Below are 144,179 nucleotides of genomic sequence, written 5' to 3'. Positions count from 1 at the left end.
AAACAGTACATTTTGCCACACACAGTCCTGGGTTAAAATCCAGTGGTGTGTAGAAGTGAATGCACAGTATTGTGAAGGGAGCAATTAATGACTGAGTCATACACTGTTTCTCCACACAATGCATTTCACATGACATGTCTGATTTTCACTGATGGAAGTCATAGGCCTGCAGGTGGGAACACACTTCAGATATCCCTATAGCAAAATTACATGTGCATAAAGTGTCACATCATGGATTAATATGCATTCACAGAGAATGTCAATGCAAGTACTGAAATGAGAGCTACTAATATCAGAGTGCATCACACAATCCTTCCAAAGTCACTGTGCAGATTATCACAGCTGCACAGCTAACATACCCATTGGAAGTCCCTGCTTGTAACGAGTCCTGCCCTCATGCATGCTGCAAATTACTACCAGACTGTATTACATGGCCGAGCAGTTTCTCAAATGGTGGACATATTCCTATATTTATACCCCATCTTACTCAAGGACACACCAAACATGTTGCCTAGTACTCTGTTAGTGATACTGTTGCCTAACATACTTACCTTAAACACATGCCTTAATTGGAATGGAAAGGGTAGCCTCACTATAGCTCTGCCTCTACAACAAGACTGACACAGCTCCCACAGTTACTCCTACAGCTTCTTGTCCTACAAGGTGTTCATATCCTTTGCCTATGTCTATTACCTGCAGCAGCAGCTGCAGCCTGTAGAACACACATCTGTATGTAAAGGCTTCTGCTACAGACCTGCCCTCTTTGACAATGTAGTCTCCTCATCCCAGAATGTCTAGTACAGCATATCAGAAAGGGGCCCTAACCTACATGAAGGCCTTATATATTGTACAGTGGTTCCATGTCATTCTCTGATGGTAGTGCAAATCAGCTGTGTTGGCTGCAATTAGCATTTCAGACCCACAGATTGGTTTAGAGGCAATCACCTGCTGGCAAGCAACTGGCTATGGGGAACCATTCAGTATGAAACTTTCCTCACACAGAGCACACCTTTGTGAAGACTTCACTATCACCACATATCAACAGAGGAGTATTGCACTTCGTCAGGTATGTAACTGATGTTGTGTACAACAGAATGCAGATGGGTGAATACTAGACTTACAGGGAATAGGGGTTACACCATTAACCCTGCCTTAAACCTGTGATAATGGCATGTCATTGATCTCCTGCTTACACCTACACAGGATGTACAATACATCAAGGGTACGTTGTCTTTTGTTATTGTGGTACACTGATCTCGTTGGACTTTCCCTTTACATTGGTTGTAATAGCACACTGCTATTTGTGTGGCACTGTTCTTATGACATATTATCGGGGGGTTGCCCATAAGGGACACACCACAGCAGACTTGAGTGTTGTGTGTATGATTATACAGCAATATCTGTCATGGCATACATGGGAGTACTTGACTATTGCTACTATCTCAGGTGTATCCACACTTAGTATGTTTGTACACTGTGGAGTATGATATGTGTGAGCAAACAGCACATTGCCAGCCATTTTGTCCTTGCTGATTCATGGGCATTATGCAGTTCAGTAACTTTCTAAAATCCATTGCTCATGCCAGCATATTGGTATTAACAGAACTGGTCCACAATTCAAACAAATACCACGTACCTAGAACATTGTACAGCCTGCTGTTGGCACCACAGAAGAGTAATGTTACTCAACTTTTTCGTGTTATCAGTATATTCCATGTGCACCCTGTGTGGCATTTCTACAACTCTGCAGATAGTGTTGCCTTACAATGCGTTATTGGTATACACAGGAACTCTCCTGTTCAAATTCATTCTGTACTATATAACAAAAAAATATATACCCTGTGGTGTTGTGTATCTTGTCAATAATGTATCTTCTCTAACCCAGATGCTGCCTACTATAAATACCATGTGGACACATAGCTTGCAACACTATATACATCAAAGAATTCTGTGTAACTTGAGGAGGTTTAGTAATAGCCTGTGTTCCCTACATACTGCCATGTCCCAAACTGCAGCTTATTTCCCTATGATGATTTATGCACATTGACATATTCAATGTATTGACCTTCTACTCTGCATGTCATTTATTTCAGATTGCAACACATTGTGTGCTAATGAATGTGATATTTTATAGTTGAATAGGTATCTGTTAGTACTGTAGAGGACATTATCTCTGTACAGGGTTTTGTCTTCAATCAAATAGTGCAGCTTACTTGTATACTCAATATCAGATTTAAAGTGTACTAGACCTGGTGTGTACAAGATATAGGGCAGAATTCACAGAAAGTATACAATGAGGTAGTGAAATGCATATAGGAAATATCATATACAAAGCTGAACTGAAATTCAGTGACAAGAACAGTAGATATCAACATTGTTGGTATGCAGGAGCACGAGTGTAAGCCAATGATGTAGACAAATCAGCAGTATGATCTGTAGATGCAAACATAAGAACTGTAACATAATTCAAAGAAAGTATATTATACACGGGTGTCAGGTTTCATTAAGACACACCAGTGACAGACACTAATGTGTTATCACTAGTGTGATGAGACATTAAACAGAGTCCCCATCTGCCTTAGCTTGCGGTAGTCCAGGTGGATGCAAAAGATCCCACAGTACCTATGAAAAAGAGTAGTGATCCTTCATTTATGTACAAAAATAATGCTTATTTACAAAATATTTATAGATGTACAAATATGTAAATATACAAATCTGTTTATACATTTTAATAATTTCCTTTACAATCATACTACATTTTCATCCCTATTAGACCCCCACTCCTTTTTCAATAACCATCTGATTTTACTTAATATTGTTGTTAAAACCCATTTACCACTAAACATAATTTCATTTATTTCATTCCATATAACCAATATAAGAAAAAATAACTTTTATCTATTCATTTATCATATTCTTTAATTCTGTTCTTATAAGATCCATATTTATTCATATCAATGTTTATTTTATCCACTTCTTTTATATCTCAAAAAAATATTCTTTATATAATTTTCCCCATAACTTTTTTAAATTTCAAAAACACATGTTCCATAGTTTCTTCTTCTTTTTCTTAACAATGTAACACTATTCTATCACTTTTCTTTTTATATGACATGTTTCATTTTACTGGCAATTTATGTCTTACCAGTCTCCATAAAACAATCTTGAGGGAAATTCAATAAAGCCTGCACTATTCTTTTTTTTCATGTAGGCATCATGCTGTGATGCTCACATGGGTTTGAACATTTTTTGATTCAGTAAGTGCTGCTTAGGGGCATGCATACACGCGCAAGCATGGAAACTTCCGTGACATACAAATGGTCTCACAAGCAGGTGAATCTCATGCAAATGAGGCAGGTAGAGTGATCACTCCGTCTCAGTGTCCATAGTGTACCCAGAAACATTTTTGTGTACAGAAGTCTAGACAGACAAAAGGGGGTGTAAAACTGTAGAAATGTGGACACAAATCCCCTGAAAATGTAAGACCACGTACAAATATGAGCAAAACTATTTTTTGTATGTCAGAAAAATGAAAGGGAATAAGTTAAATTAATATTTTTTTAATAAGTGAATAAGTTAAATTAATATTTTTTTAATAATCTCTGCATGTTTGCACTACATGCCACAGTGTGCAAACATGCTTAATAGAAAAAAAAAATAGGAAAAAAAAAAGAAAATTAATTTTATAGTAGCCAACAGAAATGTATTCTAGGAGCTTGCGTAAGGTCCTTACAATGGTGCATTGCTGCTGTTGCTAATGATAGGGCTATGAACTTTGTAGTTTCTAGGCTGTCAGCACAGATAAGTATACAAATGAGGTGAGGTTATTGAATAACAGAAATGAGTAATCATGCCCACATATCCCCTTTGTGTATGGTTTTACACCATGTTGATGTTTACACAGGATGTGGCTGACATCAGGAGTGTGTGTCCTCTCACTTCTAAGCTCTTTTAAGCTTAGGTGCTTGTGTTTGCATGGCCCACTGCCTGGCTGAATGTGTTCTGAAAACCAGATGTAGTCAAGTTAGTCATTTTGACCTTTGTATAAGCTATGCTGAATGGAGCTGTGCTGTGCGTGGCACTGCACACTGAAACAGGGCTATTAAATTATGTTAATTACATCATAGGCAGGTTAGCCAATCACACATTCTGCACCTACAGTAGAGCTGTATAAAGTATGCATACACCCTACATTCTGATTTTCCCCCAGTAGTCTGGACCATTGGAGTACAGACTTGGAAATTTTGACTGAGATAATGCTAGGGGCTGCTGCAGGTCTGCTACATCTGTATGTGCTAGATGCTGAAGTTAATGCTACTGACAATAGGCCTAGGCAAAGAAGGAGAAGAGTGTTCAGGACCAGGGTAATCTACCAGGAACCACATGAGCTGGAGATTGTCAAGTGCTGCAGGATGGACAGGGACCAAGAACTCACTGAGCTCTGCTGCCCTCAACTCTGACCCAGAGTCAACAGAGGAGAAACCATCCCAGTGGAAACAAAGGTATGTGCAGCCCTTAGGAAACTAGCTACAGGTACTTTCCAAAGACCAAATAGGGACACGATGGGGGTCTCACAGGCATCTGCATCCAGGATACTCCACCAATTCCCCTCACCACTGAGCTGAGGCCAGCAATATGTAACACTTCTACCATGTAGCACACTACCCTGAAGTACTGGGTGCCATAGATTGCACTCATATACACATCAAGGCACCAGCCAGTGAAGAGGGTAGAATCTACGTCAACCACAAGGGGTACTACTCCATCAACTGCCAGGTCATGTGCAATGCCCAGAAGATTGTCCTGAATGTGTGTGCTAGCAGCCCTGGCAGTTATCACAAATTCCATATCTGGCATGCATCACAGTTGTACCAGATGTTTGCTAGTGGGGACATCCCACACAGCCATTTACTGGGGGATGCTGGCTATGCCCTGGAACTGTGGATGATGACACCCATCAGAAATGTTCACACACACACACACACACACACACACACACATGGAAGAACACCATAATGAGGCACATGTACAAACTAGGAACATCATAGAGTGTGTGTTTGGGCTTATGAAGTCATGGTTCTGGTGCCTTAGTATATCTGGTGGAGCCCTGCAGTACTCTCCAGTCACATGTGCACATATGTTCACAGTATGTGCTATACTACACAATGTGATCCTGCAAAAACATCTGCAGCAGTATCAGTAAAGGGAAGGGATACACAGCCCCCCACCAGTGCCTAGGTCACCACAGCTACAGTCACATGAGGACTCGGAGGAGGAACCCCCTGCTGATGTCCCTGTGGGCAGACATAGGTGTGCTCAGTACACCCTGGCTTTGGCTAAGAGACAATGCATAGAAAATTCACTGAAAATCTAGGGACCTAGGGACAGACACCTTACTCCTACTCACGTACATATATTAAACTTGATGCCAGGCAACCCACACGATCTGTACCTAACCATGTATTGGCTGTGTACTGCTTGCATCAGACAGAGTCAGCTCCGAACTACAGCTCCGCCAACTGCTGAATTTGCAAGGTAAGTCTCTAACCTACAGAGTACTTGTAAGGATTAGTATGATATGGTATGGTATGTATGGATCTTCTACATTTATGTAAGTAAATATAGTGGGCTATTTGGACAGAAGTAACATCCACATGGGACTACAGATACCCAGTCCACTATCATGTGTCCTTTAATAGTCTCCAGGCCTCATGCATGGAATATTCACTACATCTGTCAATGGAGATGTTAAACAGAGGGGTCACATGATATTTAGACTACTGTGTATCAGAGCAGAACGTGCGGTGTTGTTCCCCCACCACCAACACGACAGTGTTCCCATATAACTGCTTTAACAGTAACTCATCAATGGTATATCAGCAGTCCAGGCAATCTTAGGGCAGTAACATACAAATTGATAATACACTGTACGTCTTACTTAATGCAGGAATACAATGTACATATTTATGCTGTTAATTATGTGATGAATGAATACTCTCTGTCTGACAGCTTGTGTGGCTCAATGGACTAGAGAAACAGCATGGGTGATGGTGTTGATGGTTTTAATTTGGAAGTATCCACATCTTTTGGATGCAAAGTAATATTATGTTTTTTTTTTTTACAGACTATCCATCTGTGTGTGGTGTAACATTATTAACCTCTGTCACATATTAATTATACCAGACAGCTGAAGAATGTCTTGGACAATTTGAGTGAAGTGCAGTACTGCAATAACAGGGACAGATGCCATTGTCTGTAACACACAAAATCCCAGACTGGCGTACAGGTAGCTGTGGGCTGGAGTCAGTTTATAAGTACTGATAATCCCACTGAGCATGCTCATATACTTAGTTAAACAGAGAGCAATTCTGTTGCCCCTTGCCCAAAATGACTTGTTATGTATAGATAGGTCTATGCATACATATATGCATATATATATGCATATATATATATATATATATATATATATATATATATATATATATATATCTGTCACTATCTCTCTCTCCCATAGATAGTATATCTGTCTCTATGTATGTACAAATATATACACACACAGCTACATTTCTATATTCATCACTGTTATATATACATAAATATGTTTGTGGATGTCTGTATTGGCCTACATACCCTGATAATGGTAAGTAAAGGTGCACTGTCACACATCTATATTGTTGGTCAAAGTATCCATATTAAGGGCTCAACAGTACATAATGCACTTACCTACAGACCCCTGTGCCTGCTGGATGTCACCACACATACAGCAACAAGTGAGCAGATGGTGTAATTTATAATGTCTACTCACACATGGACAGGGCACATTGTTCTTGCCCACAGGCTTGCCCATCCAAATACAAACAACACACATATGACCAAATTGGTAACTGTAGCCACATAGCTAGAATAAATAACACTTATCTGACTGCTAGGCTACTAGATGCAGATAACAGTATGAAGCAATTTCACTCTGCATGCCACAGATACTGTTCAACACAAGCCTAGTTTGTGTAATCCACAAGTAGTTTGCCTGCAGTCCTGTCTAAAACCAGCATCAGCCGTGGCACGTGTGATAAGTACTGTGGTCCATAGTATGTAAAATTAATTAGGTAGGGATTCTAATCTCACTGCAGGCCACTTGGTGTGTGGGTGTGTGGGTGCGTACATGTATCCCCCTGGAAAACAATTGAGAATCCCTCATTGCCTATGAAACTGCCGTAGTTCTACACTTTTTGGCCCTGTAAGCTGCTGTTATTTTCCAAACTGCCCTCTTCTACAAAGCCTGCTGATGTCATCGACCTTAAGACTACCAGACTACCAGCTACCATTGTAATAACAGACTTAAACCGTGGCATGTGTGATAAGTACTGTGATTTAGTGTGTAAGAATAATTAGGTAGGGATTCTAATCTCACTGCAGGCCACTTGGTGTGTGTGTGTGTGTGTGTGTGTGTGTGTGTGTGTGTGTGTGTGTGTGTGTGTGTGTGTGTACGTATCTTCCTGCAAAACAACTGTAAATCCCTCATTGACTATCAAACTGCAATAATGTTGCACTTTTTGGCCCTGTAAGTTGCTGCCATTTATCAAACTGCCCTCTTATACAAGGCCTGCTGATGTCATCGACCTTAAAACTACCAGCTGCCATTGTAATGTCAGATTTAAGCCATGGCATGTACAATAAGTACTGTGGTCTATAGTGTGTAAGGCTGCATAAGTAGGGGTTCTAATCTCACTCCCAACCACTCAGTGTGTATCTCTATATGACATAAATATGATCACCTCCGTAACTTACAAAGAGGTAGGGTTTTGCAGTATTTTGGTTGTAGCAGATGATGTTGGCCTCCAAATGCCTGACCACAACTAGGCCTGCTATTGTCATCAAGCATGACGTCCTAAAGAGATAGCAATAGCAGATTTGAGGTGTAGCACATGCATCACATGCTGTGATCGGTAGTGTGTACCATTAGAGAGATAAGTGTTCCAATCTACATGCAGTCTTCTTGTTGTGTGTGTGTGTGTGTGTGTGTGTGTGTGTGTGTGTGTGTGTGTGTGTGTGTGTGTGTGTGTTTTGTGCTGTGTCCTGTAAACAGTAACTGAAAGTGGTGCTATTCTTAATGTAGCCAGGTTTATGTGTGTGGCTGTTTTAGCATTTTACATCAGTTTGTGGACTCATAGGATCTTGGAACTTTAGTAGCATAATGGCCGTACAGCCCTCACAATCCTAGCTAAGTTTATACCCTTATTTACATGATCAGCACATATTGTCCCTGTCCATGAGGGACACAGGCAAAGCCCTGTGGTGAAATGATGGTCACTCAGCCAATCATACAGATGGCATCTAACGAAGTCCACTGAGGTTCTATTTGCTATTAGGCAGGAGTCTGTTTCAAAGGTGTGTTAAAGTCTGCTAGGCAGATCTCTCCCACCAGTATATATATATATATATATATATATATATATATATATATACATATATATATATATATATACATATATATATATATATATATATATGTATATATAGGAGACAGTTTTCCCAGTTTTGAGTATGTGTGCCATCAATGAGACACTTAGTGGCCCCTATAATGATATTACCATGGATGCCTAAGTGTCAGCAGCTTTGGCCAATACTCAAAATCCCAATGGTGAAAGATGAAGACCATCTCTGGCAAAGTATTGATGTCTGTTGATCAAGTCATCCCAGGCAGACATGTAGTGGATCCTTTACAATGACACCACACACTGGGACAATTATAGAAGTCCCTCATTTTCTGTGTGTATTGAGCCATCATCATAGGTGAGGGTCACATGCAGCTGAAAGCTATGGGCATACCTGTGAGAGAAACAGAGTGTGTAAGCTCAGTCATGTGTCTACATACAGTCTAGTGACATATGTCCCTAGTCATACACACCTGCAGGAAATATGATGTCATCATTATGTCACCTGATATTCCTTGAGTTGCGGCAATGTGTGGTATGGCATATCATGTCAATCCACAGACAGCTAACTGTGACATTTCCCATATATAGCCTGGTGTTACAGACATCAATGTATCTCAAGATGTACTCACCTATGAATAATAGGTTTGCTTTTGTGTTGTGTCTCAGGTATGTGACTGGTGAGTCAGTATTGCATGCACTATTATGTGTACTGTGCTCTCCAGAAGTAGGATTTTCTGAGGTGTCTGTTGTTTGGGAATGTGTCTGGTAATGAGCTGCATACATGCAGGTTGTGTGATGTGGGTGTAGGTGATGCATGAGGTGAGTTGTGCATGTTGGCAAAATGCTCATTTCCATATGTACTGGCTGCTGTGTGAAACACCACAGACTCAAAGTTTGTAGTACAGACACATCTGTCACATGTGTTTGTGTGGCATAGGAGTAGAGGGGTGGGTACACTTTCCACATGTTATCAGCTGTCATTGATAGTGCCATTAGCAATACAGTCATGCTTGTGTATATATCATAGCATACCATCGTTAGGCAGTGTCATGACAGATGGCAAAATGTAACATTTCACCTTTATGTAGGTCCCCTAAAGTAACACAGCACCTGAGAGTGTGCCATACAATGCTTTGCCAGGAGGAGGGCATGTGAAGCCTACAGAGCCTTTCATAATGTGGGACAACCATGTGGATGAACAAACAGGTGGTGTTCTGCTACTCATCATGAGCTTTGTAGTAATATTTTGTGTGTGATGACAGAAAAAGTATTTAGCCATGGTATCCCATGACAGAGTGGTTGTGGTGAGACCAGCAGTCGTAGTAGCCAGGCACCAGTAATTCAGGGGATTCCCCTGCTTTTAATTCAGGGGACTCCCCTGCTTTCCACATTCTTCACAAGGCAATTCTGTCCTTGCAGTACACACCACTTCAGTAGTGTCCAACTGCAGAATACCTGTGTAAAACCTCCCACCTTACCTTCACAGGGTATACATATTATGCTTCTCTCCATTGTTTGTCTGTGTTCTGTACAGACATCTTTGACGACTCTTTTCCTGGAACATGATGAAACTAACTGCAATACTTAGTTGCACAGAGGACAACTAGCATGCAGTGCCAAGCAGTGCCCCCAGATCTCTCAGTCGTCTGATATGTAAAGCCATGAAAGGAGTTAGCATGGTAATGATCAGTAACAATGTTGTACACCTACTGACACTGGACCAAACAAAGTTTGTTTTGCTCAAGGGTAGATCTTGCCTACCTACCCTATCTGGTGAACCTCATTGAGTTTTACAGTATGCAGTGGATGATGGGAATATGACTCACTCCACCTACCATGGCTTGACAAGGTGTTTAACAATATTAGGCCAGCAGGCCTTGCTGGAAACTGTATAGGTTATTTACAGAGTGGTATGTCAGCTGGTGGATAGCCAAGTGTTTGATAGTCATAATCTGGGAAGATAGCATTGGGTAGACCTACATTACAATGATGCCAGTCACCAGTGGACTTCCCTCCGACATCATTAATGGAGTACCCCTTGTAGCCATTCCCTTCTCTGGAATCACAGCCACTGTCAGTAACCTCTGACTGACTACATTAGCAGGTGATTGGATATTAGGAGCTGTCACTGAATCCCACACAGATGGCCTGAGACACACATTCAGTTGTTATCAGAGCCACTGACAAACAATAAATGGCAAGGACTGCACAATACTATCCTTTTGGAAGTCATACACCCATGGAAATATAGTAATGTCCGCATACCACACACAGTTGAGCCATTACCCATGGACTTATGGACACAGAGAGTAATGTAGTCTTTGACTTTCACTGGTCAGTAAGATGTGGGGATCAATTCAATTTTGTACAACCTATACAGGAAGGTATGGCATGTAAATCCCAGGCTGTCATTGTTATACCATATTTGGCTCTCCTCACACCTATCATTGAGTGCAATGATACCTTTGCTATGCCACTACACAGGCATATCTTGCAATGGTAGCAGCCACACAGGTTCCATGGTAAACCAATACACATTGCGGATAACATGTCCGATGCAGTCTGTGTCAAGAGTGTACATGTGTAGTCTGTCTCCTACATGCTTTGGAGGGGATGTGTATGGCTGACATATAGGGAGGTGTCAGATCCCACTGTGTACCTCCTGCTTATACAAGACAGGGCTAACACATTACTTGTTTTACACACCTACATCATCACTGTGGTATAAATAGTACATGATGGAGAGACAGGTATGTAGCATGGACACTAAACCCTATATATAAGAAGCTCCCCATGCATGTGAAACACACAAACACACATCTGCTGTAACGCACATCATGTTCAAGTTACACAATGGGATGCAGAACAAGAAGATCATAACTGGTGTAGCACAAATGTCTGTAATGGACACAGGAAATTTGTAGATGGGTCACCTCCATCACCACAGCTTGTAGATGTGTTAGGTCCAGAAATCCTGGTGGCACTTATCAAGGGTATCAGACCATGTCATAGGTGATGGATGCATGAGTAAACTGCATGGCACCATTGTCCTTGTTAGCCTATTGTACACATATAACCCCATGGAGCCATCCAACTATACCGCTGTACATTGCTGAAGACATATGTCTTCTATGCTGACATTCCATCCTGTGCTGTGACATCTATGGGTTTATTGCCACTGTGTATCCATAGGTGTCCCCTACAGACTCCTGAAGCTGAACCATAAACAGGTTCGTGACTCACCTTTCATTGTGCAAGTATAGAGCCTTTAAAACATCATACATCATAAGGTACATACAGTTATGTGGCTTACTCATTACAAAGGTCAGCATACAGCATCTGTCAGTGACCAGTAGAAGTGGCATGGAAAAGCAACACTGCATTACACAATTCCATATTAATTTATATAGTCAGATACATAGTTTAATTTCCCTGCATTGATGATGAGAATGACAGGGATGTGACACAGGTATCATCACTTGCACAAGGTGCTGTGCGGGTTGCAGGAGGCCTAGGCTCACAGAATAGGTTGAAGGCATGAGTGTGAATCAGGAAGGGAAGCAGGCAAGATGGACCATGGAAATGTGCCATGTGTGTCTGTAGGTGACCTGATTTTGGCAGTGGTGTGTGCATGAACACAGTCAGGCTCAGTGCTAGCCCTACATGTGTGTATGTTGAACAGCTGTAAACCATGCATGATAGAGCTGACAGGTCACCGTCTCTGCCCCCGAACACGGGAACTGGCTGTGTCAAGAGTTACACTGGCAACTCCATGGCCAAGGTCAGAAGTGGTGCTAGTACCTGACGGTAACTTCTGTCTGCTGGGATCATGTCCACCACAGGAACACCCAGGACCACAAGCCCATGGGCTTCCATGTCTTGGTGTGGACAGCACACTCCCTCTGGTGCACTGGATGTACTGCCACCAGAGGAGCATGATTGAGCATGACCATGTGGACTCTCAGCAGATGTGGTTGCTGACCTACGTCCACAGGTCCGACGCTCGACTCCAACCAGACATTCAATCACAGACAATGTGCATTCCAAGACAGATATTCTGTGGTCTGTCTCAGACCACCTTGTTTCCACTGCATCACTGAACCAATCCAGGGTATCACCAATGTGGTAGAGGCAGTCACGGATGTCAAACTTTGCTGCATCCATAACCCTGAGCATTCATCTGGATTTCCTTTTGGAATGTGCCTATGCCTCCATGATGGCCTGAAACATACTCTGAGTGACCTGTGATGAGACACCTACAACAGGTGGTGGAAGGACAGCAAGCCCCCTATGATCACCCCTATCAATCTGCCTGTGTGGAACCTCTCCAGCTCTCTGGCCATGGCCAGTGTCTACAGTCTCTATAGACATAATTGCCACACTTTCCTGATCAATGTCCCCACTCTCTGACTGTCCAATATCTGTGGCCTCCGGGGACTGGATATGTGTAGGTATACTGACTGTATGCAGTCATAATGAGGGCAAAAGAGGGATATAAATCTCTGTGACAGATTCAGCCCCTGAAACCCCACCTGTGCCTCACTTTGCCCACCATCATCATCAGAGCTGGAAGAGACAATGACATCAGGTTGTGTAGGAGACAAAGACCAACGCCCCTGGTCATCTGTGTTAAGAAAAAGAAAAGCAGTACATTAATACCTGCACTATTATGCTCTGCAGTACTATGTTGCAATGTATGTAAAGATGTATACACTGTTGTCACTATTACAGACCTGTTTAATCCCCAACCTCATATAGTAAGACATGAGGACATTACTTTTCCCAAAAACATCTGTAGTTACTTGTAAATAAAAGCTCTTTACACTGTAATCTCATCAGCAACAATGAGGTACACTGTTGATATTTGTGAAGACTCTGCACAATTAACACATGGAAATCTGTAAAGTGCTGACAGTACTGTCACATCTATCAGTGTTGTCACACATACAAGGCCTAGGTGTGAATCTAAAGTGTGTACAGTCAAAAAAATATCTGTGGAGTTGGCAATCATGCCTACAGTACAGCAATCCAGCCAGCAGGCCTGGTATAACATTTTATAGAATACATTGCAGTAAATCTACATCTGTAACAAAACAATGTTGTGCTCACCAGGAGCAGGACCACACCCTTGTGTGATTCCTGAGAGATCTGTGAAAATTTAAGGGAGAGGTAATGAAAACACCACCGTATGCTGCACTATAAGAGGGTAATACACCCATATATCTCACATTTACAGTAGTTACTTTGCTAACTGATATGTTGTTCGAAATCTGAGCATGAGATTCAAACTGCAGTTAACCCCCCCCCCCAAGAACAAATATCTGACACCCATGTAAAAGTATCTACACCTTGACACAGTGCTACAGTATTCCAGTGCTGATCAGACGAAGCCTATCTGGATGCTTCTCTGCTTTGAAAACTTTGGCACCCATATCCATGATATACTGTGTGATGGATGCTTGGGAGCTATTGTGTGTTCCTAGGTTCATCAGGAATTCCTCAGTGGCTGAGGGTAGTCATTCCTCTGTAGGCCCTCCACTGGTGACACCACAATCCCTGGCCACATCTGCTATTTTTCTGTGTGCAGCATTAATCATATCTGTCACACAGTATCGAACCTGCTAATATGTCTTACTCTGGTGACCTATGGCATTCACATCATGGACAAGGTCAGCCTACAATACTGCCCACTGTTCCCTGTTTTGCCTCCCCCGAACAGTAGGAGTTCATTGTGTTGTTAGAGGCCTTCCAGGATTATATCATTCTCAGCATCCATAAAAGGGGATATCATCTGGCATACATGTTTCCTGAAAGGCAACAAAATAGGAATACATGTCAGGATCACATCAATGGAAGTACACTATGTAGAGATACAGCAAGAACAGAATGGCAAGCATTATCCACAGCTTGATCACACATGTCATATTGCACAGTGTGCAACCATACTAAAATGTGGATACAACTCAGATACTAGCAATAGTCACCTATTCCCATTTGTGCCATGACAGATACTGCTGTATGATCACACACCCAACATAGGAGTCCATTGTAATGTGTCCTCTAGGGGCAACCCCCCCCCCCCAATAATATGTCAATTCAACAGTGCCAAACAAACAGCAGTATGGTATTACAACCACTACACAGGGACATTCCCATGAGACCAGTGTGCACACTGACAAAAAACATACCACCCTTGATAGTACTGAACATCCTTTGTAGGTGTAACAAATCTGGAGATCAATGACATGTCATCATTACAGTTCTAAGAAAAGTTTAATGCTGTAATCTCCATTCCCCTTAAGTATATTCACACATATGCATCATTTTGTAAACAAAAAGGTTATATACCTGACAGAGTATATTTGCAAATATATAAAGTGTTTGGCAACATGTTTACTGTCTGAAGAAAGTCTCATGCAGACTGGTTCCCCTAGCCAGCTGTTTGCCTTTTTAACATAGTTCTCATTACCAGGTGATTGCTTCTTAACCATTCTGTTGTTCTGAAATGCTAATTGCAGCCAACACAGCTGATTTGCAGTATTATCAGCCAATGACATGTAACCACCGAACAAGATATATGGCCTTCATGTAGATTAGAAGCCCTTTTATTATGGGCATTCCTGAGGTGAAGATACTATGTCATTGTAGAGGGAATGTCTGTAGCAGCTACTTTTGCATACAGATGTGTGTGCTACAGGCTGCAGCTAATGCTGCAGGCAATAGGCATAGGCAGAGAGTGTGAACACTTTGGAGGACAACAAGCTATAAGATTAACTGTGGGAGCTGAATCAGCCTTATTGAAGAGACAGGACCAGAGTGATGGTACCGATTCCACTCCAATTAAGGCATGTGTTTAAGGTAAGTATGTTAGGCAACAGTATCACTAACATAGTACTAAGCAACATGTTTTTTGTGTCCTTGAGCAACATAGGGGTAAATATACCATTATGTCAACCATTTGGGCAACTGTCAGGCCATGTGTTACATTATGGTAGTCATTTGGAGTGTGTGTGCTGGCAGTCCTTGTACTAGCTGGACCTGCATATCTGTATGTTAGTTGTGCAGCTGTGCTAATGTGTAATATCATTGATGTAATGACTGTGTGGTGCACTCTGATATTAGTTGGCTTAATTTTCATAACATAAGTTAAAATCCTGTATGAATGCATATTAATACATGACCTGACACTTTATGCACTTATAGTGTTGCTATAGGGATATGTCAAGTGTGTTCCTATCTGCAGGCCTCTGACTTTCATCAGTGAAAAGCAGACATTTCATTTGAAATGCATTGTGTGGATAAAGAGTGCATGACACAATCATTCATTGATGGCTTGACAATAATGTAATTTAAATGCTACACACCACTGGAATCGAACCCAGGACTATGTATGGTAAATCTTTTTTTTTTTAAATTCACTTTATTGTTTTATCACATAATAACAACAAGAAAAACAGCAGCCAACATACAGTAACATGATACACAAGAAACTATGTACATTTATACATTGCCCAACAATATATGAAGCGAAATAAAAAATTAAATAATCAGCAAAGGGTATTACAAAGAGCATGTATTCATTTCAATATATGTTCAAAAAGCATTCTCCAAAATTCTTTGAGAAATGGTTTCTGATTAATGTTGTGAAATAAGTATCTATGCGCTTTGAGGTGCTTAATAGCTAGAGTCTTAAACCCTTCCCACGATAATATGTGCCTATTTTTCCAATTCAGAGAGATATAATATTTAACTAACATAGAGAAATCAGAATTCTATATCTCCCCTCCGGTAAACCTGGAGGTGGTATATGAAGAATAGTAAATTCCCAAGATAGAGTTGATTTTTCATATCCAATTTTCTCCAGGAAACTCTCAGGCACAGCATAGTTTACAGAAACCATGTAATAGATCATCAATTTGCTTAGGGCAAAATTGACAGTGAGTGGGGGTAGTTGGGATATATTTTATTGAGTATGTCAGGAGTGAGGTAAGCATTGTTCATTATCATGAGCTGTGTGTATTTAAGTTTCTTTAGGGGTATAGGTATGGCACTGATTCTTATGGCCTTTGAAATCTGGTTATGAGTAATAGAGGGATTAAGTTTTAGCCAAGAATTGGAAAAGATGAGCTTGTTATGCGTTTTGGATGCCATGATAGCTTTGTAAGTATTTGAGATAATTTTTTTTTAAGAAGAAGTAGGTTCCACAATGCTTTACACACTGAGATATCCTTATCAGATACCAAGGGATGATCCAGGTAATTATGTACTAATTCTCTGATTTGTCTTAATATAATTGTATATTTTTTAGGTAAGTTCAAATTAGTTCTTAACTCCAAGAGGGACTGTTGTTTGAAAGGAAAGAGATCCGAAATAGTTGTATTCTTGAGAAGGGGGTATTATTCCAGGTTTAACATATGACCATTCAACCTTAGATTGAGATGCAGTGGTTGTATGGTATTAAAGGAATGGATCAGATTCAAGGAGCTAAAGGGGTTTTATAGTGGCCTTATATTAAATTTAATACATTTAGGTAATTTAAGATTACCTAAATTTTTCTTTGTTCAAAAAGGGGAGCGCAGAGGGGTTTATGTTTAAAGATTTGACATAATTATTGTACAGCATGACCCAAGCAGGGGCCCACAGAAAGTGATCTTTATTGTAGGAGGCTATATTTAATATTCTACTTCCATTGATTATCTCATAATATGTTTTAAAGTCAGGTAATCCCAGACCTCCTTGTTCTTTAGGGAAAGTGAGTTTCAAATAACTAATCCTGACAGATTTGAGAACCCAAATAAATTTTGAAAGGAGTGAGATAATATTTTTAAAGAATTTGTTATGTAGTATACTTGTTGTTGCATTAAATATGTACAGAAATCTAGGAAGTATATTCATTTTAATGATTGTCGTTCTGGCCAGGAAAGGAAGCTTAAGTTTGGCCCATCTGCTTAGGTCACTCTGCACACTCGACCAACATTTAGCCATATTACCCTGGTACTGAGCAGAATTCCCTTGGAAAAAGGATATACCTAGATAGTGAAGTTGTTGTTTAATGTATATACCTGTATTAGAGAATATATTAGGGGATGGGGAATACATATTTATCGGAAAAATTAATGATTTATCCCTATTGAGTTTGTAATTTGCCAGTTTAGAAAAGGTGTTAATGGAGGATAGGATTTTTACCGGGTCGGATCTGGGGAGCGTAAAGTAAATGTTTAAATCATCTGCGTATGCAGAAAAATAAAGTTTAGTGTTAAAAATAATAGGGGTATGATGGAATGTTTTCTGTTTGATTAAAAATAATAATGGTTCAATGTAAAGCTTGAATAATAATGGGGAAAGGGGGCAGCCTTGTCTAGCACCATTGAGAATTTTAATTCTATTAGATACCTGATTATTTATTTGTAATATAGTATATGCACTAGAATATAAAGTTTTGATCCTGTTAATAAATAATTTTGGTATGTTGAAGAAAGGGAGACTATCAAATAAGAATTCTGTACTTATACGATCAAAGGCCTTGGATGCATTAATAGCTAGAGCATAAAGGGGGCTTTTATTTAGAGAAGAGAGAGAAATCATAGCTTCTAAAGAAAGGGTGTGATCAATTGTTTGTCTGCCCATAATGAAACCAGATTGTTCAGGAGAAACAATAGTAGAGATAACTACCTTAAGTCTATTAGCTAGAATTGTGACCAAAATCTTCATATCAATATTAACGATAGAAATGGGTCTATATTCCCAGGGGTTTTTGGGGTCAGAGTTATGTTTTGGGATAAAGATAGTTCTAGAAGCGTTAAGGTGTATGCCCTTAAAACCAAAGGTGGCAATATTATTATACAAAAGAAGCAAAGCTTTAGAAATTTTGGAAGTAAATGATTTATAGAATTCAGCCATGAATCCATCTGGCCCGGGGGATTTATTAGGTTTGAGATTATTAATTGCCACTATAATTTCTTGCTGTGAGATTTCTCGATCCAGAAGTTTATTCTGAGTCTCAGTCAGTTTAGAAAAGGATAAATTGTTACAAAAGCCCTGCAACTCCTCTTTATTAAAAGAACTTTCAGGAAGACTGTACAGCTGAGTGTTTAAGTACTCAAATAATCTAATAATATCTGTCGTATTCTGCTAAGCCTTCCCCTGATAGGAAATTTCTGATATAAAGGGATACGATCTATTCAGGTTTACCACTCTGGCCAGAAATTTTGAGGGGAACTGAGCCAGTTCCGAGTAATTTGCCAAGGATTTAATCTCATGGAAAGTAAGGTTCTCTGCTTGCAAAGATAGAAGTTCCTTTTGTAACTGAATCCTTTCGTTCTCCAAATCAGGAGAGCATTTTTGTTGAATTTCAGTCTCTATCCTCTGGAGTTTATTGGTTATATCTAATTGATTTTTGTTGAATAGTTTCTTATAATATGAGGCTTTATTTATAAGAAAACCTCTGATCATAGCCTTGGTTGCGGCCCAAGAACAGTCTAAAGAGGTCTGAAGGGAGCTACTGGATTGAAGAAATTGGTCGAGATAGGACTCAACTTGTGAGAGAATTTCTTCCTTCTTAAGAAGGTTAAGGTTTAAACGCCACCAAATAGCTAAGTTCTTGGAGGATCTTGTACCCTGCCAGTGAACAGAGAGAGAGAAATCCTAGAATGATCGGAAAGGCTTCTAGGGTTAGTGACAAAAGAAGTATCCAAATTATTGAATATCGAGGAAATCAGAAAGAAGTCCAACCTGGACCAACTTTTGCCACAATTAGAGAAAAAGGTAAATTTGTTATTTTTATGGATGGCATTAAGGAAGATATATGGATCAAACAGGTTAAAGTCATCCTTCAGTTCAGATAAGGACAAGGTTGCAGAGTAATTGAATTTAGCCTTAATATTTGTCCTATCATTTTTTTGGATCCTGTACGGAATTCCAGTCACCCCCAACAATGTAGTAGTGATTAGGAAATAATGAAAGTAGGTTATAGATCTGCATAATAAAGTTTTGTTGGCCAGAACATGGGGAGTATATATTAATAATTAAAATAGGTTTATCAAGAAAAGAGCAAGTTGTAACAAAGTAACACCACCTACCATCACTATCTGAGTCAGAATTTACTATGTCATAGATAAATTTATTTTTAATTATAATAGAAACACCTACGCTATTACATTTAGCCCCGGAAGCTATGTCTTCCTAATCCAAGATCTCCCCCTGTCATGGTCCCATTGGTGATTTAGGAGGTGCGTTTCCTGAACAAAGATAATATTAGATGTGGATTTAAGCCTCAGATGCATAAAGAGATTTTTTTTATTGGATGCTTGTAACCCTTTGATGTTCCACGACTCTATATCCAACATTTGAATGAAAACATAAGTAAATTAAGAGAGATGTAAAAAATGGAGAATAAACAACTACCTAACATTATTAATAATTGAAGCAAAAAAATTTGGGCAAGTATAAAAAACCCTTTCTGTTTAATCCCATGCCTAACCATCACCCCATATGCCCGGAAGGGGCTGGGATACTAGGAAATAACACAACATATAATAGTCTTTTACAGCAGGTCTGTGGTCTCACCCAAAGGGAGAGACAATTAAATCCCAGAATGACTCACCTATAACACCTGAATCTAAAATGCATATCAATCCCAAGCAGGTAAAAATACACTCATAACTCAGTTATATAATTGTTCAAAACAGAGGGCTAAACAACAATGAATGTGACAGTTAGCCAAATACAAGGGAGTTATTTAAAAACATTAAAATGTATTTAGATTAGTGTTGCAATCTTTGTAAAAGCCCTATTCTTATATAACTGCCACCAAAATCTGATGGGGAGAAGCAACTATCCCCTTAACGTAACAGATAAAGCTTTTAAGACAGGGATAGTATTCAAGTAAATATTATAGTCCTAGATCAGTGAAAACAAAACAGCATATAACTTTTAGTTTAAATAAACTCCTGTGATAATAAAAAGCCATTCATGTGACTCGATTAACATTTCCTGAGAACAAAGGGGATACCTAAACTGCAGAGTCATATACATCTATACTTTAAACCTGCACTCTCATACCATGGCACCCTCAATACCAAATATGTAGGTTGATTAATCAAATTGTCCTCTAAGGTCCAGTAGTATTGCCACATTTTGTTTGCATTGTAAGTAGACTCAAGTTGTGTGTATCCCTGGATAAGTGTCAGCAGCCCCACCAATTAGGTGTGAAAGGTACCCTGTGCCCCATTAGCTCTACTGCCACAAAGAATGATATGATGCACAAGAATGCAGAATTATGCCCATAAATGATTAAAATATCAATTATAAACCTACTAGACAATGAGCTTAAGTCCATGAGCAAGAGTTATTATGGAGAGGATCTGCATGATTTTAACTGGACTTTAAGGTATTAAATAAAAGACATTAGCCAAGCATAGAAAAGCTTGATGATCGGGCTGCTAAGCTTTCTGCAACACATTATTTTAGCAGCTGTTTCAGTGTTTGACATTTAAGTTATAGAGGAATTGTCAAATTATTTAAGGAGCCGCTATGCTTTATACTATCTTTTAAACATTCCTCTATTAGTTACACAGTACAGAGAGCTTTTGTAGTAGAGAACTAGCGGCTCTATTTTATGTTGACAGTAATTTTTTTTTTTTAAAAAATCCCCTTGGATAAAAAATGGGACAAAAGCCTGATGCCAAAGAATAGCTGACATACAGCCCATAGAGCACTATATGCATAAACTGCGCCCTTCTTAGCATAAAATCTATCTACCAGAAACAAATTACAGTCGCCAAAAAGTCAAATTACATCAATATTGACAGCTGATTGCCTCAGGGCAAAGCAGAGCTCTCAGAAATGTGGAGCATTAAAACAAGAGCACATCACCTCCGTAATATCCGAAGTTTAAATTGATTTATTCTACCACTTTAAGTGTCCAACGGATCCATGGGAAATGCAGTGGTCAAAGTTCCTCAGGCTGCCAGACAACATGGTGGAGATTAAAAGTTTCTAACTGCAAACCAAAAATTACCACGAGGGAATCAGGACCACAGGACGGCCGATCTAGATGCTGATATGACTCCAACTCTGCACTGCAGGAAAATGAGCTAGAAGCAAGACAAACTCTTCCATTTTGATGCTAGCGAACAGGCATCACTCCAGGCTTTAGGTAAGTTAGTGCTTTAGCAAAACCGGTTCCGGACATTCTTTAAATGTTTGGAGGAAGATTGCAGTTGCTTCCTTACTTTTTGAGTGGAAAGTTTGGATCCTAGATGATACAAAATCAGAGTGTTGGGGTATCTCATCTGAAATCTTATTTGCTTCTTAATTAAGTAAGCACAGAAAGGAGCAAGCTTTTGTCTTTCCAACTTTATCGAAGTGGGGAGATCAGATGAGAGAAATATTTTAGAACCATTCCATTATATAGACTTTTTGCTTCGGGCCGCTATTAAAAGCTTACTTACATGCTGAAAGTTAAGTAGCTTCACATAAATAGATCTTGGCTTGGTTTTGTCATATGGTGGTCTTAGGGCTCTATGTGCAAGCTCAATTATTATCTGGTCAGATAGAGGTGATTTATCCAGGAATATAGCAAATATTGCAGATATGCTTTCAAACAATGTGGATTGATCTATATGTTCCGGTATGCCTCTTAGGATAATGTTATTGCACCTGGATCTAGCTTCAAGGTCCAGTAATTTCTGCTGCATGTCTAGGATATTTATAGCATTACATATTTATAGCATTACTTTTTTGTTCTTTTTGTAGTTGTTCAATTTTGATCTCATTGTCAAACACCTTTGCTTCTGTTTTGTCAATTCTTGTAAGTATTCTGTCTATAGATTCACTGAAAGTTTTAAGTTGTTGGGAGAAGCTTTGAATTGCTGTTTGGATAGGCTGCAAAGCCAGTTTTAAGTCCTCCATGCTGGAAGGGTCAGATTTCACTTTAGCAGGAGGTATTGTAGTTTCCTGTTGCTTGGCAGTCCTAGCCCTTTTAGGGATTACCTCTTTCTCTGGAGATGATATTGCAGAGAATTTAGCTTTAGTGCTTTGAGTTTCCATAGAATCAGATTCCTGTGACATATCAAGATTATCTCTCTTATTTTTAGGAAAGTGTAGGCCCAAGAGCCTCAGACCACATGGACAACTGACAGCAACAAGGTAAGAAACAAAAGATCAGAGTCAATCCTCCAAATATTAACTTCCGTTTCTAGAACCGGAGTCAGAAATTCACACCAGGTAAGTTCCTCAGTACTGAGAAGAGATTATTGATCACAGATTTTACTTCTCTCCCATAGGATAAGGGTGTTGATTTATTGAGAGTAGCAGAGCTATAGAGTAACACTGCTTATAGGACGGCAGCCATCTTGATTCTCCTGATGTGTGGTAAATCTTACTGTTTGCAAGGTATTTGACATATTTGGCTACTAAGCCACTATTACAGCATGTGTACTTGTGAAGGTATAAGTGCACACATACAGTCTGTGACCTACCTCCATTACATGTGAAGGTATAAGTGCACATGTACAGTCTGCGACATACCTCCATTACATCCATTATTATGTGCCTAGCTTTATAGGGATGTATTTCCCCAGCAGTGTCCCAGTTGAACCTGTATTTTGCCATAAATGTTTTAGCAGGTTACTTGTACTTGTTGCTGTTAAAAGTGCCCATTTACCTGTTATTAGACACCTCAGTTACATCCACTAGTCTTTGTCTGGCTTTCCAGTGGTATAGTCCTGTACCAGACTCCAAATTACACTCCCAGTTTTCCCATTACTTTTTCAGCAAGTTTGCATGATGCAGCGTGATACGCAGCTCTGGTTACACAAGCTTAATTATGGTCACTTCCAATTACTATGTTTTGCTTAAACCACCTGTTTTTATTAACAGCTGTGTGGTGTGACAGGTAAATGCAGTGGTCTGCAGGTGTGATAGTCTTGGGTTCAAAATATGGGGCAGGTGTTTATTTTATGTGTTTATTCTCCTTTAAAACACATATGTCACTATAGCCCCATTTAGTCGAGCTTAGCAATGCTGCATGACACATCATCCAAGCTCCACCAGGGTGGCCAGCATGCTCTCCATCAAGCAGAGACAGCATCCAAATCCATGAAACGTAATCCTGCACATCAAACCTGGCAGCTCATCATGGGTGACAACACCCCCTTCACCACTGCTCCAAGAAGGGGACGAATCCCTTCCTGAAGGTTGGAACTACCTGATGCTGCAGGTAATTCAGAGGCAGCAGATGGGGCACCACCAGGCTGGTTCCCAGATGTGCTCAACTCAGGTTCCATGGCCAGAGGAGCTAAGGTAGGTGGATCACATGGAACTGTCCTACCTTGTCATGCTGTATTAAATTAGATATAAAGATAAGTTAAGGTTAGTAATAGCCAAACCAATGTTAGTATTAACATAATGGAACATAGTATTGATTAATCCAAATAAATATTAAGGTATAGTATGCGGAACACAACATTAAATAACATAACAGTAAGTATGTTAACATCAAACCAGAATGAAATAGCCTATAACACCAACAAAACTGTTAGTTTAACATAATATATTTATATTAAATAATAATAAATAGCAGTAATAAATTAAAGAAGATAAGGGGTGAGGAGAGAGATAAAAACATACCATTAGTGAAGTCACAGATTATATTAATACACAGACTACTAATACATACTTTTACAGATGTGCAGTGTCAGTTGTGAGTACAGTGACTCAAATTCTTCTATAGATGATGTAGCACGTACATACCTCTCAAGCTGTTAGCATGGGACAGTACGGGCTAAGCACTAACATATGCAGGTACACAACTACATGGAAGTGTTTCACATAATGTGCATGTATATGACTATCAAGGTGCTCTGTAAATGGATTTAAATATACATTGCAATCCATGTAATCATTTAGCTACTAATCACAGACCAGACAGATTGGGCAGTTGTCAGTACATTACAAAAAATAATGACACTTGAGAGGCATGTTTGCGTACACTAAGTAGACTAGACAGCCATCATGTCTTAGTTGGCAGGCATGGGAATAAAACCCAATAGCTGTGACTTAAGGGGACATGTGCACATTATGTAACAATTGACTGCAGTGACATTAGAACAGACATGCAAGGAATACAGCCTACTGCACTTATTTCAACATATTTTTATGAAACCACAATCCTGCTTTCACTTTATTGTTATTGCTCCTTAGAATCTCTGAAGTACACACATGATATCTGCCCAGAACATGGGCTACCTTACCCATATACCTTGTTCCTGGAGTGGGAGGAATAGAGAGCACTATGTGACTGAAACTGGGCTGCAGGCAGCCCTGAACCATACTGTGGGTTGTGCAATACATTTATCAGGTAATTACATTTGCATTCTTTATTTCAGTTTTACATTTGACTGCAGCAACATTAGAAGAGACATACAGTGAATACACCACTACTGCACTTATTATAACACATTAGTTATCAAACCACAATCCTGCTATATACCTTATTGCTTATTGTTATTAGTATTGTTTATTGATTATTGCACTACAGTTATCAGAAAATATCTGCATTCACCACAATCATGGTGCATCCTAGCCAGGGGCCTGGCGTGAGACTGGACATTGCGAGCCCATTCAGCTGCAGCTGTTGGAAGAGAAGCACACCATTATGCATACCAGTTTTGCACAGATTCAGCTTGTATTTTAGTAATGTGGTGAAAAATATACTTGCATATCTGTGGGGAAATGCCCATCCCTCACCTCTTGGACACAGGTGTCCAAGGTTCCCCTCTTCCTTTGCTTCAGATCTTCATACAGTTGATAATACTGCTCACCAGTGCGAGGGATAGCAGTAGCACTGGTAAGATCCCTAGCCAACCAATCCCAGGCTTCAGCTTTAGATTCTGAGCCTTGATAATCACCCTGCAATGGCTGGTATTTGCAGTTTTGAACCAGCAGTCCAACGAACCCTCCGGACACCTGTACATCCCACGTCTGCGCCCAAAAGCATGATCCATCAGCCACACTACCAGGCATATCAACAGGTTAATAAGACTGCAACCAATGCTGCAGAATTCCCACCTATTACCCTTAATATAGCTGTTTTCCCACAATTAAACTTCATACTGCAACATTCAAAAATGTGCTGCATTCCTTAGCATCACACAAACCCACTTAGCAGAGCTGAGCATCACATAAACTCGCACAACCATGTTTTAGCAAAGCTTAGCAACAAGCAAACAGGAGTAGCCATTAACCATGTTTAAGCAGTGCTTAGTACCGAGCAGCTTTTTCAAATGTAACAAATTTGTTTTTGCATTAAACTTCCCCTTAGGTCATCTCACACATTTACACAACAATAAATGTAAAAAGGTATGACTGCTGAGGATTCAAACTCAGGACGTATAAAACTGGAGGTGGTGACTCTACCTATTTAGCCACTTGACTAGAAAGAAAACCAGTATACCTTCACATATATTATTAAGCTACCTGTTAGCATTGCTAAGCACAGCACTGTGCAGCACAAATGGCCAATCAAAAAATAATTATGCACACGTAGACAAACACACATCATTAATTACATCTGGTTTCAATTCATAGATGTCTGGCAGATTTCACCTGTGCATGTGTAAGCAGAGCTCAGCATTGCTGTGTGCCACACAAACAAGGATTCCAAGAAAGCAAAATAAATAATTAATTACATCAAGTTTCTATTTTAAGATGTCTGGCAGGTGTCAGCTTTGTATTTGTAAGCAAAGTTCGACATTGCCGTGGTCTGTGCAATGCCCCAAAAGCAGGCATTAAAAAAAAATTACAATTTACACATATTTCTAGACTACCAGGGTACATTACAGGTATGCACATTATCCTGTACATAACATCTGTCCAGGAATTCCTGGACAATGCATAACCACGGGACACTACACTGTTGCCTACACAGATTCAATGTCTGTGTTACTGTGATCTCCCTTGGCAGCTCTCCATGATTAATATGCATGGCATGCTGCGATGGGGAACTGTTGCCATGTACTTATTTTTATAGCTTTATTTTTTTCATCTGTTAGATTTTTCCATGGTTTTACATAGTAATGTTTTATCATTGCATTTTTATACCATACTTTTCTTTTTCTATATCATCAGTTTTTATTTTCCACAAAAATATTTTTTTCTTGCTAACATTTTATTTCTTCATTTCTACACTCTTTTTGTCTGATTTATCATAGTTATATTTATACAGCTTTACCATAAATCTCTCATCTGTTTCATTTATCTACTTTAACACTTTGTACAAATTTAATGAAGCAATATATACAACTGGTTTAATTAACCCTAAACCTCCTTCTTATTTATTTATATACAAAACTCCTCTTTTTACTGGGTTTAATATAAAACCCCATGTAAATAAAAAAAACTATCTGCAATAATTTCTTTTCAAATATGGTTGACAGCAAAAATACACTTGCTACGTATGATGTTTTCATATCAGTACTGATTTTATCAAATAAAGCTTTTTTTGAATGATAATTTATATGTTCTCCAGAAGAGACACGCTTGTTTTATGTCTTCTATTGTTTTTCCCCGTTGAATTCTACTTAGATATTTATTCCCAAAATGTATAGCTAGCACAGAAATTTAATTCACTGTAAAATATATACCCCTAGCTTTACTAAATTACCTAAACCTTTACTTTTCTCTTTATTTAAAGCCACCCCATCACCTCTAGACACTCATTTATACAAATTATTACTTCTTTTATCCAAATTTTAGAGGGAATTCAGTAAACCCTACATCATTTTTTTTGTGTACACATCACGCCATGAGACAAACATGAGCGCGAACATTTTTAGATTCAGTAAGCCTTGCTTAGCTATGTGCAAACTCGCGCAAATATGGAAAGTTCCGTGTAATGCAAATGTCCGCTTAAGTAGGTGAATTCTATGAAAATTAGCCTGGTGGAGTGATACAAGCTGAAAGTCATCCGTGTAGACTCTATGTCCGTGTTTATAGTGTACACAGAAATATTTCGCTTGCAGAAGTCTAAACGGAAAGAAGGGGATGTAAAAGTCCACAAATATGGACATAACTCCCCTGAAATGGTTAGATCGCATACATTTATGTGTACAAAATGGATTGTGGATGTCTGAAAATGCAAGGGAATATGTATAATTAATTTTTTTATATTAATCTCCGCTTGTTTGTGCTATGTGCCACGTTGTGCAAACATGCTTAATTAAAAAAAAATTGAAAAAAAAGCAATAAATGTATTTTACAGATGTGTACTGTAGGACCTTGCATCGGGTCTGTACAATGATGCATTCTTGCTGTTGCCCAGCTCACATGGGTATGAACCTTGGGTTTCCAGGCTGTCAGTATGAATATGTATGCAAATGAGATGAAGTTGTTGAATCACTAAAAGGAGCAACCATGTCCGCAGATCCCTTTCATGTACGCTCCTACTTGGTGTTGATATTCCCAGTGGATGTGGATGACATCAGGGGGTGTGTCATGTTACTTTTAGGAGATTTCGTGCTCACTGGATGTGTTTGTGTGGTGCGCCACTTAGCTTAGCGTGTTCACCTGAACCGACCCCCCCAAGGCACATTGGTGATGTAGGAAGCTATCAATTAAAACTGGATGTGCTCAATTAATATTTACTTTTGCATTTTAAGCTATGCTGTGCGACACTGAGTTTAGTGCCACATCGTGCAAATAAGTAGGGCCTTTAAATTATATGTTAATTATATCCTAAGCAGCTGAAATGCATCAGAATTGGCCAATCCCACATGGTGGGCCTACACCACAACTGTATAAAGTATGCATACACCCTACATTCTGGTTTTCTCCTCAATACTCTGAAGCATTGGAATAGAGAGTTGGGAATTTTTAACTGGGATAATGCTAGGGGCTGCTGCAGCTATTCTACATCTGTATGTACTGGAGGCTGAGGACGGTGCAGTGGTGCATTGGTAGCATTGTCACATCACAGCAAGAGGTTCTCCAGTTTGATTCTCAGCTGTGGTGTCTTTTGTGTGGAGTCTGCATGTTCTTCCTGGATTTGTGTGCATTTCCTCTGGGTGCTCTGGTTTCCTCCCATGTCACAAAGACATACATCTAGAGCATTTCTCCCTGGGCCTCCACTAAAAATTGGCTTCATTCCAAGTCGGACTTTCCTGGTAAACAAATAATAAATTAAAATTAAATTAAATTTAAATTAAAAATTAAAGTCAGTGCTGCTGGTGCTGATTACAATAGGCCAACACAGAGGAAGAGAAGAGTGTTCAGGCCCAGGGTAACCTACCAGGAGCTACATGAACTGGAGATTGTAGAGTGCTACAGGGTGAACAGTAACCTATTACAAGAGCACACTGAGCTCTACTGCTCTCAACTCAGAGCCAGAGCTAACAGAGGGGAACCCAACCCAGTGGAAACTAAGGTATGTGTAGCCCTTAGGATACTAGCTACAGATACTTTTCAAAGACCAGCTGGGGACATGATGGGGGTGTCACAGGCATCTGCATAAGGATACTCCACCAGTTTCTGGATGCTATGCTCCCACATGCTAGTGAGCACATATAATTTCCCCTTGACCTTGAGGTGAGGGCCAGCAATATACAACACTTCTACCATGTAGCACACTACTCTGAAGTACTGGGTGCTATAGACTGCACTCATGTACACATCAAGGCACCACCTGGTGAGTAGGGTAGACTCTATGTTAATGGCAAAGGATGCCACTCCATCAACTGCCAAGTCATGTGCAGTGCCTAGGGGATTATCATGAATGTGTGTGCTGGTAACCCTGGCAGTTATCATGATCCCCATATTTGGTACACATTACAACTGTATCAGATGTTTCTTAGGGTCATTAACTAGGGGATGCTGGCTACACCCTGGAACCATGGATGATGACACCCATCATAAATGCACACACACACATGGAAGAACACCATAATGAGGCACACACACAAACTAGGAACATCATAGAGCATGTGATTGGGCTTCTGAAGACATGGTTCTGGTGACTCAATATATCTGGTGGAACCTTGCAGTATACTCTGGCCACGTGCACACGGATATATTGAGGCACCAGAACCATGACTTCTGAAGACATGGTTTTGGTGCCTCAATATATCTGGTGGAACCTTGCAGTATACTCTGGCCATGTGTACACAGATATTCACAGTATGTGCTATGCTACACAATCTGATCCTGAGGAAACAGCTGCAGCAGGAGCAGCAAAGGGAAGGGATACACAGTCCCCCACCAGTGCCTAGGTCACCACAGTCACAGGAGGAGAAACCCCCTGCTGATGTCCCTGTAGGCAGATGTAGGTGTGCTCAGTATGCCCTGGCTTTGGCTAAGAGGCAACACATAGCACATTCACTGACAATCTAGAGACCTAGGGACTAACACCTTAATCCTGCTCACATAGAGATATTAACATTGATGCCAGCCAACTCACACATCCTTTACCAATCCATGTGTTGGGTGTGTACTGCTTGCATCATGCAGAGTCATCCCTGAAATACAGTCATGTCAACTGCTACACTTGCAAGGTAAGTCCGTAACCTACACAGTATCATAGTGGTATGTTATGTTAGTACATTATGCAGGTAACTATACTGGGCTGTTTGGACAGACATTACATCCACATGGGACTACCAACACCCATTCCACTAAAATGTCACCATTTGTATTTGGCAGGTCTCATGCATGGAATATTCATGCAGTCCTACTGCAACAGCTTACTGGTACATCATTCAAGGGACATGTTAGAAAGGGAGGTTAGCAGAAATGGGCTTTTATTCCCCACCCCTCAAAGCAGCACTGTCCCCATGTAACTGCCATAACATTAAATATATGCTATATGAGCATTTCACACAGTTAGTATGCCACACAGCATCAATACAGTAATGTACAATTTGAAATTACATTTTATGTGTTATTTAACCAAGACTAGCAAAGTGCATTTTTATGCAGGTGATGATGTGATGAATGATTCCTTGTTCATCTAGCAGCTTCTATGGCTCAAAGTACTAAGACAGGTAGCTTGTGTGATGGTGTCTTAGGCTCTAATCCTGAGATATCAAGATACTCTGCATATGAAGTAGTAATAAATTATATATTCGTATACACTGTGACTCTATGTGTGCTATACCAGTATGAATCTATTTCACATATTAATTACACATGTGCATCTGTGCTACATTTCTAAGACCTATTTAAAAAGTTCTTTGGTAATATTGGATAAGTTATTAGAATTGTAAAGGCTGGGACTTGAAACCCTATATCAGCATGCATATGTAGAAAATACATATAGTACCTCCTGTAACATGGTGTAGTATAACAATATAATAATAGTTATGAATGGGAAATTGTGCTGTGATGTGATTTTTATAGAATTGACAGGGTCATATACAACACCGATCAATAAACAGAACAACTAGGTATTGATGCACTCTTGATAAGATGGATAGCTGCATGACTTACAAATAGGACATGGCAAGTATCACAGAGCAATTGGACAAGTGATATTTTTGGTTACAGTCAGGATGTCCTACAGGGCTCTGTCTTAGGCCCAAACTTGTTTAGATTTGTCTGTAGACCTATCTTTGTCATCTGAGTTGTTCCACAGTCTGTATGGAGAAGACTTGAAATTGGGTATACTGATTAAATGTGTTACAGATGGGGCATGTCTGCATAATAACTAGGCTGCAGGAGCATAATACACAGTTAAATACATCAAAAAGTAAGCATATGACATTTGGAAGGCAGAAATACAAAGGTGAATATTAAATACAGGACACAGTGATTGAAACTGTAGCTACATGTAAGGAACTGAGTATATGGGTAGATCCAGCTTGGAGTTTTCCTAATCATATCATAATCCCGGCCTGGAATGCAGCTAGGTGTGGGCTGGAGTTAATTTATGCAACAGTAAGTCTCTTGATGTAAGCAGTGTGCCTCCCATTTGCGCATTACTGAGTAATGCACAAACAAGCCAAAATGCCACTGCGCATGCTCACATACTTAGTTAAGCAGAGAGCAAATCCGTTGCTCCTCACGCAATTATGTTTAGAAGAATATATACATATATCTATATATTTTTATAGTTATATACATATATATATATATATATATATATATATATATATATATATATATATATTATGTATAGATGTGTGTGTGTATATATGTCTGTATTGCCCTACATTCCCAGATCATGAAGATTAAAGCTGCACTACAACACTTACAACGTTAGACAAAGGACCAAAACGAAGAGCTCAACATTAGATAATGCACTTACAGAAATGTGGAAGTGCATAGATTAAACATGTGTTGCAATCATAGCACTATTGAGATATCTGATGTTCACAGCTCTGGCAGTCTTCTCCCACGTCATGTGTAAATAAAACATTTGACAGCAGATCACAATTTGCTGTGAAACACGCATAACCATGAGTCACACATGTGTAGGTGCAAACATCTGGACAGTGGTGAGTCACCATGTCTCCCTAAGAGAACATGTGGAACCCTTGAAATGTATGGCATGGTGTGCAAATATGTACATATATTGTGAAGCCATATGTGTGTATCTATGCCAGCAACAACACCCACATTCTGTGCTTTATTTCACCAAACACACATCAGCACCTAAACAGTTGGTGTAATGTATTATGCTGTGTGCATATTCATTGACAGGTTAAATTTAGTTTTGACACAGGCTTTCCCATCCAAATGCAAACAGACACATATGCCCAAAACGGGTACTGTTGTCACATAGCTAAGATACAATACAGTTTTCTGACTGTTAGGCTAATAGCTGCAGATGGCAGTAGGAAGCAATGTGACTCTGCAGGCCTCCCAACCTGTTAAACATGGGTCTTGTTTATATTCTGTAGGATAACTTCACCTGCAGTCATTTACAAAGCAGACTTGAGCTGTGGTGTGCGCAATAAGTAATGTGATTTGTAGTATGTAAGATTAGATAGGTAGAGATTCTAATCTCACTCCAAATCACTTAATGTGCTTATATGTGTGTATTCACCTCCCCATGAAACAAGTGCAAATCCCACATTCACTTCCAAATTGCAATGGTTCGCCATTTTTGGCCTTTGCACTTGTTGCAGGTCTCCTAACTCTTGTCCTCATCAGCACCTGCTGATGTCATCTACCATAAGAGTACCTAAAGCCATGTCAGTGTCAGACTTAAGCTGGGGCATGTGCAATAAGTACTGCAATCTGTAATTTGTAAGACTAGATAGGTAGGGGTTCTAATCTCACTCCAGCCCACTTGGTGTGTGTGTTTGTGTGTGTGTGTCTGTGTGTGTGCATCTTCCTAAAAAAAAAATATGAATCCCACATTGACTTAAAAACAGGCAGGGTTTTGCACTGTTTCAGCCTAGCAGGTGATGCAGGCCTCAAAACTCTTGTTTCCCACAAGGCCTGCTGATGCCATCTACCATAAGAGTACTTAAAGCCATGTCCGTGTCATACTTAGGCCATGGTGCGTGTGATAAGCACTGTGATCTCTAGTATGTAAGATTATGTACGTAGGTATTCTAATATCATTCCAGCCGACTTGGTGTATGTGTGTGCTTACCAGTGTTCTGTACACATCAATAGGTAGTGGCAATGTTCTCATTGCAACCAGGTTGGTATGTATGGGTGTTAGTTAGTGTGTTACATCAGCCTATCACTGGAATTTACTCGGCTAATGTCACTAGGGCCCTTATAATCCCAGCCAGCATTTTACACTTATCACAATCAACACCTATTGCCCCTGTCCAAAAGGTATAAAGGTGGAACCACCATGGTGTAATTAGGGGTCACTCATCCAATTATACAGATTGCATCTGAAAAGGACCATTGAGGTGCTCTGTTTGACATGAAGTGGAAGTCTGTTCCAAAGATGTGTTAAACTCTGCTAGACAACTCTCTCCCTCCAGCAGGTTTTATTAATGTTACATACCAGATTAAGTTCTTAACTGTGAGTAACATGTGTACCATTTGACTTATGGATGTGCAGCACTTCCAATAAAGCAGGGTCAGAGATTGCTTCATATGCAAGGCAGAGATCACCTCTGAGTAGTTGGTATAACACCCACTAAATTGATGGAGATTTCAGACAATCCCCATAGGTCAGATGCAGAAGACTTGAATTTTCCTTGTGAGGAACCTTTGAGGTCTCTCCATTTGCCACAGGTGTTTTGAGAGGTACATACCAAAAGGGGCATTGCACTCAAATATTGGCCTGATGAGGGAAGCATACATGGAGGCTTCTAACTTCTTTTTTCTGGAGCCAATGCCCTCACGTATGACATGGGTAAGATAGAATGCTCTTCTCACCGCTGTGTAGACATGCTGATCTAAACTAAGGTAGCTGTCAACATGTGTAACCAGGTCTCTCACCCCTGAGTATGTACTTAAGGTGTTGCTATTGCTGTGGTATGTAGCAGGAACCTCAGAATTACCAAAATGAATGATAATACATATATTTGCATTGAGTTTGGCAACGATCATCTGTCCATGTAGGATGTTGACATAATGTAGACATTTTATAACCGCTCCCAGTTTGCAGGCATAAGCAAATATTGTCAGCCACAGACATTTACTTTGTGCTTGTACTTTGGAGAAATGGATTCCAAACAGTACAGGATCCAGGACTGAACCCTGTGGGACACCACTGGTTACAGCTCTGCTATTGGAGGTGTATTCCCCCAAGCAGATTATATGATTTATATCAGTGAGCCATTTAACAACCCCTTTAATGATATAAGGGTTGTTAACTGGCTAGTTGGGTGAGTTTATCAAGGATGTCTGAGTGGGGAATATTGTTGAATGCCTTGTCTAATTGCAGGTAGGCTGTATGCACAGGTTTCCCATCAGCCAAGTCATTGGAGACTGTCTCAAATAAGTCCACCAGGTTTAACAGGCATGATCTCACTTTGACAAATCCAAACTGTGTAGGGTCAACTGATTGGAGATTGCCTACATCTATGCCATTAATGTCCATGATGATCTGCCCCATGGACATGCAGATATGGCTAATCAGGCTAATAGTATATAATTTCCTGGTCAATAGATTATTGCTTGTGTATGCATCACAGGCCATGGTTAGGCAGTGGTCTGACAGAGGCTATGTAGCACGTTCTGACCCTCATGGTGTCATTCTAAGGTAAAGCAGTACCTGACACTATGAAATGACATGGTAGATTGAGTATGCTGTTTTGCCAGGCATGTGTCACTTGCATGAACCACAATCCTGTTATTAGGCCTTATTACTTCTCTGCAGCCATGGCCACTGTCAGTGGTCTGTGGCTGACTAAATTTGCTGATGATTGCATCACTGCAACTAATCCTCAGTTCAACTTGTCCCTATTCTATATAAAAGTATATATGTACTAGAGTATAAAAGTATATATGTAATGCATGTTCTACTATTCTTTTTGATTGTACCTTACTAGGTTTTACTGTGCAATATTTACTCTGTTGCTTATTGTTACTGTGTATTATGGAGTTTTTTCTCCCTGGGCCTCCACTGAAAACGAGCTCCCTGAGCCCAGTGGACCTCCCTGGTCATCAAACTGGAAATAAATAAATAAATAAATAAATAAATAAAAATTAGGAGCTGTCATTGAATCCCACACTGACACAAATGTTATCCAGGATGGGCTGACACAGACATACTGTTGCTGTCAAAGCCATGGACTGACAGTAAATGCCAATAACTGCACAATACTATCCTTTGTGGAGTCATCTACCCATGGTAACTATCATATTGACAGCACGCCTCCAACAGTTGACCCAGTAGTCAGGGACTTACATATCGATAGTGATCTAGCCTTTGACTGTAACGTTTCTGTAATACTGGGGAAATAATTCCATGTTGCACAACCTATAAACAAAGGGATGGTAGGTAAAGCCAAGGAAGGCATTGTTCCACTGTATTCGGCATTCATCAGACCTATCATTGAGTGCAATGCCACGTTTGGCATGTAACCAACCAGGCATATCCAACAACTTTAACATACACAGAAGTTCCCAGTAAACCACTACACGGTGTAAGTAACATGTCTTATGCAGACCGCATCAAGGCCCTATCCATGTATTCTGTCTCCTACAAGCTTTGTAGGGGAGGTGTGTGGCTCTATACAGGGTGATATCAGACCCCACTGTGGACCTCCTGCATATCCACGAAACAACTAGCAACAGAATAACCTGTTCTCCAGACCTACACCTTGCTTGTGGTATAAATGGGACATGCAGGAGATACAGGTATATAACCCAAAGACTACACCCTATATGGAACAGGGTCCCCATCTATGTGAAGCACAGTTCCACCCTCACGAAATAAAGTGCAAGTTACAGAATTGGATGGGGAACAGGACAATCATATCTGGTTTAGGACCAATGTCTCTAATGGACACAGGGAAACTGGAGATGGTTGATCTCCCACACCCCAGGCTGTAGATGTTTCAGCTCTCAAAACCCTGCTTACACTTATCTAGGGTATCAGATCTTGTCAGAGTTTAGGGATGCATGGCTAGGCTTCAAGAAGTCCTTGTGTTTGTTAGCCTGTTAAACACATATGAACCCATAAATCTATGGTGTTTTACCTTTCTGATGACATTTTTCTTTTGTGCTGACATTCATTCCTGTACTCTGATGTCGATGGTTTGATTGTAGATGTGCAGGCATAGATGTATCCTTCAGAATCCTGAAATTGAATCGTAAATATTTCAATGAGACACCTTTCATTGTGTGACTACACAGCCATTACAACTGCATCCATGGTAATGTACACACATTATGATTTTAAGCTCATTATACATGGAAATGCACAATTTCTTCAAATGACCAGTACAAGTAGCATGTAAAAAGCAACAAAGGATGATACAAATTAATATTAATGTAGACAGTCACCCTGTGCATCAGACACATAGCTTTATTTCTCTGCATCCATGATAAAGATGACAGGGATATAGCACAGGTATCATCACTTGCACAGGGTGTTGTGTGGGGGTGCAGGAGGCCTAGGCTGACCCAATAGGTTGGCAAGCGTGTGTGAGTCAGGAAGGGAAGCAGGGAAGATGGACCATGGAAATGTGGTGTGTGTATCTGTAGGTGGCCTGAATTTAACAGTGCTGTGTGTGTGTGTATGTGCATGAACACAGCCAAGCTGAGTGCTACCCTACATCTATGTATGTTGGACAGCTGTGAGCTGTGCATGGAAGAGCTGACAGTTAATCATCTCCACCCCCTAACATGTGGACTGCCTCTGCCAGGAGTTGCACTGGCACCTCCAAGCCCAAGGTCAGATGCTGTGCTACTACTTGAGGGTGACTGCTGTCTGCTGGGAATGTGTCCTCCATGGGAATGCTCAGGGCCATGAGCCCATGGCCTGCCATGTCTTGGTGTGGACAGCACACCCCCCTCTGGAGCGCTGGATGTACTGTCAATACAGGAGTGTGATTGTGCACGGCCCTGTTGACTCTCAGCTGGTGTAGTTGCTGACCTACTTCCATGAAGCCAACGTTCAACTCCAACTAGATGTTCCATCACAGACAACTTGCATTCCAAGACAGATACTCTGCAATCTCTCTCAGACCAATGTCTTTCACTGCATCAGACAACTGCTCCAGGGTGTCAGAAAAACAGTGGAGGCAGTCAGTGATGTTGGACTGTGCTGTATCCATAACCCTGAGCATTTTTGGAAGTTACTTTTGGAACATGCCTGCGCCTCCATGATGGCCCTAAACATAAGCCGAGTGACATGTGATGAGACACCTGCAATAGGTGGTGGAGGGACAGCAGGCCTCCTATGAACACCCCTATCAATCTGCCTGTGTGGAATCTCATCAACTGTTTGGCTATGGCCAGTGTTGACACTCACTGAAGCCACAGTAGCCACACTTCCCTGTTCAATGTCCCTACCCCCCAATTGTCCAACATCTGTGGCCACAGGGGACTGGGTATGCATAGGCGTAGTGGCTATGTACAGTGATAATGCGGGTGGTTGAGGGATGGCAACCTTTGTGTCAGATTCAGCACCTGAAACCCCCAGCTGTACCTCACTTTGGCCACCATCATCATCAGAGTCTGAAGAGACACTGACATCAGGTTGTGAAGGGGACAATGACCAACCTCCCAGGTCACCTGTGATATAAAGGGGAAAGCATCACATTAATACCTGCACTACTGTGCTCTGCAGTGCTATGTTGCAATTTACGTTAAGCTGTATACATTGCTGTCACTATTACAGACTTGTCTAAACCCCAGCCTCATATAGTAGGATATGAGGACCTTATTGCCTAATCCAGATCTGTAGTTACTTGCAAATAAAAGCTTTAAACAAGAATCTCATGATCAAGAACTGAATGCATGATTGACATGTATGGCACTCTGTAATGTCCTGACAATACTGTTGAATCTATCACTGTGGTCACACCTACAAGGCATATATATGAGCCTCAACTGTGTACATTCAAAATATCTGTACAGTTGGCAATCATGTAGACAGTACATCAATCCAGCCAGCAGGCCTGGGATGACACTTTAATGAATACATTGCAATAAATGTACATCTCTAACAAACAGTGTTGTGCTTACCAGGAGTAGGAGCATGGCCTTGTCCAATTCCTGACAATCCTGAAAAAAATTGAGGGAGAGGTAATGTAATGTCACAATCTCAGCATGAGGCAAAAATTGCAGCTAACAGCCCCCCCCCCAAAAAAAAGCCTGACACGCACGTAAAACTATATACACCCTGACACATTGAATGCTACAGTATTCCAATTATGATCCAACTATGCATACCTGGATGCTCCTCTGGCATGGCAATGGTGGCATCCGCATCTAAGACATATTGTGTGATGGATGCCTGGGAGCTGTCCTGTGTTCTGAGGTTTACCAGGAAGGAATTTCTTAGTGGCCGACAGCGGTTGTTCTGCAGCAGACCCTCCACCAGTGACACCATGATCCCTGGCCATATCCGTTGCTCTTCTATGTGCTGCATGGATCATATCGGTGGCATGTTGTCGCACCTGCTCATATGTCCGGCTATAGTGTCTGACAGCATTCTCATTGCAGACCAGTTCAGCCCACAATGCTGCCCGGTCTTGTCTGTTTGAGCTCCCCCTGGACAGCAGGACTTGATGATGTTTTCACAAGGCCTCCAGGATAATATCATTTTCCACCTCTGTAAAAGGGGATTAGTGACCAGGATGCATATTTCCTGAAATACAGCAAAATGAGAACACATATCAGGATCACATACATGGGAGTACAGTATGTAGAGATACATCAATATAGGAAGGGTATCAGTATTCGATGCTTGATTACACATCTGATATTCAACAGTGTACCAAATGTACAAAGGGTGTGGACACAACTAGGATAGTAGCAATAGTCACCTATCCCTGTTTGTGCCATGACAGATACTGATGTATGATCAGACACCCAACACATGAGTCTGTTGTAGTGTGCTCCATAGGAGTAACTCCCCCTTATAAGCTATAAAAACAAAAGTGCCAAACAAATAGCAGTGTAGTATTACAACTGCTATCAAAGAAATTATTCAGGAGACCTATGTATCTATTTAACACAAAGCATTATACCCTTGCTGTACTCTAGTTTCTCTGTAGGTGTAACACATCTAGAGATCAATGTCATGTCATCAGTACAGTTCTAATAAAGGCTTACTGATGTAATCCCCATTCCCCTTATGTATATTCACACATATGCATTATTTTGTAAACAAAAAGGTTACATACCTGATGGAGTATAATACTCCTCTCTTTAAAGAAACTGCTCTGAAATTGCTGTGTCAATGAGAAAATCATATAAGTCTCACACACAATGGCTCCTCTAGCTAGAAGTTTGTTTTTAAAGAGGGTTCTCATTTGCAGGTGATTGCCCCTGAACAAATCTGTGGTTGAGTAATGCTAATTGAAGCATACACAGTTGATTTGCTGTGTAATCAGGCAATCCCATGCAACTATTGAAGGAGATATAAGGCCTCAATGTAGAATCCATCCCCTTTCTCATATGCTGGGGTGGAAATGCTGGGCTAGAGATACTACATCAACACAGAGAGGATGTTTGTAGTACATACTTATTACATACATGTGTGTGCTACAGGTGCAACTGATGCTGCTGCAGGGATTAAGCATAGTGAGAGAGGCTACAGAATGTGGAGGACAATGGCAATTATGAGTAACAGTGTGACCAGTGGCAGCCTTGCCATACAGCCAGACCCTGATTAAGGGAACCAATCCCACAGGATATTGAGGTATGTGTTTAAGGAAAGTATGTTAGCCAATTGTATCAGTAACTGAGTAAGAGGCAATATGCCTGGGGTGTCCTAGAACAAGGGGTACATTAACCATTATGTCAAGCAGTTGGACAACTGCCAAGTCAAGTGTTATGTCATGATAGTGGCCTGTAATGTGTGTGCTGGCAACCCTTGTGTCTACCACAACTTTCATATGTGTATGTCACTTGTGCAGCTGTGGTTGTCTGTAATATCACTAGCAAATCATTGTGGGCTGCAGTCTGTATTACTGGGCCTCCTTTGTATTACATAATTTAAAATCCTCTGTGACTGCATAGTACTGCATGACCTGACACTCTATGCACTTTCTACAGTTGTAATAGGAATATGTCAACTGTGTTCCTATCTGCAGGCCTTTGACTTCCATCACTGAACAGCAGATATTCCATCTGAAATGCTTTGGGTGGATAAATAGCTGATGACACAGTCAGTCTTTACAGAATTCACAATGATGATGTACACATACATCATGTATTTTAAATAGTAGACACAACTGGATTTAAACCCAGGACCATGTGCATCAAAAATTAATGTTTTCAAAATATTTAACAGACCAAGCTAATGAGTCACCATGACAGCAGGTCTATTTTGCAACATATAATTGCATACTTACATTCTATTACATCATTTACATCCATTATTATGTGCATGGTTTTATAGGGATGCATTTCTCCACCAGAGTCCTAGTTAAACACCTACATTTCCATTAATATTTTAGCAGGTGCATTTTTAAATATTGCAGATAGAAGTGCAAAGTTACCTACTGTTAGAAACCCCACTTAGATCCACTATTCTGTGTCAGGCTTTCTAGTGATGTATTCCTATACCAAACTCCAAGTTACAGTCCCATTTTTTCCATTACTCATTAACCAAATTTGCTCGGCATGGTACGATGCACAGCACTGCTTAAACATACTTAATGATGGGAAAATGGCAAGTACAATGTTTTGCTTAAAACACTGGTATTAATTAATAGCTGTGTGGCTTGATGGGTTGATGTACTACTCTGCAGGTGTGTGATGTTCATGGGCTCAAAATGGGATGCAAGTGTACAGTTTGAATGTGATTATTATTATTTCACACACATATATCAATATAGTGCCATTTAGCTAAACTTAGAGACACTGCACAACACACAGCATCAAACAAAATATCTTTAAAGAAATAAAAAATGGGGAGATAGGACAGTGGTGAAATGGGGTGCAAGTAGGGGGGAACATAATTAAAGGCAAGTAGGTATGTGCAGGATGGGTGTAGAAAAGAACCATAGCTAGCCATTTCTTATACAGCAACAACTGTGCACTTTAACAGATTTTTTTAGCTGAATTTGGACTGTCACCGCCAGAAAGAGTGAGAGAGAGAGAGAGATGAGGACAACAGAATTGCTTTGTCAAGCCAATTGAACCAAATTAAGTGTGTCCAGTGGACAAGTGTGCAAAATGGAGAGCTATGTATGGGACACTATTTTTTTTTTGGGACAGGTGCTTTAAAGTGAGAGTGGAATATTGGACAAGGGACAGAGGTTCATATGGGGGAGGTAAGTTGGGAAGGTGAGGAAGCTTTTGCAGAGAGACAAGACAGCAGACATGGTTGGTGTGTGACACAGGAGGGTGTTAAACACCTTGGCTGGGGAGGGTGTTGTGGAATCCCAGTGCCATAGATGTCAGGCATGTTAGCAGTGTGACTCAAGTCCTTACCCATGGGACTGTCAGCACTGTATCTTCACTGCTCCTGTGGAGGGAGTGGCTGATGCCAGTGCGCAGGGCAAGGCTGCCCCACCAGGACAGACAGCATGATTTCCATCCAGTGTAGGCATGCACCAAGAGTTTGGCACAGCAGCCCATGCACCATGCCTGGCAGTTCCTCATGGGTGACATAATCAGCCCCTCCACTTCCACTCCCAGAGGGGGGACCAACCCTACTCTCTGGGGCAGAACTATTTGACGGTCCAAGTAGTGCAGGGGCAGCAGACGGGGCTCCACCAGGCTGCAGCTCAGATGTGCTGGGCCCCGGTGCCACAGCAGGGGGAGCCAAGGTAGGTGGATTGCCTGGAACCAGCCTACCCTGTCGTGCTGTATTAAATTAAATATAAACATAAGGTAAAAATAAAAATAACCAAACAAATGTTAGTATTAACATAGAAGGTAATAATGATTAATCAAAAGAAATATAAAGGAATATAATGAAGAACTCAACAATAAATAATGTAAGTGAAAATATATTAACATCAAAGCAATATGAAATAATACATAAGGCCAACATAAGAAGTAGTTACAAATAATATATGAATATCAAATCATAATAATAAGTATAAATTAACAAATTAAAGAACAGAAGGGGTGGGGTGAAAGAGAAAAAAAAGCATTAGTAACTTTGCAGGTAGTATTACTACACAGACTACTAATACATGCATCTACATATCTAAGATTTCATTTGTGAGTACAGTGACTGCAAATGTTGTATACATAATGCTGCACATACATAGCTCTCAACCTGTTAGAATGGGACATTATAGGCCAAGCCCTACCAAATGTTGGTACAAAGGCACAACTACAGGTAACATTGTTACATAGTGAGCTCATACATCAGTATCAAGGTGTTCTGATAATGTATTTGCCAATAAGTTGCATTCCAAATAATGTCATGTATCTGCTAATCAAGGACCAGATATATGGGGCAGTAGTGATTACATTCTGCAAAAATTGTGACAGTTGAGAGGTATGTCTGTGTACATTAATTACACTATGGAATTAGAACCCACAAGCAGTGACTACAGGAATAATGTGCACTTTATTTGAATATAATGAATTCTCAAAACATCAACTCCTTTAAGACTTTTATTGCAACATTTTCTGTGAACTCATACATATACCCGCATGTTTAGCTCTGTGTGCTATCAGATAGGAAACCAAATGCAGTGATCAAATGAATAAAGAGCACTTTATTTGAAAACATTAGTTATCAAGACACCATCTCCTTTTACACTGCAATGCTTAATGTCATATGAAATCTGGCAGTTACACATATTCAGCTTTTCCAATTGTAACATTTTTTTAATTTTAAACTAAACCAAAGTTTCAGTCATCTAACACATTTTCACAGCAATAAATGTTAAAAAGTATAACTGCGCAAGACTCAGACCCAGGACCTTCTACACTAGAGGTTATAACTCAACCTATCTAGCCACTGGGATAGTGAAGAGAACTTGTATATCTTCAGATATACTACATAGGTGCCAGTAAGTGGCATGAAACTTTGCTGCACAAGTTTGTGGATTTCTTAGCACTGCAGAACGACAAATGAATACAACCTGTTTCTATTTTTAGATGTCTAGCGAAGTGTAGTGTAGCTGTAAGCAAAGCATAGCTAAGCACCATGCCGATCTGTGAAAACAAGCAGAATACAAAAAAAAAAAAAAAAAAAAAAAAATGAAAATTGTTTACATCCAGTTTCTACTTTTAGATATATACCTAATATCTGCTGTATGTGTATAAGCGCTGCTCGGCATCACTAACCACCGAGCCACACCATGCTACACAAACAAACAGAAAAAAAAATTTAAGAAAAATTCATTACATCTGGTTTTTATTTTTAGATATATAACAGATGTCTGCTGTACATGTATAAGTGCAGCTCGGCATCACTAAGCACCGAGCCGCCCCACACAAATAGCACATAAATGTAAAAAAAAATAATACATTTCAATTTCATATAGTAAACTCTGTTGCTCAGCTTTTGGTTCAAGCTAACAAGGTGAAAGGTATTGTGCTGTGCTTACCAAATGTCCAGAATTTTTCAGGACAGTCCACAAGTACAGGACAGCCTGTACACTGCTGCTTGCATGGATTCAATATCTGTGTTACTGTGTTCTCCCTTAGCTGTGCAACATAATTAATAGGTATAGTGCGCTGCCGAGGAGGAACCATGGCTATGTACATGGGTACATTCAGTGTAGGTGATACACGGAGCATAGACAGATTTTATTGAATCCTGGGGTTTGTTTTTTGCAATTATTATAATGTCATCTGCATATGTTAACAGAACATGAATTCTTAACTCTTCAGGTGTTACATACCCCTCCTTCTTCAATTTGTAATTTATTTCCCATATTGTCACATTCATAACTAATGCAAAGAGTATAAATCTCATGTCTTACACCACCCTTCATATGTATCTCTTGGCTTAACCATCCATTTGCAAGTGTTTTTACTTTATTATTACTTATATTATAGTCTTTCATTATCACCCATAAGATTTTATGTCCAGTTCTGTCAAATGCCTTAATAGGGCCTCCTATCATGATTTGCGCTTCTTCTTTTCTGTTCATAATATCATTCACAGTTTGTCTATCATTTATCATTCTTGACAACCCTTCCCCTTTATACTATATACACTATCTTCCATATTATTTTCCATTTTAGTTTCAAATCTCTTTTGTATTATTTTCATTAAACTCTTATAATAATCATTATTATTCAATACTTTCAGTCTCCATTTTTAATTGTCTTCTATCTTTCTTCTTCCATATGATCTTAAGTATTGCACTACATAATTCTTTATAATTAAAACTTTAATTTAACTGTTCATTCAAAATCTTTAAAAAATATTTTTTTTGCCAATCCCTTTATTTTTTATACATTTCATATGCTATTCCATCTGGCCCTGCACCTGAATCTATATTTACTTGTCATAATACATTATCTAGCTCATTTAAAGAACTCTCCTTTCCAACTCTTTATTCTTTTTTTCTGTTAATTTTTTTTTCACTTTCCATGTTTTATTCACTACCTTCTTTTCTTCTTTAAACATGTCTTGTACATATTGTACTACACTATTTATAATGGTTTTCTGAGTTCTTTCTGTTTCTCCTTTTACACTTTTTATTTATCTTATTATACAACCATCTTCCTTTACTAATCCTCTTAAGTAACTTGACACTTCTCTTTTTCACTGTAAAATATATTTGCTTGTATAACAATTTTGGTATTTTTTCTTGATAACTTTCATATAATTCCTTTTCTTTGTCAAAATACTTTCTATAATTACGTTCTAAGTCTTTCAAAACATCACTATATGTTCTTTTATATTTTTCTTTCTCTACTTTTCTCACATCATAAATGTCACCATAAAGATATTTTTTATATTTTTCCTTCAATATCATCCATCATTCAGACCAGTTTTTATAGAATGTTCTCTTAGTAATATGACCTTTCCATAACTGATTTACTACTCTCTTTCCTTCTTCATCCCATGCTTTCTCATGTATCCTTTTTCATCCCTTTGCATATTTTTTTTGTATATTCATTGTTTTCCTTTACCTCCAGCCATATTGCAAGATGATCGGAAAATCCTGTTTCAACTACCTCCCCTTCTCTTATAACTAAACCTTCTGATACTATTACATAATGTTTAATTTCTAAGCATACCCCTTCTGTAAGTCCATGAATTTTTGTCCCAGAGTTTTAACTTACCACATCTTATAATTTCTAATATTTTTCTTATATCATTTAATTTCTTTTTACACTTGCCCCTTAAATCACGTCTCCTGTTATTATAATATTCATATTTTCACCACATAGGCTAAATTCTGATGAAATAAACTTTCCCTTTCTTTACAATTAATATAATCATATAATGTTATGATTCTATATGCTTGTTCTTTCCATTTTAAGTCTACAATAGGTAACCTTCCCATTTTTGGTAAAGTTACATCTAATAGATTTACTGTATTTCTACAAAATATGGTCACTTCAGAACATTTCTCATTTCCCAAATTCCAGATTATCATCCCTCCCCATAGTTTCTCTGTTTATAATCTTTCTTCATTTAACAATCTTATGTCTTTTAGTATAATTACGTCTACATCACATGCATTACACCACTCCAAAATTCCTATTCTTCTTACTATATTATAAATACTATTTACATTTACAGAAAGTACACTAAAATTTTTGTTTTCCCTTTTCCTGAGATTCATGTTTTTGTAAGTTCATAGCTAATTACTAGGCTAGCATTTTTAAGAAGTTATTCTAAGCCTAGCCAATTTCCCTCCCAAAAGTGAGAATCAAACACTGCACCTTCTTTTTGTGAGTCAAACACCTTAAACATTATAACAACCTCAAATCATTAGCTGTATGCATTATTTTTCATCCACTGCCTTTCTTTTTTCCTTTGTACTTATTCATTTAAATTTCCTTTTTCTGTCTTTTACCCTTTTATCAATAGAATCCGTTGTTTATATTTTATTACCTCCTAATTTATGTCTTCTTCGTCACTTATTTCAGAACCTTCTTCTATGTCCTCTATTATTTTTTTCTCATCTCCACTTTTGTCTTCTTTTACTTTCTCTGCATACGTTCCATCTCACCACTATTCTTCAGGATTGTCTCTGCCTCCTCCTTTTGTATTTCTCCATAATGTCCCCCAGGAAACATCTCTTTAATTTTCTGGCTCACTCTGTACCACCATTTCTTTAAGTAAATCATCCCATAGCCCTCCTGACTGGATGGTTGTAATTATATATCCACCAAATACTGATTAATCTCCATTGAACAGATTTCTTTGACACAATTCTTCAGAATCTTGCACACATTCTCTAGTCTTGCTTTCTCCTTCATTTGATTTACCACTCTATCATCTCCTTCTCTTTCCATATGCCTCCCCATTTCTCTGGGCCACAGCTGTGCCTGGCACAGAAACAGGAAGTTCTCCTCTAAAATGGGTCCCACTCAGAACAATGATGAGTAGGGGAAGTTATCTGATGCCCAAGCCAAATTTCCTCTAGAAGTATAAATAGAGCCTCAGGTCTCACCTGAAACGAGGCTGCTAGCCTAGTGGAACTAACCTAGTTAACAAAGGAAAGTAAAGAAATAAAAAAAAGCAGTAAGTAAATACATTCCCAGCTTTTGCATTTAAGCATTATGACTGCTACATACTGGTATTCTGTCCTCACCTCTGAGATACAGGAATCATGGACTTAGTATATATAAGTTATAGGAGGTGTGGAGGTGTAACCACTCTCATCCATGTTGGGGGGTAGTGAAGACAAACATGCTTGCTTTTACTATTTTAGGTTGATCAAGTATGCTTTATTTCAACCACTGAGCACTTTATCACATTTTCAATCACAGAAGAGCCAATCAGTAGTCATGGAGCCATCATACATAGCAAACTGCATACTTTGACTCTCATAGCAACAGAGTTATAACCTTGACAAATATGAACAGTCAAAAATCACAGCATACATGCTCAACACAACAGTGCTGTAATGTTAACTGGCAATAGCACAAGTGGGAACAGAAGTTAATGATGCAGGCATCAGCCACATTTGCTAACCACAGGTCTAAATAGGCAGGACCAAATACACAGATAACAAATAGCCACCTGAACACTAAACCCCCCGTGCAGTTTATGCAGGGCCAGGGAAGTACATAGTATCTGGCAGGAGGGTATCACTGCTCACAAGGGTGTGTAGTGTAGTGTCTCTACTCTCAAGACTATACAACCAGCTACAGAAACAACCAGCATTCTGTAAGCTTTCATCAGCAGGATGGTTGATAGTCAAATCATTTACTGACAGCAGTGATGAAGCATAAACAGGATCCCATAAATGTGTCAAACAGTTAAGTTGAAAAGATACCAATAATGTAGGTCTTCTACAAGGTATCTTGACATAAATTGAGTAATAGGGACAGTTGCCTGCACACTCATTGCCTTCCATGCACTTTCATATGTGAACAGCAACTGCCACTGATCTGGAAATATTGAGGAGGTGTGTGAATGAAAGGGTTTGTGTTGTGTGTGAGAAATACCTCAGAATATGGCATGACACACACACACACACACACACACACACACACACACACACACACACACACACACACACACACACACGCAGTACCTGCTAGCATTACCAAGCCATACAGAGTGGTTTATCCTAGACTGATGGCTCAAAGCAGATGCAAGCAGCACAACAGAGTCATGGCTGCTGTCACCAGTATAGGGTTCCTATAGAGGGACAGAGGGTATATAATACTACCCAGAGTGGCATACACAGAACAGGTGCCTGTCCTTTTGAAGATGCTCTTTAGGTACATGTTCAGTTCCAGTAGTGCCTTCTAATGCACACTAGTGAAGGTCTGCAGATTATTTATGGCATGGTGAATCCTTAATAAGATGGACTTATCAGATGCCAGACAAGACTAACACTGCCCATTGTCAATTGTTGTCAGCCTTTGGCCAGGTACAAATTCAGAATCTGTTCCATTTGAGGTTCATATAAAATTGTCTTGAACCTCATAATCAGCACCTTGGTTGAATGTATAAGGTATAACCACATAATGGCCTCATTTGTGACCACACTGATGGTGTGCACTCTATTTGGTGTATCACAAAAGAGGGAGAGATTGCAGCACTGGTGCAGGATATTTACATTGTATTGTGCAAAATAGCACTGCATGTATCTTCAAGTTTGTAGATTTCAGGCCAAAATCTGTCCAACACATTACACTGCTCAAGGATAGTTCCCAGAATACCTAGTCAATGCTTTGCACTGCCATCATTATCCATAACTGAGAAGGCATGCTGTTCTGAATTATTTTTCACAAGTTATCAATTCATAGGTTTGATTATCACACTTACAGCCTAATTCACTTCAAAAATCTGATTACTGTAGCTCCATGAAGATATGTTTGTGTCACATATGTGTATGAAAATTATTTTTGTAAGGAAGTTAATGCCTGATTTTATCTTATTGTAAGGTTAACTTTATAGTATAATTCTGGAAGATGCTGAGTAATGGATGTAATATGATTTTTAACTGATTTTTTTGTTATAAGTTTCCTAATTTGCATTAGCTCTCCAAACAGTGTGTTTTGGGTGTAGGCTTTCACATAGAGCCAGATCAAATGTTGTCTTATAAACCTATAAGAAAAAGAATACATACATTGACAGTTTCTGAAGTCTTTGTTCTTCAGTTGTTATGAATATTACCATAAGCAATGTCCACGACTACAAAAGCCACACTGGTAGGTCCATGCAGCCTTGGAGATAATGCAGGAGCAGAAATTATGCATGGGTGACCAAGCATCTGTGGCTGCAGACAGAACATGCAATGCACAGTCCTAATAGAAGTGTCCACTTCCAACATGATACACTAAGGCTACCAGAGGCTGAACAGTGTGCAGTCTGATGGCATGGCTGTTATCGAGCTGACCCTTGTCAATACCTTAGTCCTGAGGAGTTCCCCAGAAGGATTAGATGTCCTTACAGCACAGTTGCAGATGATATGTGGATACATATAAAGGAAAAGCACAAAATAAGAAATTCATTGTTGACCCAAAAAAGTTTTATAGAGAATTGGAAAACAAGGCAAATGGAATGGAAACACCACCAAAAAGAGGAAATGGGTACATTTTGGAGAAATATGTAACCTTTTTAACCAACCATGTCAATATATGACTCATATGCTATGTAACCACTGTATCTCATACTGTCTCTGTATCGCAATTTACCAGTATTCATAAAACGTAATATTATCTGTTCTATCTTTGTATCTATATCTTTGAATCTTAATTTTAATTTTACCTGTTGTTTTTTTAATTTTACTATGTAATGTGGAGCTTTTCTCCCCGGGCCTCCACTGAAAATGGGCTTCTGAGCCCAGTGGACCTCCCCGGTCATCAAACTGAAACAAATAAATAAAATAAATAAATATCTATGAAGATCCTGTTGAACATAACAAAGATGCTGAATGGATAGAAGACGCAAAAAAAAAAAAAACAGTAACAAGTTCAAATGTACAGGATATGAAATGGGATGCACTGCCAAAGAAAATGAAATAAAATTAAGAAAAGCTCCTAAATGGAAAGCATGATAAAAGACAAATTATTATCCCGGGGATAAAAATTCAAAGGGGGTTATTCCAGGGTAACTTTGTCACTGCTGCTCTTTTGTCTTGCTCTTAACTCATTAAGCTGTCTACTTAACAGATTAGGTCATGGTTACAATTTGGCTCGCAGAAAACAATAAAGTATAAAGACTTCTCGTATTCTTTTTGTGGATGATTTAAAATTGTATAGTTCATCAGACGAAGAACTGAAAGCACAAATGCAATTGGTCAAGACTTTCTCAGATGAAATAAGAATGTCATTTTGTCTTGATAAATGTGCAAAAGCAACCTTTAAAGAAGGAAAGCTGCAGCACCAAGAAAACATCAGTCTAGAACAGGAATGTGATGTAAAGGAACTTGAGGAGTGGCAACCTTTAGAGGTGGAGTGGTGGAGGGTATTTATTGGTGGAGAACTGTGGGGGGATGGGGAGGTGAAATTTGAGGTGAATTTGTCAGTCAGCAGATTTGCTATATCTTCTGCCTGAATATAGGTTATGTCATCTACAGCTAATACATATGGACATACAGGGTTTTTGTATATGCCTCTGCATAGGTTTCTGTGTTTTTATGAATTTGGTGGTGCTTGGAAACTAGCTATACGATCCCTTAGTAGGGGGGTAATTTACCTTAGAGAAGTTCTTAAAGATTTTGGGGTTAGTTGGGGGGACTAATTTTACCTTTATTTCAAGGGAGACTGCTTTGTGATCTGATCTTACTAGTGAAGACATCACACTAGGGGGTAGCATCACTCTCCCATATTTGTGAATACCAGATCTAGGATACTTGCTCCCCCAGTGGGAGAGCAGACTAGTTGCTCCAGGGCATTTGAATTTACAAAGTCAAGAATTCTTTGGTCCAGCATGTTAATGGTTGTGTATGCCTCACAATTAATGGAGGGGTAATTAAAATCATCCGTGAGTATGATTTTGGTCTGGGTGGTGAGTGTTTCTAGTAACTTCAGGTGTGATGTATGGGTTTTCTTGGTCATGGTGGAGGACCTGTAGCTAGTAAGAATATGGTATGGAGTTTTCCCATGTTTAGTTAGACAATGTGTAACTACATCTGTCTGTTCAAGAATCAAGCATGTCATATTGTTTGACCAGCCTTGAGGTGTGCTTATCCTTTATGTAGATAGATACACCAATGCCTTTTGCTCTTTCATGTTCAGTGGGTGGTCAGAATGTATGAAAGGCATTATAGCCATGCATTGTTAGAGTGCTTTCCGTGGCTTTGAACCATGTTTCAGTAACTGCAATGATATCAGCATTCTGCAGGGTGAGGAGGGCTTCTAGAAATTGTAGTTTATTGTTGAGACTGCTAGCATTGTAGAGTGACACCTTTAGCTTGTTCTGAGTAGCTTTTGTTATTTTATAAGGTTTGCCTGTTTGGCAATGCCTAATAAAGGCACTATAGAGTTGGGTAATGTTTTGGCCAATAACTGAAAGCGTACAGGTGACAGATGAAGACCATCCCTGTCAAAGCAGCGTGTCCTGTCAACTATGTCCTCCCAGGCTGACAAGTGTTGGACCCCTTTGTATGACATCAGTAGCTAAGCAAAACATGAAATTTTATCATTTTCTGCTAGTATTGTGGCATCATCCTTGGAGATGGTAGAATGCTGCTCAGTGGCATATATTCTGAGAGCTCAATCACATCTCTCCTTATAGGTTCATAGGTTGGTACTAGGCTATCAGCCCTAGGGCCTATACAAGCCTAGCCATAAAAATTCCCTGGCTATTTCTTCTTACAATATTTACTTCCCTGGACCCCTGTTTAGCAGGGTGACTGATGTGATCCCTGGGATAAATTTCCTATCTCCCAAAAAATCATCAAGGCTCCTTTTGAAAAGGGCCAAAGAGGTGCTCTGCTTGACATGTATGGGCAGTCTATTCCAGACTCTGGGAAGTCTCTGGGTCAGGAACCTATCCCTCCAGCATGCTTTGTTCATTGTGACGACAAGGTTTAGATCCCTGGAGCGTGTGTCTCTGAGGGATTGGGATTTCTTTAAGTGTAGCATGTCCAACAGCTCAGGGTTTGACATGGCCTTGTATGTTAAGCAGAGATCGCCTCTGAGTAGACGATATGTGACAGAGTATAGGTGGAGTTTTTTTAGATGGTCAGCATAGGGCATCTGCTTTAGGCCTGTGATTCTTTTAGTGAGGTATTTCTGCTGCCTTTCTAGTTGTTGAGATGTCTTTAGAGGTGCATACCAAACAGGGAGTTGTATTCTATAATGGGTCTAATGAGGGATGAGTACAGTGGGACAATGACCTCCTTTCTTCTGGATGAAAAGCTCTTAGTGATGAGGTGTGCCACATAGAATGATTTCCTGACTGTTGTGAAGATGTGGTTATCGAAGGTGAGACCACTGTCCACCTATGTCCCTAAGTCTCTTATCACACTTTCAGTGTTTAGTATACTTCCACCTATGTGGTAATTCATGGGTACATGTTTTTTCCCAAAGGGGATGACTATACATTTCTTGGCATTGAGCTTGAGCCCATGGCTCTGGCACCAAGTATCTGTTTCTGTAAGGCCCTTTTGTAGAATATTCACATCATTTGGGGATTCAATAATGGCTCCCAGTTTGCAGTCATCTGTGAACTTTGTTAGCCAAAGTCCCTTAGTGTTGGCCTGTACTTCAGAGTAGATGCCAAACAATAGTAGTCCCAGGACTGAACTCTGAGGTACTCAACTTGTCACTTGTCTGGAGCTGGATTTGGAGTCAGCTACTTTTACAGTGTGGGTTCTGTCAGTAAGCCAATTGGCAACCCATCGAGTGATGTAGGGATTAATACCCAGCTTAGTAAGCTTATCTATGATTCCAGAGTGGGGGATGGTGGCGAAGGCCTTGGCAAGGTCCAGATAGGCTGTGTGGACCACCTTACCCTTGTCCACGGCTCTGGAGACTGATTTGAAGAAGTCAATCAAGTTCAGAAGACAAGATTGGCCCTTCACAAAACCAAACTGCATGGGGTCCAGTGTTTGGAGGTTACCAATGTCTTTGTTTATAAGTTCCATGATAATAAGTTCCATGGCCTTGCAGATCAGGCTCATCAGACTGATGGGACAGTAGTTCCTGGGATCCAAGGTGGATCCCCCCTTGTGGAGTGGGATAACTGTAGCTGTGCACCACTCAGTGGGCATGAAGCCTGAGGTGAGGCTATGATTAAACATGACACTTAGGTGAGGTGCCAGTTCATTTTGTAGTTCATGTAGTACACAGCCTGGGATGTCGTCTGGTCCCATGGATGCTGTATTCTTAGCTTTGGAGAGTGCGTTTTTTACCTGTGTGGCCATTATTACCAGAATTTGGCAATCTTTCGGTATTAAGATGGGCCCTTTAGGGGGTGAGAGGGGGGTGAAGTTTGCTCTAAATCGATTGGACAGGATATTGGCAATATCCTTGGGATCAGTATATTTAATGCCATTCTGTTGTAGCTCAGAGCAGATCTGAGCATTGCCATTTAGATTCTTGACATAGCATAGAATGCCTTGTGGTTGTCTTTGGAATCTTTGGCAATTTTATTTTTGTAACTAGCTTTGGAGAATTTTATGAGGGATCTCAACTTCTTACTGAGGCTGGTAAGGGAGTTTTTTCCATCCTGGGATTTTCCTCTTTTCTGCAACAGTTTCTTCCTTTTGTTGTAAAGTTTGTTTATGGCAAGGGACCACCAGATTAGCTTCCTTTTTTTGGAGGAGAGCGTCTTGGTTCTATTGGGGATGGCATGATTCATGCACAAGTGGATGTGCTCGTACAGTGCCTTAGTGTAGGATTCAGCAGTCAAACTTTCAGTTCCTGTCTTCATGGGTGTCATGAAGTTTGTCACTTCTGACTTTAGTAGCATGAATTTGGCTTTGGAGAAAATTTTTATGGAGGTTTCCTTACTGGGGGGTGGGGGTGGGATGTGGATGTCAAGGGTGATTAGCTTATGGTCAAACCTGACCAACGAGGGGGTGACCATAGGTGTGGAGCATCGATTTCCCATGTTGATAATGACCAGGTCTAGGATACTGGAGCCCCTGGTGGGACTAAGGATTAGTTGATCCAGGGCATGAATTCCAAGAACCGTTGGGCAAAGGTGTTGGTACACGAGTAGTTTTCCCAGTTAATGGCAGGGTAGTTGAAATCACCCAGTATTAGGGTGTTTGGTTGTATCTTAATATTTTCTAGTATGTTTAGAAAGGTGTAGTGAGAATCTTGGGGCATGGTGGGGGATCTGTAGCATGCTACAATTTGGATTGCAGTCTTGCCTAGTGTTAGTTGCACCTGGAGAATTTCAGACGCATTGTGTTGGGCAACTAGCCTGGTGTTGTGAATATCTTTGGTGAATATGGACACTCCTCCATCTTTAGTGTTTCTGTCCTGGTTTGGTGGCCGAAAAGTGTGGTAAGAGTTGTAGCCTGGTATTGGAGTGGTGCTCTCTGGAGCCTTGAACCAGGTCTCAGTTACTGCACAGATATCAATGTTCTCCATTTTTAGGAGCGCCTCGAGAGAGTGCATTTTGAGGTTTAGACTTCTAGCATTGAGTAGCATTGCCTTCAGATTTTGCTTGTACCTGTTACGGTGGTGGTTTTGTCCTTTGAACTTTACCTAAAAAAGGCACAATGGGGTGGCAAGAGCCTTAGCCAGTGACCTGAATCCCAGGGGCAACAGGTGCAGACCATCTCTGGCAAAGCATCATGGTCTGTCGATCATGTTGTCCCAGGCAGACAGATACTGGATCCCCTTTGAATGACACCAGAAGCCTAGCCAATTGTTGAATTCATTAATTTTATCCTTATACTGTGGTATCATTCAGGGCTAGGGTCATACCTGTGTGGGCTACATGATCTGAGAGCTCTTCCATGTCTCTTTTCATGTAGTCCAATGAGGTACATCTGAAGTCATTCACTCCAACATGGACAATGACAGAGTCATATTTATACTTGCGGAGTGACTTCAGTGCATGCGTTATGTGGCAAATCCTGGCACCCGACAGGCAACTGACTGTAATATTTCTCCTTGTTCAGCCTGTTGAGTTGGACATCAGTGTGCCTGACTATAGAGTCACCTATGACTAAGGTGTTGTGTACATTGTCTTGCCTTAGGGGCTGTTGTTGGGTGGCACACTGATTTTGTGAGCTATGTGACACTTTGGTTGTGATTGGTGTTTGTTTTTCAGCTTTGGAGGTCCTTGTTGCTTGGGTAGGTTAATGGTAAGGGCCTCCACATATGTGGTTTTAGTGTTGCTATGTGTGGGTGTTGGTGGTGTGGGTTTAGAAGGGCTACGTGTTGCTTGAGGTATAGTGCGGGTGTTAACCTTTTCCTTTTGACTGTTTAGCTCAATCTTGGGTGGAGAGAGCTTTGCTTCCAGTTTGGCTATGTAAGTGCATCTCTTGCAGATTGTAGTGTTGGGTGGTAGGAGGAGAGGGTTGTCTGTGTACATGAGGCAATTGCTGCATTCCCCCAGTATGCCCAGATTCACCAGGTGGACAGGAGAAATCATTGGAAGCTGACCCTTGGACATGCCTGGTTTGGTGCTTTTTTTTGTAAAGTACAAGAGCTGTTTTCCCTTACCTTAGTAAGGTACTTTGCAATTATAGGCTGTTTAGGGCCTACAATTAATTTCTCCTTATTAACAAGGAGAGATGAGTGCTTGTATCAGTTTAAGACTTCCTGGTGCTTTACAGCAGGTTTTAAAGCAAGTGCTAGTAACAGGGATGCTTAAAGGTAAGATGAAAAAAATGGTTTATCCTAAACACTGCAGTGTGCACTTAAGGAGTTAGATGTGAAAGTAGGTAACTTAAGTTTTACCTGTCTAAAAAGTTAAGTTTTAGGGAGAGTCATTATTTTTAAAACAGCAAGATAGATTGAAAGGGAGTGGTCACGTTTGTATTCTGGTACTATGGAATACAGTAGGATGGCCAATACATTTAAATAGTTGAAGGGGAGTGGTTTCACAAAATGATAATTTTGTGCTTACTCACACAATACAGTAAAAACATAGAGGAAATGAGATATATGAGCAAATTAACATAAGAGGAAGGCAACTAGAAAGACAGTGGAGTTTAAGAACACTACAGTAACCGGATGGGAGGGTGCCGAAAAAAAAATTCTTCCTGACTCACAAGAGACAGAGCTGTGGTCTCTTTTCAAGTTTTAATATGCAGTTAAAAGCAGAATACAAGTAAAATGCAAGGTAAATAAAACAAATCACAGTATTCAAAATAGAAAAAGGCAATAAAGTAATACAACAAATAAAAAGCAAACTAACCTTTCCCTCACAGCAAAGAGTAACAGAGCCTGGGAGAGACTTTCTAGTAAAGCTCTGAAATGTTTTCTTTTACCCTTTAAATAGCAGGTTTAGTTCCTAGCTCCACCCCCTCAGTTCACAGATGATTAACCTTAACTGACCTGTTCTACTGACCTGTACTAATTTCTTCCTGACTCACAAGAGACAGAGCTGTGGTCTCCTTTCAACTTTTAATATGTAGTTAAAAGCAGAATACAAGTAAAACACAAGGTAAATAAAACAGATCACAGTATTCAAAATAGAAAAAGGCAATAAAGTAATACAACAAAGCAAACTAACCTTTCCCTCACATGAAAGTGTAGCAGAGTCTGGGTGTGCCTTTCTAGTAAAGCTCTGAAATGTTTTATTTTACCCCTTAAATAGAAGGTTTAGCTCCTAGCTCCACCCCCTCAGTTCACAGATGATTAACCTTAACTGACCTGTTCTATTGACCTATACTAATTTCTGCCTGACTCACAAGAGACAGAGCTGTGGTCTCTTTTTAAGTTTTAATATGCAGTTAAAAGCAGAATGCAAGTAAAACACAAGGTAAATAAAACAAATCACAGTATTCAAAATAGAAAAAGGCAATAAAGTAATACAACAAATAAAAAGCAAACTAACCTTTCCCTCACAGCAAAGTGTAGCAGAGTCTGTGTGAGCCTTTCTAGTAAAGGCCTATATAGTCCAAGGATATATTTCTCAGGTCATTCACTCCCAAATGGACTATGACTGAGTCATACTTGTACCTAGAGGTAAATGACCTGAGTGCTTGCATGATCTGGAAGATCTTGGCCCCTGACAGGCAAGTAACCTTCTCCTAATGCAGCATGGTAAGAAGGACATCAGAGTGTCTCATAACGGAGTGTCCTATGACTAGAGTATTGGGTTGTGGAGTGTTTCGCCTTATGGGCTTGGTAGTTTAGATTTGGCTTTATTTGTTGTGATTGGAATTGCCTTGTTTGTGTGGAGCAAAGTTTCTGAGAAATGTGCCTGAGAGGCCTTTGAGGTTCGGGTAAGTTACATATGAGCACCTCCGCATATATGGGTCTGTGTTTGATCCTTTGTGGGTGTGATGAGTGATGTGTGTGAGTCATTGACAACCTCTTTGTTGCATTTTGTGTCTGTATATGAGAGTCTAGCCTCCAGTGTCAATGTGTAATTACATCTTTCACATACTACATTTATCTGTTCGAGAATTAAGTGACTGTCAGTGTATATAAGGCAATTGTTACATTGCCTCAGGATGCCCATGTCCACCAAGCTAGATACAGAAATAGCAGGAAAGTGCTCATCTATAGTTGTGGGTCCTAATGTGTACTTGCTAGGAATAGGAGTGGAAGATGTTTTTAACTGGAATAGGAAATGATGCTTACTTGGTGTAATATCCAGCTAACCTAACCAGCGATGCACAGTGCTCAAACCAGATGCTGTCTGAGCAGCGATAGTCCTGGGTGCCATAATAAGGTAAGGTAGACCTACACAGTCCTACTAAATGTGTAAATGCTGCTCACTATGCAAACTAGTGGCCCTGTGAGTAACATGGAGCTGAAGTAAAGTTCAGACATGTTTTTACAGAGAAATTTCAACTTCTGGTGATTTTGTATATACAAGGCACCAGTAGCTGCTGCTGTTGCTGCTGCATAAAGAGAAGCTTTGCACAAATGAGCTTATATATAATCAGGAAAAAGCAGGTTTTATGCCAACAATGCCCCAAGGCCAATCAGATAATCACACAATCAGCTTTCCACAAGCATTGTTCAGGTCATATAGATGAAATCAGCCATCTCCTGTCAGAAGAGTGCAGACTTTGACCCTCTTAATGTAAAATTACTGATTTGGAGCCCAGGTGTTAAGGGACCAAAACAGATGCCTAATGCTAACTAAAAAACACTTGATGCAATGTATTTCAGTGCAGAACAGCAGCCATTATAGCAGTTTGAAAATGCAACTTTAAACTTTAAAGATGTGCAAAACAAAAACAATAAATAGCATGGTAAACGTTCACAGTATAATGAAACTAAGCAATGTTTCTAGATGTTTGCATCTGTACAAGGCACTGGCAGAACAAACAGCTATGTGCAAATGTGCTAAATTTATACCATCACTGGAAATACAGAAAACTGACTACTTAGCCCTCTTGTCAATAAAACAACTATACTTACAGCCCTTTGTGTACTTTCCATCTCAGACCAGGCAAACACCTACTGCCACTAGATGAATAGTCATCATCGTCATCATCATCATCATCATCATCATTACATACCGGATCGGTCAAGGCCAGGGTTAACAACAACCACCACCATTACTGTTAGTCAACAGGGTGCTGGCAGAAATTGGGCTACTGTTGGCCGAAGAAGAAGAGGAGGGGGAAGGCATGCCCGAAGGCAGGAAGAGAGGAGGAAGGTTAGGAGTGTAGTACTGAGGGTAGGAACTTTGAATGTTGGTAGTATGACTGGTATAGGGAGAGAGCTAGCTGATATGATGGAGAGAAGGAAGGTTGATATATTGTGCGTGCAAGAGACCAGATGGAAGGGAAGTAAGGCCAAGTATATAGGAGGCGGGTTCAAATTGTTCTATCATGGTGTGGATGGCAGAAGAAATGGGGTAGGGGTTATCCTAATGGAACAGTATGCCAAGAGTGTTTTGGAGGTGAAGAGAGTGTCTGATAGAGTGATGTTTATGAATCTTGAAATTGATGGTGTAATGATGAATGTTGTTAGTGCATATGCTCCACAAGTTGGGTGTGTGATCGATGAGAAAGAAAAATTTTGGAGTGAGTTGGATGAAGTGGTGGTGAGTGTAGCCAAGGGTGAGAGACTAGTGATTGGAGCGGACTTCAATGGGCAAGTGAAGTGAACAGAGGGGATGAGGAAGTGATGGGTAGGTATGGTGTTAAGGAGAGGAATGCAGAAGGTCAGATGATTGTGGATTTTGTGAAAAGGATGGACATGGCTGTGGTGAATACATATTTTAAGAAGAGGGAGGAGCATAGGGTGATGTACAAGAGTGAAGGAAGATGCACACAGGTGGATTATATCTTATGTAGGAGGGCCAGTCTGAAGGAGATTGGAGACTGTAAAGTGGTGACTGGGAAAAGTGTAGTTAAGCAGCATAGAATGGTGGTCTGTAGGATGATGTTGGAGATCAAGAAGCAGAGGAGGGGTGTGAAAGCAGTTCCAAGGATTAAATGGTGGAAGTTAAAAAAGGGTGATTGTGAGGTGGAGTTCAGGGAAGAGTTAAGACAGGCACTGGGAGGCAATGAAGAGTTACCGAATAGCTGGGCAACTACAGCAGAGCTAGTAGGGGAGACTGCTAGGAAGGTGCTTGGTGTGACATCTGGACAGAGGAAGGAGGACAAGGAGACATGGTGGTGGAATGAGGAAGTACAGGAGAGTATACAGAGGAAGAGGCTGGTGAAGAAGAAGAAGTGGGATTGTCAAAGAGATGAAGACAGTAGACATGAGTATAAGGAGATGAGGCGCATGGCAAAGAGAGAGGTGGCGAAGGCTAAGGATAAGGCATATAGAGAGTTGTATGAGAGATTGGACACTAAAGAGGGAGAAAAGGACCTGTACTGATTGGCTAGACAGAGGGACAGAGATGGGAAAGATGTGCAGCAGGTATGGGTGATAAAGGACAGTGAGGGAAACATACTCACAAGTGAGGAGAGTGTGTTGAGTAGATGGAAAGAGCACTTTGAAGGGCTGATGAATGAAGAGAATGAGAGAGAGGGAAGGTTGGATGATGTGGGGATAGTGAATCAGGAAGTGAAGCAGATTAGCAAGGAGGAAGTAAGGACAGCTATGAAGACATACCAGTGGAAGCATGGAGGTGCTTAGGAGAAATGGCAGTGGAATTTTTAACCAGATTGTTTAATGAAATTTGGAAAGTCAGAGGATGCCTGCGGAGTGGAGAAAAAGTGTTTTGGTACCTATCTTTAAGAATAAGGGTGATGTGCAGAGCTGCAGTAACTACAGAGGGATAAAATTGATCAGTCACAGCTTGAAGTTATGGGAAAGAGTAGTGGAAGCTAGGTTAAGAAGGGAGGTGATGATTAGTGATCAGCAGTATGGTTTCATGCCAGGAAAGAGCATAACAGATGCAATATTTGCTCTGAGAGTGTTGTTGGAGAAATACAGAGAAGGTCAGAAGGAGTTGCATTGTGTCTTTGTAGACTTGGAGAAAGCATATGACAGGGTGCCTAGAGAAGAGTTGTGGTATTGTATGAGGAAGTCGGGAGTGGCAGAGAAGTATGTAAGAGTGGTACAGGATATGTACAAGGGTAGTGTGACATTGGTGAGAACTGTGGTGGGAGTGACAGATACATTTAAGGTGGAGATGGGATTACATCAAAGATCAGCTCTGAGCCCTTTCTTATTTGCAGTGGTGATGGACAGGATGACAGATGAGATTAGACAGGAGGCCCCATGGACTATGATGTTTGCAGATGACATTGTGATATGTAGTTAGAGTAGGGACCAGGTTGAGGAGACCCTGGAGAGGTGGAGATATGCTTTAGAGAGGAGAGGAATGAAGGTCAGCAGGGCTAAAACAGAATATATGTGTGTGTAAATGAGAGGGAGGGTAGAGGAATGGTGGGGATGCAGGGAGTAGAGTTGGTAAAGGTGGATGAGTTTAGTACTTGGGATCAACAGTTCAGAGTAATGGTGAGTGTGGAACAGAGGTGAAGAAGAGAGTAAAGGCAGGGTGGAATGGGTGGAGAAGAGTGTCAGAAGTGATTTGTGACAGACGGGTACCAATAAGAGTGAAAGGGAAGGTCTACAAGAGGGTAGTGAGACCAGCTATGTTATATGGGTTGGAGATGGTAGCATTGACGAAAAGACAGGAGTCAGGGCTGGATGTGGCAGAGTTAAAGATGTTAAGATTTGCACTGGGTGTGACTAGGATGGACAGGATTAGGAATCAGTATATTAGAGGGTCAGCTCAGGTTGGACAGTTTGGAGACAAAGCAAGAGAGGCGTGATTGCATTGGTTTGGACATGTGCTGAGAAGGGATGCTGGGTATATTGGGAAAAGGATGCTAAGGATGGAGCTGCAAGGTAAGAGGAAAAGAGGAAGGCCTAAGATAAGGTTTATGGATGTGGTGAGAGAGGACATGCAAGCGGTTGGTGTGAAAGAGCATGATGCAGAGGACAGGAAGAAATGGAAACAGATGATCTGCTCTGGTGACCCCTAACAGGAACAGCTGAAAGAAGATGATGATGATGAGATGAATAGTCCCAATCCTAATTTAAAAGTGCAGTAAAAGAGCATCCTGAATGAAATGCTACTACAAATTTAAACTTAAGGTAAGGCAATAAGCAATTCAAGATAACAGCAGTGTAGTTTAAACAGATTATAAAAAGTGTGATTATTCAGTAAAAGTACTTCATTTTGTGGAAATGAGCCAAGACTCACTTAATTGTGTAGAATTTTGAAGGCACTAGAAACAAGGTAATATTATTATTAATCCATCCTGTCAATAAAACAACTACATACAGGAATATTTAGTGTGTTTCCCCAATCTAGACAGACCAGGCTCCACCAACTGCCACTAAATGGAAAATCCTCTGTCCTTATGATGTTACAACACAGAAAAGAGCTTGCTAGAGTACACAAATACACAACTTTATCCAACAACTAGCTAGTTAATGAATTCAAATCAAGAACAGACAATGAGATGCAAAATGTACTTTTTTTTAAATAAGCACAAGGAAAGCCAAATAAATAATTCAAGACATCAAAAGGAGTATAGAAAGGGAGGAGCTTATTAAGGTCAATTTACAGTAATGGTGGGCAGTTTAAAAATCATCTACTTTAGAAAGCAGATCAAGGAATGAGAGGGTGGGTGGGAAAAATAACCAGTGGGAGTCACCAACAGTGCTTGTAGTTTTTGCAGGTCTTGTGTTTTATCAGAAAAGAAAAAGGCCACACATATACTATGTGTATTTAGTATCACTCAAGAAACAAATTGGCCAATGAAAAAAACATGTGAAATGTGCAGCCTGGATAATTTAAGTGTTTATCTGCTACAAATAACAAAAACACCAGTCCAAGCAGATTTCTCAAAACAGAAAACAAAATGGAGAAGGCAAAACAGAAAACAGCTCTATCAGTTTAAGCAACTCACAGTCAAAAGAGAGATTTACTTTCCTCACTCAGCAGGGAGTCATCAACAGTGCCTCTTTCAGGGCCTGAACCTCCATTCAAACTCAGTTTATCTGGGTCATAGCCAGGTTTTATTCTTATAAGCTACAGAGATGGGAAAAAATGGTTTTATGAACATTAAACCTTACGGCCCTGATTCTAAGTATAGGAGAGCTACCACATATGGTTTAGAAGAGCAAATGGAATACTTTCAAATATTCATTTGGTGTGGGTGTGACAAAATCAATATTACTGCTAACATCTTCTGTGAAGTTCTTAAGTTACACAATTTGGTCAAAGGAGGTTAGCTATAATAAATCACTGCCAGATATCCTATAAAATGTTTACCTTTTAGTACTGTACATCAGAAAGGATCCACACTACAACAGCTTATACAGATCATTAATGTAAGATGCCTGCATTCATGTGCAGTCCTAGCTGGGCTTAGTGATGCCCATGACTAACACAGTCAGCACACAGATGACCATGCAATGCAATGCATTTGGCGCACATGCCTGGCAATCATCCCTGCCTATTGCTTCATGTGAATCTCTGTGCAGATGGGCAATGCATACACCCTGGAACAAAAGATGGATAGATAATGTGGTACTCTGATTATCACTTACTGTTCCTATGTCCCCCAGGTGGTTGTAAATTTCTCTCAACCACTTTCAAAAATAGTGCATGTATGGAGCATAAAATGCAGGTAGAGGGACAAAGTCAAAGAAGGTGGCCTTATCTTAAGTGTGGGGTAGTAGAAAAAACACTGCTGCCTCAGGCATATTCAGCACTATGCTGAACATGTTGTATGGAACAACCTACTTCAAATGGTGAGCCCCAGAAATTATGGTGCCCCATAGTCTGGGATCTCACTACTGATGTTGGCATCATAAAGACCAATGAGTAGTGTTGAAATAGATAAATAGAATGATAAAAAACTCAGACGACCTTGATTGCCTGTAGGAAGTAGAGCAGCACAGGACAACCCCTCTTTCATTTAGTTTTTATGTTGTGTGCATGTCATTTCAATGTCTTGGTCTGCTGATCATGACATACAACTCTGCCATTGTGTCTATGGTTTCAGATGGGTTCACCATCACAGAGAAAAAGGAAAGTCTTTGTATTTAAGGGATTACAGGCTCCATGTCTTCCACAGATAGTTCATGTTGGAAGACATATAACTTGGCAATACAGCATCATACGTGTCCATTCAAGGTGCAATGTAACTATAGCATGCACACCAATGGAAGTTGTAGAGATGAATGTAATGGCTGTAGCCAATGACCACTTCACTGCAGTTTAAATTAATATATTGCTGGTAGCAATGGATGTTGTAGAGGTAGTGCAGGGATGTGCCACCACATGCATTGTATTGCAGTTTACTGTTACACACACATGGTATAAAGATATCTATATACCACTGCACACTAAGCTATAGTTTCCAATTGCATGTCATCAGTGACCCTGTATAAGTAATGTAGGGATGAGTACCAGCACCTACTATGTTATCAGTTTCCGTGACAGGGTGCTGGTGATGCTGTAGTTTCTGGACATATGTTCCTAGCAATCTTGGGTGCTGTATCAATTGTAGCTGTGAATGTCTGAACCCATAATTCTCTAGTTTTAAATGGGCTGTTCTAACAATAGAGGATGCTATATGGAGCTAAGAGAATGTATGCAATGCTTGCAGTGTGCCAGGGATGCTGGACATGCAACTCATTGTGTATTGTTATTGTAGTTATGCATGTAGGTATTGCACTGTAGCTATGTTGTTTTGTTCTTGTGACACTTATGATGCCTAATTCCACCTTATGCATGCCAGTACAGTGGTTGCAGTTAGCATTCCTGTACTGGTTTTGCTGGATTGTCAAATAAATATTAGCACCATAGGTTGGGATTACTGTTGCACATATGCGTATGTTGTGCAACCAGTCACATCTGTATGAACAGTTTAAAAATACTAATATTGTACATAATAGCATCACTTAATATTTGGTGCTTCATATATTTCCATCAGTAATGATCTGTGCAGACCTGGCTTGATGTCTGTTTAGTAGCCAGTATAGTCATGTGCAGGTTTGTAGTGATTTTTGTGGTTTAGTTTTGGTCCTGTGCTAGAATTTGTGGCCACTGTACTGTTCAAATTCTACCATTCTAACTATGTATGAGACAGCTGTGCTCTGATTTTACAGCTTGCTCTGACAAAAGTTTGGCTCTTTAGCTGTACCTCACTACTACCCCACTTCACTCCTCTGACATGAGAATCTTTTCCAATAGTGTAAAAGGGCATCCAGTCATATCAAAGTTTCATTAGTTTCATTCTCAACTGAAATTATTCCTATAGCAGAAAGAAAATGTACGTTAATTCACAAAAATGAAATAACCTGAACAATCCATCTGTATCTTCTCAGAAATGCAATATAGTCACTCACTTACTGTCCTTATGTAATCTAACTCCTCAGACTTCCATCATTTCCATATACACCATAATTCCCCTTCACTATTATTCTCAGCTGCCATTTCCTCAACCTCATTATGCTCCATCTATTTCTGCTGAGTACCACATGTTGTCCAAGCCCAGTAATTCCTACATGCACATCTCACTTTTCCCTATTTTATCAGTAGCTGTACTGTTCAAAAATCCAGCTCCACAGTATACCATTCCCACCCACTCCATATCAGTTCTTTTACAACCACGTATCTCATCTCAGCACAGCTGTAAATATTAATTTGGCATATCCATTATTACATCCAATTCAAACACCCACTATTCCACTCTGCTGTACCTTGCTGACCCACCTCCAAATCTTCTTCTGCTTCTTCTTTCTGTTGCTCCTATTAGGGATCACCACAGTGGATCATCTGTTTCTATTTCTTCCTGTCCTCTATATCTTGCTGTGTCACACCAACCACCTGCATATCCCCTCTCACCACATCCACAAACTTTATCTTAGGCTTTCTTCTTTTACTCTTACCTGGTAGCTCTATCCTTAGCATCCTTCTCCCAATATACCCAGCAGGCCTCCTCAGCACATGTCCAAATCAATGCAATCTCACCTCTTTGGCTTTGTTTCCAAACCGTCCAACCTGAACTGACCCGCTAATATACTCATTTCTAATCTTGCCCATCGTCATCATACTCAACGCAAATTTTAACTTCTTTAACTCTGCCACCTTCAGCTCTGACACCTGTCTTTTCATCAGTACCACCGTCTCCAACCCATATAACATAGCTGGTCTCACTACCATCTTGTAGGCCTTCCCTTTCACTCTTAGTGGTACCCATCTGTCACAAAACACTCCTGACACTCTTCTCCATCCACTCCACCCTGACTGCACTCTCTTCTTTACATCTCTACCACACTTCACATTACTCTGAATTGTCGATCCCAAGTATTTAAACTCATCTGCCTTCAACAACTCTACTCCCTGCATCCTCACCATTCCTTTGTCCTCCATTTCATTCACACACATACTTTCTGTCTTAGTCCTGCTGACCTCCATTCCTCTCCTCTCCTTTCCTCTATAGAACATATCTCCACCTCTCCAAGATCTCTTCAACCTTTCCCTACTCTCACTACAAATCACAATGTCATCTGCAAACGTCATAGCCCACGAGACTCCTCTGATCTCATCTGTCAACTTGTCCATCACCATTGCAAATAAAAAAGGGCTCAGAGTTGATCCTTGATGTAATCCCACCTCCATCTTGAAGGTATCCGTCACTCCAATTGCAGATCTCACCACTGTCACATTGCCCTCATACATATCCTGTACCACTCTTACATACTTCTCTGCCACTCCTGACTTCCTCATACAGTACCACAACTCCTCCCTAGGCACCTTGTCATATGCTTTCTCTAAGTCCACAAAGACACAATGCAACTCCTTCTGACCTTCTCTATACTTCTCCATCAACACCCTCAGAGCAGACATTGCATCTGTAGTGCTCTTTCCTGACATGAAACCATACTGCTGATCGATAATCATCACCACCCTTTTAACCTAGATTCCACTACTCTTTCCCATAACTTCATGCTGTGGCTGATCAGTTTTACCCATCTGTAATTACTACAGATCTGGACATCACCATTTTTCTTAAAAATTGGTACCAATACACTTCTTCTCCACTCCTCAAGCATCCTCTCATTTTCCAAGATTTCATTAAACAATCTGGTTAAAAACCCTGTTGCCATCTCTCCTAAACACCTCCATGACCCACCTCCAAACCAATCCTAATATTTAGTAACCTACTTTCTGTTTACTTATACACAAAATTATTCTCAGAGATGAAATGAAGTTATTGTTTTATAGTTGCAAACTATAAAGCCATTAAGACAACAAGTGTCACTGTTAGAAGAATATAGAAGAGGGAACAGATAAATTAAAATACTAAGAAAGATAGATGTGATAAAAGCAATGCGCAGTATTAGAACAGATCTGGATCTATCATGTACTATCGCAAATAACAAACTAAAAATGTCAGCACAGGCAGAAAAACCTACGAGATACACAAAAAATATAAAAGAAAAGTACAAAATAAGCAATTTATTGATGACCCAATAAAGTTTTATAGAGAATTGGGAAACAAGGTAAAAGGAATTGAAAGACTGCCAAAACAAAGAAATATATACATTTTGGAGAAGTATCTATAAAGATTCTGTGGAACATAACAAAGATGATAAATGGACAGAAGAAGTAAAAGAAAGAACAAGAAGTTTAAAGGTACAGGATATGAAATGGGATGAAGTAACAGCCAGGGAGACTGAAATAAAGTTAAGAAAAGCCTCTAACTGGAAAACCCCAGGCCCAGATGCAGTACCCAACTTTTGGCTAAAAGTATTAACATCTTTGCAAGAAGATTTAGCCATGAGTAAAAACTATTCATATGTGCACCCCGAACAGACGCCAAACTGGCTAACAACAGGAAAAACAATGCTCCTGCTTAAGAGTGAACCTGCAAGCTACCCTAAAAATTATAGACCAATAACTTTCCTTAATCGACGTATAAAGTATACATGAGAATTGATGCCAACACAGTTTATAGTCATTTAGAAGACAATTCAATTATGGCAGTAGAACAAAAGGGCAGTAAAAGAAAGTCAAATGGAACAAAGGACCATTTGTTGTTAAATAAAGTCATAGTGGAAAATTGTAAAAAGGGGAAGAATCTAAGTATGGCGTGGACTGACTACAAAAAAGCATTTGATAGTATTCCACATTCATGAATAAAAGAGTGCTTAAAAACGTATAAGATACACCCTTACCCTACACTGATCGACTACATTACAGTGACTATGAAACAGTTGCAGACCACATTGCAATTAAGCCATGATAAAGGACAAATTATTATCTCAGGGATAAAAATTCAAAGGGGGATATTCCAGGGTGGCTGTCTGTCACCGCTGCTATTCTGTCTTGCCCTTAACCCATTAAGCTGTCTACATAGCAGCTTAGGCCATGGCTATAATTTGGCTCCTAGAAAACAACAAAGTGTGAAGACTTCTCATCATCTCTTTGTCGATGATTTAAAACTGTATAGCTCATCAGATGAGGAACTGAAAGCACAACTGCAAGTTGTTAAATCTTTTTCAGATAATAAAAGAATATCATTTGGTCTTGATAAATGTGCAAAAGCAACCTTTAAAACAGGAAAACTGCAGCACAAGGAAAACAACAGTTTGGGACAGGAATGCGATATAAAAGAACTTGAGCAAGAGGGAGTTTATAAATATTTGGGACTTGATGAAGGATCAGCAATGAAACACGAACAAATGCAAATAAACTTAGTGAGGAATACTTTAGAAGACTTAAATGAATCTTGAAAACAGCGTTGACATTTAGGAACAAAATCCAAGCTATAAACCAATTTGCTCTTCCTGTCCTAACTTACAGTTTTGGAGTGATTGACTGGTCCCAAAACATGTTGGATAGATTAGATAGGAAAACAAGAAGGATGCTTCATGCTCACCAAATGATTTATAAAAATCAGTGCATACCAAGATTATATTCCCCATTTCAAAGGAGGGATGGGCCTCCTTGAAATTGATTACACGTATAGATTTGCAATCGTGGGACTCCACACATATCTGCTGACCTCACAAGACCCAAATGTAGTGAAAGTTTTGAAACATGAGGAGAATAAATCCAAGATGACTTCTCTGCTTAATGTAGCAGAAGCATATTGCTGTCAAGCAGGAATGGAAATCAAACCAGAAGTTGATAAAAATCGGGCAGCAACTGAATGTGCCAAAAAACAAAAGAAAGAATATAAGATGAAGGACCAGATGAGAAGGCAAGAAATGTGGAAAATGCATAAATATAGTTGCAAGTATAGAAAACTTCTGGAAGAACCTCATGTTGATCAGGAACGAACACAGGAATGGTTAAGGAGAGGCAAATTCAAACCAATAGATGAAAGGTTAATACTGGTGGCCCAAGACAGTGGGCTGCATACACATTGGTTTACAAAGTCCATTGAACATGTGGGAGAAACAGACAAATGTAGGTTTTGTAAAACCGAATTGGAAACAGTCACACAGCTCGTTGCTGGTTGTGACATATTAATGGCAGAAGGACTGTATACTGAAAGGCATAATAATGTAGCAAAATTATTGGACTGGGGGTTGCGCAAACATTATGGTACTGAAGTGGCTAAAAACACTGGAAATATGAGCCATAAAGCATCATAGAAAATTATGAAGTTTGCATCAAATCAGATCATCCATTACCAACAGTTCCAAAGATAGATGCTAGAAAACCAGATATAGCGGTCCATTAAAAGAAGACAAAAGTAACACTGATCTCTGAAATCATCACACCTAGTAACTACAGTGTCTTGTGTACAGAAAGACATAAACTCATAAAATATCAGGATCTGCAAGCAGAAACAAGAGAAATGTGGACGAAAGATACCCAGAAAGTTCCAATAGTAGTATGAGCAGCGGGGTCTTATAAACAAGAATCTACAATCATATTTGGATATGTTACCAATACATGTAACCCCATACGAATTGCAGAAGGAGTTATTACTAGGCACATTGCAGGTGCTGTGAAGAGCACTTTTGGCTGACATCAAAGATTGAAACAATACTAACTTCATTATCTTTAATTGTACTTTGGCTTAGGAATAGGGTCCATTCTCGTCATGGTATTAAAAACCCAAAAGACTTGGAGAAATTAAAAAAAATGAAAGATAAAATTCTCATAATGTGTATACACTTTAATTTATTAATTTGCTTATTTATTTATTTATTTATTTACTTATTTATTTGCATTTGTCAACTGGGATAGCCTGACTGGGCTGAAAAGCCTCTTTTCAGCAGAGGCCCAGATAGAAAAGCTCCAAGTGACCAGACAATATCAAGTAAAGACAAATGATGTACAGTACATGAAATACAAAGTGAATGCTTAATGCTTATATTAAAAAGAGGAGTTGAGATTTCAGAAGTGAAAAAAGTACAACAAAGCTAAATATGCAGGAGATACAAATACAAAGGAAAAGATATAGGTTAGAGCTGAATAAATAGTATAAACTGTAAAGTGGATAAAGTAGAATAACTATGAACATTCAGAGAAAGTAACAGATACAGACCGTTACAGACATTATTTACCATAAAATAAGTATTAAAGGCATTAATCACAAAAGAAATATTGCAGATTAGTCTTAGTAAAGAGGATGGAAAGAGTTTGGAGGTTTAGAAGATAAGCTAAGAGGATTAGAGGAAAAAGAGGAGTCAGTATAAAAGGAGTGAGTGAGATATGAAAACTGAAATATTTGGACAGAGGGACAAACCGACATGGAAATATGTGTAGAGCTAAGCAATGAAGCTACATAAATCCATACATACATTCAAAGATTTCAAGCATGGGCATTAATGCCCTTCTAGCCTGCCAAAATACCAAAACAGTTGTTCCCATAATAAGTATCTAAGTTGTTTTTAAAAATTTCTAAACTAGTACTTGCTTTAATGTAATTTTTTAGTCTATTCCATGCATCGGCTGCTCTCTCAGAGATCTAGTTAGTACACTTCTCATTCCTACAGACTCTTCAACGTAGGTTGTCTGATGATTCTCTAGTACTTTTTGATAACCCCAAACATTCCCAGAGGTAGTTGTCCCTAAATGCCCTATATACCTGAATAAGGTATCCCCTTAAAAATCTATATGAAACACTATAATTTCAGATAATTTGCTCTTTCATAATAACTGATATTTTCACATCCATGGATGGCCTTGGTATATTTCTGCTGTACTGTTTCCAGTTTATTCATGTTTTCTTACCTGATTTCTATATTGTTATTCCATACTCAGGTTTGGGTCTAATGTAATTAGTAATAACGTCATACTTTCTAATTTCCTGGAATTTCTAAACCTTTTTTATAGAACCTATAGTTCTATAACTATCATTAACCAATTGGTTGATATAATTAGAAAAACTCAAAGCTGGATCTACCTATATACCTTGGTCCTTAAATGAATTTACAGTTTCAATCACTGTGTGCTATATTAATTATTTACCATTTATTTTATGTCTCCCAAATCTCATATACTTGGTTCTTGATGTATTCATCAGCATATTATCCTGCTGTGCCCAAATGGTCAATTTAATCAAGTTCTTTTGCAGACATACCCTGTCTATAACATGTAACCAGTTTACCCAATTTAAAGTCATGTGCATACAGACTGTAGAACACCTCTGTTATAAAAGATAGATCTGAAAGATACAAGTTAAACAAATAAGGCCCTAGGACAGAGTCCTGTGAGACAACCTGACTGTAACCAAGAATTTCACATGTCCAACTGCTGTATGATACTTGCCATGTCCTATTTGTAAGCCATGCAGCTATCTTTTTAATCAAGAGTAAATCAGTACCTTGTTGTTCTAACTTATTGATCAATGTTTTGTGCATGAAACTGTCAAATGCTGAAGTTAAATCTACATAAATTAGATCACAGCACAATTTTTCACTCATAGCTATTATTATATTGTTATAAAACATCGTATTACAGGTGGTAATATATCTTTTTAACACATGCATGCTGATGGGTCTACATCATATCATTCAGAGTTTAACTTAGCGAACTTCCATTCATTGAACACAAAACAGTGAACATTCATTTAAGTGAATGTTCACATCGGTGAATGGTTTACACAGGGAACAGAATTGCCCAACATTGCAACCATCACACACACCACACTATGTCACACCCACACAGGTGGGGGGCTGCACCCCCCACCCAATCCTCTCCATGTATACCAACTCCAAGATCGCATTACAGTGGGGAAAAGGGCAAATTTCCTGATGGTGGCCTACTAATTCTATTCCCTGTGTAAAACATTCACTGATGTGAACATTTGCGTAAGTGAACATTTGCTGTTTTGAGTTTGACGAACCAAGGTTCACAGAGCTGAACGTTCGATTATATGATATAGACCCCATACTGATATAAGGTTCAAATCCCAACATTTCCAATTCTGACAATAACTTATCCAATATTACCTTCTCCATTATTTTACCACAACATGAAAGTAAACGTAAGGGTGCATATGACTCTAGATTTATCTTACTCCCCTTTCCCTTAAAGACAGATTTAATAAGCACATGTCTCCAGTCTTGAGGAATCTTACCATATTTGTATGACCTAGTAAACAGTAGATATAATGGTACTGTAAGTTCTTGCTGAAGTATCCTCAGGTTTGTTAGATCAGAACAGAAAGAAAGAAGTGGGATAAAGCTGGGGAGGAAGGTGAAGTTTTGTAAGGCAGAGGATTAGATGGGAAGAAAAGAGAAAGGAATGGAAAGTTGAAAGAAGAAATGAGAAAATGGGAAAAAGAAGTTGGGGTATAGAAAGATATTTAGAATATAGTAAGAGTTCTAGAAAAAGAAAGGCAGTAATTGGTTAGTGCTCAAGGAAGAGAAGGAGGTTAATGAAGTGAACGTCAGCAAAGATGTAGCTTAGTAATGAGAGAGAAAGAAGGAAAAGTATGGGGGGTAGAGAGAAAAGAGAATAAAGAGGAGGGTTACTGGGCGAAGAATCTGCTCATACTTTTCTGATTAATATAGGTGTCCAGATTATGACTGAATATCTTGATAGAAAGGAAATGGTTGGTATTATTAGTGTGCAGATTGAGCTTTGGTTAAGGTGTCTTTTGAATAGCCTATAAAACTGTTTTGAAGTAGGATTAGGTTTAAAAATTTTTGTAGGGAGGTAGTTCTACTTTTTTGCAACATAAATAAAGTACAGCAAAGCAAGTCTCTTTTGGGTAAGTAGTAAATTCTGATTGTATAATCTGAGGTTTCTGGGAGGATTGTATTCTTGAAGCAGATCATGTTAGGGGTAGAGTGAAAAGGGTTATTTAGGAAAATATAGATAAGTTTTAGCTGTGATAAGATTAACAGGTGTGGTAGTTTGAGCTATCCTAGTTTCTTTAGGGCTTAGCAGTAGTGAGTTCTGCTTTGCATGTTAACATCAGTTTGACTATTATGTTATAGCTCTATTGTCATTCAATGAGTTGGATACCTCTGATGTCTGTTAAGATAGTAAAAGCATATGGAAGACTATATTGCACATGCTGTGGTAACATGAGGTTGTTTATTGAAGCAGGTTTTGGCCTTGTAAGTAGTTCATGTTTTCTGTTTATTTTACTAATGACATATATCACATGCTTATTAAACAGATGATCTTTTAATGACTCCTAACATTTTTGTGTAAGCTACCTTATCTATGATGACTTTGTTTAGTGAAGTGGTTAGAAGAGTGTTATGGGTTTCTTGTGTCATGGGTGATGGGAAATGGATAACTTTATCCTTAGCAGCAGACCTCTTACTTTTAGACAGACAACTTGGCTAAATGGGCAATATAATTCCACATGCATTCAGAAATGACTTTACATAAGCATCCTCTATCAAGCAAACCTTCACAAACAGTGAAAAAAAACAACAACTGCTGGTATAAACATGTCATCTTTATACCAACATGATTGTCAAAAATGCCACTCTCATTGCTACTTACCTCTGCTTTATTACAAGCACCAAGTCTTATACTAATTATTAAAGTTCTTTTAACCATTTGGTCAGAAGACATGTACCTATCCCTGGTCTAGCAGCAACTAACTTACCTTTCTCCTCAAATCCTACTGATTTCACAATTAGGTATGTAAACACCAGGAGGATCAAAATGGTCTTGGCTAGAAATCTGGTTATTCCGCAACACTCCAAAAATGTTTATATCATTGAATCCTGGCTGAAGAACAATACTCAACTTCTGTATACCATGAAAAATGCCACATATTCTCTGACAATCTCAATATCTGAGAGACATGGGATTCCTCTGGACTCAGTGTTGGGATCCTACCTTTTCTTAGGTTCATAGGTGTATACTAGGCTAACGACCACTGGGGTGTTTTTAAGCTTAGCCATGCACCCCAAATCTCTGACAAGTTTTGGTACCCTTGCTAAGTGTTAGCAGGGGTAAGGAAGAGTAAACATTTACAAGCAGGGACCTGGGAGACAAACCATTTACAGGCTGTCTGTGTCTATTAGAGACATAGACAGCAAACTAGGGATGAATTTCCTGTTCCCCATCCAATTGCCCAAGTTACACTTGAAAGGAGACTGTTTTGTGGTCTGACATTACATTAGAGGGTGAACAGCACTCTCCCATATTATTGAGAACCAGATACAGTATGTTTGTGCCCCTGGCCGATGTACTGACAATCTCTTCCAGGGAGTTTATATTCACAAAATCCAGGAATCTCTTGTGTCTGCAATATTTGGTGCTGTATATTATTCCCATTTAATAGTGGAGTAATTAAAGTCACCCATGCATATGGTTTTGGGTTGGATGGTGAGTGTTTCCAGTCAATTTAAATACATGTTATGAGTTTCTTGGGTTATAGAGGGGGGCCTATAGCTTGCAAGGAAGTGGTAAGGGATTTTTGAACTTGGAGAAGTTCAAGTACAGAAGGTACCATCCCTTCCATATGGAAAGTCTCCCATATAATCCCCTTCCATAAAGGAGGCAAATCCACTGATATCTCCAACTTCTGACTAATTGCATTACTCTCTCCACTAGCCAAAATAATGGAAAAATGTACTCACCATCAACTACTTCAACACCTGCTCCATAATAATTTACTTGCTAACTGCCAGCACGGCTTTAGGCCCTTTCATAGCACTACTACTGCCCTGCTAACTTTTACTGACTGTATAAACAGGAATCGAAACAATAACGCTCTCTCTTCTGCACTATTCATTGACATATCAAAAGCCTTTGACATGGTCAACCATAACTTACTTATCAGTATGCTAAAAGCCCAATCTCTTGACCACAAGCAGTTCTTTGGCTTAAATCCTATCTAGAAAATAGACAACAAGCAGCGCTCTGGGACAATAATTTCTCCACACCCCTCCCTGTGAACATTGGAGTCCCTCAAGGCTCTATCCTAGGCCCTCTTCTTTTTTACATTTTTATTAATGATCTCTATACTGTTTTTCCTCAAGCCACCTGTATACAATATGCTGATGACTCTACTTTAATCTGTACTGCTAAGTCATCAAACTCTCTCCAGACCCTTACACAAACTGTATTCAACTCTATTGAAAATTGGTTCACCCATCATTGCCTCCTCCTTAACCCCAAAAAAAACAAAATTGTTACTTTTTACTCCCACCCAAAAGTCACCACAAATCCACTTCACAATTATCTCTAATAATGAAACTAGTATTTCCCCTGATACTACTGCACATCTCCTGGGCATAACCATAGATCATAACCTCAGCTATGGTAATCATATCAACAATACTATAAAAACTGTCAATAAAAAACTAGGCTCCCTGTATAGAATCAAACCCTTCCTCACACCGCTAGCTAGAACCACCATTGCCCAGACTCATCTCACTTCTACCCTATTCTTTGCTTCTGCCATATATACCAATCTATCAAAGCACAATCTTAGCAAGCTTGAAACTAGCTATAATAATATAGTCAGATTTGCCACTGGCTCCCCTTTTAGAACACACCATTGTCTCAACCTTAAACAACTCGGATGGTCAGAACTACAAAACCAACTACTATATAATCAACTTGTGATCACACAAAAAATTCTTTATCACCCAAATAATACCCCTATCTTCTCTAACCTGATCTCCCCATATAAAAATCTTACAACACTACGCTCAGCTAATAAGCTACTAATTGCCAACATTAAATCTAATAACAAACCTGGGGACTCACTCTTTACCAATATTGTGGGCAGAATCTGGAACAAGCTTCCTAGAACACTCACATCTCTCTCATCTACACCACTCTTCAAGAAACATCTCAAAGAACATCTAATAATACATTGGCTTTGTCCCTGCTCTAAACCTGATTGAATCATACTTTTCCTCTTATTTCTCTTCTTGCTATACCCCTTCCTCCTGGGCTATGGCCCCTCTGCAGCATTAATCAATAGAAGCTAACCTATTACTAGTACTTGTGTTTTCCTGCCTTTTTTCTTTTTCCTTCTTTGACTTAATGAATGATAATTTTAAAATATTGTGTAAACTTGTACTTGATTGTATCTTAAACCTAAGCAAAGACTTTGTACTTGATTGTTTCTTAAACCTGTGCAAAGACTCTGTACTATTGCGCATAGAAACAATTTTTATTTTTTCTTCCAAACATTTTTGCTCTCTAATGTATTTGAATCTAGTCATTTTTTAATTATTGTATTTTGTAATTTCCTTATGCTTGGAGCTTTTCTCCCCGGGCCTCTACTGAAAATGGACATGTATCCAGCTAGACTAGCCTGGTCAACAAATATAAAATAAATAAAATAAATAAATAAAGTACATCATACTGTTTTTTCCATCCTTGAGGTATATTTATTTTGATGTAAATAGAGATATTTCCCCTTTAGTCCCAGTCTGTGTAGTAGGTGGTCTAAATGTGTGAAAAGCATTATAACTTTGCTCTACCAGGGTGTTGTCCACAGCTTTAAACCACATCTCAGTGAATGCACAGATATCAGCATTCTCTTGGGTGAGGTGAGCTTGTAGGGACTGGAGTTTCTTGTTTAGACTCCTTGCACTAAGCAATAACACCTTTAGATTTTCCTGGTTTTGATTTGCTATGTCAGAAGTATTTTTCTTCTGTCTTTGCCTAAAAAGACACTATGGGGAAAGGCAATGTTTTTGCTAATATTAGAAAGTCTAGAAAGGAGAGATGCACACCATCCCTGGAAAAACAGAGTGGTCCTTTGACCTTCTCCTTCCATGTTCACAAATATTTCACCCCCTTAGAATGATACCAGAAACTAAGCTAATTATTAAAGTGAGTCATCTTCTGTTCATATTGTGGCATCATCCTTGGAGAAGGTAATATGCTGCTCAGTGCAAGGCTCACACCAGCCTGGAACACATAGCTCTGGTATTGCCAAACACTTGGGAAGAAACTACTAAAGCAGACCTCAATAATTTATGGATGAAGTATTTAGGGAGATATTCTGTGGTTAGGTTAGACAGTAGCATTTATTTTTTGATCTTTAAACTAAAAAACAAGACCTCTGACTAACTACATTTCCAGATGACTGACAACTAAGAGCTATTAACCCTCTGATAGCTTAACCTTCCATAAAGCACTGGTTTACTGAAAATGGGCTCCAGTTAAATGCAAAAATGTGCAGTATTTTCATATGTGGTAAATAGCCCATCCCTTTAGCATACAGCATAGACAATAGCCCATTTCAAAATGAAAATGTTGTTAAGTACTTTGGATCATGGGTTGATAATTTCCTCTCTTTCTATCATAATATAACAGTAGTCAGAAAATCCAAATTAGTGCAGTGGACTACCAAGGGAATATCGTTCAGAAGTGAAGAAGTCACTGTTCCCTTATATTCATAACTAAGTAGACCAATTACTGATTACAGCCCCCTTCAAGATATGCCTTACTAGGCACATCAAACATTTAGCAAGTTCCTAAGTAAAAAGATCAAAGTTTTAAAGATCCTGAGCTAGTAAGATAAACTGGAAGCACTGCCCATTCATTCAGAATCTTATAGACATTTAAGGAGCAGTTATGCCTTACCTTCTGTACCATTAGAGTCTCAATTGTCCTGGATCTCTTGTATCTCCACAAGTATAATAGTATAACAAATACGAGAGCAACATATTACTCCCCCCCCCCCCACACACACACACACACACATACACAGTCACACACACACATACCACTACCACCACCTCTGAAATAAATGATTACCATTGCAGGTTAAATAGGGTGTGGTACAATGTCACACGTCCTATTATCCTTCAGAAAGGACCTAAGTGGTTGGATGGGCTCCCACAAATTCACCCCAAGCCTGATTGGCATGGCTGGTCTACAGAAGGAGGGTATGGCCTAAGGGTGGGTACTGGAAAAGTGTAAATGGTCATGAGACTCAGTTGCCTTGAAATTCCTATGAATCCTTTGAGAGACTGTACCTAACATTAGTAAGGAAAGGTTTCCTCCTTTGTCCTGTTTCATTCACTCAGAATCAAACCATAGTTGACAGTAATCCAATGTGGGCCATAGTTCAAACACTCCTTAGAGGTATAAAACTAAAATACTGATTGCAACCATCGACATTCCACCTCCGCCATCAATTGCCCTAATACAGAGCACAATAAATATCATCTTAGCAAGATCAAAAAAATCATAAACTGACAGCTCTAGTGAACTTTAATATCAAATGAGGCTGTATACAAAAGTATGACTTAAATAGAGCACTGTCCCTAAACAAACCCACACAAGTAGTACAAGAAGAACCAAGGCCAAACACAAGCAGAGAAAAAAATCCTATACTAATTTTGATCTTAACTAACCACAACTAGCTGAAGACCCTGCAGGTTCTTTCTATATCATTTAGTTATCACTGCCCTATATGGTCAAGTTGGGCAATAAAACTCTACAAGCCCCTAAAAACTCTACTAACCAGGTTAATATCATAATTCCATGAATCTGCTCTGTGGAATAAATAGAATCTATTTATTTGTGCACTGAATATAGTTCCTCATACCCCACTTTCACTCCATTCACATTCTATAATCTTCTTTCACCAATATGGCATGAATCATTTCCTTTACAAGGGAATCGCAGTCAGATATACAGACTTCCTTGATTTGCCACTGAATTAAAAAAATGCCTAAATGGATAGATTGGATGGCATATCTCTATGATCCAGGAAACTTAGGCTAGTATCAAAAGTTTAGAAAGTTACCAAATCAGTACAAATTCCAGAAAGGTCAATTATCTATACAACCTACAAATTAGTCTTCTAAAAAAAAGTTCTGACAAACCATAAGATATCATACTAGAGAAATAACAATACCAACTGTAGAAAAAACAAAGAGCAAGCAACATAGTCCTCCTCTATGCTACCACTCAAAAATTGAGTGGGAAAATACCAGGCAGCAAACTGGAACAAAGTGAAAATCCAAAGGTCATCCAAAAAGATATCTTAGTATCAATAAAATATTAAAACCTCACTTATGGCTATACTATGACCAAATCACCTAGAGCCACAGTTATAATGGCAACAAATTGAGAAGATCAAAAAAGCTAGAATCAGAGGGGCTGCAGCCAACTGACACAGAGCGTCAAGGGTAGTGTAAGACTGCTGAAGAAGCTGAAAAGTAAGGGGTACAAAACAGTGGTGCAACCAGTACTACTATATAGTACAGAAACCTGGGCAGTAAAGGCAGAGCTGCTGAGGAAGCTAGAGCTGATGGAAATGAAGTGCCTGATATGATTGGTAGGATGTACACTGTAGGGCAGATGAAGACATGAGGACATTAGAAAAGAAGCCATAGTAGCTACAATTCCAGAGAGGGTGAAAGAGAAAAGATTACAATGGGTCAGGCACATGTGCAGAAAAGCAGAAGTTAATCTGGGGAAGAAGATTTGGGACAGACAGGAAAAAGGCAAGAGGAAATGAGGGTGTCCAACAAACAGGTGTGGATTGATTGTGTGAGGGAAGACCTGCAACAGTCAGGTATGACTGTCAAATAAGGTAGGAGAGTGGAATTGAATTGAAAGATATGGTGACAGCTGAACCCTGACATGTAGAAAATGGGGAAAATGGGGTTATTGTTGATGATGATGATGATGATGATGATGATGACTCATGACTGATGGCTTTCAGCTTAAACAAATAAGAGATACAGTATTTCACATCCACAGCCCCTGCTTATAAAGCAGTCCTTCTCCTGCCTTTGTCATCCCACTGTAGAATTGTTTCCTTCATTCTGCTTTCAAATCATTCAAAAATCCATCATTAAAAATATTTAGAAAAGAATGACTACCATTATAATCCTGACATCTATACCTTGCACAGAGGAGTAGCTATAGCTAGGCCATTTGGAGCCCAGGATGAGAGACTCATTTGCCCCCTCCCCAGCTGCTTGAAGACCAAAACAATTTATTTTTTACAGGGGGGAACACATTGACAACAACATTTCACAAAAACATAACAGATAAACACTGTTTAAGAAGTCATTAGGGAAAACATCTATAGTACACACTGCATCCAGAAGAAACTAATGTAAATGGAAAATAATTGACATACATTAGAGCAAAGCAAAATACAATGATCTTGCAAACAAACCATTCTCAGAAACTTGTTAGGAAATAACTTTAATTCATTCATTCAACAAATAATAATAGATAAAAGCAGCTTTGATGAATTCAAAACTCATTTCTTCCCCAGCCACCATAAAACAGCATAGCATTCATTAAAAGTCAATCAACTAATGGAAAGAAACGCTTTGATGAGTTAAGAATTCACATCTCTTCCCTCCATTAAGCAGCATAGCATTCACTGAAAGTTCACATTCCTCCATTAAACAGCATAACATTAGCTAAAACTCCAATCAGTAAAAATAATAATCAATTAATAATAAATAAAAACAGCCCTGATTAATTAAGAACTCATCTGGCTTTCTTCAAAACAGTGTAGTATTCACTGAACATCTAATCAATAGAAGTAATCAAGTAATAATAGATAAAAACAGCCTTGATGGATTAAGAACTCATACCTATCACCTATAAAATAAATCACAAAGTCCCTATTTGCCCCATATAGCAATAACAACCACCAGTATTGACAGCAATGATGGGAGAATACCCAGCAGTTCTGCCACTGTGCAATTCCTTATAAATTAGTTACCACTTCTCATAAGAATCTGGGATAAATTCAGAAATAATAATCGGACAGGGACCATTCAGGGACACTTAAAATATTAGTAATATGTTAAAGATAATCCCTAGGATTCAATAAACTCTGTGTAGGAATATCATTATTCCTACATGGAGTGAATGGTGTCCGCATCTGCATAGCCTTAGCATTAGGGCACCTTATGTATTAATGAAGGCGCGCTACTGAGAATTGCTGTACAGACATGAACACTGAAGGAGTGCAGGGGGTGTGTTTCAGTAGTACTCGCACATCCAACATGCCCCCTGCACTCTGAAAGTGCCATTGGGCACTTTCTAACTGCTTTCAGTGTCTGCAGACACTGAAAGCAGGAATTTAAATAGGAAGCAATGGAGGGGGAGTGTGACAGGTACTGTCACACACCCCCTGCATTGTCAAAGTGCCGTACCACACTTTCTAACTGCTTTCAGTGTCCATGGACACTGAAAGCAAGAACTGAAATGGGAAGCAATGTGGGGGGGGGGGTAACAGATACTGTCACACACACCCTGCATTGTGAAAGTGCTGTACGGCACTTTGACCATACGTCTGAACCTCTTAGAGCAAAAATCTGGACAAACCCTAAATGATGGGGGGCATACCTCTCAACCTCTTACAGCCAAAAATCTGAACAAAGCCTAAAATGATGGGGTTCATACCTCTCAACCTCTTAGAGCAAAAAACTGGACCAAGCCTAAAATGATGGAGGGACAAATAGGGACAGATTATAAGTATTGCCCTTACAAACTTAGAAAGGTGATAGAGGAACATGGTTTGTATTAACATAACAAGTAGGGAAGGATTAGAAGTCTGAAACTCAAATGTATGCCATTATGTAGTGACTTCAATCCTGACATTGCCCATACAGACTTAGACAGTTGATAAAATGACAGGTAGTGCAGTACCAAATATGACTTACAAGTAGTATTGATACATATAATTAAAGAGCTTGCATTATTTTTTTTTCTTTCTAAGTTAAATTTAAGCATGGCTGAGTGGGTTTGCGTGTTATAGCCCTCTGCTCAGATTGCTTAAACTTCTCATAGGAGCTAAATAGAAATGTATAGGCAAACTCCTTAATGGTGATATAGCATAGTGGTTAGAGTCCTGGTTTTGCATACAGCAGTTCATGGTTTGAGTACCAAGACAAGAAAGCATTGTTAAAGTTATTTTTTTTTTATTTTAAATTATGCAGTAATTGATATTTGTTAACCAGGGTAGTGTAGCTGGTTCAAAATGGAAGTGTGAGTGCATATAACATGTGACATCACCCATGTATACACAAGTGTCCCATACAGTATAGTTACACCTGAAGATAATGTAATGAAAGCACATAGGGGGACTTCATGTAAAGTAAATCATATGCACTTAATAATATGTCAGTAATAATTAATTAATTTACAATTCTGATATTTTTTTAAAATAAAAAATGAGCAATGTTTAGCAGTCCTCTGCTCTGCTAAGCTGGTTTAAGCATTGCTTAGATGTAAATTCTAAGCAGCAGTCAGCTCAGCTAAGCTGATTTGTACACTGTTAAGCAGTGCTTATCATTTACCTCTTTAGGCACTGCTCAACTCAGCTTTGCGGATTTTCATACTGCTTAGCTAAGCATAGCATTTTCAAAATGGTCCAATGACAGCAAAGGGCAGGAATATGGCCTTATTTAAACCACACAGGCAGGGAATATAGCCAGAACCTGTTGTAGTTTGCTCTGTGCAGGAACCATGTCTGGCATTGGAGAGAGAGCTTTCGGGTGCAGTGTTGGGGCATTCTGGAGTCCAGGGTCAAGGCTGGACTCCTCATAGAACACCATGATGACAGACTGCTGCAGAGCCAGTACCAGGGCTCTCAGTACAAAACAGAATCCTGGGACCATGTGGCACATGATCACACCAGTGCCACTGGAATCTCCCGAACTGGTGAGCAGGTACAGCATCATTATGCCAACCTAAAGCATATGAAGGGGGCACTCTTGGCCCAGTGGATCCAAGATGCTTGGGCACAGAATGCTCCAGTAGTTTGTAAGTATCTCATCCATAGCTGTACCAAATTCTAGCCTGAGAATGTGATAGACAGGTATGCAGAATGTTTGTTTTTTCTCCCTACAGCTGCAGCAGAGAGGGCTAGCAATGTTGAGGTCCATGCCAACAGACTGGCAAGGCTGCACCGAGAGGCAGGTGAGTACAGATCTACCTTGCAGTATGTAGTGAAATAAATAAGAAGGAGTAAATTGTTTACTGCCAGTAGGTGTAGTGTGTTCTGTGTCTAATGAATAAATAAACGTTTGCCAGACTAATATTTCTCTACAGGATATGCAGTAGTAAAGCACTGTATCATATAAGTAAAATAAAGACTTATACCACAAATTGTGTTTACTCTGGTATGTTGTTGCAGAAATGGAATGTGTACAGCTTCCTCACAACAAATATGGTTTTCACAGCACACATTAACTGAGGCTATTCTGAGAATCAGCTATTAAACAAAACTGTAGATTGTGGAGCTGTAAAACAAGATATAAATGAAATATGTACTGCACTAAGATCTGAACCATGAATAGTAATGTGTAATGTATTATAGTGTGTCCCCTGCAGCATTGCTTTGTGTTAACCTTTGCTTTCCAGATTGTATTATTTCAAATGATTAATAAACAGTACACTAACTATCTGTTATGCATGAATCACAGGATTACAAGGTCAGACTGGCTAAGCAACAGGGTATTAGGCAGAAATTAAACAAGGGGTAGCAGTCCTCCAGTAGCTCAGTGTGATGAGAAGCAGCTTTGTTGTTCAGTTTTGCACAGCCAGACATGGTTTGAATCCAGGGAGTGGTACTTAGATGTGTGCATATATGCACTCAAGAAATTGTGAATATTTGTAGAAACAGTCAGGTAGTGTTAACAAATATTTTCTCCACGGGTCTTACAGGTAAAGAAATGTATTGTAGTAGCTGTATGAAGGGCATACTAATATACCATGTACAACTGTTCCAATGTCCAACCATATGCAGATGACATCAGGAGAGGTACATATACCATGTACTCTTCCCGATACATGTCACACTGTCACGGCTAGTGGTCACTGCTGCCAATAACCTTGGACACAGATAGGAATCCAGGTGAAGTATGCCAATAGCAGACTTGCACAATATCAGTGCAGGGTACCCCTTCTTTGTCAGATATGTAACCCTGACATGTATGAGTTCCCTCTAGTCATGTACCTAGAGTTGTCACAGTTTGCCTCATGCCATTCCGGATTGACAGTTTAACAGGTATGTATGTGCTACAGAAGCTATGGGCCATAGGTATATGTAAAGTGCGGGCAAACCTGTAGAGTATTGAGCAGCACTGTTGTGAAAAATAGAAGCCTATACAGTTGTTAATGGACTTTTTTCTGTCCCCCTCCCCTCATCTGCATCAATAATCATTATTCATATACTACGGGTATGTTGTTCTCAAAACTTATTGTTGGGACATGTGTTCTATTACTGTTCATATATTTAATTGGTTGCATATTAACATACTTTGTTCAAATACCATTATTGGTGGCCTGTTGCCGTCAATGTAACTTGCATGCTGTTAAAATGCTTACTGTTGTTGCATTCATGCATGTGTTCTGTTTGCTATGCAACTGTTTCTGTTGGCTGATAATAATAAAAGAGAGTGAATGATTGTATGTGTGCTCTTACACTGAAGTCATTGGTGTAGAGAGGTCAAGAGAGGTCACATGACCATGTGCTTTATAATAAAGGAGGAAGTGAGGGTTGTTCCCCTATTCTGTTTTTAACCAGATTGATTTCCTTCACGTGTTTTTATTTTCCTCTGTAAATGTATGTCTAACCTGACTTTCTTACCCTTAAGATGATGCCGCCAACAGGTTATGGGCCCAGGAGGATAGTAGGAATCCGATGGCATAGACTATGTTTCGTCGGAGATGAGAAGAATTACGAGTTGTGAGAGACAAAGTTTCTGGGACACTTGCATTTGCTAGGGCTGAAAGACGTCATTTTGCAAAATGTGCAGCAGGATGCAGATGACGACGAGAATAAGGAGGAAGGCGATGACGATGCTGAGAAAAATGAGGAGGCATATGCAGAACTAATACAGTTCTTAGATTACAAAAGTTTGTCCCTCATCATGAGAGAAGCTGCAGACGATGGTAGAGAAGCACTTCAGATCCTAGAGACCATTATGCTGGGAAAGGGAAGCCATGGGTAATTAGCCTATGCACCGAATTAACAAGCCTCCAGCAGGCCATCAGTGAAAGTGCCACAGACTATATTATTATGGCTGAGACAGCCATTACGGCACTTAGAAATGCTGGGGAGAAGCTCAGTGATGGATTACTAATTGCAATGATTCTGAAAGGGTCGCCTGAAACTTTTAAACCATTTGAAGTACACATCATGAAAGACAATGATAAGTTGAGCTTTGGTGAGTTCAAAACAAGGTTGAGAAGCTAAGAACATACAGAGAAATTTAATGCCAACATAAGTAATGATAATGTGATGAAAGCAAGTGGCCTTGGGGAAAGAGTAAAAGCAGAAATTATATGCTATAGCTGTGGCCAAAAGTGACACAAGGCACAAGAATTCCAGAGAGAATATAAAGGCCAGAGATAGTGGTGTAGTTTGTGTAAAAACTCTAGCCACAAGGACAGTAACTGTAGACGAAAGAAGAAAGACAATGTGAAACAAGCAACTGACGCGGATGATCACACATTTGTCTTCAGAATAAATGAGCTTCAAATTTGTGAATTAAAACAGAAGGGATTAATGGTGGACACTGGTGCCGTGTAACACATAATTAATGACCTGAAAAAGTTTAAATACTTTGATGCAACTTTCCAACCGGATGAACACATTGTGGAATTAGCTGATGGAATGAGAACTTGTGGGGCCACACAGAAGAGAGGTAATGCAGAGGTATGGCTGCTAGACACAGAGGGGCACAAAGTAAAGGTGATGATGACTCAGGTGCTGTATATCCCGATGTATCCACAAATCATTTTTCCTGTTAAGGCAGCAAAGTCCAAAGGGGCCTTGATCAACTTTAAACAAGGCATGGACCAACTTATCTATAAAAACGGCACCAGGTTTGACATAATTGAGTGTGATAGACTCTATTATTTAGACACATATGATGAAGGAAGTGATAGTGAGATACATTATGATGCATCTCAGAGCTGTTATGACATTCAAGCATGGCATAAAATGCTTGGTCATTGTAATTTTGAAGATGTGCCAAAATTTGAAAAAGTGGTAAAAGGAATGAAAATTAAAGGTAAAGTTGAGAGACCTAACCTAGATTGTGAAACCTGTATGCAAGGGAAATTTGTACAGAACAGAAACAGAGAACCAGATGCAAGAGCAAAAGTTGTGTTTGAACTAGTTCATACTGATTTGGCAGGCCCAGTTGAGCAAGTAGCAAAAGATGGCTTTAAGTACATTTTAGCATTTACTGATGACTACTCGGGTGAAATATTTGTCTACTTTCTGAAAGCCAAGAGTGATACAGTCAAGGCGACTGAAAGGTTTACTACAGATTCAGCCCCTTATGGGAAGGTAAAGTGTATCAGATCAGATAATGGCATTGAGTTCATGTCGAAAGACTTTCAGTCACTATTGAGTAAAAATGTTATAAGACATGAAACATCAGCACCTTACTCACCCCATCAGCATGGGACAGCAGAGATAAACTAGATAACACTGTTCGAAATGGTAAGGTGTATGTTGATATAGAGTGACTTACCTAAAGAGTTGTGGACATATGCAGTAATGACTGCTGCTTTTATTCGCAACAGATGTTATAACAGGCGTGTGGGGCAGACCCCATTCTTCATGCTAACAGGGAAGAAACCTGATCTTTCAAGGATGAGAGAATTTGGATCAGTGTGTTATGCATACAGACAAGATAAAAAGAAGTTAGACCCAAGATGTGATAAGGGAATTTTTGTCAAATATGATAAAAACAGCCCATCATATCTGGTCTATTATCCTGACACAGGCAGGGTCCTTAGACACAGGTTAGTCAAGTTCATTACTAAGAATGTAGCTGAATGCCAGATTCAGACAGACTCAGAAGTGATGAATGAAGATGTTAATACCAGAATAAGTGTGCATGTTAAGTCAGAATCAAAAGGTGACAGTCAAGACAAAAATAAGGCAAGAAGAGGAAAGGCAGAATACACACTATTCTAAAAGAGAGAGAAAACCACCTGCATACTTGAAGGACTATGAGTGTAAAGTTGAAAATGACGATTATGTGACAGTTAATGTTGACTATTGCTACCGATTAATATGCAACACACCGCAGAGCTTTAAAGAAGCCATGACTTCATCTATCTCGGAAAAGTGAGTCAAAGCTGTGAAGGTGGAACTTAAGTCTTTAAAGGAAAACAACACATTTACACTCACCATACTGCCAGAAGATAAAAATGCAGTGGGGATAGGTGGGTTTTCACTGAAAAAGACAATGTAGATAATACTGAGACTTACAAAGCTAGATATGTAGCTAAAGGCTACACTCAAGTCGCTGGTATAGATTATAATGAAACATTTGCACCAACTGCAAGTATGACATCTGTACGAAGTGTAATGCAGATGGCAGCTCAGTACAATTTAGAATTGCACCAGATGGATGTACAACTGGCCAATTTGCATGCTCCTATTGACTCTTCTTCTTCTTTCGGCTGCTCCCGTCAGGGGTCGCCACAGCAGATCAACTGTTTCCATTTCTTCCTGTCCTCTGCATCTTGCCCTCTCACACCAACCACCTGCATGTCCTCTCTCACCACATCCATAAACCTTATCTTAGGCCTTCCTCTTTTCCTGTTATCTGGCAGCTTCATCCTTAGCATCTTTTTCCCAATATACTCTGCATCCCTCCTCAGCACATGTCCAAACCAACGTAATCTTGCCTCTCTGGCTTTGTCTCCAAACCTTCCAACCTGGGCTGACCCTCTAATATACTTATTCCTAATCCTGTCCATCCTCGTCACACCCAGTGCAAATCTTAACATCTTCAACTCTGCCACATCAAGCTCTGACTCCTGCCTTTTTGTCAATGCCACTGTCTCCAACCCATATAACATAGCTGGTCTCACTAGCCTCTTGTAGACCTTCCATTTCACTCTTACTGGTACTCGTCTGTCACAAATCACTCCTGACACTCTTCTCCACCCACACCATTCTGCCTGTACTCTCTTCTTCACCTCTCTTCCACACTCACCATTACTCTGAACTGTTGATCCCAAGTATTTAAACTCATCCACCTTCACCACCTCTACTCCCTGCATCCTCACCATTCCTCTATCCTCCCTCTCATTCACACACATATATTCTGTCTTAGTCCTGCTGACCTTCATTCCTCTTCTCTCTAGAGCATATCTCCACCTCTCCAGGGTCTCCTCCACCTGTTCCCTACTCTCACTACAGATCACAATGTCATCTGCAAACATCATAGTCAACGGGGACTCCTGTCTGATCTCATCTGTCAACCTGTCCATCACCATTACAAATAAAAAAGGGCTCAGAGCTGAACCTTGATGAAATCCCTCCTCCACCTTAAATACATCCATCACTCCCACCACAGACATCACCACTGTCACATTACCCTCGTACATATCCTGTACCACTATTACATACTTCTCTGACACTCCCGACTTCCTCATACAGTACCACAACTCCTCTCTAGGCACCCTGTCATATGCTTTCTCTAAATCCACAAAGACACAATGCAACTCCTTCTGACATTCTCTGTACTTCTCCATCAACACTCTCAAAGCAAACATTGCATCTGTAGTGCTCTTTCCTGGCATGAAACCATACTGCTGATCACTAATCATCATCTCCCTTCTTAACCTAGCTTCCACTACTCTTTCCCATAACTTCATGCTGTGACTGATCAATTTAATCCCTCTGTAGTTCTTACAGCTCTGCACATCACCCTTATTCTTAAAAATCAGTACCAAAACACTTTTTCTCCATTCCTCAGGCATCCTCTCACGTTCCACGATTTCATTAAACAATCTAGTTTAAAGCTCCACAGCCATTTCACCTAAACACCTCCATGCTTCCACAGGTATGTCATCTGGACCAACAGCCTTTCCGTTCTTCATCCTCTTCATAGCTATCCTTACTTCCTCCTTGCTAATCCACTGTACTTCATGATTCACTATCCGCACATCATCCAACCTTCTCTCCCTCTCATTCTCTTCATTCATCAGCCTCTCAAAGTACTCTTTCCATCTGCTCAACACACTCTCCTTGCTTGTGAGTATGTTTCCCTCATTATCCTTTATCATCCTTACCTGCTGCACATCTTTACTAGCTCAGTCCCTCTGTCTAGCCAATCGGTAGAGGTCCTTTTCTCCCTCCTTAGTGTCCAACCTTTTATACAACTTGTCATATGCCTTATCTTTAGCCTTCGCCACCTCTCTCTCTTTGCCATGCACCTCATCTCCTTATACTCTTGTCTACTTTCTTCATCTCTCTGAAAATCCCACTTATTCTTCGCCAACCTCTTTCTCTGTATACTCTCCTGTACTGCTTCATTCCACCACCAGGTCTCTTTGTCCTCCTTCCTCTTTCCAGATGTCACACCAAGTACCTTTCTAGCCATCTCTCTTACTAGCTCTGCTGTAGTTACCCAGCTATTTGGTAACTCTTCACTGCCACCCAGTGCCTGTCTTAACTCTTCCCTGAACATCACCTCACAATTACCATTTTTCAATTTCCACCATTTGATCCTTGGTGCTGCCTATTGAATGTGAGGTATATATGGAGCAACCTGAGGGTTTTGAAAAGAAATCAAATAATGATGAAAATTTGGTCTGTAAACTGAGTATGTCATTGTACGGATTGAAACAATCAGAGCATAACTGGAACAAAATGTTGCACAATTATCTTTGTGAAAATAGTTCTATCCAAAACCCTGCAGACCACTGTGTATACACTAGACAAGCTGAAAATGAGAAAACAGTCATAATTATATGGGTTGACGATGTCATTATAGCAGCTAGTGACAATGAATCACTAAACAATGTAAAGGAAATGCTCAAAGCTAAATTTAAAATGAAAGATCTGGGAAAACTAAGACATTTTCTAGGCATTGACTTTTCCCAGAATAGTGGTGAAGTAAAGATAAACCAAAAGAGGTACATTACGAAAACTCTTGATAAATTTGGTATGTCTAATTGTAAAGTAAGAAGTACCCCTTCCAAACAAAAAACAAACTTTGAATGTGACAGTGAATCTAGAGATCCAAGAAAATATCATGAGCTTGTGGGTAATTTGATATATGTTATGACAAGCACGAGACCTGATCTTAGCTGATTGTAAGTAAACTTTCACAATATTAGTCACAACCAAGTGAATCTCATTTAACACTAGCCAAGCATGTGTTAAGATACTTAAAAGGTACATTGGACAGACAGCTGTGTTACAAGAAAAGTGAAGGGAAACTTCAGCTTATAGCATACAGTGATGCAGAGTGGGCAACAGATCAAAATGATAGACGTAGTACAACAGGTTATTGCTTTAGCCTCAGTAGAGATGGGCCTATTATTTAATGGAAATGAAAGAAGCAACAAACGGTGGCTTTGTCTACATGTGAGGCAGAGTACATGGCATTAGCAGCAACAACACAGGAGAGTTTGTACCTTGTACCTTGAGCTGTTGAGTGGAATGGATGGAGAGTACAAGTATGTGCCAGTAACAATATCTGAGGACAATCAAGGAGCAATTGCTTTGTTGAAGAATCCATTAAGCCGACAGAGATGTAAACATGTTGACATTAAATATCATTATGTCAGGTCAGCACTTAATGATGACAAAATAAGCATTGAATATTGCCCGACAATGGACATGGTTGCAGATGTCGTTACTAAGCCTGCTACGAAGTTGAAGATTGAAAAGTTCATGTATTACATATTTGGAACATGAAGGAAATGTTATCCAAAATATGTTCTTAAAATGTATTTGTATATAGCGTAAGAGCAAGTGGGGGTGTTGGCTGATAATAATAAAAGAGAGTGAATGATCTTATGTGTGCTCTTACACTGACGTCGTTGGTGTGGAGAGGTCACATGACCATGTGCTTTATAATAAAGGAGGAAGCAAGGGTTGTTCCCCTCTTCCATTTTTAACCAGATTGATTGCCTTCACGTGTGTTTATTTTCCTCTGTAAATGTATGTCTAACCTGACTTTCTTACCCTTAAGATGATATTGCCAACAATATCAAATCTGTTGTTTTGTGTTAATTGGAATACCCACGCATGCTCTTATAACTAATTTTGAAATGTTTTCTTCATGACTAACCAATATATTTTGGAAAACCTCAACACCATAGCATGTTTGGGAAGACAAATCCCAGCGGCTCCACCTGTCCTACCTCATCTGGCTGTGGCACTGGGCCCCAGCACATCTGGGATCCAACCTGGACCTTTCTCCTATGGAAGTCCTGCAACACCTTCAGGGTGGAGCCACCTCAGGCAACAGGGCCAATCCCCCTGGGCATGGGCATGGAGAGGAGCCCACCACCAGCCACAAGGTCTGGGGTATGGTGCACAGCATCATCCACTCTGAGTTGGATGGATGGCTGTGCCAGATGGAGGGCTGCCTGGTACACCTGGAGGGGCAGGCTGCCCCTGTTGTCCAGCCCCCAGCACAGCCACCTTTGGGGTTGTGAAGGTGCAGTGGTGACTGCTCATGGGTGGGGACCTCAATCCCACTGTATCCATCTGTGGGCTCATGGGCCTCTGATTCCCAACCACCCTACCCGTCCAAGGTATTTACCCCCCTCATGTGTCATGTACCACCCCTGTCTGCTGTCTTGTGCATCTTGTCTGTTTGTGAATGCAACCTATTCTACCCAACCTACCTCCCCAAACATACCTACACCCCTTCCCCAACATCGCACTCTCACCTTAATAAAAAAAGGGCAACTGTCCCACAAAAAATCATTGCCCCATATGTAGCTCTTCATTTTGCCCCCATGTCCAGTGAGGAAATCAATCTACACTCAAATTACTCTACAAATGTATGTTGCCAACACCACTCCCTGTGGGGTGTGAGGCTGTAAATTCCAAATTTTCCACATCAGTCACAGCTGTTGCTGCAGACGAAATGTAGAGCTATGGTCCTTTCCTACACCCGTCCTGCAAATCCTTAGCTGGTTTTCCTAATGTTTTACCCCCTTCTTGCCCCCATTTCACCACTTTCCTATCACCCTTTTTCTTCATTATTTAAAATTAATGCAGGTGTATGCAGGAATAAGTGCTGCTAAGCAAACCTAAGAGGACTTACCATCTGTTGGCATCGCTTAGCTTCATGCAAAATCAAGCAAACCCACTTACAACTGCTTAAAAGTGCTTTAATCACTCTGTCTCCATCAACCCTTGTTCTGCCCAGCAACAAAATAATCAGCCATGCCAAATCTTAAACTCAGGACACTGCGCACTACAATCACAGCAATGTATCACTACACCATCTGAGCCATAGGGTTTTATAATGCTTTTACAAACATATCATGCACTATGGTAATTTAACATTAATGAAAAAAAAGGCATCACTACTAAGTCTTGAACCCAGTGTACTACAGTCACAGCAACATACCGCTGCACTGTCTGAGCTGTGGGAATTTGTATTGCTTTAACAAACATATCATGCATTACAGTCATTTAATATAAGGTAAAAAATATACATCTCTGGCAAGTCTTAAACCCAAGACCCTGTGCACTCCAGTCACAGCAAATACCACCACTTCACATGTGCTGTAAAAGTTACAAATGCTTTAGTAAATATATCATGGAGGATGGTCATCCAACATTAGGGAAATACCTGTGGAATTACTAATGTTTTATATATATATATATATATATATATATATATATATATATATATATATATATATATATATATACTAAACCTTTTACTGCAAGACATCTGCACAAAGCCAGACAAAATCCAGACAGTGGAGAGGTATGACTGCAGTCATGTAACAGAAGTGAAATACACTGAGAGCTGCCAACCATTTCACCCAGCACCTTCTGATCTACAGTCAGACCAACACAACACTACCCCAAATCAGCTCTGGGAAATTACTCATGCATTTGCAAATATATCATGCACTACAGGGATGTAACTGTAGGGAAAAGCAGACATCAGTGGAAATTGTCCACTCACAACCATTTGCACCACAGTCACAGTAACATACCAGTAACCCAACTGAACTCTAAAGTATAATGACTGTTTGAACAAGCATATCCTGATATTATCCTTTTGTTATATAATTCCTTTACTGCAGATGTCTGTGGAAAGGTTTGCTCTCCCTTGCAGATGGTGATGTTGTCCTATCAGGTATTCCTGATTCCGTGTATCTCTATCTATATGCTGGCATACTAGTAGTAGTTTTGTGTACATTTGGAAGTTGGTGCCTCTTCCTCTAGTGGGGTGGGTGGCTGTTCAGCTGTTTATGCCATCCTTGGTGATTGTGATCAGCTTGTGGGACATTTTCCTTTTACCAAGGCTAGAGGGGGGGGGTCAGGAGAGATGACATGTGACCGCTTTTCTGTCGGATCTTGCCATGGAGGAAGATACCGTAGGGTGCTGTAGTGCTTGATCATGTTGGTTACTGCCAAGTCCGACATAGGTATTACATCTTGTGGGGATATCAAGTGGCTGTCCTAAGGATGTAGCACTGATAAGATAGGGGCATCTCTGTGCATTTCTGTTCTGGCATGGTGGATTTCCAATCAATGTTTGGGTAATATGTCAGTCAGTATCAGGGTGACGGGTGGAATCTTGATAGATTTGTACAGGGCCAGATATGTGGGGTGGGTGTCCTGAGTCAGATATATTGGCCTGTAGCTATGTATAATTTGCATAGGGGTCTTGTCAACAGTTGACTGCACTTGGAGTATCTCATGTGTGTTAGACTGTTTGACCAGCCTGAAGGTGTGTTTCTAATATATATTTATACTCCTCATCCTTTGGATTTGCTGCCCATATTTTGAGGTCTGGCTGTGAGACAGGATGAGTGATCAGGTAAGGATGGGTTTCTCTCCGCGGCTGTAGGCCAGGTTTCTGTGAGTGCACAAATGTCACCATCTTCCAGAGTTATGACTACTTGCAATGAGTGCATTTTCCTGTTTAGACTCCTAGCATTTAGTGGCATGGCCTTTAATTTGAATTTTGTTGAGTGTTTATGTTGGTAGTATGGATCCCATGACTTTCCCTACAAAGGCACTATGTGGGAGGCAAGGCCCTTTGCCAGAGGCCTGAAAGCCAAGTGAAACAGATGCAGGCCATCTCTAGCAAGGCAGCATGGTCTGTTGAACACATTCCCAGGCTGCCAGGCAGTGGATCCCCCTGGGATGACACCAGTAAGTGAGCCAAGTGTTACTGACAACCATTTTCTGTTTGCACTGAGACATCATTCTGGTTGATGGTAGAATACTGCTTAAAGTTAGGGACATACCTGCATGGGACACATATTCAGCAAGCTGAATCATGTCTGTCTTCCTATAGTCCAGGGAGGTACATCTAACAGTGTTCACAGAGCTATGGACCAGGCCAGAATGATACATGTAGTGTTTGCAAGACCCTGGTGTGTGGACTATTTGTGTTCTGTGGTGGGTAGGGTTGTGGAGTTCTCGTGTGTTTTTGCCTCTGAGGTGTACTTTGTTTGGGTTTTTGTTTTGTTGCGGACCTCCACTATGTGGGTGTGTGTTGTGTATTTACAGGTGATGTTTACTGACTCCATACACTGCATGTCACCTATGTTACTGCACAATTTGTTCTGGTGTGCACATTCTTTATTTTTCTGGCCAGTGGTTCCCCTTCCCCTGATGTGTGTCTCTTTGTCATTCTGTAGTCCAGTCACAGGCTTTGCCCACAATGGCTGCTGTTATGCATTTGTAATTCTGGTGTAAGCGGGGTAAATGCTGTAACATCACACACAAGGTTATGGACTTCACATCTCTTTGTGCACCTATTTAGCAGGTTGTCCATCAATGCACCACTACATCTGCTGTGGTCCTCAGACAGTTTGCGTTACTATGTTTTTATGAGGCTACATGTTGGTCTAGCTGTCAAACCATCACCGACTGACATCTGGACAGGCCCATATATGACAGTCAGACAAAGGCCCACATATGGGGACAGGGTGTTAATACTGTTCTGCCAAACATAGACAGTTTGGAGACCAGTTTGGTATTTGCTTGCTTTCTCTTATGGGTATGACATTTGCTTCTCCACTGTCTGACATTGATGTTTTTGGCATAACCCTTTCTTGTTTTGCAAATAGTTGGCAGGTGAATGCAATGTTAGGACAAGCAGAATAGATATACAAGGCATACTTGTACTCCTTCTATGACAACCTGTCATTCCAGGAGTATGGCTGTTGGCCAGTGACATGTTGTCAGTGCTGACACAGTAAGATGGCAGCCTTTTATAACCTGGCAGTACACCGACCTTCAGATACCTGCTGTCCTACTAGGCACCATACCTCTCAACTTCTTAGAGGCAGACATCTGGACAAAGCCATAAGTAATTCGGAGGCAAAGGCCTAAATATGGGGATCATTGTTAACTACTGGCCTTACAAACCTAGAAAGGTGATACAATAACAGGTTTTGCATTAGCATGTATTTTTCCAAAGGATATGACATCTGAAACTACAATCTGTCATTATTTTCTGACTTTAGTCTTTCGTGATTTGCCAGTGATTTGCCCGAAAACCACAATTTCATGATAAACAGACCAAAAATATGATGCAAACCTCTGGACAGTCAGCAAAAAGTCTGTACAGTTGAGAGGTATACTAGGCACTGTGTAGGTACTCCGAGCTGTGTACTGTCCATATGCGTGGCCCCCTGACCTGTCCAGCTTTCCACCTGGACAGTGTGTGCAACTCCTACCATAGGTGTAGTTGACATGAAAAATAGTTGGCACTGCAGTTCTTGGACATGCATGGACCCTGTCAATCACAGTACTGTATCTAGGCCACTAAGACACAACAGCCAGGAGTAAGTGCTGGCCATATCTTGATAGTATTAACCAGACATATACATAGCTCATTGACTCCTGCATATTGTGGACATGCAACAAGTTATCAAGTTGACTGGGACAGGCCTGAGAATGCGTGCTCCGCTACTAATACACTACAAACATTAATGTTACTGCATTTCTATGGGAACATAAGTGTGTTGGGGGGGCACACCTGTCAGCAGTACACATTTGCACAGACTGTGCTGATGTTGGCTTTGAATGATTTGAATGGGCCGCTGTGGCTGTTTTAGTGATTTGTAGGTCATTTCCTTTATACTGCTATTTCCCTTTTTTTCGCTCTGTTTAAACCCCATGGCGCACCGCGCAAACTGTTTTAGCAAGTGTAAACATCGCTGAGCAGAAAAAGCCCACCCCTGTATACGAGCATGCTCCTCAGTTCTTCATATAGCTAAACACAATTAAGCAGCCTCAGACACACACCCTTGCTTAGCTGTGCTTAGCTGAGTGCAAATAGGAGCCACAGAGCACCAATGTGCTTATACTAAGCATGATACACCCACTTCTCATGTCAGCTGCTTCTCTTGCTTATACCACCACATTATAGCTCCTATAAGGTTAGGTGCATGTGGACACGGTCTCCCATTTTGCTATTCAATAAATTTAGCTCATTTGCATACCCCACTGCCTTAGACCCTAGTTTCAGCACTATTCCAGAGCCTATGCCCTCAGCTATCGCTGTTACCTGTTATTGTTATGAGTCTGCCTGCTGCCCCTTATAATGGCAAAATTCATCTTTCACATACAATTGTCTTTTTACATTTGTTTTATTTTCTGCACAATATCATTTGCACGCTGCTGCACTCCACTTAAACGGCCGAAATTGGCCAAAAAAAAAAAACTTTGATTTTTTTTTATAATTTTGAAATGGTTTTGGATGCCAATGGCCATATTTTTGGCCATTGGCATGCCTAATACTCATAATGCATGCTTTACTTTGAGCTGTCATGCCCCCGTTTTGATATTTGAAGAAATGTACATGGTTAATAATCAAATACTTTTCTGCAGCAGACACGGTTCTAACATGGATGCCTGTCTGCTTCCCGAATCACTAATTCACCTCATTTGCATGTTTTTCACCAGCAAATGAGGTGATTAATATTATTCCGTGGTGTCCATGTTAGAATAGTGCTGGGAGGCTCGTGCACACCCCCAGCCTTGTTTACTGGATTGCCCGGCAGCCAGATTCTGTGCTAGGGCTGCTACACTATTCATACAGGGAGAATCACTCTGTCTAAGCTTTATTAAATCCTGAGGATTGTGCAATTATATAAAATCTCATGCAGACAAAAAAATAACAATACAATGTTTTATACTTAGCAGGCTTCTATCTTTACTTTTATTTTTATTTCATTTATTCATGTATTAATTGAATAACAGAATTAGTCATCAAAACCTTTTTCAGCCAAATCTACAAGTGTCCATTTGCTGTTAGCTCATAGCACAGTTGTTCTAAAAGGCATGTGCCTACCTACCACTATCCTGATCCTAGTGAATTATATAACCTTTCCACAACATGACCCTATAAACTCCATAGTCCTTCCTGAACCCTAACTCTAATCCTAAATTTCTGACTTCATTCACAGTCTTAATTCATACTCGCTAACCCTAGCCATCAAACTCCTCTCTCGCCCCCAAAAGCTATTCCCCTGATTACTCCCTAATCCTAAAACTCCTGTACCTCTCCCTAAACTAAACAACACACCTAATACACTTGTAATAGGTGACTCTATTGTCAGACACACTGACGTCCCACTCACCAGGCTGAACATGGAGAAGGTCACTGTAAGCTGCCTGTCAGGTGCCAGGATCCACCACATAACACAAGCACTCAGGTCACTCCAAAGCAAGTACAAATATGACTCCGTCATTGTCCATGATGGTGTGAATGACCTGAGACGCACCTCCCTGGACTACATGAAAAGAGACATAGAGGAGCTCTCTGATCATGTAGCCAAGGCCGGTATGACCCTGACCTTGAGTAGCATCTTACCCTCACCAAGAATGATGCCACAGTATAAAGACAAAATGATCAATTTTAACAACTGGCTAAAGTATTGGTGTCATTCAAATGGGATCCAGTGTCTGTCAGCCTGGGATGACATGCTCGACAAGCCACATTGCTTCGCTAGGGATGGCTTGCACCTGTCACCCCTGGGCTTTCGAATACTGGCTAAGGCTCTTGCCACCCCCATAGTGCCTTTTTTAGGCAAGGCTCAAAAGACAAACCCAACTCCATAGACAACACAAGGAAAAAGAAACTAAGGGTAATGCTTCTCAACGCCAAAAGTCTAAACCTCAAGATGCACACACTTGAGGCTCTATTCAGTATGGAGAATATCAATATCTGTGCAGTTACAGAAACCTGGTTCAAGGCTCCTGAGAGTACCGCAGCACTACCAGGTTATACCTCATACTATGCTTTTCGGCCCAAAACTCGGGCCGTACCACAAAAGGAGGGGGAGTATCGATATTCATCAAAGATACCCACACCTCCAGGTTAATGGCACTGCACGAAGCATCAGAGACCATCCATGTGCAACTAACAGTGGGCAAAACTGCATTTCCCAAATAAAACCAAGACTCACTCCTCCAAAGGCAGGAGACCTGTCTGGTGGACCCCAGCCATAAATAAGCTATACAACAGAATGAGGAAGCTACTACATGATAGAGCAAAATCCCTAAAAGGGAAGGCATCTCTGACCAGTACTAGCAAGAAACTACGATCCCTCATAAAATCATCTAAGGTCAGCTTCGAAAGAAAAATTGCACAAGACGCTAAAGATAATCACAAGGCCTTCTTTAGTTATGTCAGGAACCTGGGTGGCAACTCCCAGATATGCTCTGAGTTAGTGCAAAATGACAAAAAATACACTGAACCCACAGACATTGCCAACATCCTGGCAGACAGGTTCAGTGCAAACTTCTTCCCCCTTCCTCCCAAAAGAGCAAATGTCTATCCCAACAGAGTGTAGCCTCCCTGACTTCACAGATGAACAGGTGAGAGCCGCCCTCTCCAAAGCAAAAAACACAGCATCAGTGGGACCGGACGGTGTCCCAGGCTGCATCTTACATGAGCTCCAAGAAGAACGGAACCCTCACATAAAGCCACTGTTCAATTTCAGCCTTACTACAGGATATGTACCCAAGGAATGGCGTACAGCAACAGTGGTCCCACTCCACAAAGGTGGTGCCACAACGGACCCAGGAAACTATTTCCCTATAAGCCTGACTAGCCTGGTCTGCAAAGCTATGGAGTGTATCATCATGGAACTCATAAACAAAGACATTGGGAACTTCGCTGTTTTGCCTGTTCGCTGTTTGGGTGTCAGTGAAATCGTATTTGACAAAATGCATTTTCGTCATTCTAATAGGAACCCAAATAAAACCAAGGAGAAGACTACCAATATGATATAAAATGCAAACTGCTCACTGAAAACAGCTATAAGTACATGATTCTGGTGTATACAAATGACAAGAAATATAGGGCCAACCTGATGGCCCAGAGGCAGGATGACAATATGTGCAGCTAGTGACTTGAGGTCAAGAATGGGCTCAAGCCACTAGTAGGGCCTGCCAGTGGGGGTTGAATGAAGCAGCTGACAGCCACATCTTCTATCCTGGGGGGTATTCAGGGAGAAATGCTGTCTGTATGACCTCTGGTGGAAACCATAATCCTTACAGGCCTATCAGTTCATGGAGTAGTGATCGACATGCTGGTGTCAATTGGTATGTTGCTCTTCCAGGACACAGATTATGACTGACTATGACTAACTGCTGCTACAGGATGAATGATGGCTTCCTGGTCCATAATTCCACATATGGTCCTTACTCCCCAGACAAGATTAACTTCCAGATAATTTGTGGGGGGAGGGGTTCAACCGGTGAATAAAAATGTCCAGGATTATCGAGTAAGGAACTATTTTGGTACCAAACAGAGCAGATGGGTATGAAAAAAACATAGCTGGAAGAATATTGACAGGGGCAGGGAGAGAGAGATTTTTAAAAAATGGACAAGAGATTTATCATCAGTAAACGTAGTAAATGAAAAAAATTGCAGATATATAAATCATGTTCATTGCTAGTGGAATATGGCTATGTGATGCATACTGCAGTAACCTGTAACACTTATAAATCTTAAAAACAGAAACTGACAATGCAAAACCTGAATTTAAACAAATGACTCTAGTCTTGTAAGTTTAGCAAAACTGTATATCCTTTCCAAAGATACAACACAGACTTTGAAAAAAAACATTAAAAATGATCCCTTCGTCTACATTTAATAAAATACATTGAGCTGAAATAACTTAAGTTATAATATTGACTATTGTTCTCTTTCGTAATGCTGGTTTGATAGAATGATTTGCATTCATACCCTGCCACATTTCCATTTCTGTTTTTCATCTCAGTATACCACTTTGCTAACAAACTGGCTTTGCATAGCCTATAATAATTAAAAATGAAAATATAGATATATGCAACATCTTATGCATGCTTCCTTAATGCATTATGTGGGGTTTGAGTTCATATAACACTGCATTGTTTGGTTGTTAGTGTTTATATAATGCTGCACCACTTTTTTACATTTTACATATGGCTGTTTAATGTTCCACAATTCTTATGTAAACTTTGCTGAAAATGTTCTACATAGACTGCATTATAGTTGTACATGGCTATGTATACTGTTCCACTCATCCTACAGTACGTATAAGAATAGCTATAAGATATTCATCCTGTATTTTGTGTACAGACGTATTACTATATATATATATATATATATATATATATATATATATATATATACATATACACCTACAAATCGCAGCTGATGCTCTGGCCTATCCAGTATCCATCTTGATTAACCGATCTCTGTCAGAAAGTTACATTCCCACACTGTGGAAAATATCACATATAATTCCCCTCCACAAAGGCGGACCCTCCACAGAACTAAAAAATTAACGCCCCATAGCTATTCTCTCTCCATTCTCCAAAATACTAGAGAGATGCATACACTCTCAGGTCTGAGACTACCTGCTTACTAACAACCTCCTTTCCAATACTCAGCATGATTTCCAACCAAACCATAGCACCACCACTGCCTTACTCTCCTTTACTAACACTATCCTTCAGCATAAAAACAATGGCTATCTCTCCTCTGCTACTTTCCTAGACCTATCTAAAGCATTTGACATGGTCCACACAAACAACTTATCTCTGTCCTCAATAACCTATCCTTCTCGCAATCAGTCACCAACTTGTTTCAGAGTTACCTGTCTGACCGCCAACAATCCATTGTATGGCAGAATGACATATCTCCCCAACTACCTGTCTCCATAGGGGTTCCCCAAGGATCCATCCTTGGACCCCTACTCTTCTCTGTTTTCACCAATAATCTAGCCTCTGCCACCAAACATGGCACACTCACACAATACGCAGATGACTTAACCATCATCTGCTCAGCCCAGTCCCTACCCAAACTGCAAAAAGTCACACAGGAAGCCTTTTCCTCTGTTGAAACTTGGTTATCCGATGCCCAGTTAATACTCAACCCAAACAAAACTAAACTACTCATCTTCCAACCCACCAAACATACTCAAAACAACTCTTACTTTAACATCACAGCAAATGACAACATCACTATATACCCAACTGAATACACCAAATTGCTAGGAGTGGAAATAGACAATAAACTAAAATTTGACATTCACATATCCATGACCATAAAAAAAGTCCACAAAAAACTAGGAGCATTATACAGAAATAAGCAACTTCTCACCAAAGCAGCAAAGATTTCAGTAGCAAATTCCCACCTTAGCTCCACCCTACTTTATGCCTCTCCAATATATACCAACCTAAGGCAATACGATCTAAACAAGCTAGAGACCTGCTACAACAAAATCGCCAAATTTGCCACAGGGGCATCCTACTGTAGTCACCACTGTCTCTCACTTGCTGAACTGGGCTGGCTTGAACTCCCTCACCTCCTTCAATGGTATAAACTCTCACTTGCCCACAAACTAGTAAACCATCCACTAAATGTCCCATCCCTTCAGAATCTACTCCAACCCTATCGCACCACCAGACCACTAAGATCCGGCAACAAAAATCACTTGCAGATCACTAAAGTCAATAACTCTGCTGGTGAAGCACTATTCTCTTGCACCATAGCCAAATTATGGAACTCCCTCCCACCCACAATTACCTCCATACCATCATGCACCCACTTCAAAACTTTACTAAAAGCGCACCTAAAAACATGCTGGCTATGCCCTTGCAACTCCCACTCTAATATCACCCACCCCATCCAACCACTACCTTTCTTTCCACTCCACTAACTACTTTGAATATAGCAAGCACAGATGCTCATAAGCCTAGTACTTATTATACAGCAGGAACTTCTTATTGTAACATTTGTTAATGTCTGTTATGTACTTCATAGATAAAGATTCTAGTTGTCTACTGATGTACTATGTTCTTCATCTGTAAATATGTTGTAAGTAATTGCTATGTAAATTGTTAATTGTTATGTAATCCAATGTAGCTACTGTCTGTTTATTTTAACTGTGGAGCTTTTCTCCCCGGGCCTCCGCTGAAAATGGACCTATGTCCAGTCGGACACCCCCGGTCAACAAATATAAATAAATTAAAAAAAAAAAAATATATATATATATATATATATATATATATATATATATATATATATATATATATATATATATATATATATATATATATATATATATCACAAAGAGGCACATACTGCCCCTAAAACATTTAAGGGTGCCCTACACACTAGTCAGATGGCATTGACTTCAGCTCTTCATCAGGAACAAGCCCACCTCTTCTACTCTGCATGATCTCCACCAGATCTATCATATCCCCTCTCCTCCATGAGGCCAGAGGAAAGACCACCCATCCTATTCTATACTAGTGCAGCAGCAGTCTGTCAGCCCCATTTTCAAAATATTATGTCATGGCCAAGAATGAGGGTGCATTTGGCCATGTTTAGTAGAGGACTGTTTATCAGGATAGTCTGCATGGTCACCTTATGAAAAAAAACGTTGTTATAAAAGTTATTTGCTCTTGTGTCTATGAATATCATTTGGATTAGAGATTTTAATATGAACCCATGAAGGAAACCATGTAAACCTCTTATTGTCTTGAAGGAATGGGTACATTTGGTAACTTCTATGCAGGGGAAGAAAAGGTATTTACATATAAAAGTGGTTTGTTTAGACCAGAGATTTATTACATGGTATATTCAGGCAGCTTTAAAGAACTACATAGTAAGTTCATGGATGTGACTTTTTCAGATCTGATTGTAAATATATAGTGAGTTTGTGGAAACTATGGATACAATTATTTGGGAAAACATATAAAGAAATAACTGATTATGTGTCTACTCATGATTGCTTTTTGAACAATGTAACATTTGTAGACAGAAAATTTGGAGTTATGACAGTTTTGTACCTCATGCAGGGAATGATATACAGCTTGGAAAGAAAAGTAAAGAATGTTATATAGAGAGTGCAGCAAGCAAAGATAGTGAACAGATAAGGGCAAGTATAAGATATACATATATAAGCTGAATAATCGCATCTAATATTGGAGTACAGAAGCGAGAAGGAGAAGGAGAGAAGGAAAGAAAATGTATGAGAAAAACATGGGAAATATGAAAGATAATGTTTTGTGGAGATTAATTTACAATTTGTACAAGAAAAGAAGATAACCCTTTGCTTAGGTTAAAGATGAAGAAAGAAGAACTGATTATTGCATTTCTCATGGATAAGAAAGATTCATTATGGACAAATCAAAATAGCATTTTGACATTGGATCAAGAATATATTACTGACATATACAGCCATAGAAAGAACTTCTGTCACAGGGTACATAAGTGGAACGTACAGTCATTAACAGAGGCTGAAAAGAATCAGATAGACAGGCAGATTTGGATGAAGATCCTTGTAAGGGTAATCTGGATTCTGCATCAGACTTTAATGTGATTGGATATGAATATTATCACTTTTTGTCGACTGAAAACAATTGGTTTTAGTTTACAAATTGAATGAGTGTCATGGTACCGATAAGGCACTCAGATTCAGCAGTGTTACTAAGAGTTATTCAAAATGTGTGGAAAATATAGATAAATCTGATTTACATAAATGGTGGGTGATAGCCCTATGCCAGTCTAATTAAAACGTTTTAATGAAAATTATTCCAAGTTCTACCCATTAATCTGATCAAAAATCTATATACACACCTCAAGCATGATTATTTAAGTCTTCAAAATCACGTCACTTTCTTGTTCTAACTGAGCATCAGATCGAAAAGAGCACCATCAATATTCTAGTACAAGTAAGAGCACTGCTACTGCTCATCATATAGCAAGAGGTTAGGCTGCCTTATTTCACATCTGCAACTGTTATGTATCACGTTATCATGCTGTTCTTATATTGGCTTTTTCTCCTTGGTCACGCAGAAGTGATCATCATTAGACAGCAACTGGTACAGGTGAAAATGGTTGTGACTCTGAATTTTGAAGCATTTCTCTTTACAAATTATTACACTGCCAACTGTGGCTTTGAAAAAGGAGTTTAGATTTCAAATGAGGTGTGCCCACAAATCAAAAATATTCCACCACCTCAACAACCATCGCTACAGACTAAGGCTCCTTAGTAATCAGTTTGAAGGACTGTAATATAAGGCAGAGGCCTGGAGCAGCATGGCACAAGATGTTACACATGCTACAAACATATCACTGAGTGGTAAGCAATGGCACTACAATTACAGTGATCTAAAACACAGATATCCTGACCTACAGGGCTAGTGGAAGGTGAGGGAGCAGCCACTATCTACTTACTGTAAGTATGCCGTGGCCTAATCCCCATCATGAAGACTGCCACAGTCTGCCATGCAATGTCTAATAAACTCCCATTTCTTTCTACTCAGCCTCAGAACTATTTTGAAGAAAATGTGCAGCTGCACAGTAGAAAGTTGGAGTGCCTCAGGGATTGCTGGGGTGAGTATACTGTGTAGTTTGACATTTTAACAAACCAATAAATAGTCATACCAGTGCTGAGGATGTAAAATATGGCTTTAGGTGATTCGGTCTTGTTGACTAATGTCGCCAAAATGGGCATTGGTAGTTACCGGTGATAAGTGGGTTGAGGACCCAGCCTACTCTGACCCAAGCCAGGGACCCTTGCTAAAGGTGGGAGGGGTTTAAGTGCCCCTATTGGCCAGTGTGTTCCCTCCATAAAGCCCAGCAGCCCTGGGTCAGTAAGCTATTAGCTGATTGGTGTCTAGTTGCCCAGCCTGGATTACCTGGGATATCTCTGTTGAGTGAAAGCCGGACGTAAAACCAACTAACCTGCCAAACATGAACTGAGAATTGTTACGGTTAATGTAGGTTCACTGACAAGATGCAGCTTGGAAGTGGATGACATGATGATATGGAGGAGGCTGGACATCCTATGTTTCCAAGAGATGAGATGGAAGGGCAGTGCAGCAAAGCCACTTGACTTGGGATCCAGAGTCTATTACTCAGGTGGAGGGCAGGCTAGAAATGGTGTATGAATTGTGGTGCGAGAGAGGCTTCAGAAGGCAGTAAGGGATATCATCAGAATTAATAACAGACTCATGGCAGTCAAACTCCAGTGTAATGATAGGACAGTATTTATAATCTCAGCATACACCCCACAGCAGGGTTGTGATAGTGAGGAAAAGAGTGTATTCAGACAGCAGTTGTAGGACTTACTAGATAAAGCAGGACAACATGAACTGCTGTTGATAATGGGTGACTTGAATGCACATATTGGGGCAGATAGAACAGGGAATGAGGACTGCCTGGGTCCACATGGGTGGGGCAACAGGAATAAAGAAGGAGAAGCCATTCTAGGCTTCTGTCTGGCAAATGGCTTGATAGTAGCCAACTATGGTTCAGAAAGAGAGACAGTCACAACATCACATACAAGAGTAGTCAACATGCAACTCAGGTAGACTTCCTCCTGATAAGGAAAATGCACTGGGGTAGAATCCATGATTGCAAAATCATCCCCAGTGAAACAGTCGGTTCATAGGTAGGTACTAGGCTATCTGCCCAAGGGCATTTATAAGCCTAGCCAGAATTTGTCAGCTTTCTCCACCCCATTGATTAATTAACTGAGCCTCTGTCAAGAAGAGCCAATGAAGTGATCCCAGGGGTGTATTTTCTGTTACCCATCCACTCATCAAGGTTTCTCTTGAAGAGTGTTAGTGAGGGGCTCTGCCTAATGTAGTTAGGAATTTTGTTCCAAAGCATGGGGGGGGGGTCTCTGTGACAGGAATCTCTCCCTCCAGCATGTTCACTAGAGTGAGTGGCTCGCAGTGACTTGGATTTCTTTAGGTGGAGCATGTCCATCAATTCTGAGTTGGACATGGCTTTGTAAGTCAGGCAGAGATCACCTCTGAGTATACGATATGCCACTGAGTACAACCGGAGTTTTTCCAGTCGGGCTGCATAAGACATATGTTTGAGGCCAGTAATCCTCTTGGTGAAGTACTTTTGTGGACTTTTCAGCTGTTGGAAGTGTCTTGTGAGGTACATCCCAAATGGGGCACTGTACTCTATGATGGGTCTGATGAGTGATGAGTAGAGGGGCACTATAACCTCTTTATTTCTAGATGCAAACCCTTAAGTAATTAGATGGGCAACATAGAAGGATTTCCTAACTACTTTGGCAATATGATTGTCAAAGGAGAGATTACTATCTACCTGGGTCCCCTGATCTCTTATTGCCTCTTCTGTATTAAGGGAGCTGCCACCTATGTGGTAATTCATGGGTGTTTTGTTTTTCCCAAATGGAATGACTATGCATTGTTTGGCATTTAGCTTGAGACCATGACTTTGACACCAGGTGTCCGTCTCAGTAAGGCCCTTTTGGAGAATGTCCGTGTCAGCTGGAGAGTCAATTATGGCTCTCAGTTTGCAGTCATTGGCAGACTTGGTTAGCCATAGTCCTCCTGTGTTTGCCTGTACTTCTGAGAAGTATATGCTGAACAGTAGGGGTCCCAAGACCGAGCCTTGTGGGACACCACTTGTGACTGGTTTAGAGTCGGACCTGGAGCCTGCTATTCTTACCATGTAAGTTCTGTCTGTAAGCCATTTGGCAACCCATTTGTGATATAGGGATTTATGTTCAGGCTGGTGGGTTTTTCTATAATTCCCAAGTGGGGAATGGTGTCAAAAGCCTTGGTGAGAACAAAGTAGGCTGTGTGAACCACCTTCCCCTCATCTATGGCCTTGGTGACTGTCTTGAAGAAGTCAACCAAGCTTAGTAGGCATGATCTGCCCTTAACAAAGCCGAACTGGGTCGGGTCAAGTGTTTAGAGGTTCCCAATATCTTTTTTTAATGAGTTCCATGGTGATGTGTTCCATAGCCTTGCAGACCAGGCTAGTCAGGCTTATGTGGTGATAGTTACCAGGGTCAGTTGTGACCCCTCCTTTGTGGAGCAGAATAACCGTTGCTGTGTGCCATTATATGAGCATGTAGCCTGTGGAGTGGCTGAGGTTGAACAGTGTGTTTAGGTGGGTGGTTAATTTGTTCTGTAGTTCGTGCAAGATGCAGCCTGGGACACCATCTGGCCCCACTGATGCTGTGCTTTTGGCTTTTGAAAGGGCTGTTTTCACCTGTGCGTCTGTGATTTCTGGGACACTACACTTTTCCGGTATTGTTGTCGGCCATTTTGGGGGTGAGAAGGGGGTGAAGTTTGCACTGAATCTATCTGCCAGGATGTTGGCAATGTCAGTAGGTTCGGTATATTTTGTGCTATTTTGCACTAGCTCAGAGCATATCTGTGAGTTGCCACTTAGATTCTTGACATAGCTAAAGAAAGCTTTGTGGTCATCTTTTGAATCCTTGGCTATTTTTCTTTCAAAGTTAGCCTTGGATGATTTTATGAGGGACCTTAGTTTCTTACTGATACTGATCAGGGATGTCTTTCCTCCTTGGGATTTGCTTTTTTTCTGAGCTAGTTTCCTCCTTCTATTGTATAGCCTGTTTATGGCAGGGGTCCACCAGACTGGTTTCCTTCTCTTAGGGGAGTGAGTCTTGGTTTTGCTAGGGATGGCATGATTCATGCATCCTTGTAGGTGCTCATAGAGTGCATTTGTAAAGGTTCCTGCATCTTGGACACTGTTATCCTTTAGCGTGGGGGCTGTGAAACTTAACACCTCTGTCTTAAGTAAGGTGAAGTTTGCTATAGAAAGATTTTTCACTGTGGTTTCCTTGGTTGGGGTGGTGGTGTGGTGTGGACATCCAGAGTGATTAGTTTATGGTCTGATCTAACCAGTGATGGGTTGATCTCTGGTGCGGATCACCTGTCACCCATGTTGGTGATGACCAGGTCCAATATGTTTTCACCTCTGGTAGGGGAGTTTACAGCTGATCCAGGGCATTTGAGTTGATAAATTCCAGGAAGCGCTGGACCTGGGAGTTTGTACTTGAGTAGTTTTCCCAGTTAACGGTAAGGTATTTGAAATCACCCAATATCAGGGTGTTCAGTAAGACCTTCATGTTTTCCAGTGTCTCCAGAAAGGCGGAGTGGTGGTCCTGGGTCATGGAGAGTGATCTGTAGCAGGCCACAATTTGCATTGAAGATTTGCCAGATGTTAGTTGCTCATGGATGATCTCAGAGGTATCATGCTGCGCCACTAACCTGGAGGTGTAGGTAGCCTTGATGAATATGGATACACCCCCTCCTTTTGTGTTTCGGTCCATGTTCTGTGGCCGAAATGTGTGGTATGAGTTGTAGCCTGGTAGTGCTGGGGTGCTCTGTGGAGCCTTGAACCAGGTTTCAGTTACTGCACAGATGTCGCCGTTCTCCATACTGAGGAGTGCTTAGAGCACGTGCATTTTGAGATCTAAACTCCTGGTGTTGAGTAGCATAACCCTCATTTTTTTATTTGTGCTGTTTACGGAGGTGGATTTGACTTTTGAGCCTTGCCTAAAAAAGGCACTATGGGGCAGCAAGAGCCTTGGCCAGTATTCGAAAGCCTAGTGGAGACAGGTGCAAGCCGTCTCTTGTGAAGCAATGAGGCTTGTCAAGCATGTCGTCCCAGGCTGACAGACACTGGATCGCTTTTGAATGATACCAGAAGCTTAGCCAATTGTTGAAATTGATCATTTATTTCTTTATACTGCGGTATCATTCTTGGTGAGGGCAGGATGCTACTCAGGGTCAGGGTCATAACTGCCTGGGCTACATAATCAGAGAGCTCTTCCATGTCTCTTTTCATGTAGTCCAGGGAGTTACATCTCAGGTCATTCACACCAACATGAACAATGACAGAGGCATATTTGTACTTGTTCTGGAGTGACCTGAGTGCTTGTGTTATGTGACGTATTCTGGCTCCCGACAGGCAGCTAACAGTAACGTTCTCCTTGTCCAGCCTAGTGAATGGGACGTTAGTGTGCCTGACTATAGAGTTGCCTATTACTAGTGTGTTAGGTATGTTATTTTGCCTTAAGGGCTGTGATTGTGCAACACACTGATTTTGTGTTTTATGTGTTGTCTGGTTTGTGACAGGAGGTGCAGGTTTTTTGGGTGTCTGCTTTGGAGGTCTCTGATGCTTTTGCAGGTTTTTATTTAGAGCCTGCGAGTATGATTTTGTGTATTCATGTGCATTTTTTGCCAGTGCTGATTTAGTATATCTATGTGAGGCTGGAGGTGTGGTACAAATGTTAACCTTCTCCTCATGACTGCCTGTTCCAGTCTTGGGTGGAGACAGCTTAGCCTGCAATTTAGCTATATAATTGCATCGCTCACATATGTTAATGTTTTGTGGTAGGAGGAGAGAGTTGTCTGTGTACATGAGACAGTTATAACATTGCCTCAGGATACCCAGGTTCACCAGCTGGACTGGAGAGTATACCTGAAATTGCCCTTTGGTCATGCCTGAATAGTAGGGTGAGCTGCTTAGTCACTTGGTTGGTGAGGGGTGAATAATGAGCCTTGCCCTGCTGGGCAATCAAGTGTCGGGGTATATTAGTGCTTGCTATTAGGTCTGAGCAAGTGCTGAACTGTATGTTGGTTTTTAAGTGCTTAGGTTGAGAGTTAGGCTACTTTCAAGGGTAAAACTGAAGAGGAGACTTGATGGAGCCAGGAATAATTTAGCCCTAGCTAACCATCACTGCCCGGATGTGCAAAACCATGCGAATGTGGTTTTTACAGCAGGGAAATGAAAGGGATAGAAATTATCCCAAAATGGCCTATAAACTACTAACTTCGCAGCTGGAACCACTCCTCCAGGGACAGATGGCTGCTCAAAGCTCCCTCTCTCACAGGTGAACAGAGAAACCTCCTTCTATCCAAGTAAGGTATGGGCAACTCAGAAACTTATAACACAGCCCTGAATTCAGCACTAGCCTGAAAACTAGACTATACTAGCTTAGAAAGGTGGGAAACAAGGACATTTTTTTTTTAAAAGATAAGGCAAAAACAGTAAAAAATACACTTAAAACAGCATTAAATGACTACAAACAGTAAAAAATACACTTAAAACAGCTTTAGATGACTACAAGCAATCAAAAAATGCTTTTAAACAAGTTACCCAATTAACCAGAAAAAAAATCTCAAAACTGAGCTCTGTTCCTGTAGTCTTTCAACTAGACAAGTTCTAACTGCACACTCCTGCCACTGGGGTGCAGGGGGAACCTTCTCCAAAAAAGAAGGCCTGGTTTAGTGCTCAAGTTATACAAACAAAGCTAGGTTTAGCAGGCCTGAATCTAGTTTATGCAACAGCAAACAAGGCACACCAATTTCAGTAAGAAACAGTTCAAATATGCAGGCACTATAAGCCTCTAACCAGAAATTCCCAGCTTAGAAGGGCAGAGTCCAGCCTCTCCTCCCACAAGAGTGCAGACCACAAACCTTCTTAATGTAAAATGACTGTCCTGAAGCCCAAGTACTTAAACCAGAACTAATACACTTTTAGAATAACAGACACTGAGCCTTCAATTAGTAGTTCCCAACTTAGAAGGACGTAAGCTACCTGTTCTGCCACAACAGTGCAGACCACAAACCTTCTTAATATAAAACAACTGGTCTGAAGCCCAAGTGCTTAATCCAAAAGGCTTAGAATGATAGTTACACCAAGCAGTAATAAATACAATTGAGTACTTTTAAGATGACACAAAAGCAAAATAAAGTAATAAAGTAGGAAGAAACACAAATACAGTAAAAGCAGATGAATAAAGTGCAATTTTTATTTTTATTTTATTTTTTTTGAGTGAACAAATGAGATGGGCCCAGAAGGAGTATACAAATGTAAATTTGCAAGAGGGGCAGGCAGTTTCAAAGCCACCAAGATTAACACCAAAACAAAAGCAGGGAGGGTGAGTGGGGAACTAACTGAAAAAACAGAGCCACAACTTCCAGCTAGATAGTATTCAATGCAACACAAATACATCAATTTAAATGCTGTATTATTTGAAAAAAGTGCAGATAAAGATTTACTTAAATAATCTTATACGTCCAGTTGATTGCAGGTAGGTCTTAGCCAGCCAAAGCTCAGATTTTAAGCAGAAAATAATTCAAAATGTACCACTTATATAAGGCAGAAACTGAATGTCAGTGAAGTGAAACTAGCTCCACTTATCACTGGCTATGCAGGAATTCTAACAAGCACTAAATTCTAACAAGCATTAACTGAAAAATCAGACCCACAACCTCCAGCTAGATAGTATTCAATGCAACACAAATAAATAAATTTAAATGCTGAATTATTTGAAAAAAGCGCAGATAAAGATTTATTTAAATTCACTTATACGTCCAGTTGATTGAAGGTAGGGCTTAGCCGGCCAAAGCTCAGAGATTAAGCAGAAAATAATTCAAAATGTACCACTTATATAAGGCAGAAACTGAATATCAATGAAATGAAACTACCCCTACTTATCACTGGCTATGCAGGAATTCTAACAAGCACTAAATTCTAACAAGCATGAACTGAAAAAACAAAGCCACAACTTCCAGCTAGATAGTATTCAATGTAACACAAATAAATAAATTTAAATGCTGAATTATTTGAAAAAAGTGCAGATAAAGATTTACTTAAATTCACTTATACGTCCAGTTAATTGCAGGTAGGTCTTAGCCCACCAGAGCTCAGAGTTTAAGCAGAAAATAATCCAAAATATACCACTTATATAAGGCAGAAACCAAATATCAGTGAAGGGAAGCTACCCCCACTTATCACTGGCTATGCAGGAATTCTAAAAAGCACTGAATTCTAACAAGCATTAACTGAGAAAAACAGAACCACAACTTCCAGCTAGATAGTATTCAATGCAATACAAATAAATCAATTTAAATGCTGCATTATTTGAAAAAGTGCAGATAAAAATTTACTTAAATTCACTTATACGTCCAGTTGATTGCATGTAGGTCTTAGCCGGCCAAAGCTCAGAGTTTAAGCACAAAATAATCCAAAATGTACCACTTATATAAGGCAGAAACCGAATATCAATGAAGTGAAACTACCCCCACTTATCACTGGCTATGCAGGGATTCTAACAAGCATTAAATTCTAACAAGCATTAACTGAAAAAACAGAGCCACAATTTCCAACTAGATAGTATTCAATGCAACACAAATAAATCAATTTAAATGCTGTGTTATTTGAAAAAAGTGCAGATAAAGATTTACTTAAATTCACTTATACATCCAGTTGATTGCAGGTAGATCTTAGCCGGCCAAAGCTTAGAGTTTAAGCCCACAGCATAAACCACTAGTTGCCACAATCAGCTGCAAGCAGTGGTCAGAGAAGGCTCTAAGGTCAACAGAGCCCAGGCTGAAAACCTGAAAGTTGACTGGAGAGAAAGTACAACAGTTCAAGGAATTACTCAGGGCTCTAGCACCCCAAGAAGAGGAAGAAATAGGTGGAGTTGAAGAAGAATGGCATGTGTTAGGACTATAGAAAAGATATGTGGCTGAGCCAGGTATGGAAATAAGGTACATAAGGAAAGCTGGTGGTGGAAAGCTGAAGTCCAGGAAGTCATCAAAAGAAAGAAGCAGTGCAGAAAGAAGTGGGAGTTAGAAAAGACTGACCAGGCTAGGAAGGACTATTGGTTGGCTAACAAAGAAGCTAAGAAAGAGTTTGCAATAGCAAAGAATAGGGCATCAGAGGCACTTATCAACTTGTGGAAAGTGACTCAGTAAGGGGCACAATGAAAATATATCAGGTTGCAAGGCAAAGACAGAAAGATAAAGAAGATAGTCAGACACCCTTCATAATGGATGCCAGCAACAACCTGCTCGCCAGTCCAGAGGACATCAAAGGGAGATGGAAGAAGTATTTCCAGCAGTTTCTGAATGAAGAAAACCCCACAGAAGCTGTATTTCCCCAGAAACAGCCTACGACGAGAGAAGACGAGTAGCCCACCCTAGAAGAAGTAAGGACAGCACTAAGGAAGATGAAGTCAGGGAAAGCAGCAGGCTCAGATGATATCACAGCAGATATGATAAAGATGTGGGGTGAGATAGGGGAGAAATAGCTCCTGAGGGTACTAATAGCAGTGTGGAGAGAAAGGTATATCCCACATAATTGGAGAATAAGCATACTCATGTCATTGTACAAGAACAAAGGGGACATCCACAACTGTGGGCAGTACAGAGACATCAAACTCCTATCACATTGCATGAAAGTTCTGGATAAGGTGACTGATAAATGGATACACAGAGTAGTAGAATGTAAGATGGGAGATGAGCAGTTTGAATTTAGATCAGGATGCAGCACAACTGATCTGATGTTTGCACTGAGACTAAAACTTGAGAAGAAGCTAGAAATGAGGCGAAAGTCCAACTGGGCATTCCTAGACTTAGAGAAAGCATATGACAAGGTCCCAGGAAAGCTGATCTGGGCAGTACTGCAGTGGTTTGAAGTCCCATAAACATTGGTAGAATTAGTGCAGGCTATGTTCAAGGCGAATGGTACAGACATTTGGGCAGTAAAGGCAGAACAGTTGAAGAAGCTAGAGGTGATGGAAATTAAGTGCCTGAGAAAGGTGGTAAGATGCACACTGTGGGACAGATGAAGAAATGAGGACATAAGAGCAGAAGCCAAAGTAGCTCCAAGTGCAGAAAAGAGAAGAGATTACAGTGGTTTGGGCACATGTGTAGAAAAGCAGAAGGCAATGTGGTGAGGAAAATTTGGGACAGACAGGAAGAAGGTAAGAGGAAGTGAGGACATCCAGCAAAGAGGTGGATGGATTGCGTAAAAGAAGATCTGCGACAGTCAGGCATGAGTGTTGAAGAAAGCAGGACTGTGGCACTGAATCGAGAGAGTTGGCAACAGTTAACACGATACCCCGACCCCATGCAGAAAAATGGGAAAAAGGGGGACTGATGATGATTATGCTGAGGATAGGTATGTGTTTCCCCAGTGTTACCACATTATCAAATGTGCGCAGTAGTACTAAATTGTTACATACATATGGGTAGCCAGCAGGATCATAGACCATACAGAAATATTAACTGTACAAGCAATAGTTATTAAACCATTAATATTAATCCCATAAACATGGTTCCATCTGTTTAGTCTTCTGCATTTGGAAGATATCTTTAAAATGCTGTAGTTTTCTAAAAGGGTGCAAAACAAACTTTTTTTTACACAGAAAAGTATTTGCATGTAAAAAGATGCATGTGAACACTTTGTGTGAAAAGAACATTTTATGTTGTGCCTTTAGATATTCCCTAGGATTCAATAAAGCATACATGGAGCAATTCTCTATGTAAGAATAGTGTAGCAGCCCGAACACAGAATATGGCTGCCAAGCGATCCAGTAAAAAAGGCTGGGGGCATGCAAGAGCCTCCCAGCAGTATTCTAACATGGAAACCACGGAATAATGCTAATCATTTCATTTGCTGGTGAAAACCATGCAAATGAGGTGAATTAGCAATTCAGCAGGCAGACAGGCATCCATGTTGGAGCCGTGTCTGCTGCAGAAATGTATTTGGTTACTAACTGTGTATATTTCTACAAAAATCAAAATGGGGGCATGACAGCTCAAATTAAAGCATGTATTATGAGTATTAGGCATGCCAATGGCTAAAAATATGGCCACTGGCATGCAAAACTGTTTCAAAATGATAAAAATCAAAGTTTTTTTGCTGATTTTGGTCATTTAAGCTGAGTGCAGCCACGCGCAAACAAGATTGTGCAAAAAATAAAAAAACATGTAAAAAGACAATTTTATGTGAAAGATGAATTTTGCCATTATAAGGGGCAGCAGGCAGACTCATAACAATAGCAGGTAACAGTGGTAGCTAAGGACATGTGTAGTGGTGTAACTAGGGTCTAAGGCAGTGGGTATGAAAATTAGCTAAATTTATTGAATGGCAAAATGGGAGACCGTGTCTGCATGCACCTAACCGTGTAGGAGCTATAATGCGGTGGTGTAAGCAGGAGAATCAGCTGACATGAAAAGGGGATGTGTCATGCTTGGTGTAAGCACATTTGAGCACTTGCTCCTCAGTTCTTGAAAGAGCTAAGCACAGCTAAGCAAGGGGGTATGTCTGAGGCTGCTTAGCTGTGCCTAGCTCTTTCAACCTCTAAACCTGTCTACAAACATCTGCAATAAAGAACTGAGGAGCAAGTTTGTGTCCAAGGGAGGGCCTTTTCTGCTCAGCAATGTGTACATTAGGTAAAACAGTTTGCATGGCGCACCATGGGGCTTAAACAGAGCAAAAAAAAAAAAAACGAAATAGCAGTACAAAGGAAATGACCTACAAATCACTAAAATGGCCTCTCTCAGTCACAGTGGCCCATTCAAACCCCTCAGTAATACAGCTGGCAGGTGGAATGTATCATAGTCAGCCAACCACACAGATAGCATTTGCAGCACAACAGTGTAAAGTATACAAACATCTTTCAGTCTGGCTTTTCCCACAAACCCTGCACCATTGGTGTACACAGTTGGGAGTTTTAACTGACAAAATGTTAGGAGCTGTTGTCACTTTGATACATCAGTATGTGTTAGAGACTGAAGGTGGTGAGAGGATAATACTGACAACCATCCCAGACTGAGGAGGAGGAGAAGAGTTTTCAGACCCAGGGTAACCTACCAGGGGCTACATGATCGGGAGATACTAGAGCACTACAGGGTGGACAAGGACATACTTCAGCAACTCAGCGAGTTCTGCCTGCCTCATCTCAGATCCAGAGCCAACAGAGGGGAACCCATCCCAGTTGAAACCAAGGTATGTGTAGCCTTAAGCATACTAGCTACAGGTACCTTCCAAAGAGCTACTGGGGACATAGGTTCATAGGTATGTACTAGGCTATCGACCCTAGGCCCTATACAAGCCTAGCCAAATGAGGTTCCCTGGCTTTCTCCACCCAAGAAAATTATTTTCCTGTGCCCCTGTTGAGCAGAGCCACAGCAATGATCCCCAGGGTGAATTTCCTGTTTCCCATTCAGTTGTCAAGCTTTCTCTTAAAGAGGGCTAATGAGGTGGTTTGCTTGACATGAATGGGTAGCCTTCTCCAGAGCAAGGGAAGTCTCTGGGACAGGAATCTATCCTTCCAGCATGTTCTGTTTATTGTGGTGAGAAGGTTTAGGTCCCTGGAGCACGTAGCTCAGAGATATTGGGATTTCTTTAAGTGTAGCATGTCCATCAGATCTGGGTTAGACATGGCTTTGTATGTTAGGCAGAGGTCACCTCGGAGTAGTCGATATGCAATGGAGTAGAGCTGGAGTTTTTTGAGATGGTCAGTGTATGGCATTTGTTTGAGGCCGGTAATCCTTTTAGTGAGGTATTTCTGTGGTCTTTCTAGCTGTTGCAGATGTCTTGTGAGGTACATGCCAAATGGGGCATTGTACTCTATAATGGGTCTGATGAGGGATGAATAGAGAGGAACGATGACCTCTCTTTTTCTGGAGAAGAACCCCTTTGTGATGATGTGCATGGGGTCTCACAGACATCTGCATCTAGGCTACTCCACCAGTTCCTGGATGTCATGCGATCACATGCCAGTGAGCACATATATTTCCCCAACACCCCTGAGGAGAGGGCCAGCAATATGCATCTCTTCCACCATATAGCAGGCTACCCAGACGTACTGGGTGCCATAGACTGCAAGCAAATCCACATCAAGGCTCCACCCAGTAAAGAGGGTAGAGTCTATGTCAACGGCAAGGGCTATCACTCCATCAACTTCCAGGTCATGTGTAATGCCCAGGGCATTATCATAAATGTGTGTGCTGGCAGCCTTGATAGTTATCACAACTCCCACATCTGGCATGCCTCACAGCTGTACCAGGAATTTGCCGGGGGGACATCCTGTTTGGCAAACTGGAGGGGGATGCTGGTTATGCACTAGAGCAGTGGATGATGACACCCATCAAACATGCACACCCACACACACACACACACACACACACGCACACACACACACACACACACACACACACACACACACACACACACACACACACACACACACACACACACACACACACACTGAAGAATGCCATAATGAGGCACATCCACAAACCAGAAACATTGTAGAGTGTGTGTTTGGGATGCTCAAGTCACAGTTCTGCTGCCTTGACATATCTGGTGGAGCCCTGCAGTACTCTCCAGCCACATGCACACACATGTTCATAGTATGTGCCATGCTACACAATATGATCTTGCGGAAACAACTGCGGCAGGAACATCACAGGGAAGGGCCACACAGCACCCCACCATTGCCCCGGTCCACACAGGCACAGGGGGACCCCCATACTATATCATCCTCCCTGCCAAGATCTGACAGAAAAGCAGTCACATGTCATATCACCATCTCACCTGACCCAACTCTATCCTTAGTAAAATGAAAATGACCCACAAGCTGATCACAATCACCAGAGGGATGGTATAAACAGCTGAACAGCCACCTACCCCACTAGAGGAACAGTCACCAACTTCTGAATGTGCACAAAACTAGTGTGCCAGCATATAGATAGAGATGCATGGAATCAGGAATACCTGACAGGACAACATCACTGTCTGCAAGGGAGAGTAAACCTGTCTACAAACATCTGCAATAAAGTAATTATATACCAAAAGGATAACATTGCTGTCCAGGACCAAGAAGGAGCAGGTGCACAATTGGAAGTAATCACTCCTAAGTCTGAACAAATAAATAAGAGCACCAGTGAAATCCACTAAAGGAAACTCTGAGTCCAAATTGCCCACATCTAAGACAAACAATCATAAGGCCTTATTCACATATGTCTGCATTCCCAAAGGAAGCTCCCAGATCTGTGCAGAACAGGTGGTCAAGGACACCACATACATAAATGCTGTAGATCTAGCCACCCCACTGGCTGACAGATTCAGTGGAAATGTCTCCTCTCTGTCCCCCATCAGGAAAGCAGGACATCCCCAGTACGTGAACACCCAACCCTTATCACTAGGGAGCAGGGCATCACTGCCATCTCAAAGGCAAGAGGACAGCCTCCATGGGACCTGTATACATCCCAGGCTGCAAACTACATGAACCCAGGCATGAACTAGCAGCATCATTATGCACCCTATACACCCAAACCCTGAGTACTGTCTATGTCACAGCCAAGTGGCAGACAGCCACTGTCATCCCTTTACACCAGATGGAGTGTTCACTGATCCAGGAAATGAAAGACCTATCAGCATAACTAGCCTGACCCACAAGGTCATGCAATAGATTATTGCAATAGATTATTTTGGATCACATTAACAGGGACATTGGCAAAATCCAAATACATTACCCTACACAGTCTGCGATCCTCAGAGGAGGTATGTCAGTAAACTCTGGATGACTTCCCTGAGGCAGCCAGCAAAGGCATAGATGAGGGAAAGATGGTGCACTCCAGCCACCGTGACCTGGCTGAAGCCTTACACACCATTCTCCACTTGCCCATAGTACATGAACTCTGTCAACTAGGCAGTAATCCATATGTTACCAGATGGGTATCAAACTGGTTCATTGATAGAACCCACATAATCATAATAGGGGTAGCCAGCTCAAACATTACACCCATAATGAGTGGAATAACCCAGGGATCGGTCTAGGGGCCTCTGTTATATGGGATATACTTCCCTGAGGTGCAGCCAAATACACTGGTCTATGACTTACTAAGTTGGCAGATGATTGCAAGCTGGGAACAGTCATCAATACCCAAAGTGATGTGGATGTCCTACAAGAGGGTCTCACCAAAACAAATGCCTGATGCCAGAAACATGGCCTCAAGCTGAATCCCTGCAGATGCATCATCATCCCCTTCGGGGAGACTGACATCTCCACATAGTATCACAGTAACAACGTCCTACATACACAATCAGTAGTGAGGCAGTTGGTCACCCATGCTGATAGCAACCTGATGTCTGAACACCATGTTGCTCCCATTGCACAAAAAGCTTCATAGATGGGACAACTCAAATGTAAGGGTATCCATCCAGGGACAAAGAGGTCATAACAGCCATGTATGTTAACCTTATGAGGCCAATTATTTTGCTCAATGCCCCCTTCGGCATGTACCTCACAAAGCACATGCAGCAGCTGGAGAGTCCACAGAGGTTCCCCACCAGGAGAATGCAGGACCACAAACACCTACCCTACACAGATAGGCTAACAGTTCTGTCCCTCTACTCCATTCCATACAGACTCTGCAGAGGTGACCCCTGTCTGGCATACAAAGTAATCCAGACCCTACCTTGATGGGACTGTTGCATGTCTGGAAGTCAAGGTCCACTTGATCAACCTGTAGGCACAGCATCAACCTGGTCTGTGATATCAGTACGGCTTGTCGGTGTGACAGATATGTATCTCACACACTCCCCCATCTGTGGAATACACTCCCTGTCCACATTAAGCAAAGTGCCTTAATACTCCTAGTGACGTGCTTCTTGTATAAGTGCATGGGAAACAGAACATACAGTCCTGTGATTCTACCTATGTCCCTGCTGGACAGGGACTCTGGGTGCTGACATGTCTTAACACGGGCTACACTATTGTCTGCATGGGTTATAAGGGCTTCAAGGCCAATAGCCTACTAACATCATATCAACCTGTCAACCTATACACAACTAAGTGTCAGTGGTTCACCACTTTACTCTGTACTGCTCTGCCACTGACATACCTGGAAATCATAGTGCTATGTGGAATATATCACAAATATAGTGGACATTTCTGTTTAGTAGAATGCACTCTGTACCCATACCCATACCTCTCAACCTCTGACAGCAAGACATCTGGACAAGGTCATAAATAAAAGTGGGACAAAGGCCCAGTGATAGGTATATGTTGTAAATATTGCTCTTACAAACTGATAAAGTTGGTAGAATAACAGGTTTTCCATTAGCAGGAATTGTTTGAAGGTTATGAAGTCTGAAACACTAATGTCTGTCATTATTTTCTAGCTTCAGTCTTTAATTATTTGGAACTAACTTGCCATAAGTTTATGTAGACTGGACAAAACTTCTAAACAAACAACTGGACAATCTGCAAAAACTGTACAGTTGAGAGGTATGGTCACACCAGGATATGACTTTTCAGGTAAGAAGAATACCACAAAAGCAGGAGATCCCCAGCCAGTATATCACCAAGGTGCTGGACTGTTTACACAGCTTCATCAGTCAAGCAGCTGTAGCCACACATCTCAACTGGCCGGATTGGGCAAGAATGTTTATAGTTTGGCTGATAATATTGGTATGTGCATCATACATCTTGTATTTCCCTGGTAAAGCACTGTGATGATCTGAGGATTTCTGTCACTTGGTAATGACACAATACATTTCAGTGCCAGACATCAGATATGTCAGAAAATATCTACTAAAACAAGCCCTGTAACTCTAGCAACTTCCTGTTTAATTTTGAGAAGTATAGCTGTAGCACACAAAACCTCAGACCAGAGTACAACTATCTCTGGAATGGAGTCACACTCTTACTATAAAAAGTCATACTGGGTGTGCTGCTACACTTAGAGAATTACAGCCCATGTCAGAACCCACATCTATTTCTATATTATGCATGTATGTCTTTGCATACAGACAACTATGCACACCTTAACATTCTCTACACACACCCATCAGACAGGATTACCATCAGCTAGCTGTATGTGGCCCATATGTGATATATCTGCATTTGTTGAATGTGATGCACAGACATATATATGGCCAACAGATAACAATATGTCAAGCATACACACATATAGATGTGGTGAAGAGAGAGACAGACAGTGACAGAGAGAGAGAGACACATGGAGACACACACACACACAGAGTGAGTCATACACAGGGCCTTGAATGGCATAGAGTGATGTCCTGCTATGGACAGTGGCATACCGGTTGTAACCAGCCACATGTGCCAGCATGAAGGTGAGCTCCATTGTATAATAGTACTGAGGTGGGGGTTGTAATATCACATTACCTGAGTGTGTGTGTGTGTGTGTGTGTGTGTGTGTGTGTGTGTGTGTGTGTGTGTGTGTGTGTGTCTGTATGTTTAAGTATTAAGAGGCCATTAGCACTCAGTACTCTTCCCATTGCCATACTTTACAAGATCTGCTGATGTTATTCACCTTAGAAGTAACTTTGGACACTTCTCAGCCCTATAAGCCCTGTAGCTCATGTGATAACTGCATAACACTATAGTACAAATAACTAGGTAGGTAGGGGTTCTAATCTCAGTCCTGGTAAAGGTAAGTGTGTGTTTGCTTGCTTGTAGGTGAAACAGTTTTAGGCCATTCCCAATTCCCAGTGACCTACTTTAGCATTCCTGCTGATGTCATTCCCCTTAGAAGTACCTTTGGACAGCCCTCAGCCCTATAAGCTCCATGGTGCATGCAATAACTACATAACAGTGTAGTACAAATAACTAGATAGGCAGGGGTTCTATTCTCAGTTCCAGCAAGTGTGTGCATGTGTGTGTGTGTAAAAGTGTTTGTAAGTGTGTATGTTTGCATGATAAAGTATCTTGAGGACTTTTCCACCTGCACCACTTCCCAGTGCCCTACTTTAGCAGTCCTGCTGATGTCATTCCCCTTAGAAGTACCTTTGGACAACCTTCAGCTCTAGAAGATCCATGGCACATGCAATAACTGTGTATCAGTATAGTACAAATAACTGGATAGGCAGGGGTTCTACTCTCAGTTCTGGCAAATGTGTGTGTCTAAAGGTGTTTGTAAGTGTGCATGTTTGTAGGGTAATATATTTTGATGCCCTTCCCACCCAGTACATTTCCCATTGCCGTACTTTACAAGGGCTGTTGATGTAATTCACCTTAGAAGTACCTTGGGACACAGTTAAATCCTATAAGGTCCATGGTGCATGTGATAACTGCATAACACTGTAGTACACATAACTAGATAAGTAGGAGTTCTAAACTCAATACTGGCAAATGTGATACTGTGTGTGTGTGTGTGTGTGTGTGTGTGTGTGTGTGTGTGTGTGTGTGTGTGTGTGTGTGTGTTTGTGTGTGAGTCATATCCTCCCTGTGTGTTTGGGTGAGAATCATATCCTCTGGGGGTGTGGGTTATACCATGTTGAGGCATGTACCACCCAGTACACTTCCCATTGCCCTACTTTACAAGGCCTAAGATAAAGATGTCATTCACCTTACTGTATACACTCGTCAGCCTTCTAAGCTCTGTGGCATGTGCAATAACTGCATAATACTATAGTACACATAATTAGATAGGTAGGGGTTCTAAACTCAATACTGACAACTATAGTAGTGTGTGTGAAGCATATTCCCTATGGCTGTTGTTTGTGTAGGTTTTTACCATTTTAAGGCCTGTTGACCCCCTACCCATGGCATTACTTTAAAGAGCCTGTTAATGGCATCTGCATAACATGCACCATGTTAAACTATGCAGCCTATACTAGTCATCTGTACATATGTACATGGAATATCCAGATGTTTGCAACCTATACATGGTCTGTGTCCCCTAACAATAAGGATTTCTGTGATATCATTGCCAAAATATGTCACAGTTACCATTGTGACACACATGTCAGCATCAGACATCGTTCCTGACTGAAACATCATGATGATACAAAGTTTGGTACTCTATCACTTGTCCAAGTTTGTAGGAGAAGTATATGAGACCACTTGCTATTTCTGGTGGGTTATCCCACCATCCATGAAGGCATTCACAAGATTACTTGTTGTAAGAGGTTGTGGGTTATGTCCCATGCATATAATCTATATGGGCATGTCATGTGTATGTAGCACTATAGTGCATACAAGTGGATACGTAGGGTTACTAATATGTCTATTGGCAACTGTGTTTGTGTTTCTGTATGCACATCCCCTCTGGCTGTCTTTACTGTGTGTGTGTGATGACTATACCATTTTATGTGCCCTTTCCACCCTGTGAACTCCCCCCACTGCCAACCTAGTTTCAGCCCATACAGATGACATACACCTTACAAGCACAGTTACACAGTTTCTAACACAAAGCCACTGTGGTGCATGCAATGGTCATATCACTGTGTATTCTACATAGATAGATGGGTAGAGCATCTACTCTGAGAAGTGTCAACTCTATGTGCATGTGTGTTTCAATACATGTCCCCATGCAGCAGTGTGTGTGTGTGTGTGTGTGTGTGTGTGTGTGTGTGTGTGTGTGTGTGTGTGTGTGTGTGTGTGTGTGTGTGCCAGATGGCTCTACCATGTTAAGGGCCTCTGAACCTATCACTGGCATTCCTAATAATCCATGCAATTGTCACCCACTTGAATAGTGGCAGACACTGCAACACTACATTACCTCTGTGGTATTTGTGTTGTGTATCTAGGACTATAATTTGTAAGACTAGGCAGGTAGGGGCTGTGCTCAGCCCTTCCATAGCTGCCCCATGTACAGGACTATGACTCTGTGTGCATTACTAGCATGACAGGCCAGACTTGCATATGAGATAGCAGACACACATACTGGTGATTGTCAGGTTACACTAACACAGGCTGACCTGTGTCAGGAATACATACTCCAAACCTGTCATACACCGTATCATGCATATCCTCATCAACTGCATCAAGGTTGAGTGGATGCGACAGAAATGACAGGGGCAACATGTGCTGATAGGTGAATCTGTTGTGGTTAAATTAATGGCTAAGCTTGTGATGGACATAGTGCCAGTACTCAAGTAAACTCCTGTGTATGTATGAGCCTGTGGTACTACACAACACCCAGGTGACATGTATGAAGGCTAGCTGGCTGTGTCAAGGGGTATGTATGCAAGGTCACACTGTCTGCCACAATTGCCCTTCACACACTTTTGCATGTAAACACACCTGGTAAACATGTACATATACAGCTGTACCTTGGCTATGAAAAGGTCACTGTGTTTCCACTCTGCCATACACATCATTGCTACTGTCAGCAGGCTCACAGCCTGCAGACACACAGACACCTGGAACACAAACAGAATACAGTACGTGATACTACAGTCAGTCAGAAGTACTAACAGCAATAATGCATCATGGCTAAAAAGGTACATACACCTCGATGTGCACCCATAACTATTGCCAGCAGAAGCATCTTACACAGCATTAATTACTACACTGTACTATATTCACCCTTTACATCAGACACATATTAGCATGTCCCTGCATCAATGGTATGGATGACAGGGATGTGGCACAGGTATCATCATATGCACAGGGTGTGATGTGGGATTGCCTAGACTGAACCATATGGTTGACATCGTGTGTGTGTGTGTGTGTGTGTGTGTGTGCGTGTGCGTGTGTGTGTGTGTGTGTGTGTGTGTGTGTGTGTGTGTGTGTGTGTGTGTCTGGAGGAGTGGTGTTCAACTGGGCCATGCAGAGGAGCTGTACATGTCTGATGGTGACCGGCCTGTGATAGAGTTGTGTGAGTGTTTGTATGCACACAATCAAGCCATGTGGTTGCCCTACACAGGGCTATGTTGGACAGTCGTGGACTGTACATGGCAGGATATACAGTTCTTCATCTCCTGCCAGGCACTAGGCACTATGGGGAATGCAAGTGCCTTTGCCAGAAGCCTAAAGCCCAGGGGAGACAGATGAAGGCCATTTCTGGCAAAGCATTGTGGTCTGTCAATCATGTACTGTCATGCGACTAAGACAGCAAGGATTCCAGGCTCTTAATGTGTTTGCATCTGTCGCATATTGTTTTCCTAGGTGGTAGTAGCACACAGTTGTCTGTGTACATAAGGCAGTGGTTACACTGTGTCACGATGCCCATATTAACTAGACTAGAATGAGAAAGCACAGGAAAGCACAGGAAATTGTCCATCCATGGTTATCAGCATCTGTGGAAGAGAGGTCAGGGATAGTGGAATGGGTACTATCTGAGGATGGCACCTGTAGGTGTGAGTATGGCTGGATAACATCAAGACAGTACCTGCAGGCAAGGGCCTCACTCACATAGGAGTGCAGGTAAGGGAAAGACATGCAACTGGTATACCTCACAAAATATTAAAACTGCACAAAGGCACAAAGCCATGTACATGCTGGGTTTAAATACCACAACACCGATGGTAAAATAGTAATACTGGGAGGAGTGACCAATCAACCCTTGTCCCTGAGGTCTTAGCTCAACATCCTATGGCAGACCAGTGCCAACCAGTTCACCTACTCCTAGTAAGTGCAGGCAGGCCCTGGACAACACTAGATGGTGTAGCAGGAAATACAAGAATTACACAAACAGATGTTACTGCAACAAAGCCTGTAACCTGACTATGCTAAAGATATTTAAAATCTGTTTAGGTCAGTGTAACACATGTGAACAGATACATACTTAAATATGACAATAGCAAACAAGAGCAAACAAATCTCAATGGATTAACCAGTTAACCAATAGTACAGCTCAGAACAGAGCCCTGTTCCAGCACTCTTCAGTCACACAACTTCTAACTGCACACCCCTGCCACTATTGTGCAGGGAAACTCTCTCCAAAAGAGATGGTCTGGATTACTGTTCAGGTTATAGAGACAAAGGTACATTCAGCAGCTCAGGATGTAGTGAATCCTACAGCAAACAAGATGTATCAATGTCAGACAAATACAGTTCAAATGAGCAGTCACAATGAGCCTTTAACCAGCAAGTTGTAGCTCAGAAGGGCATAATGTAGCCTTACCTCCCACAACAGTGCTAGCCACAAACCTACTTCATATAAAACAATTGACCTGAAACATGTGCTTAAACACACAGCCTTTACATAACAGAATTACATCAGGCTACTGACAAGCAGTAATACATGCGGCAGAATAAGTGCAATTGAGTCTTTGTAACAACAGGCAGCAACAGCAAGTTGACGTAATATGGTTGGAATAGACAAAAATACAGTAACATGTTTTTTGTTTATAGGTTATGTGGGAAGGAGTGAAACATGATAATGTCTGGTTGAGAAACAAAGGGGATGGAGTGGTTCCTCCATAATGATATCTGTCTACTCAGTAGGATAAACTGATGAGATACAACTGAGAGGTGTGTTCAAAATGAGATGTGTAGTAGGGGCAGCCAGGTCACATGCCAACAAATAGTTGAATATGACAGGGGGGAAGCCTTACAACTCCAACAGAACAGAAAACTTGTGACGAAACAAATGCAATACTGCAATACGATACAAAATATGTGTGACAAAATCAACATTAAATGCAGAGATGACTGATACTCAGAGCACTGCACAACACAGAAACACTTCAGCTAACTACAGATATTTGTAATTAAGAGAGCAATGCTATTCCTCAGCTACACACACTACTTAACTGCTGCTATTCACATTTCTAAGGAATTCTTTGGCAACCTTTGTTAACAGACCCTAGCCAAGAACTGTGAAAAGTACATCAGAACAGAATACGTATAACCAAACAATTGTAATACTACAATAACATACAAAATATGTCATCAAAGTTTAAATAATGTGCTTCTAATCTAAATTACATGAGAAGATGAATTGACTGATAGAGCAATGCAGACTACACAAACATCAGACAGATATGCCATATTGCCATATGTATGTAAACGATGTCACATTTACCTAGTTCCTATACAACATGCAAAGCTGTTTGTATGTGACAGGTCTGGAAGTAATAATCTACATCAGTGCTGCATTGTCATATTATATCAATGTTTCTCACCTGCCTTCTTTTCACAGGCTAACAGCACAGGCTAACAGCAAATATCATATTTCTCTGTGTCAGTTGTACATATCTGTCTGATGTGTCTGTGTAGCACTGGAAGTCATAACACAGTTAAACACTCTTCCAATTTCAACTTAGTAATTATAAGCAACCTAGTAATTGTTTATGTTTGAAGGCAATACAACAACCTGTAGGTGTAGACATTTATGTCTGTTTGGTGCACTGGAACTAAGGTAACACATTTGTAAAACAAGTTCAGCCTATTTACTTGATGTTTTGCAACTCATGTCTGTATCTTTGAGGCTTCCAGCTTCTACTTTTAATACATGCATGTGCACAGGTTATACATGATATACATTTCTGTTCTTTGTAAGTATGGCACACTGTGTTTACACTCTTGCAGCTCAGTCATAGCTATCTACCTGATAGAGCAAAACATCTGGACAAAGGCACACATCAATGGAGGGCAAAAGCCAGAAAATAGTGACACTTTAAAAATCTAGCTGTAACATACTTAGTTGCTAGCAAAGTTAGTTTTGCATTCACAGGAATACTCTGAAGGATATGACATCTGACATTCAAATGTATGCTATTATGTTATGACTCCAGTCTTTACTGGGTTGCAAGTGATTTTCAAGACAAAACATAACGGTGTGAGCCATTGATTACAAATATGAGACAAACATGTGGTCAGTCTGCAAAACTCTGGACAGTTGAAAGTTATGAGCTCAGTAGATAAGATACAGTTCAACACACACTTCTGCACCAGTTGTTTATTATGCACATACCCTATATAGGTTTCTTACATTTGTAAGACAAGAATATGTATCATAGTAGCATTAACAGGTGATATATGAATATTTACAACATCCCAGGTAGCTGGCCTAGTAGTGTCACAGTAAGTACTGGACAACAGACACTCTAGTAGTAGTCATATGTGAGCAGACCTTTGCTGGGGTGACTCAGGAGCCAGAGCTGTCATCTATGTCACGGCAGACAGAGCCAGCAGGAATGGCCATAGGTGCTGGACAGCAACACGTGAATCCAGCAAATCTTGTTGAGACCTATTGTTTAACCTCCTATTTCACATTATTGCATCCCCCATTCTGCATTCCATTACATGCTTAATCGATTGACATACCTGTTATACTGCTGAAGAGTTTTCTCAGAATAATGCAAATGTTTAGTTTTGTGTAGTCGCAGTCTGTCTTTGTGTAGAAAGGTTCAGACCTATTTTTGCTTAGGCAGCGGCTTGTCTTTTGTAGGTAATGCTCATGAGCAGGTGATGGCCTGTGCACCAACTGTCATCTCCCACTTGCTAGTTGCATCCAGAACAGCTGTGTTGTCTTTCCATTAGCCAATGCCATAGCAACATAGTGCTATAATTAAGTCCTTCATGTGGGCCTTGCCCCTTTTCCTGGTCTGTGAGAAGGACATTATGGAGTTGTGGGGGCTACAGCTTCAGAGAAAGTAGGTGGAAATACTTCTTAGAACAAGAAATGTGGACAAAGTTCCAGAATTAGTAACAGATTGTAAGTATTGCTGTTAAACAACTAGAAGATTGCTAGATTAACAGGGTTTGTCTGGATATGCATTTTCTGCGTGACTTGACATCTGACAGTGATATGTCTATGACATACCTCTCAACTGTCCAGATTTCCATAGAATGTCCAGACGTTTGCCTCCTATATTTGGTCTGTTCCTCAGACGATTTCTGTTTTTGAGAAATCAGTAGGATAATGTGAGGATTGAAATAAATAAATGTTGACATCCATTTGTGTTTCAGAATTCATAACCTTCGGAAACGTTATGCTAAAACAAACCCGGTAACACCAGCAACTGTTTAAGTTTGTAACATCATTATGTAAGATATGTCCCTCTTTTTGGGCCCCTGTCCCCCAAGTATGTCAGGCTTTGTCCAGATGTCTTGCAGTAAGAGGTTCAGAGGTATGGTCTATCATTATTTAATGAGTTCACTCCTGATAGCATCCCAGTGATTTAGTAGACTGCCAGAAATGTTATGAGGCAGTGGCCATAAATATAGTCCCTTACCCTGAACATTCTGTGGAAATCTGTACAGTTGAGAGTTATGTATGTCTGGCCATTTTTACCAGACTATCAAGATTGTGTAGCAGTGTAGTGCAAAAATGTCTGTTGGGCTGCATAGGGAGAGGGGAAGATGTAAGCATCATAGATACTTTTCTAGCTGACTATGCATGCTGCCACAGCTGCTGGTGTTCTATCAGCTGTATATGTTTGTAGGGGCAGACTGATAAATGTCTTGTAACACCTCAGGATTCCCAGTACACTGCAACTTGGGGCAGTACATGTAGGTGTAGTGTGTGACTGGCAATCAGGATATGTTTGTTCAAACAGTCGCTATACTCTAGAGTTTAGTTGGGTTACTGGTATGTTGCTGTGATTGTGGGGCAAATGGTTGTGGGTGGACAATTTCTCACCAGTGTCTGCTTTTCCCTATAGTTACATCCCTGTAGTGCATGATATATTTGCAAATGCATAAGTAATTCCCCAGAGCTGATTTGGGGCGGTGTTGTGTTGGTCTGACTGTAGTTCAGAAGGTGCTGGGTGACACAGTTGGCAGCTCTCAGTGTTTTTTCCCTTTTGTTACATGACTGCAGTTATACCTCTCCAACGTCCAGATTTCTATACACTGTCCAGATGCATTGCTCATATTTTTGGTCTGTTCCCCATAACAGTTGTGAGTTTCTGACAAATCACTGGGATGACGTGAGCATTGACACCACTAAATGATGACAATTATTTGTGCTTCAGACCTGAACGCTATCAGAAAATATATGTTAAACAAACCGTGATACTCTAGCAAACTTCTAAACTTATAACAGCCATATTTCCAGTTTGTTACTATTGTTTCGTCTTTATCCCCCCACTTTGTCAGGCTTTTTGCAGATGTCTTGCAGTAAGAGTTGAATATATATATATATATATATATATATATATATATATATATATATATATATATATATATATATATATATGTATGTATGTATATATATATATATATATATATATATATATATATATATATGTATGTATGTATATATATATATATATATATATATATCTGTGTGTGTGTGTGTGCGTATATTATATATATATATATATATATATATATATCCAACAGTACTAATTCCACAGGTGTTTCCCTTATGTTGGATGACCATTCTGCATGATATATTTACTGAAGCATTTCTAATTCTCACTGCTCATGTGGAGTCTTGGGTTTAAGGCTTGCCAGGGATGTGTATTTTTTCCCTTATGTTAAATGACTGTAGTGCATGATATGTTTGCAAAAGCATTACAAATTACCACAGTTCAGATAGTGTAGTGGTATGTTGCTGTGATTGTAGTGCACAGCATCCTGGGTCCAAGACTTGGCAGGGCAGATTATTTTGTTGCTGGGCAGAACAAGGACTGATGGAGACAGAGTGAGTAAAGCACTTTTAAGCAGTTGCAAGCTGGTTTGTGCGGTTTTGCGTGAAGCTAAGTGATGCTAACAGATGCTTAAGTCCTCTTAGCTTCACTTAGCGGCACTTATTTCTGCTTACACATGTGCTAATTTTAAATAAAAAAAAAGAAAAAAAGATTATAGGAAAGTGGTAAAATGGGGGCAAGCAGTGGATAAAACATTAGGAAAACCAGCTAGGGATGTGCAGGATGGGTGCAGGAAAGGATCATAGCTCTATATTTTTACAGCATCAGCAGCTGTGACTGATGCAGAAAGTTTGAAATTTACAGCCTCACACCCCACAGGGAGGGGTGTTGGCGACATACATTTCTACAGTAATTGTAAATGTCAATAAATAAATAAAATGAATAAATAAATAAATAAATAAATAAATTTGAGTGTTGACTGATTTATGTCACTTTACATGGGGCAGAAATGTAGAGCTATGTATGGGACAATTATATTTTTGCGGGACAGATGCCCTTTTTTATTAGGGTGAGAGTGGTATGTTGGGAAGGGCTACAGGTATGTTTTGGGAGGTAGGTTGGGTAGAATAGGAAGCACACAAGACAGCAGACAGGAACAGTGTATGACACATGAGGAGTGTAAACACCATAGACGGGGATGGTGGTTGGAAATCATAGGCCCATGAGCCCCCAAATGGATACAGTGGGACTGAGTTCCCCACCCACGGGTAGTTACCATTGCACATTCATGGCCCCGAAGGTGGCTGCTCTGAGTGCTGGACAACTGGGGCAGCACAGCCACCTTTGACCCAAAGGTGGCTGTGCTGCTCCGGTTGTCCAGCCCCCAGCACAGCCACCTTCAGGGCCATGAAGGTGCAGGGCTGGACTTCCGGGGCAGCACAGCCACCTTCGGGGCTGAAGGTGGCTGTGCTGCCCCGGTTGTCCAGCCCCCAGTACAGCCACCTTTGGGGCCGTGAAGGTGAAGAAGGTGGCTGTGCTGGGGGCTGGACAACCAGGACAGCCAGCCCCTTTAGGTGCACCAGGTGGCTCTCCATCTGGTGCAGCCATCTATCCAACTCAGAGCGGATGATGCTGCCACCATACACTGGAACTTGTGGTGGGTGACAGGCTCCTCTCCATGCCCAGGGGGAATGGGCCCCATCCCCTGAGGCAGTTCCAGCAGAGGAGGAAGTTCCAAGTCTGGTCCCAGACATGCTGGGGCCCAGTGAGGTGGGACAGGTGGAGATCTGCCTTCCCAAACATGCTATGGTGTTGAGGTTACCCAAGATATATTGGTTAGTCATGAACAAAACATTTCAAAATTAGTTATAACAACATGCATGGGTGTTACAATTAACCCAAGCCAATAGATTTGAAACAGTTGCATAGCAAACAGAACACATGCATAAATGGAACAACAGTAAACATTGTAACAGCATGCCAGTTACATTGACAGCAACAGGCCACCAACAATGGTATTTGAACAAGGTATGCTAATATACAAACAATTAAATGTATGAACAATAATAGAACAGAAGTCCAACATTAAGTTTTGAGAAAAACATACCCGTAGTATATGAATAATAATTTGTGATGCAGATGAGGGGTGGGGGAGAGAAAAAGTCCATCAACAACTGTATAGGCTTCTATTTTTCACAACAGTACTGCTCAATACTCTACAGGTCTTCCCTCACTTTACATCTACCTATGGCCCATAGCTTCTGTAGCACATACATACCTGTTAAACTGTCAACCTGTAATGGCATGGGGAAGACTGGGACAACTATGGCTACATTACTAGGGGGGCTTGTTCATGTCAGGGTTTCATACCTGATAAAGAAGGGGTACCCTGCACTGATGTTGTGTGTGTCTGCTACTGGCATACCATACTTCCCCTGGATTCCTATCTGTGTTCAAGGTGATTGGCAGCAGTGACCACTAGCCATGACAGCATGACACTTGAGAGACATGTATCGAGAGGAGTGCATGGTGTATGTACCTATCCTACTGTCATTTGCAGGCATGGGGTTGGACAGAGAGACAAATATACATGGTGTATTGGTATACCCTTTATACAGCTACTACAAACATTTCTTTACCTGTAAGACCTGTGGAGAAAGCATCTGTTACCACTATCTGTCTGTTTCTACAAATGCTCAAGATTTCTTGAGTGTATATATGCACACATCTCAGTATCACTCCCTGGATTTGAACCATATCTGGGTGTGCTAAAATAAACAACAATTCTATTTCTCATCACACTGAGCTACTGGGAAACTGCAGTCTCTTGTCTGACTGATTTCTGCCTATTAGTCTGTGGGTTAGACAGTCTGACCTTGTAATCATGAGATTCACACATGACAGTGTACTGTGTACTAATCCTTTGAAATAATACAGTCTGGAAAGCAAAGGTTAACACAAGGCAATGCTGCAGGGGACACACTATAATATATTAGACATTACTATTCAGGGTTCAGATCTTTGTGCATAACATATTTTATATTTCATTTATATCTTGTTTTACAGCTCCACAATCTACTGTTTTACATAATAGCTGGTTCTCAGAATAACCTTAGTTAATTCATGCTGTCAAAGCCATATTTGCTGTGAAGAACCTGTACACATTCTATTTCTACAACAACATACCAGAGTAAAAACAACAGTTTGTGGTATGAGTCTTTATTTCACTTATATGACACAGTGCTTTTCTACTACATATCCTGTAGATCAATATTAGTCTAGCAAACTTTTATTTATTCATTAGACACAGAATACACTACACCTACTGACAGTAAACAATTTACTCCTCCTTATTTATTTCACTATACACTGCAAGATAGATCTGTACTCACCTGCGTATCGATGCAGCCTTGTCACTCTGTTGGCATAGGCCTCAATTTTGCTAGTCCTCTCCACTGAAGATGTTGGGGGAACAAAAAACACTATGCATACCTGTCTATCACATACTCAAGCTAGAATTTGGTACAGCTATGCATGTGATAGTTGCAAACTACTGGAGCATTCCGTGCCTAAGCTTCTTGGATCCACTGGGCCAAGAGCACCTCCTTTCTATGCTTTAGGTCGGTAGAATTATGCTGTACCTACTCGCCATATTGGGGGATTCCAGTGACACTGGTGAGGTCATGTGCCAGATAGTCCCAGGCCTCCACTTCATACTGAGAGCTCTGGTACTGGCCCTGTAGCAGTCTGTCATCATGGTTTACTACAAGGAATCTAGCCATGACCCTGAACTCTAGAATGCCCCAGTGCTGCACCCAAAAATGTGCTCCCTCTCCAATGCCCGACATGGTTACTGCAGAGATCAGACTACAACAGGTTATGACTGTACTCTGTACTCCCACCTGTGTGGTTTAAATAAGGCCATATTCCCGCCCTTTGCCATCATTGGACCATTTTGAAAATGCTAAGCTCAGCTAAGCAGTGTGCAAATCTGCTAAGCTGAACTGAACAGTGCTTAAAGGGGTAAATGTTGAGCACTGCTTAATAGAGCGCAAATCCACTTAGCTGATCTGACTGCCACTTAGTATTTACGTCTAAGCAATGCTTAAACTGGCTAGTTAGAGCTGACCACTGCTATCCATTGCTCAGTTTTCATTTTAAAAAAATATCAGAATTGTAACTTTATTAGTCATTACTGACATATTATTAAGTGTATATGATTTACATTACATAACGCCCCTCTATGTGCTTTCATTACATTACCTTGGGGTGCGACTATACAGTATGGGGCACTGATGTATACATGGGTGATTTCACATGTTATATGCAGTCTCACTTCCATTTTGAACCAGCTACACTACTCTGGTTAACAAATATCAATTACTACATAATTTAAAATAAATAAAATAATTTTAACAATGCTTTCGCATGTGAAAATAAAGGGCCTGTTTTGGTACTCAAACCATGAACTGCTGCATGCAAAGCTGGGACTCTAACCAGTACAGTATAGCGCTGTCAAGAAGCTGAGCTATACATTTGTATTTTGCTCCTATGAAATGTTTAAGCAATGGTGAGCAGAGGGCCATAGTGCGCAAACCCGCTCAGCTACACTTAAACTTTAATTGGAACAGAAAGAAAAATTAATAAAGCACTTTAATTACATGTATCAATACTCCTTGTAAGTAATATTTGGTAATGCACTGCCTGTCATTCTATCAAATGTCTAAGTCTGTATGGGCAATATCAGGATTGAAGTAAGTACATAATGGCATACATTTGAGTTTCAGACTTCCAGTCCTTCCCTACATGTTATGTTGATACAAACCCTGTTCCTCTATCAACTAAGTTTGTAAGGGCAATATTTGTAATCTGTCCCTATTTCTCCCTCCCATCATTTTAGGCTTTGTCCAGTTTTTTGCTCTGAAAAGTTGAGAGGTATGCCCCCTCATCATTTTAGACTTTGTCCAAATTTTTGCCTCAAAGAGGTTCAGACATATGGTGAAAGTGCCGTACAGCACTTAAACAATGCAGGATGTGTGTGACAGTACCTGTCACACACCCCCTCCATTGCTTCCTATTTAGATTCCTGCTTTCAGCATCCACGGACACTGAAAGCAGTTAGAAAGTGCCATACAGCACATTGACAATGCAGGGGGTGTGTGACAGTATCTGTCACACACACACCCTCTATTGGTTCCTATTTAGATTCCTGCTTTCAGTGTATGCAGACACTGAAAGCAGTTAGAAAGTGCTAGACGGCCCTTGGACAATGCAGGGTGCATGTGACAGTACCTGTCACACACCCCCTGCGTTGCTTCCTATTTAGATTCCTGCTTTCAGTGTCTGCAGACACTGGAAGCAGTTAGAAAGTGCCATATGGCACTTTCAGAGTGCAGGGGGTGTGTTAGATGTGTGAGCACTACTGAAACACATTGCCTGCACTCAGTAGTGTTTGTGTCCACACAGCTGTTATCAGTAGTGCGCTTTCATTAATATATAAGGCGCGCTGTTGTTAAGGCTATGCAGAAGTGGACACGATTCACTCCATGTAGGAATAACACTATTTCTACACAGAGTCTATTGAATCCTGGGCAATATTACTTACAACTAATAGGGATTCTACTAATTATGTTAAAAATTGAGTACCATATGTGGCAAAGGGAAATACTGCCAGCCCAGCTAGCTGGAATTTTGTAAATAATTCTATATAATTTTTGAATATTAATATATGATTTATATAGAAATGTAACAGAAGGAGATACTGAAGCCCAGCTATCTGGAATTTTGTAAATAAGTATATGTCATTTGTGAATATTAATATCATTTATATAGAAGTGTGACAGAAGGAGATACTGCCAGACCAGCTGTCTGGAATTTTGTAAGTGGTTATGTGTCATTTGTGAATGCCAACATACTTTATGTAAGATGCTTGTGCTACGACTGTGTTAGAACTGTATGTTATGTACTGAGCTGACATGTAACCACAACATGCCCTGCTGGCTTAGAACAGAAATGTATATAAACTATTGTAATTGTGTAAATGTATATGTTTTAAAAGTGGGAACTAGAACATAGAGGGTTAACTTGCAAAACTTCAAGAAAATAGTTGAAATTAAATTGTTTTATGATTGTGCTATAAAAGTTCGTTTCAATGCAGCAAGGAGACAGGATCTCTAGAACTAGGGTGCCTTCTGCATTGTTTTGTAAGTGCTTTTGTTTTATGTCTTTCAGCAGAACCCTGGCTAAGGACTCAACTCTATAGCTGTGCCAGTGGGAAGTCTTACTGAGGATCTGGAGAAAGAGGGAGAAACCAGCCCCAGACTGACTGTGGTCTCTGTGTGGTCTTAAGGGAAATTGCACTCTACTGTGTGTGTACTTGTCATCCTCCCAGTGTGTATGTCCCCCACTGTTGCCAGTGGTGAAGATTGAGGCTCCTTGATTACTGGGCCAGTGCTGGGGCATCACACCATAGGACTGCTAAAGCATTTTATTTTACATGAATGAAAAGAATAAGAGGCATGGAATATGTTTTGCATTTTGTAAAGCTGGCTTCACTTTCAGCTTGTATGATGCCTGCACTATCAGGTCAATGTTTCACTCTACAGTTGCCATATCAGCATCTTCTTTTGCTATACCTACAAGAGGCTGAGGTGAAATGCTTTGAGCTCCAGTTACCTGGAGCACAAGACATTAAGGAACACAAATGCAATCATTGTTTTCCAAAGGAAATCATTGCTGATGAGATTTCTAAGTACGCTCTGGCTGGGGTTACCTTTTTTGGGAGATTTCGTCCTTCTTCAAGTTGTGGAGTTGATATATATACATAAGTCCTTCAAATAACTGCTGCAGTTTACTTTTTCCTCCCTTCTGCATTTTGTGCATTAGTTTTTGGCATTTCTGATGTTCAAGGGTTTTGCCCTTCAACATTTTATATTACCTCTTCTTCCATTTCACGGTATATGAAAACAGCTACAGATTGTTTTTAATTATAGCAGTGTTAAAAGACCATAAGAGAACTGACTGTCATATGTAATTCATGTCACATATAGTAAATGCTTACAACTTGTTTACATGTCTAGAATGCATAAGAAGGTTTTTACAAAATTGTCTTACAAAATAATGATACAGCAAATTGTAACTGCACAAAATAGATATTTAGCAATTGTTAAGCAAGAACACATAGATTTAACATCAGGTGAAAATGGCAAGTACCCAATATTTATTTTAAATTCCAAAGTTAATTAAAACTTATTAAAATGCCCTGGAGTTTGGGCTGCTGTGATCTCCTTAATACATTTACCAAATATAAGAATAAAATGCTATTGTGACTCACAACTAGAGACTACACTGACCTAGACTGAAGTGTCCACAGAAACACTGATACCCTACAGAGATTAGATTTCTCTCTTTCAGTCTGCTTTCCATTGATTTTGTGTGGGAACTTTTCAGAGTAAAGTCCAAAGTAAATATGTTCCCATCATTTTCAGATATTTTTAGCTGCATGATAATTACTTCCAAGGTTTCTTCTGATTTACTGGTACTGGATTAGAAGCAAACCAGATGTTCTCTTGAAAGCTGACAGTTTCTCCTTACTATGATACTCAACTTGTACAGCTTCGGCAAGTTACTATACTTTTTAAGGGTCAAGGCCAGAGCAAGGTTAAGAATGCAATAACTTTCTGGGGTTGTGGTGAGATTTAGATAATGACAACATTTATCATCTCTCATTGAACCTTATGCTGTTGGTGGTTTAAAATACATAAGCTTTCTGTTTTAGGATACAGTATTATTGATTTTTAAATTATTTTCACAGTGATTAAAATTTTCTCTTTGAAAATTGGCACAATATAAAACAATCTGAGGTAAAACCTGATACAAAATATTGTGGTATTTGTTTTACAGTGTTGCTTTGCTATGTATCACCGAACACCAGCTAAAAATGACAATGAATACAACAAAATCATGTGACAGTTCAGTAAAGAGTAAACAGAACAGCTGTCACAGTTCACAGCCTATTGAAAGGGTAGGAGAAAAACAGACAGAGACAGAGAGACAGGCAATGAAAACAGCCCGCATTCTGAAAATATGACTCAGGATGTTTTCTTTGTTAATTATCTTTACAAATGCAGCTGAAAACTACCACACACAAAATTAGTTACGCAAAACAAGTTAGCTGTTTTTAAGAACATTAAACACTTTAGGCACTCAGAAGAAAACAAGTCAGCTGTTTTTAAGAACATTCAACACTTGAGGCACTCATAAGTCAACATAAATAAACTTTCTATTATTTTGTTAACAGCCTGCATTATTATAATAACATAAACAGGCTAAATCCAGGCATCCCATATTGCTCTGCAAACTGCAGTCAGCAGGAATAATTACTTGTCAAACATAATACTATATCCATGGGCCACTTGAAGTTATGTTGAAATAAATCACATACTCTGTTCAAAATTACGAAAATAAAAGAGAGACAAGAATAAAATATAGTCTTTTTTCACTGTTTAGTGTTTACGCAAGCTATAAGACTCAACAGAGTGCGTGTTACTATGTACATAACTCATGTCCAGGACAGGGTTGTGACAGTGGGCCTCTACATCCCTGGAAGGATATTATTTACGCAGTAACACACACACTTGAGGGCATTATTGCACTTAGAGAATGAGCCATATGTTAAAATGTTTTATATTTGTTTATTTTGTGTTAGATTTATAATATTTTTGATGTAAAATAGTGCCTCCACCTATGACTTCATACAATCATAGGAAGCTACTAGGCTAATGGTCCTAGGGACCTTACAAGCCTAGTCAAGTTCCACCTTTATTTCGAACATCAGCACCAAGTGCACCTGTCCAAGAGGGACACAGGTAGAACCCCCACAGTGAATTTATGGTTACCCTTCCAATCATCCAGACTGCATTTGAAGAAGGCCAATGAGATGCTCTGTTTCACATGAAGTGGGAGTCAGTTCCAAAGGTGTGGCAACCTCTGGAAGACAAAGCTGTCCCTTGAGCAAATTCTGTTAACGTCACATACCAGGCTAAGGTCTTTATATATGTATACCATTTGACTTGCGGATATGCAGCATTTCCAATAGAGCAGGGTCAAAGACTGCCTTATGTGCAAGGCATAGATTGCCTCTGAGTAGTCTGTATGAAACAGAATACAGTGGCAGTGATTTCAGATGATCCGCATAGGACAGATACTGAAGTCCTTGACTTTTTCTTTTGAGGTACCTTTGTGGTCTTTCCAATTGCTGCAGGTGCTTGGAAAAGTACATATATTATTGGCCTGATGAGAGAAGACTACAGAGAGGTTATTACTTCTTTTTTTCTGGATGTAATACCCTTACTTATGAGATGAGCAATACAGAATGCCCTTCTTACTACTGTGGAGACATGGTGATCAAAGGTAAGGTTGCTGTCAACCTGTGTGCCCAGGTCTCTCACCACTGAGTGCATACTTAAGGTGTTGTTATTGATGTGGTAGTTAGCAGGAACATTGCACTTAACGAAAGGGATGATAATACATTTTTTTTGCATTGAGTTTAAGGTCATGACTTTGGCACCAATTATTTGTTTGTGTAAGATCCTCTTGTAAGATGTTGATGTTGTTTGGAGTTTCTACAACCACTCCCAGTTTATAGACATCAGCAAACTTTGTCAGCCACAGACCTTTAGTTTTAGCTTGTACTTCAGAGAAATAGATTTCAAATAGTAGAGGTCCCAGGACTGATCCTTGTGGAGCACCACTGGTTACAGGTCTGCTGTTGAAGGTGGATTCCCCTATTTTGACTATATGGGTTTTGTCAGTGAGCCTGTCAGCAACCCATCTAATGATATAAGGGTTGATACCTTGCTGGATGAGTTTGTCAATGATGCCTGAGTGGGGTATAGTGTTAAAAGCCATGGCTAAGTCTAGATAGGCTGTTTGCACAGACTTCCCCTCATCCAGGTTCTTGGTGACTGTCTCGAAGAAGTCCACCAAGTTTAACAGGCATAATCTCCCTTTGACAAATCCAAACTGATTAGGGTCAAGTGTTTGAAGATTACCTATATCTTTGTTGATAAGGTCTTGCAGATAAGGCTAGTCAGGCTAATAGGTCTCTAGTTCCCAGGGTCAGTGGAAGTACCACCTTTGACAAGGGGATACTGGTGGCCATTTTCCATTCAGCTGAGATGAAGCCAGTGATTAGACTATGATTGAAAAGAGTACCCGGTGGTGTTGCTAATTCTTGTTTGAGCCCATGTAGGATGCAACCTAGGATGTTATCAAGTCCCATAGATGCTGTGTTTTTGGCCTTAGAGAGGGTGTTAATGACCTGCTCTTTAGAGATACAAGGTAGAGGACAGGTGATAGGGATGTGATGGGGTACATGTGGAGGGGACAGGGTAGTGAAGGTTTCACAGAATCTGTCGGCCAACAGGTTAGCTATGTCCACAGACGCAGTGTAAGTGGTATCATTAACTACCAGTTCAGCACAAATCTAGGCCTTTCCTTTTAGGTTACAGATGTAACTAAAGAACGCCTTATGGTTGTCCTTAATTGAGGAAGCTAGTCTGGATTCGTAGTTTGCTTTGGAGGACTTCACAAGAAGTCTTATTTGGTTGCTTAAGCTGAGGAAGGAGTGTTTCCAGTTTAGGGTTTACTCCCTCTTACTCTGAAGCAACAATTTCTTCCTCTTATTGTAACGCCTGTTAATGGCAGTTGTCCAACAGGTAGGTTTGCTCTTCCTTGAGGAGCTTGTTTTGGTCCTATCAGGTCCAGCCAAGTCAATGCAGTTATACAGGTGTTTGTATAAAGCATTGATGTAGAACTTGGCATAGTTGCCAGTTCCATCTGATGGGGGAGGTACAGTGAAGCTAGTTATACCATCCTGTAAGAGATTATAATCTGCTTTGGAGAAGTTTTTTAGTTTAGTTGCTGCTGGGGGGGGGGGGCAGGTGTAATAGTTACTTCGAATAAGACTGATTTGTGGTCGGATTTCACCAGGGAAGACCTCACAGTGAGGGTGCTATAATGGTCCTCCATATTGGTAAGCACCAGATCCAGGATGTTAGCACCCCTTGTGGGGGGTGTCAACCAGCTGGTCGAGGGCATTGGAGTTAACAAAGTCAAAGAACCATTGGACAAGTGAGTTAGAGCACAAGTAATTTACCCAGTCAATGGATGGGTAGTTAAAGTTGCCCAAAACCATGGTGATTGGATGTATCTTGATAGACTCAGGTAGATCCAAATAGGCAGAGTGGTTGTCCTGATTCATGGAAGGGGTCCTGTAGCTGGCAATGACTTGAACAGGTGTTCTACCAATAGTTAATTGTGCCTGAAGTATCTCCAGGGAATCATACTGTTCAACCAATATGGAGGTGTATTTATCTTTAATGAATATCGATACACTGGCTCCTTCAGTTTTCATGTCTTCAGTTTGTGGTCTGAATGTGTGGAAGGAGGTGTAGCCCAGTATTGTTGGGGTGCTCTCCACAGCCTTGAACCAGGTCTCCATAACTGCACAAATGTCTAAGTCTTCCAAAGTGAGGACTGCTTCCAGTGAGTGCAGTTTCCTAGCATTTAGCAGCATAACCTTGAAGTTGTTTTAGATGGAGTTTTTAAGTCGGGAATTTTGTCCTCGAGACACTGCCTAAAAAAGGCACTGTAGGGGTGGCAACAGCCAGAACCAGTAGTTGAAATCCCAGGAGTGACAGATGAAGACCATCTCTGGCAAAGCATCAAGGTCTGTTGATCATGTCATCCCAGGCTGACAGATACTGTATCCTCTAAAAATGACACCAGAAACTAAGCCAATTATTGAAGTCAATCATTTTCCTGTTTGTATAGAGGCATTATCCTAGGTGAAGGTAAAATACTGCTTAAGGCTAGGGACATAACTGCCTCAGACTTAGTGCAATATATGTAAATGTTGCTGTAGGAAGTATTCACATCCAAAATATAAATTTGGTAATAATTTAGTGTCTACACACACACTCTCTCTCTCACAGCACACACACACACACACACACACACACACACACACACACACACACACACACACACACACACACACACACACACACACACACACACACACACACACATTTAGAAGCAGTGTAGCTTTAAAAAGACATAATTAAACTTAATTAATGGATTAAAAGTGTCTTACCTCCATACCTCTCAACTGTCTGTAATTTTCAAAGAATCTCCAGATGTTTACCTAATTTTTATTTTTGGTGTATTCCTCATAAAATTTGTGGTTTGCTAGCAAATTTAGGGGTTTAAGTTACTAAAGAAGGACAATGATTTGAGTTTCAGACTTCATTTCCTAAAGAAAATGCATACTAAAACAAATCTTATTTTTCTAGTAACTTTCTAAGTTATTAAGAGCAATATTTAAAATCTGTCCTTATTTTAGAGCCTCCCCCACCATTACTTTAGGCTTATCGAGATATTGAGCTAAGAGGTTGAGTAGTATGCATACCTCTTATCTGCTGTTGCCAATTCTCAGTTGCTCAGTCTCTTTCTGGCTCTTTCTCACATACATGCCCACACACCCACACCACCACAACCCCCCCCCCCCACAGTTTTGCTTTTATACATGCTAAACATGCATACACTCAGAAATGAATATAAATACACGCACACACACACACACACACACACACACACACACACACACACACATATATATCTATATATATATATATATATATATATATATATATATATATATATATATATATATATATTATAGATATATATAAATATATATGTGTCCCTAGACTTTCACTCCATGTTCCTAAGCACCCTGGAATCTATCAAGGTCCAACCCAACACTCTCATACTAGGGGACTTCAACTACCCCTCCATCAACTGAGAAAACTACTCAAGCACCAATACATTGGCCCAACACTTCCTAGAGTTCATCAATTCCAATGCCCTGGACCTTCTCATTCTGACCCCCACTAGAGGAAGCAGCATCCTTGACCTGGTTATTTCTAACTTAGGCAACTGTTGCTCTACACCAATAGTCAATCCCTCCCTGGCCAGATCCAACTATAAACTAATCACCATGGAAATCCACATCTCACCAAGACTGGAAAAACTCCCTTATTAGCCTCAACAAAAAGTTGAGATCCCTCAGCAAATCCTCTAAAGCCAGCTATGAAGGCAGAATTGCGGCAGACACTAGAAACAATCACAAAAACTTTTATAGTTATATCAAGAACCTCCACAGCAATACCCAAATGTGCTTTGAGTTACTACACAATGGTACCTCCTATATTGAGCCAACAGATATTGCCAACATACTGGCCGCCAGATTCAGTGCCAACTTTACTCCCTCCCTCTCTCCCACCCACAAGGACCATTCACAATACTGGAAGAATGTCAGACTCCCAGCATTACTGCAGCCCAGGTTAAAGCTGCATTGTCCAAGGCCAAGAACACATCTTCCATGGGACCCAATAATATCCCTGGCTGTGTTCCACATGAACTAGAAAGTGAACTGGAACCACATCTGTGTGCCCTGTTCAGTCACAGCCTCACCTCAGGTTTTGTCCCTACTAAATGGCACACTGCTACAGACCCTGGGAATTATCACTCTATTAGCCTGATGAGTCTGATATGTAAAACTATGGAGCACATCATCATGGACCTGATTAACAAAGATATAGGAAATCTCCAAACTCTAGACCCCATGCAGTTTGGCTTTGTGAAAGGGAGATAATGCCTGCTCAACCTGGTTGACGTCTTTGAGTTAGTCACCAGAGCTGTGGATGAAAGTAAGGCAGTGCATACAGCCTACCTCGATCTGGCCAAGGCCTTTGATACCATTCATCACTCAGGAATTATTGAAAAACTCACCAAACTAGGTATCAACCCATATATCACTAGGTGGGTTGCAAACTGGCTCACAGATAGAACACACAGTGTGAAAGTAGAGAACTCCAAGTCTGACTGCCAAGCAGTCATGAGTGGAGTCCCACAGGTATCAGTCCTGGGTCCTCTCCTGTTTGGCATCTACTTCTCAGAAGTCCAGGTCAACACAAAGGGACTCTGGCTGGCCAATTTCAAAGATGACTACAAGCTGGTAGCCATTATTAACTCCCCAAGTGATGCAGACATCCTACAGAAAGGCCTTACTGAGACCAATGACTGGTGTCGAATGTCCATGTCGAATGTCCATGGCCTTAAGCTTAACACCAAAAAATGCATAGTCATCCCCTTTGGTAAAAACTCAGTTCGCACTAATTACCACATCAAGGGGAGCCCACTGAACACTGAAGACATTATAAGAGATCTGATGGTGCAGGTTGACAGTAACCTCTACTTCGACCACCACATTGCCACTGTGGTCAGAAGTTCCTTCTATGTGGAACATCTCATTACCAAAGGTTTTACATCCAGGAAGAAAGTAGTCATCATCTCTGTCTACTCTTCCCTCATTAGACCAATCACCAAGTTTAATGCCCCATTAGGCATGTACCTCTTGAGACACCTGCAACAGTTGGAGATACCACAGAAGTACCTTATGAAGAGGATCCTAGGCATTAAACACATGTCCTACATGGACAGACTCAAAAGACTCCAGCTATTCTCTGTCTCATATCGCCTACTTAGAGGCGATCTCTGCTTGACTTACAAAGCTGTGTCTAACCCAGATCTGTTAGAAATGCTACATCTATAGAAATCCCAATCCCTCCACACCACACACACTCTAGAGACCTCAACCTCATTACCACAATCAACAGAACATGCTGGAGGGACACATTCCTCACCCAGAGACTGCCC

Source organism: Protopterus annectens, chromosome 5.part0 (assembly GCF_019279795.1).
Source record: "Protopterus annectens isolate FY-2018-M chromosome 5.part0, PAN1.0, whole genome shotgun sequence".
Lineage (NCBI taxonomy): Eukaryota > Metazoa > Chordata > Ceratodontiformes > Protopteridae > Protopterus > Protopterus annectens.
Note: the sequence above shows the minus strand (reverse complement) of the source record.